Raw genomic sequence first — 144,179 nt, 5'->3', positions numbered from 1 at the left:
TGGAGAGAGGGTGTAACAAGCTCCTCTCTCTGAACTGTAACCTGCCGCTGGGGATCTGGGCCGACTGCCCAGCATCCCTGTAGGGCCGGTAGAGAGACCTCGATCCCATCTCCACCTGCCATCTGTGGGTCTCTCCAGGACCAGTCTATGAGGTCCCCTACTTCTGCAACTGGTAGTGAAGCAGGGGGTACCTCTGCCGCGTTTTCCCAGCTATAGGCTAGCAGGTCTGGGTCTGCCACCCAGTTTTCCCGGTCTGCGTCCCTGCTCTGCGGCTGGCAGGAATTTAATAATTCTACATAGTCCATCTCCAGCTCTCGTTCCATGGCAGCGAAACGGCGGAGGTCTTCTCCCAGTCCAATAGATCTCGGGCCCTGTATCCTCTCACCTCGGTAATGAAAGCCCAGTACCGTGACTCTGCTGGACTGCCGAAGTCGACATCCTCCACTAAGGCTTTCCACAACAGGCCAGGGCTTGTGTAGTTCTCCCCCTCTGGCTGGATGCCCTCTGCCCTCCACGTCTCTGGCTGGATGGTGCACCACCACAGTGCCCGGTATGAGGCGTCCAGGCTCAGTTCCCTTTCCACAAGGTACTCAAGTTGTCTTACCCGCTGCCCTCCGGGTTGGTCTCCCAGAAGCGGCATCCGCCAGGCCATTTGTTCCTCCAACTGGTATGCGACACCAGGAAGGCGCTGCTGCCGTTGGTACTGGACTTCCTCCAGGGCATCGTACCATAATTCTTTCCGGGCATTATCTCTCCATTCTAATTCACTCTCTTCCTCAGGTGTGTGTGTTGCCCAGGGGTCTACGAACCCCATTTTCCCAAATCTTTATGTAAACAGGGACGCTGTATGAACACTAGCGTCGCCCTTACTTTGTAAATCCCAACGAACTGTGTCTCCGAGCTGCTTTACCTCGCACTAGGACGCCATCCCACCGCTTGCCACCAATGTAACGGATCGCCTGGCACCCCGACTGAGTACCTCCGTTAATGGATGCTCCTAGTGCTTCCTGAGGACTCCAAGCACTCTGGCAGTCACCACAATCACCGAAATCCGAGAAACCTTTTAATTCTCCCAAGCATATGAATGCTGTAGACCATTGAATAGGAACCATACGAATAGGCTTGTACTCCTAGCAGTCAACTGGAACAGCATGCAATAAATCCTTCCCCCAATAATGAGACGACACTTCACTTTGAGGGTAAAACAGGAACTCTGGACTGGCTCATCCAGCCTGGCTTTTATTTCCAACTCACACATACAGGCCACACCCAGGGGGAGGCATAAAAGAACCAATTACATAGATGTTACCTCCCACACATCCCCTCCCCTTAGTGTGACACATAATCCCATTATGCATACAGTGTAAAATATACTTTAACACAACTTTCATAACTTTAAAACCATACATCACATTCACACAAAATTACATATCCACAATCAATCCATTCAGGGGAACAACATATTAAAAAATGGCATGAATCCGACCAGGGGTTCAAAAGTTACTAAAAGTATCTTTTGTCCCTCCTGGCTAGCAGAAAAACATCCCCACAATGCACCCTGGTTTCCTCCCTTCTGCCCTGGAGTTAATTGGAGAAGTAATCCAATTATCCAGGACTAGAGGCAGACTCCATTAACCACATGGTTGCAAAACGACATAAAACACTTTAAAATACATAAAGTCACATTTACACATAACACACAGACATTTCACATATCCCCAGATAGCTGGGATCTGCGCGCACAAAACTACCGAATAGCGCGCAGATCCTACTCACACAGTTCACTCGCCACGGAGCCGAAGTCTTTAACTACACGAATGGGCTCCATGGCATAACTATCTGGGTTAACACATTCACATAAGGTCTGGTCCATAGTCCAAAGGCAAGAGGCGGGCAAGCAGCCCCCTCCAAGGACACGTGGCGAGTTCGGTTTCGCCACATCTCTCATCTCTCATCTCTCATCTCTCATCAACTCTCATCTCTCATCATCTCTCATCTCTCATCTCTCATCATCTCTCATCTCTCATCTCTCATCTCTCATCATCTCTCATCATCTCTCATCATCTCTCATCATCTCTCATCATCTCTCATCATCTCTCATCATCTCTCATCATCTCTCATCATCTCTCATCATCTCTCCTCTCCTCTCCTCTCCTCTCCTCTCCTATCCTCTCCTCTCCTCTCCTCTCCAACCCACACATCCCCTCCCCTTAGTGTGACACATAATCCCATTATTGTACAGTTTCAAACATAACTTTTACACCATATTCATAACTTCTATAATATTCATCACATTCGCATAAAAAATACATATTCACAATCAATCCATTCAGGGGAATAACAATATATAAAAAAATGGCATGAATCAGACCAGGGGTTCAAAAGTTAGTAAAAGTATCTTTTGTTCCCCCTAGCTGATTGTATTTTAATCTGGCTCAAACAGTAAAAGTAAAACCATCCCCACAATGCATCCTGGCTTCTTCCCTTCTGCCCTTGAGATAATTGGAGAAGGAATCTAATTATCTCCAAAGACAGAGCCAAACTCCATTACCCACATGGCAGACAAAAAGACAGTAAAAGACATAAAATTACATACTGATACATTTAGTACATAAAACACACATTTCTACATATCCCCAGATAGCTTTGATCTGACTGCACATTATTAGATGAATGGCACTCAGATCACACGAATAAGCCTTTCTGCAGGGAAAATAAACAGTTTAACCTGCAGGGCCATAGTCCAAAGGCAAGAGGCGGGCAAGCAGCCCCCTCCAAGGACACGTGGCGAGGTCGGTTTCACCACACTTCTCCCCTTTGCCCCCCAGACTAACAGGGTAGATGAGGGCAATCCATAATACAGGGAGGACAGCCACAATAGGGTTCCGCTACATCTCTCATCTCTCATCTCTCATCATCTCTCATCATCTCTCATCTTCCCTCATCTTCCCTCATCTTCCCTCATCTTCCCTCATCTCCCCTCATCTCCCCTCATCTCCCCTCATCTCCCCTCATCTCCCCTCATCTCCCCTCATCTCCCCTCATCTCCCCTCATCTCCCCTCATCTCCCCTCATCTCCCCTCATCTCCCCTCATCTCCCCTCATCTCTCCTCCTCTCTCCCTTGCGCCGAGAACCACAAGCACCGCACTGGACACCACAACCGCCGTAGCTTAACTGGAGCCTCGCCATCTTCCGTCCTCCAGGAGAGCGTATCAGGAACAAGCTCTTAGAAGATTAAAGCTCAAGGGATTATGCAGAGCATAGCAGTTCCCTCCAATAACGAGACAAGGCTACGTATTGAGGGTCAAGAAGATCTGTTTTACATGGCACCAAAGGGCCTTCTTTTATGCAGGTTTTCCCTATATAGGACCACCCACAGGGTTTTACAGAACAACCAATAACACACACATTACAGAAAACACTCCCAGCAATTATACACAAAATCCTCCCCTCTGCCTGTGATATAATTATGGTACACAATGGGTTAACATAATTATCACAAGCAGGAAAAATACAGTTTTTATACATGTACTATAACTTTAAAAATATACGTCCAATCTTCATAAAAACATATTCAGAATCAGCACACTTTAAACATAAACACTCTCAAAAATCAGACAAATCCATCCAGTAGATAAAGTTAGCTGGGAGTCCTTTATGACCATTTTCCTGCCCAAAACAGTTCCATAGATTTGGGCTGTGCGGTCGGTCTATTTTACACAGAAAAATGACTAAGTCCCATTTGAATGCACGAACGGGGCCGTTCGTGCATTTAGCTTAGTTATAGCAGTGAGTTCAAACTGCCGAACGGGACTTAGTCTCTGCAGCTGAAAACTGAGTGTAGGAGAATGTAAGGGTTAGCGGTGTTCGTTGAAATGTGTAGCCGATTTCAGTTCCATGGATTTGGCTACACATACCGCTGACCTCGTTCGAATGAACAAAGATGGCCACCTCCACATGTTCGTTTGTTGAATGGCGGCCACTTCGACTACTTCGGCACTTCGGCTGCATCCGAAGTGCCAATTTAAAGCTGTAGAACTGCACCAATACAATTTAAAGGGGCAGCAAGAGTCTTTTAAAATCCAATCTGCTAAAATAGTCTTTAACAGACAATATCTTCCAGGGGCCATAGTACATTGCCATAATACAGACTGGGGGCTGTGTGCGGTTACTTACATCTCCTGCCATGTATCAAGCAGGGAGGGGGGACAAAAAAAAAAATTAATAATTGTAGCGGAGTGCAATATTAGAATCCACGATCTCCACTGGTATTACAGGTAAATCCACAGTCAGCGCTGAAAAGTAAGGCAATATCCCAAATCCTCCCAATAACCGGACTAAACACAGTTTGGGAGTCAACTAACTCGCTTTATTCACAGGCTTGTATATTTATACAGTTCCCCATGCAAGGGGTTTCCTGACAGAAGTTTCAGGGGATTTCTCCCATAATGCAGTGTAATTCTCCCAGGGTGCATTGCTACACGAGAGGGATACTCCCACTAAAATGGACGATTAAGTGGATTATCCCCTCGTGTAGCAAAACCGACTGTAACGGACCGTTTCAGCAGACAAGGGGTTAAAATCTGTTTAGGCGATATGCCCCTTTCTGAGAGACAGGAACAGCTACTGCAGAACACCAAACTCCCTAACTGGATACAAAATAGCACTCCAAACTGGAACCTCACGAATAGCTGCTAGCAGACGAACAGGAAAAGCAGACATCAGCTTACACTCCTAGCAATCAATCTCCAACAGCATACAGTGAATCCCCCCAAGAACGAGACAAGGCTCCGTGTTGAGGGTCAAGCAGTGGTCTCAGGTCTGGAACACCCAGCCTGGTTTTTATTACGGTTGTGCACATACAGGACACACCCAGGGGGAGGCATAAAATAACCAATCAAGTAACAGTACAACCCACACATCCCCTCCCCTCAGATAAACAGTTAACATAATTATTACATACAGTAAAAATACAGTTTCCACACATACTCTGTAACTTTAAAACCATACATCACATTCACATAAAAATACATATCCACAATCAATCCATTCAGGGGAACAACAAATTGGCATGAATCAGACCAGGGGTTCAAAAGTTAGTAAAAGTATCTTTTGTTCCCCCTGGCTGGCAGTATTTTAATCTGGCTCAAACAGGAAAAGTAAAACATCCCCACAATGCATCCTGGTTTCCTCCCTTCTGCCCTGGAGATAATTGGAGAAGGAATCCAATTATCTCCCAGGTCAAAGACAAAACTCCATTACACATGTGGGGACCTAAATACAGGATTATGTTTTAAAATATATAAAGTTACTTTTTATACATTAAACACAGACATGTAACATATCCCCAGATAGCTCAGGTCTGCGTGCACATTATTAGGTGAATGGCACGCAGACCACACAAATACAGTTTAATTGCCATGGAGCCAAAGTCTTTCCCATAGTCTTTCATTATATGAATAGGCTCCATGGCATAGCTATCTGGGGATATCACTGCTCACACAGGGCAAGTACCGAATTGCCCCACTGTGTTTAAAGGGCCAGAATGAGTGACATGCACTCTGTTAGCGCCGAATACGTTTTGTAAAAGGGCCCAATCTCCCAGGGCCATAGTCCAAAGGCAGCAGGCGGGCAAGCAGTCCTCTCCAGGCCCAAGTGGCGAAGGGCACTTCGTAACACCGACAATTCACATTAAAATCCATTTTATACGCTCTATACGGTACATTGACATAACCGAACGTTTGGTAGATAGCTGGGGCCTGAGCGCATCTTTTGTGCGACTACCGCTCAGATCCCGGCTGAAATGACCGAACGCCGCAGTAAATACAGTTTACATTGAAGTTCCCCTCAAACTGTCGATTATACTTAGGGGAACGATCCTACCGAACACCGGGCTCCCGAACGGTCTGGAAGTCCAGCGGTGTTCGTGTCGTCGAGTAGCCGTTTTAAGTTCCAGGTGCTCGACGACCAAACACCGCTGAAGAATAGCGAATCCAAGATGGCCGACCGCCGCATGGTCGGTAGTCGAACGACGGCCACCTAGGAGAACTTCTAATTACTGATTGCAACATTGTTGCAATCGGTTAACAAGTGCCACATGCCTCTAAGTGTGTGGTCTATCAGGGGAGCCCGCATTCGTTCCACGAACGGCCTGGATAGCCGCTGTTCGTCGAACAAAGTACTTGCATGCTGGTAGCTTACGGCTGCCAGTATGCGAATTACCATAACCTAGATACACAGTCAAAATACATGTAACACACAGTGCAGCCTACAGACAACCTTTAATACATATATAGTCCAGAAGTGGCTAGGTTTGCCACAATAATAAAAATAAAATAATAATGAAAATAATAATAAAAATAAATAAATAATAATATAACAATAAAAAATTAAAATAATAATAATAAAAAAATATTAAAAATGTCCACCCCCACCAAGGCTCTCATCACACTCTGCATCACACACACACACACACACACACACACACACTGCACTCATACACACACACACTGCACTCATACACACACTGCACTCATACACACACACTGCATTCATACATCTATTTGTGGCGAAACCAACTTCGCCACTGTGAACTGGAGAAGCCTGGTTGCCCGCCTGCTGCCTTTGGTCTATGGACCAGACTTTATGGGAATGTGATACCCCATATAGCTATACCATGGAGCCTATACATATAGTGAAAGACTATGGGAAAGACTTTAGCTCCATGGCAATTGTACTGTGTGAATAGGATCTGCGCGCTATTCGATAGTTTTGTGCGCTCAGATCCCAGCTATCTGGGGATATGTGAAATGTCTGTGTGTTATGGTTAAAAAGTAACTTTCTGTATTTTAAAGTGTTTTATGTCTTCCTGTAACCATGTGGTTAATGGAGTCTGTCTCTGGGCTGGAGATAAATAGATTACTTCTCCAGCACAGAGAAGGCTCTGTAAAAAACAGTCTGAGCTGGAAAGCTAGGGGTTTTAAAAGATACTTTACTAACTTTTGAACCCCTGGTCTGATCCATGCCATTTTTTAATATGTTGTTCCCCTGAATGGATTGATTGTGGATATGTATTTTTATGTGAATGTGATGTATGGTTTTAGAGTTAGGAAAGTTGTGTAAAAGTATATTTTAAACTGTATGCATAATGGGATTATGTGTCACACTAAGGGGAGGGGATGTGTGGGAGGTAACATGTAGCGGAGAGCCGATCTTTCACAGCTATTCTCCACTAGAGATCCCAGTGAGGCTCAGGAACAAGGTGATGATAAATCCACAGGCAAGGTTTCCAGCAGGTAAAATAATACAGCAGTATCCCAATCGCAATCCCAATAACTGGACGACACACAGTTTCAGGAGCAGAACTGACAAGCTTTATTTCACAGTGCCTTATAAAGCCCTCTCCCATGCAAGGGAGGAGGTTCTATCAATCAATACATTGTCCAATCTGTGAACAGTAACCTCCCACACATCTCCTCCCCTCCTCTAGCATCATAATCCCCTTATACTGTACATGAATTCCCACAGTTTCTGGATGTACCCCTAAACATAGGGGTACCCCTTTAAGAATGGTATCCCCTGGTAGCCCTGATCTGGGTGAGCAACATACTCAAAAATCACCCAGATCGGACCAGGGGTTCGGGAGTTATGGCAAGGTGTAGTTTTGACCGACCGCTGGGACAAAGTGTCCGAAAACAGTTCCATGTATTTTGGCCCTGCGGTCGGTCACAAACAGGAGAATACAAACAGGCGAATAATTGATGTTAAGTAGCCTGACGAGGATTCGGATGAATCCCCTAGTTCGTGGGGTTCTTTCTACCGAATGGCGGGCCGTTCGGTAGTTTCCCCACGAAGTATTGGGAGTCTGGAGGTCTCAGCGGTGTTTGCCTAGTCAAGTGTCCGATTTCGGTTCCAGACACTCGACGGCAAAACACCGCTGTTCGGCAGTTTAAGATGGCCGCCGCCACGTGTTCGTGTCCCGAATGGCGGCCACCCAGAGAACAAAGACCACGCTGTACGAATAGGTAATTACCCAACATTGTTGCAAACGGTAATTGAAGGCACACTTTACACAGGGTGGTCTGGTTGTTCGGTAGTTTCATTCCCTTGCTTTATTCGAATGTTTCTACCGAGCAACCAGAGGAATACAGCAGTTCACACACATTAAACTAGCAATATAAACGAATACAATTATTCCCATGCATGTTGTAGGACAGCCCGGTACCAATCCGCTACACTGCTCCCCTTGCCCACAAGCCGGCATACACAGTCTGATCCAACACGGATCGGCTTGGGGATGTCCGGGGGCTCACGGATCATTTCTCTAAGTCAGTTTGTCTTGACCATCCGTCAGCATTTCCATTCTGCTTACCGGGCCGGTACTGGATATTAAAGTCAAAAGGCTGTAGCGCCAAACTCCAGCGCAGCAGCCTGGCGTTGTCCCCAGCCAACCGGTTCAGCCAGACTAACGGGTTGTGATCCGTGAGCAAGGAAAAGGGCTGTCCATACAGATAGGGCTGCAGTTTCTTTAGGGCCCACACCACAGCCAGGCATTCCTTTTAGATGGCGGCGTAGCTTACTACTCGAGGTAACAGTTTGCGACTGATGTAAGCCACTGGATGTTCTCCGCCATCGGCCCCGACTTGACTCAGTACTGCCCCCAATCCAAACATAGAAGCGTCTGTGTGAACAAGAAATCATTTAGTTGGATTGGGAGCTGCCAAGACAGGGGCATTTATCAGTGCATTTTTCAATTGTTGGAATGCCTGCTCACACTCCGGGGTCCAGTTTACTTGGCGGGGAAGGTTCTTACGGGTCAGGTCAGTGAGGGGTTTGGCCAGGGCGCTATAATTGGGAACAAACTTCCTGTAATACCCCGCTGTCCCTAGAAATGCTAAAACCTGGGTCTTAGTCCTAGGGGTGGGCCACTGGGCTACAGCCTCTACTTTGGCGGGTTCGGGTTTCTGTTTGCCGCACCCTACTCTATGCCCCAGGTACTGTACCTCAGCCATTCCGATACTACACATGGCCGGCTTCAGGGTCAAACCTGCTTCCCTTATCCTATCTAGCACAGCTCCTATGTGAGCTAAATGTTCCTGCCACGTATTGCTAAAAATAGCAATATCGTCCAGGTAGGCACAGGTATAGTCCTGAAATCCATCTAGGAGCCGATCCACCATTCTTTGGAAGGTGGCTGGGGCGTTTTTCATCCCAAATGGCATGACCTTAAACTGGTACAAGGCAAATGGGATGACAAAGGCCGACTTCGGGATGGCGTCTGGGGCCAGGGGGATTTGCCAATAACCTTTACACAAGTCAATAGTGGTGAGGTATTGGCCCCTGGCCATTCTGTCCAGTAACTCGTCTATCCGGGGCATCGGATAGGCGTCGGATATGGTCTTCTCGTTCAATCTCCTATAGTCCACGCAGAAGCGGGTCGTGCCGTCTCGCTTTGGTACGAGGACTACAGGAGATGCCCAAGGACTGTCTGAGGGTTCAATCACCCCCAGTTGGAGCATCTCGTCCATCTCCTTACGCATGTTTGCCCGTACCGCTTCTGGGATGCGGTAGGGAGTCTGGCGCAGGGGTAGTTGCCCTGGGGTCTCGACCCGGTGAGTTGCCAGAGGCGTGTATCCAGGTACATTAGAGAAAGTGTCGCGTTTTTCTTCTAATAGTTGCTGTACCTCGATCCGCTCCTGTGGGCTCAGCCGATCTCCCAGCGCAACCTCACCTAAATCCCCAGACAACTGCCCATCCCCCAGTAAATCGGGGAGGGGTAAGCTGTCAAACTCTTCCGTGTTGGGGGCACAGATGGCGGTTACCTCCTCGGTACGCTCTTGGTAGGGCTTCAGCATGTTCACATGGAGCATGCATCGCCCCCCAGTCCCTGTGCAGGGGCCGATAATATAGGTGGTCTCACATCTTTGTTCCACCACCTTATATGGGCCCTGCCAGGCGGCCTGTAACTTATCATGTCGGACAGGTTTTAAAATTAGTACTTTCTGCCCGACCTGAAAGCTACGGTCCCTGGCTCCCCGATCATACCATGTGCGCTGGCGGGTCTGGGCTGCCTGAAGGTTTTCCCTTACCGTCTTGGTCAACGCTTCTAAGCGGTCTCGAAAGGCCAGCACATATGGTATGATGGGGGTGCCATCTGTGCTCCGGTCTCCCTCCCAATGTTCTCTAATAAGATCTAAGGGACCTCGGACCCTCCTCCCGAACAGTAATTCAAACGGGGAGAACCCCGTGGATTCCTGCGGCACCTCCCGGTATGCGAATAGGAGGTGCGGCAGGAATCGTTCCCAGTCCTTGTGGGTCTCTGCGAAGGTTCGGAGCATCTGCTTCAAGGTACCATTGAATCGTTCGCAGAGCCCGTTCGTCTGGGGGTGGTAAGGGGCACTGATAATAGGCTTAATGCCACAGATCCTCTAGAGGTGTTGGGTGAATTCTGCGGTAAATTGGGTGCCCTGATCCGAGATAATCTCCTTGGGTAATCCCATCCGGGAGAATATCCGCATGAGGGCATCCGCGACCGTTTCAGCGTGGATGTTGGTCAGAGCCACTGCCTCTGGATACCTGGTGGCATAATCTACTACCGTTAAAATATACCTTTTCCCTGACGGGCTAGCTTTATTGAGGGGGCCTATCAGATCCACCGCTATTCGGCTAAAAGGTTCCTCAATTATGGGTAAGGGGTGAAGTTTAGCCTTCCTGCGATCTCCCCTTTTTCCCACTCTCTGGCAGGTATCGCAAGTCGTGCAATATCTGCGTACTTCCTGGCTAATCCCTGGCCAGAAGAAACTCTGGGTCAGCCTGTACCTGGTGCGACTAACCGCTAGATGTCCGGATAGCGGAATATCATGCGCTATCCGGAGTAATTCAGCCCGGTACCGCTGCGGTACCACTAATTGTCTCATCACTATCGGGTCTGACCCCGTAATCTGCTTGCTTGTTTCCCTGTACAAAAGTTGTTTATCCCAGATAAATCTCTCTCCCTCCCCCCTGGGGGAGCCCGTGACAACCTTGTCCCTATACACCTGAAGCAACTTCAGCTACAAATTCATTAGGTGGGGCCCAGGGGACACATTCTAGAGGGGGGTAGGGCTGCTTACCTGGATCTCCGGCAGTGTGTTGTGGTCCTGGGTGCGGGCCTGTTGTCGGGCGACTGGGGCTCAAAAGCAGAAGTGAGCCTCCCCAGATCGTTCCCCAATAAAACCTCCGCCGGTAAATGCGGCATCAACCCCACCTCCACGTCCCCTGCCCCCGCTCCCCAATGTAAATGTACCCTTGCTGTAGGTAGCCGGTACACCGCTCCCCCGGCTACCCGGACGGCAACAGTTTTGTTCAGTTTTGCCTGATCTGAAATCAGGTGGCTCTGTACCAAAGTGATGGTGGCTCCCGAATTTCGTAACCCCCGGACTGCTGTACCATTCAGATATACGGTCTGTCGATGATGCTGTAGATTGTCCACATTGGCCTGGACAGGATCCGCCTCGTGCAGTATCTCCCATTGTTCCACAGTGGTAATGGGGACTGCGGAACCATACGGGGTGGCAACTAGGTCCTGGTAGTGGTGGGCTGCGGCTGCCCTGGGTGGGGGTGGGCCTGGACGAATCCAGGTGGAACGGTCCCGCAGCTGTGGGCATTCCCTTTTATAATGTCCCTACTTCTGGCAGTGATGACAGGGGCCAGCGGTGGGTTGTCGGAACCGGGGCTGTGCAGCGGGTGGTGGGGGTGGTGGTAGTGGTCTCGGTGGAGCTGGGGTGTAGGTGGTTCCCCCGAATGTTTTAAAAGTTGCTTTTGGAGTTGCAGGTTTTTGTTGCGTCGGGCATCCAGGTAGTCATCTGCTTTTCTAGCAGCCTCGGTGAGGGAGGTAGGGTTTCTGTCCCTTACCCATTCCTGGACCTCACTGGTTACTCCCTCATAGAACTGCTCCATCAGCAACATCTGTATTACATCCTCCATAGAACGTGCCCCGCTAGCTTGCACCCACCCGAGTGCTGCCCTCTGTAACCGGCATGCCCACTCTGCGTGCGAGTCTTTCTCTACTTTCTTTAAATCCCGGAATCTCCGCCGGTATGCTTCGGGTGTTATAGCATACCTGGCGAGTATAATTTCTTTTACTTTACTGTAATTCCGTATTTCGTCATTAGGTACAGTCCGATATGCTTCTGCTGCCCTCCCGGTTAACCTTCCGGCCAAAATAGGTACCCAGTCCTCTGCGTTAATTTTATGCAGTGCACACAGTCTCTCAAAATCTTGCAGGAAAGCGTCTATATCTTCCTCTGCCTCCACATATGTTTTAAAAGCCTGGTACGGTATTTTTAGGCTTACCTTCCTGTGGTACACTACCTGCAGAGCTTTGTTCTGGAACTGTTGTCGCCTGTGTCCTTATAACAAATTCTTGTACCTCGGTCACCGTCCTGGAAATATTCCCCATATCCCCATAAAGGGATAGCCTGAATTGAACCTGCCTCCGGAATTCCGAGTCTTGTGGTGTTCCTCCCAACTCCCTCTGTGCAGGAACTGAATCGCCCTCCATTCTGTACTCTGCCATGAGTTCTGTAACAAGCACTGCTTTCTTCTTATTGCTGGCTTGTATACCCCTTGCCTCTAGGAGGTCCTTTAGCGTGGAGCGTTTTAGCGCAGAAAAATCAATCTCCATCCGTACTCCATTTACGCTTGTTCCTCTGTGAGTCTGGATCCCAGCGCTGCCAACCAATGTAGCGGAGAGCCGATCTTTCACAGCTATTCTCCACTAGAGATCCCAGTGAGGCTCAGGAACAAGGTGATGATAAATCCACAGGCAAGGTTTCCAGCAGGTAAAATAATACAGCAGTATCCCAATCGCAATCCCAATAACTGGACGACACACAGTTTCAGGAGTAGTACTGACAAGCTTTATTCCACAGTGCCTTATAAAGCCCTCTCCCATGCAAGGGAGGAGGTTCTATCAATCAATACATTGTCCAATCTGTGAACAGTAACCTCCCACACATCTCCTCCCCTCCTCTAGCATCATAATCCCCTTACACTGTACATGAATTCCCACAGTTTCTGGATGTACCCCTAAACATAGGGGTACCCCTTTAAGAATGGTATCCCCTGGTAGCCCTGATCTGGGTGAGCAACATACTCAAAAATCACCCAGATCGGACCAGGGGTTCGGGAGTTATGGCAAGGTGTAGTTTTGACCGACCGCTGGGACAAAGTGTCCGAAAACAGTTCCATGCATTTTGGCCCTGCGGTCGGTCACAAACAGGAGAATACAAACAGGCGAATTGTTGATGTTAAGTAGCCTGACGAGGATTCGGATGAATCCCCTAGTTCGTGGGGTTCTTTCTACCGAATGGCGGGCCGTTCGGTAGTTTCCCCACGAAGTATTGGGAGTCTGGAGGTCTCAGCGGTGTTTGCCTAGTCAAGTGTCCGATTTCGGTTCCAGACACTCAACGGCAAAACACCGCTGTTCGGCAGTTTAAGATGGCCGCCGCCACATGTTCGTGTCCCGAATGGCGGCCACCCAGAGAACAAAGACCACACTGTACGAATAGGTAATTACCCGTTTGCAACATTGTTGCAAACGGTAATTGAAGGCACACTTTACACAGGGTGGTCTGGTTGTTCGGTAGTTTCATTCCCTTGTTTTATTCGAATGTTTCTACCGAACAACCAGAGGAATACAGCAGTTCACACACATTAAACTAGCAATATAAACGAATACAATTATTCCCATGCATGTTGTAGGACAGCCCGGTACCAATCCGCTACATAACATCTATGTCATTGGTTCTTTTATGCCTCCCCCTGGGTGTGGCTTGTATGTGTGAGTTGGAAATAAAAGCCAGGCTGGATGAGCCAGTCCTCAGTTCCTGTTTTACCCTCAAAGCGATGTGTCGTCTCTTTCTTTGGGGGAATTGGATGGTATGCTGACTGCCAGGAGTGTAAGCGGATTATATGCTTTGCTTGTTCAGCTGTTCCAGTGTTCGTGTGGTTCCAGTCGGGAGAGCGGTGTTTGCAGTAGCTGCCTGTGCATCTGGAAAGGGGGATATCGGCTAAACTGGGTTTTATCCTCTTGTAAGTGAAACGGTCCGTTACAATTGGTGGCAAGCGGCGGGATCGTTCCTACAACCAGAGGGACAGCTACAGACAACAGCATTCCTGGATTACAAAGTGAGGGCAACGCCAGTACCCGTACAGCGCCCCTATCTACAAGGAACCAACTGCAGCAGAGCAAGCATGGCACCCAGCTACACTCAAGAGGCGTATGACAGAGAGGTCACCGCGGTGCTGGCTTTATGCGGACCCAACCTCTCAGAGGATATAGTACAGCGTGTGAAGAAAGCAGTGCGAGAGTACTTGCCGTGGGAATCAGAGCAGGCCAGGGGGTTTGCAGTCCTCCCTCCCCAGCGGCAGGCTGAGTTACAGGGGGCAGAGGTAGTTGTTCCTGCCCCCCAGCAGCAAAGTGATATACCAAGAAGGCAGTGTGAAGTGAAGGGAGAGGAGCGCAGCGTCCTCCCTCCCCAGCGGCAGTGTGTACCCCAGGGAGCTGATGGTGTCGTCCATCCTCCCCAGCGGCAGTGTGTGTCCCAGGGAGCAGAAGGTGCAGTCCTTCCTCCCCAGCGGCAGTGTGTACCCCAGGGAGCTGATGGTGTCGTCCATCCTCCCCAGCGGCAGTGTGTAACCCAGGGAGCCGAAGGTGCCGTCCTTCCTCCCCAGCGGCAGTGTGTACCCCAGGAAGCTGATGGTGTCGTCCATCCTCCCCAGCGCCAGTGTGTGTCCCAGGGAGCAGAAGGTATCGTCCTTCCTCCCCAGCGGCAGTGTGTACCCCAGGGAGCTGATGGTGTCGTCCATCCTCCCCAGCGGCAGTGTGTGTCCCAGGGAGCCGAAGGTGCAGTCCTTCCTCCCCAGCGGCAGTGTGTGTCCCAGGGAGCCGAAGGTGCCGTCCTTCCTCCCCAGCGGCAGTGTGTACCCCAGGGAGCTGATGGTGTCGTCCATCCTCCCCAGCGGCAGTGTGTGTCCCAGGGAGCAGAAGGTATCGTCCTTCCTCCCCAGCGGCAGTGTGTACCCCAGGGAGCTGATGGTGTCGTCCATCCTCCCCAGCGGCAGTGTGTGTCCCAGGGAGCAGAAGGTGCAGTCCTTCCTCCCCAGCGGCAGTGTGTACCCCAGGGAGCTGATGGTGTCGTCCATCCTCCCCAGCGGCAATGTGTAACCCAGGGAGCCGAAGGTGCCGTCCTTCCTCCCCAGCGGCAGTGTGTACCCCAGGAAGCTGATGGTGTCGTCCATCCTCCCCAGCGGCAGTGTGTGTCCCAGGGAGCAGAAGGTATCGTCCTTCCTCCCCAGCGGCAGTGTGTACCCCAGGGAGCTGATGGTGTCGTCCATCCTCCCCAGCGGCAGTGTGTGTCCCAGGGAGCCGAAGGTGCAGTCCTTCCTCCCCAGCGGCAGTGTGTGTCCCAGGGAGCCGAAGGTGCCGTCCTTCCTCCCCAGCGGCAGTGTGTACCCCAGGGAGCTGATGGTGTCGTCCATCCTCCCCAGCGGCAGTGTGTGTCCCAGGGAGCCGAAGGGGCAGTCCTTCCTCCCCAGTGGCAGTGTGTAACGCAGGGAGCAGAAGGTGCCGTCCTTCCTCCCCAGCGGCAGTGTGTACCCCAGGGAGCTGATGGTGTCGTCCATCCTCCCCAGCGTCAGTGTGCCCTGCAGGGAGCAGAGACAGTCAGTCTCGCACCCCAGCAGCCGGACAAGAGAATGAAAGGGGAGACAGCTGGTCCCCCTTTCCACCAGCAGAGAGAGTGGCAGGGAGAGGAGCCTGCTAACCCCTCTCCCCAGCAGCAGTTTACCGTCCAGAGAGAGGAGCTTGTTACACCCTCTCTCCAGCGGCAGCCTAACCCACCAAGGGGAGATGTTAAGCCCCACATCCGTGCAGATGGGAACGTAGTCTCTGCACTTACAGCACCAGGGGTAAGGACGGTCGGTCCTGTCCCCCAGCCACAGAGCGATATATCCAAAGGGGAGACAGTCGGTCTCCAGCAACCAGGCTCCCACCAGACTACTCCCGTGGTAGTGCTGGCAACAGGACAGAGTACCGCTGGTCTCTGCCCCCTCAGCAACCCACCAAGGCAGCCTACCAGTCCCCCACACAGCCGTGGTGAGGCACCTGAACCTGGACAAGATTCTCCCTCCCAGGTGTAATAACTGTTTATTGTGGGTGGGCTGCTCTGCTGTTTCTGTTTTGTGGGTGGGTTGCTGGACTAACCAGGGCACTGACCGGCAGGAAGTCAGGTACCCTGTTAGTCTAATTGGTAAAGGGGAGAATTGTGGCGAAACCAACTTCGCCACTGTGAACTGGAGAAGCCTGGTTGCCCGCCTGCTGCCTTTGGACTATGGACCAGACTTTATGGGAATGTGATACCCCAGATAGCTATACCATGGAGCCTATACATATAGTGAAAGACTATAGGAAAGACTTTAGCTCCATGGCAATTGTACTGTGTGAATAGGATCTGCGCGCTATTCGGTAGTTTTGTGCGCTCAGATCCCAGCTATCTGGGGATATGTGAAATGTCTGTGTGTTATGGTTAAAAAGTAACTTTCTGTATTTTAAAGTGTTTTATGTCTTCCTGTAACCATGTGGTTAATGGAGTCTGTCTCTGGGCTGGAGATAATTAGATTACTTCTCCAGCACAGAGAAGGCTCTGTAAAAAACAGTCTGAGCTGGAAAGCTAGGGGTTTTAAAAGATACTTTACTAACTTTTGAACCCCTGGTCTGATCCATGCCATTTTTTTTTTTTTTTATAATTCTTTATTTTTGCAGTGCAGGTAGTAACAGGCAAGTACGTGATGCCACAACAGCATCAACTGACATACAGGGTTAAAACATATTGGTACATAGGTATGGTCAATAAGTACTGTGCACTTTAATTTGTATTTTAAATAACTTGAGAACATGCTGAATAAGCAACTTACTGAACAATAGGGGGTGATTGAAACCTAATATAGCCCACGTTGTGGGGAAGTGAGATAATATTTAACTCAGATTAGTCAATTTTGGAGAGCTTTGTCATCGTGTGTTGTAGCTTACTTTCTGCGTAATGCAGAGTGTGCTTATGGTGTACCTTACGGGGCTTGCCTATGGCGTGATCTAGTCTACAGCGCAGTTAGCGTGCAGGGTTGTGGGCAGAGAATGTATGCCTAGTGATGCGTTCTGAGGGAGGCTGGTTGGTGACATACGAAAAGTGTAAGTGTTATCTTAAAATCATAAAGCAGTATGAGTAGGAAATCATATAAAGTAAACTCAAAACTTACTGCAGGTAGACCAACATAGTTAACAAATATTAAGAGGGAGCACAATCTGTACATTTGTAGAGAACAGGTTAATACAACAGGGAAACAGTCCAAATATCACTAAGTGGCCCTGAAGAAGCAGTGTCCATACTTAAAATAAAACAGTGGTGCTCATGCCAGCGGAGTGGCAGGATTGGTATGTGGCTGTTTCTAGAGTCCTGCTGCTGAAGTTCAAGTGGTAGCGGCTTTGTAGGCGTCCGTCGAGGAGCTTCTCGGTATAAACGGGACCGATCCGGCTGGGTCCCAGACGTGCGTTGCGGACGGCATCCCCGTCCCTCTGCCGGTCAGGGCGTCCTGTGGGAGACCCAAAGTCTCTAGGATGGCTGCTGCCCCTTCGATGTTTTGTACAGGATGAGCTGTGGCGCCTTGGAGGACCGCCAGCGTGCGAGAACCTCTCCATCTGTACGGTATTTTCCGTTTTTCGTAATTGCTGTGTGAAAGGCTGTAGGGACCTGCGCCAAGCCAGGGTGCCCCCTGATAAGTCCCTGAAAAATGTGAGTAGCGATTCTTCAAAGTTGTAAGGGGTCTTTCCTTTTAGGGCTTCCAGGACTGTTAACTTGTCGTGCCCCGATTGAAAGCAGACAATCAGGTCTCGTGGCGCCGTGGCTGGTGCCTTGGTTTGTTTAGGGAGTCTGAACATGTCGACGGGTGTCACCGTTTTGGCCCGTTTAGCGGGTAATATTGCTGTTAACAGCCTCCTTACGAGGTGCGGTAACTCTGCATCAGGGATTCTTTCTGCTACTCCCCGGATCTTGAGGTTTTTGTCTCGCCTGGAATCCTCCAGCGCTGCGAACCGCTGTTCTGTGGCGGCATGCTGCTTGTGAAGCGTGTGTACCTCATTTGTCAATTGGGCGAGTTGTGTCTGCTTTTCAAGAGAGTCCTTTTCCACTGTCCCCATGCGGCCGGTGAGGCTCTGGAGATCTTTGCGGAAGGTCGCCATGTTCGACTGTATGTCTCTCCGCAGGCCCGCCAGTAGCTCCTGCATGTCCGCTTTGGTGACAGGGGCCGAGTCAGGCTGCCGTGCCGCTGGAGTCGGGTTCGTGTTTAGCTCTCGCGGAGTAGGTAGGTGGAGGTCCCCAGGATCAAGGCTTTGGTCGTCCGAGAAGTCCGAGCTCTCCCCCATGTAGGCGGCCATCTTAGGCATGGTGGAGTCGCGTGCCTGCCACCATAAATCTCCGATACTCGCACCCGGTTTCGGCTTGTCCGGTCTCTGCTTTTTGATTTTTCGGCCCATGCCAAGGGGTACTGGTGGGGTCGATTTTGGGGAGTCAGGGTCGATTAATTCGCTTATGTTAGGCCTCTTGCCTCGGAGCACATCAGGCGTGCGACCGTTCCCTTCAGCAGCCAAGCTCCGCCCCCCTATCCATGCCATTTTTAATATGTTGTTCCCCTGAATGGATTGATTGTGGATATGTATTTTTATGTGAATGTGATGTATGGTTTTAGAGTTAGGAAAGTTGTGTAAAAGTATATTTTAAACTGTATGCATAATGGGATTATGTTTCACACTAAGGGGAGGGGATGTGTGGGAGGTAACATCTATGTCATTGGTTCTTTTATGCCTCCCCCTGGGTGTGGCCTGTATGTGTGAGTTGGAAATAAAAGCCAGGCTGGATGAGCCAGTCCTCAGTTCTATTTTTACCCTCAACCTGAGTCCTGTCTCTTATTGGGGGAATCTGCTATAAGGGATTGCTGTGCTAGGCATATTCCCTTGCTATAATCACTGAGCTCTTGTAAGAGCTTGTTCCTGCTTCGTTCTGAAGGGAGATAGCTGCAGCCTGCGGTGCTTATGGTGTCTGGTGGAGTGCTTGGAGTCCTCTGGAAGCGCTAGGAGCATCCATTAACGGAGGTACCCAGTCGGGGTGCCAGGTGATCCGTTACACTATTTATATTCCCAATAGGTAACACAAAAACATTCAAAGTACATTAATTGTTCTATAAATACATCAAAGGTAGAGACATGTTAAAAAATGTATACATATAACGGTACACAATAAGAGCATCATATAAAGGGACATCAAAGTCCATAGAAGAATCTTCCGACACACGAAAGTCATCTTTCACTTGAGTATTCCTTCTTATAAGGATTAACTGAAAAAATGAATGAACAAGAAAGCAATGAAGGCAAATATAAACGTATATGTAGCGGAGATACAATATTCTCCAGGTTATCTCCGCTTATAATCCAAGGGAGACTCAGGAACAAGGCAATGATAAATCCACAGGCAAGGTTTCCAGCAGGTAAAGTAATACAGCAGTATCCCAACAGCAATCCCAATAACTGGATGACACACAGTTTCAGGAGCAGAACTGACAAGCTTTATTTCACAGTGCCTTATAAAGCATGCTCCCATGCAAGGGAGGAGTTTCCAACAATTATTACAGTATCCAATCGGGGATTAGTAACCTCCCACACATCTCCTCCCCTCAACTTACATCATAATCCCCTTATACTGTACCCAAATTCCCCCAGTTCCTGGATGTACCCCTAAACATAGGGATACCCCTTTAAATGGCACATCCCCTGATAGCCCTGATCTGGGTGAGTAACATATCTAAAAATCACCCAGATCGGACCAGGGGTTCGGGAAATTTATGGAGGTAATAAAGAGACCGACCGCGCTGGATGTAACAGCCGAATTGGGTTCCATGCGATGGGGCCCTGCGGTCGGTCACCGTATAAGGGGACACTTTACACGAACCGCTAAAGGTACAGAGATTAGATAGGGTTGACAGGAATCCCCTCGTTCGGTTGTTTCTGTCCACCGAACGAGGGGCCGTTCGGTAGTTTGGAACCGTACGGACCGGGCTGGTGGAGGTCTCAGCAGTGTTCGCCTAGTCGAGTGTCCGATTTGGGTTCCAGACACTCGACGGCAAAACACCGCTGTTCGGGAGTTTGCAAAATGGCCGCCACCATGTGTTTGTTTCCCGAATGGCGGCCACCCGGAGACAAAGGACCTACCGCATAGCTCGTTAATTACCCGCTTGCAACATTGTTGCCACGGGTAATTGAAGGCACACTTCACACAGGGGAGGTCTGGTTGTTCATTAGTTTCATTCTCTTACTTTATTCGAATGATTTTACCGAACAATCAGATGAATACACTTCTTTAAAAACACATAGAAACTGGCAATGTACACGAATACAGTTATTCACATGAAATTTGTAGGACATCCCAGGGTCAAAAATGGTATCCTCTGATAGCCCTGATCTGGGTGAGCAACATACTCAAAAATCACCCAGATCGGACCAGGGGTTCGGGAGTTATGAACAGGTAAAGATTTGACCGACCGCATGGGTAAAGTATCCGAAAACAGTTCCATGCATTTTGGCCCTGCGGTCGGTCACAGACAAGGGAATAAAAACATGTGAATTGCTTGTGTTATGAAGCCTGGGGAGGATTCAAATGAATCCCCCAGTTCGTGGGGTTCTTTCTACCGAACAGCGGGCCGTTCGGTAGTTTCCCAACGAAGTACTGGAAGTCTGGAGGTCTCAATGGTGTTTGCCTAGTCAAGTGTCCGATTTTAGTTCCAGACACTCGACGGCAATCCACCGCTGTTCGGTAGTCTAAGATGGCCGCCGCCACGTGTTCGCTTCCCGAATGGCGGCCACCCAGAGAACAAAGACCACACTGCACGGATGGCTAATTACCCATTTGCAACATTGTTGCAAACGGTAATTGAAGGCACACTTCACACAAGGAGGTCTGGTTGTTCAGTAGTCTCATTCCCTTGCTTTATTCGAATGATTCTACCGAACAACCAGAGGAATACATTTCTTTTACCACACATAGAAACTGGCAATATACGCGAATACAGTCATTCGCATGAATTTTGTAGGACAGCCCAGTGCCATCCGCTACAGTATATATAAAAAATATATAGAAAATAATTATATACATAACAGTATAAAAAGGCGTCAATTACTCTCGACCCCAAAACATGCATAAAAATTACTTCATAAAAAATACTTCATAAAAATTACTTCATAAAAAAGGACTAGAACTTCAGATAAGAGTAGAGGAAAGTACAAAAATTATATATAATCAATCCATAAAAGCCAATATATCCAGATCAGTATTGAGCCCAGAGGGGACAGAAGACTTCATTTTATATATCCACTCTGTCTCCCTCATGGCTAACATTCTTTCTGTATCCCCGCCTCTCCAGTGTGGTACAATTATATCGATCCCAATACAGATAAAATCCTTAACATCGAATTCCCTGCATGCATTACAGTGTTTAGGTACACTATGTTTCATATTCTTATTTTTAATTCCATTAAAATGTTCCAACAATCTTACGTGAAGTTTTCTGATGGTACGTCCTATATATTGGACCCCACACTTACACTGCAACAGATATACCACATTCTTACTCTGACAGTTAATAAAATGTTTAATTTTAAAAATTTCTTTGGTCGCAGTACTAGAAAACTCAGTAGTCTTGTTTTTCTGGAATTTTATAACATGACAGGAGGCTTCGTATTTGCTTAAGTCTCTCTTAACTAGAACTCCACATCAGCACAGAAAAACAACCAATCAGAAAAAGTTAGGTACTATAAAACTCCCCTCCCCATGCATCATTCCCTCTTTCTTTGCTGCTCCGCATCAGTACAGGTCAGAGTACCTCTGCCTCCTGCTTATAGTGGGTGGCTTTGGGTTTTATTATGTTTTCTTTAGGATACATATTTATTTAATTTAGTCATGAGGTTATCATTATATCTATATATTATATATTTTTTGTTTATAGTATTTAGTTATATCTATATTATGTATTTTGTATTTTGTCATAATTATTATTTGATATCATATTATATTGATTGTATATATTGCTTGTATATATTTTATGCTATGTTTTTTAGTTATAGCCTTTTTCCTTTTATATGTTTCTTTGCAGATTATTTATAGTGTCTGTAACGGACCGTTTCAGCATAAAAGGGAATAAAATCCGTTTAGGCGATAATCCCCTTTTTACAGAAAGGCACAGCTACTGCAGAACATCTAAACTCACGAATTGGATATAGGCGAATACATCAAACTTCCGAACTGTATACCAGGGAATAAGATAGCACTCCAAGCTGGAACCTCACGAATAGCTGCTAGCAGACGAACAGGAAAAGCAGACATCAGCTTACACTCCTAGCAATCAATCTCCAGCAGCATACAGTGAATCCCCCCAAGAACGAGACAAGGCTCCGTGTTGAAGGTCAAGCAGTGGTCTGAGGTGCTGGAACACCCAGCCTGGTTTTTATTACAAGTGGACACATACAGGCCACACCCAGGGCGAGGCATAAAATAACCAATAGTATCATGGGTGCAACCCACACATCCCCTCCCCTTAGTGTGACGCATAATCCCATTATACATACAGTTAAAATATACTTTTTACACAACTTTCATAACTCTAAAACCATACATCACATTCACATAAAAATACATATCCACAATCAATCCATTCAGGGGAACAACATATTAAAAAATAGCATGAATCCGACCAGGGGTTCAAAAGTTACTAAAAGTATCTTTTGTCCCTTACTAGCCGCATGGCAAACCAGTTTAGAAAGGTTTTACATAGGCCTCTATCCTGGAGACAAAGAGGAAAGTAATACAATTATCCAGGGCTAGAAGCAGACTCCATTAACCACATGGTTACAGAAAGACATAAAACACTTTAAAATACAGAAAGTTACTTTTTATCCATAACACACAGACATTTCACATATCCCCAGATAGCTGGGATCTGAGCGCACAAAACTACCGAATAGCGCGCAGATCCTATTCACATAGTACAATTGCCATGGAGCTAAAGTCTTTCCCATAGTCTTTCATTATATGAATAGGCTCCATGGTATAGCTATCTGGGGTATCACATTCCCATAAAGTCTGGTCCATAGTCCAAAGGCAGCAGGCGGGCAACCAGGCTCCTTCAATACAATGTGGCGAGATCGGTTTCGTCACATCTCTCCCCCTTTCCAAAAAGACTAACAGGGTACCTGACCTCCTGCCGGTCAGTGCCCTGGTTAGTCCAGCAACCCACCCACAAAGCAGAAAAAACAGTACAGCCCACCCACAAGAAATGGTTACTACACCTGGGTAGAGGAGAAGTTTGTCCATGTCCAGGTGCCTCACCACGGCTGTGTAGGGGACTGGTAGGCTGCCTTGGTGGGTTGCTGAGTGGGCAGAGACCAGCGGTACTCTGTCCTGGTGCCAGCACTACCACCGGAGTAGTCTGGTTGCTGGAGACGGACTGTCTCCCCCTTCGTTGCATAGCTCTGCTGCTGAATGGGGAGACCGGTTGTCTCCCCCTTGGATACACAGTTCTGTCGTGGGGGGTTAGGACCGACCATCCCTACCCCCTGTGTGGTAAGTGCAGAGACCAAGGTCCCATCTGCACCGGTGGGGGGCTTACAGTCTCCCCCTGGTACATTAAACTGCCGCTGGGGAGAGGGGGTAACAAGCTCCTCTCCCGATAGAACACTCTGCCCATTAATGATCCGCCGCTGGGGAGAGGTGGTAATAAGCTCCTCTCCCATGCATACTTCCATCATCTGTGGAGGGAGACCGACTGTCTCTTCTCCCAATACAGTGTCCTGCTGCTGGGGAAAGGAGACTGGGCTCTCTATTCCCTGCTGGACACGCTGCCGCCGGGGAAAGGAGACTGGGCTCTCTATTCCAAAAAAATCACGCTGCTGCTGGGGGGTAGGACCAACTACCTCTGCCCCCTGTAACTCAGCCTGCCGCTGGGGAATGGAGACTGGGCTCCCAATTCCCAATAAATCATGCTGCTGCTGGGGGTTAGGACCAACTACCTCTGCCCCCTGTAACTCCGCCTGCCGCTGGGGAATGGAGACTGGGCTCCCGATTCCCAATAAATCACGCTGCTGCTGGGGGGTAGGACCAACTACCTCTGCCCCCTGTAACTCAGCCTGCCGCTGGGAGGGAGGATGCTGCTCTCCTCTCCCTGCACTTCACACTGCCTTCCCGGCATATCACTCTGCTGCTGGGGGGTAGGACCAACTACCTCTGCCCCCTGTAACTCAGCCTGCCGCTGGGGAATGGAGACTGGGCTCCCAATTCCCTGCAGGACCGGTGGAGAGACCTCGGTCCCATTACTACCGGCCACCTGGGGTTCTTCCCAGTAAATCTCTACAATATCTTCCCAGCGGAAGGGGTCTGGATCTGGGTCTGTCACCTTACTGTCCTGCTGAGCCTTCCCAATGGAGTGGAAGAGATCCTGCTCCAGTTCCCACTCCATGTTTGCAAGGTGAGCCAGGTCTTGCTCTACCTCATGGGGGTCATCCCACTCATGCCTAGCCTCCCTCTCATAGAAAATGTCCTGAAGTCTGGTTTGCGCAGGGCTCCCGAAGCCAGGCTCTGCAAAGGACTCCCATAACAAGCCAGGACCATCAAACTCCTCTCCCTCTGGCTTGTCATGTTCGGCTGTCCAGGGTATATACTGTGCCATATACCACCAGAGTGCCTGGTAGGCATCCTCCAGCCACAGCTCCTGCCATACCCGGTGCTCGAGCTCCTTTACCCATTGTTCCAGAGGCTGCTCTCCCAGGAAGGGCATCCGCAGTGCCAGTCGTGTCTGCCATCGCTGCTCTTCACTGGGGAGACTCTTGCCCCGCTGGTACTGTACGTTATCCAGGGCCTGGTACCAAATGCCTTTTCTTAATGTATCCCGGTCATCTATGTCACCCTCCTCGTACTCCACTGCTGGTTCCATGCTGTTGCTTTTAGGGTTGCTGTACTGGGACATGCGTTGCCCTCAAATTGTAAAAATCCAAAGCAATGGTGTTCTGTAGCTGTCCTTCAGGCTGTAGGAACGATCCCGCCGCTTGCCACCAATTGTAACGGATCGCCTGGCACCCCGACTGGGTACCTCCGTTAAAGGATGCTCCTAGCGTTTCCTGAGGACTCCAAGCACTCTGGCAGACACCACAATCACCGTATCGGAGAAGCATATGAATCCTCTCAAGCCTCTGAATGCTGTAGACAGTTGAATAGGAACCATGCGAATAGGTTTGCACTCCTAGCAGTCAAACTGGAACAGCATGCAATAAATCCTCCCCCAATAATGAGACGACACTTCACTTTGAGGGTTAAACAGGAACTCTGGACTGGCTCATCCAGCCTGGCTTTTATTTCCATCTCACACATACAGGCCACACCCAGGGGGAGGCATAAAATAACCAATCCGAGATATGGTACAACCCACACATCCCCTCCCCTTAGCCTGAGAGATAATCCACTTATTATACAGTTTAAAACATAACATTTACACGATATCTATAACTTCAAAACCATACATCACATTCACATACATATTCAGACTCAGCATACTTTAAACATAAACACTTCCAAAATTCAGGCAAATCCCTCCAGTGGATCAAAAGTTACACAGAAGTCCTTTGATGACCGACCGCAAGCACATTTTCTTGCCCAAAACAGTTCCATAGATTTGGGCTGTGCAGTCGGTCAATTCCTGGCATAAAAATGGCTAAGTCCCATTCGAAGTGTGCCTGTACTGCGACTTTGGTCGAAGTGTCGAAGTGTCGAAGTGGAGTTGATGTTAAGGGTCGGCGGTGTTCGAAGTTAAAATGGCCGCCGCCACGTGGTCCTTTGTCCGATACCGGCTGTGGCGAAACCAACTTCGCCACTGTGAACTGGAGAAGCCTGGTTGCCCGCCTGCTGCCTTTGGACTATGGACCAGACTTTATGGGAATGTGATACCCCAGATAGCTATACCATGGAGCCTATTCATATAATGAAAGACTATGGGAAAGACTTTAGCTCCATGGCAATTATACTGTGTGAATAGGATCTGCGCGCTATTCAGTAGTTTTGTGCGCTCAGATCCCAGCTATCTGGGGATATGTGAAATGTCTGTGTGTTATGTGTAAAAGGTGAATTTATGTATTTTAAAGTGTTTTACTGTCTTTGTATCCCCATGTGCTCAATGGAGTCTGTCTCTGTGCTGGGAGGTAATTGGATTACTTCTCCAGCACAGAGAAGGAAGCTGGAAAGCTAGGGGTTTTAAAAGATACTTTACTAACTTTTGAACCCCTGGTCTGATCCATGCCATTTTTTAATATGTTGTTCCCCTGAATGGATTGATTGTGGATATGTATTTTTATGTGAATGTGATGTATGGTTTTAAAGTTATGAAAGTTGTGTAAAAGTATATTTTAAACTGTATGCATAATGGGATTGATGTAGATTAATTTAGAAATAAACAAATATGTTTAAATGTCTATCTGTTCCTGTCCAAATCTGAGATGATTAAATTGCGTATACGCAGAAGTAAGTTCACACTGACACACGGTTAAAAGTTCAGGTTTAAAGCACTTCGAGAAAATGTAATGGCATCTGGTAAAAAACAGGCTTGCAAGCCCTTATAAGAGCAAAATTACATCATCATTGAATATCAAGATAACAACTAATAAACATCATTAATTGGTCTATGTATTAAGTGGTAAGTTAAATGCCCTCCCATCTGTATTAGTGGCTTAGGGATTTGAGTGGCAAGTGGGGCATCCTCCCATCATGGGATGTCGTAATTTCTGACAAGGATTCAGTCGCCATTGCTCTTTAGAACGAGGCTCTCTCGATGGGAGGGGGAATCTGGCAGCTAGCCATTTTGAGTACTTGGCACCGTTTTGGGTAGTTAGTGATGTCAGACTCGGGGTCAGGTTCAGGGTCTTTTTTATGAAAGAACATTTCATTAGTGCAGCTTTCTCATGGCCTAGCTATAAAATACATTGTTTCATATTACAGGAACTTGGTAATTCCGGAGTTAGTCATGTCCTTCTAGTAAATACATTCTCTATGCAGTATTCTAAATGCTGTTAGGAAATCTGTCATGTAATGAAGTTAAAATGGAGTTAGTACAAAAAAAATTCAATACAGGTTTAATAAAGGTTTTTAATAATTCTACATCAGTCCCCCCCTATGAAATGTTAGATTCTAAAAAAGATAAACTTTATTGGTTAGTTCCAGAAGACATGTTAGCCCAAAGGCCAAAACCCTATGAAGTAACGGTTCTTAAAGTCTTCTTAGTTCTTCAGAGGGACATCATAAAATAGACAAGCTTACATTACCATATGGACCTGTGTTATCTGGAGTATAGGCACAACAAGTCATGGTGACAGGTAGTAATTTACATACACCCCCTTGGCACACCTATGGCATCAATATATATATATATATATATATATATATATATATATATATATATATATATATGTGTCAAACTTCCCTTTAGAGGGGTGCTCTGTGGAGTATTGATCATTATTTAATGTGTAGTTTGCAATATATATGTGTATTATATGGTATGGTGCATATATATATCTAATATGAATGTACATTTAGCTGTATAAAATAGGTGTATGAAATATTGCAGGCCTTTTGCTTAGATTTGAAAAAGTTAACATTTCAATGACATCCCACAAGGTTAACAGCTAAAAGGTTAAAATTAAATTAGAACAAACACATGTGCTGTCAGTCAAATGTATACAAAACTCGTTGTAAGCTAATTACAGGCAAGAGCCTTCTAGAGAATATTCCAAAAACACATGTGCTGTCAGTCAAATGTATACAAAACTCGTTGTAAGCTAATTACAGGCAAGAGCCATTTAGGGAATATCCCAAACTTAGATATGCAATACATTACATCATGTAACAAGTTAGAAAACCTTTTTGGGAAAATCACACAGGTGGGGGCTGCTTTATGGAGGACAAAATGGCTATTTAACTGAAGGAGAAAGGATAGGATGTTGTCATTCAACCATTATTCCATTCTCACTTGCATGCAGAGCATCATACACAAGGACATATGCTGTCACTAATACTTTGGTAAGATTGATTATTTACTGACTATTTTTGCATTCTGTTACATTCATCCAATACACTTTTATCTTATATTTATTTGAGTCATTGTTTCATTTATTACAATATTTTTACAGTGCCTTTTGGGTCTTCAGACACTGAATTATTTTAGTGATAAATCAAATTATCATCTAGAATGGTTAAGGAAAACAGTATTTATAAGTAATTTGGGAACGGAAGGGTCTACTCCGTATACAGCTATAGATTGCATAAAGACACGCTAAGCTTAGAATGACCCGGAGTGACCTTTTGTCGGTAAAGGTCCACATCATACCTGAAGCGAGCCATAACTATCAAAATTGAAGTATCACCGAAACCGACATTCTGGGGGCCTCGTCCTTGGGAGGTTTAGTCGTGTCTTTTGCAGTGGAGCACACGGTGTACTCAGTTGCCGGAGGATTCTCGTTTTGTAAGTATGTCTTTCTTTAAGTTTCCAAATAGGATAGGTAATCTTGAAACTAGTTCAAGTGACCCTATTGATTTAAATATTGAACAGAGATCCGTTGATTCCCCTGTTTTGTTTTCTTTCCCTTCTGTGTTTCAAGAATTTATCAAATGTTGGATAAAAAAATATGGAGGTCCATTTAAGTTGGGCGAAAATATAAGTGATGCACTGTTTCTAGAGGACATTTTTCAAGTATTACCCTCAATCATGCAGCTTAAAGATGACAAAGTAAAAAAGGGTAGAAGTTTGCAAGCTTTACTAGATATGCTATTAATGTCCCTTCAAATGATTGAACAGTTGCAAGTTAGTTTTAATCTGCAAGCTTCTCTTATTAATTCGCTGCATGTACAAATAGAAGATTACCGCACCCAGGCACAAAATGCAGCTCACACTGCTGGATTCTTACAAGATAAAGTTCATAAGTTAGAATCCAAAAATATAATTCTTGATCAAGCTGTAGACACCTTACAATGCCTGCGTACAAAGCACTCTCCTTCTTTAAAACTAGGAGGTAAAGCACGGGGGAGTGCTATATTTAAAAAATCCCCTGTTGCTCATGAAAACAAATGGTATCAGATTGCCACCTTGTCAGTCGATCTTCCTTCTGCTTTAATTAATGAAGACGACAATGCAATATGGATGGAGCATAAAAATGAAAATATTGAGTTTCCTTCACAAATAACTTCTGTCCCCACTGCTCCTCCCACGTATACACATTTGTATCCAGAATTGCCAATTGAACACTCTAAAACTGATCTGAACTGAACAGAGTAATTGTTTTCCTTGCTGCTCTTACTAATGGGGCTACTTCTTCAGAAAAACGTTCTGACATACAAGCTGACCTTAAATTGGATCCAGCAGTGAGGGAGTTAATTTTCACTCTTGTACCAAGTAACATTTCTCATGTTATGACCATCTGTTACGGTGACATGAGGAATGTGGACTTTAATTCATGGCTTGACCGTTTGCAGGTTGAAATGGATAGGTATTTTAAGCCCTCTCCGATTTCTGAAATAACATATCAGGCTCAAAGATCTTGGAGAGATGGACAGCAATTAAATAATGCCTCTAATACTTGGCAGACTGAAGGTCCACAGTACCGTGGACGGGGTGGTTTTAGAGGTAGATTTAATACTACAAGACGTGGCATAGGTAAAGATGGTGAGTGGATTCCCTTGAGGGATATTATTGCCTCTCAGAATGCGTTACAACATTCTGTTGAGTTACTTAGAAAACAAGTAGAGCAAGCTAATTTAACGCCTGTTGCAGCTCTAACACCTTCCCTTCCCCCCCTGTCCTCCTGCTAGGGATGTGTTTTCTCCTCTCCTCTTTGTCTCGACTGGCCTCTGAATCTAGATAAATGGGGACGACCAATGTGTACTATGTTGGTAGATGGGGAGAAAATTAACACTCTAATCGATACAGGGGCAGCTGCTACACTAATATCTGGTACACCTAAAACTGACAAATTTACTACTGCTTGCATTGTGGGGGTTACTGGAATGACAAAAACAGTGTATGTTGAACCTAGGACATTGACGATTGGCTCTAAGACTATACGTTCTGATGTGTTTTTGGAAAAAGATGCGTTATCTCTGTTGGGAGCTCCGGATATTGTAAAGTTTGGGTTTATCATTGATTTAATAAATCACATGCTTTGGAATATTGTGGAGAGTCCTAGCCCTTCTGAGCATACTCTGATCGGGTTAGACTCCAATTTGCCTCCTGTGCATGTTGTCTATCCACATGAGGATGTTGGGGCCGTAAAGGGTATTAAAATCAAACACCCTCCTGCTCCTCCTGTGGATACAGAATCTTGGTGGCATAAATATGCCGATGTATGGGCTAAAGATAGTCTGGATTGTGGTAAATCACAATTAATGGTTTCTTTGGATGGTTCACACCACCCATATGTTAAACAGTATCCAATTCCACGTGAGGCAGAAAAAGATTTAGAGGTTATCATTGACCAATTGCTACAGAGAGGGTTAATTCGACCATGCCAAACTGCAGGATCGAGTCCTGTGTGGCCTATTCGTAAAAAAGACAACACTTGGCGTTTAACCATTGACTACAGACGACTAAATGAGACAGTTTTTAGAACAGCACCTGTTGTGGCCTCTTACCCTGAACTGATTGCTAAATTAACTCCTGAAATGCAGTATTATACCGTGTTAGATCTTGCAAATGGGTTTTATAGTGTACAAGTCACTCCTGAAACTCAGTATCGTACTGCATTTTCTTTTCAGTCTAAACAGTATTGCTGGACAGTTCTTCCTCAAGGTTACTGTGATAGCCCTGCAATTTTTCACAGCATGTTAGCACAAGCTCTAAAGTCTCATAATTTGCATAACAAAGTTGTTCAGTATGTTGATGACTTGTTAATCGCAAATGATTCCCGAGAAAGCAACATTAATCTGTTAAAAAAGGTTTTGGAATGCCTTAAAAAGCATGGCTTGAAACTTAACCCTGACAAGTGTCAGCTGGTCCAACAGAAGGTTAATTACCTTGGATTGGAACTTAGTCCAACAGGCAGAAGTATTCTTGAGGATAGGGTTACACATATTCTCTCCCTACCAAGACCAGTAGATGTGAAATCTTTACAGCAGTTTCTTGGGCTTACCGGATTCTGCAGAGAATTTGTTGCTAATTATGCTTTGCTTGCAGAACAATTATATGACCTACTGAAACAAAACAAATTTGAATGGAATGATTCTCACACACAGACATTTTCGTCTCTCAAATCTGCATTAGCTAGTGAACCCGTTTTGGGCACTCCAGCATCAGACAAACCATTTTATTTATACTCTAGTGTGTCTGATACAACACTTGGTGCAGTAGTGGCCCAATACCATGGTGATATACTAGCCCCTATTGCATACTTGAGTCGCAAAATGACACCACCTGAATTGAAATTTGGTCCTAATTGCCTTAGCTACATACTGGACCATACAAAGACTGAGATATCTTCTCAGCGGTCAGCACATTGTGATTCGTTCACATCATAATCCCCTGCTTTTGCTGAAAAAACATAATTTGGCTTTAAGTGACATTCGGAATGAACGTGTGGTGAGATGGATGACTACGCTGCTCACTGAACACATTACAGTGGAACCGTTAAAGGAACCTTCTGTACATGTGTTGGGTGTTCTTATTCAAGGTCAGGATCATGTATGTCCTATGATTGCTCCTAAAGCACATTCTGTTTTTAAAGAAGGCAGCCCTGCTGATGTGGGAAATAGCCCTGTTTGGTACATTGATGCTAGTTCATCAGTCATCGATGGTAAGCGCATGACAGGTTTTGCAGGTGTACTTCTTGAAGGTAGAATAGTTCTTGATATGTTTCAGTATGCTTGTAAAAGGGCAGGAGCACAGTTTGCTGAATTAGCTACACTACTGACTTTGATCAGAGACAAAATTGGGAAAGGTGGTACACACTTTGTAGTCACTGACTCTATGTATGTTTTCAGAGGAGCTTTGATTCTTTTTACATTTTGGGTCAACAATAAATGGCAGTCCACTGATGGCAGTATAGTACAGCACAAAGGTTTATGGGAACGCATACAGGATTTGTCTAAAGATCATATAGGCTTCATCAAACTCATCAAGGTAAAGGCACATAGATCTAAGGGCCCATTGGCATACGGGAATAGTCTTGCAGATAAATTTGCAAAGGAGGCTGCATGTCTTCCTGATATTCCACTATGGGAAGAGGAAGATGCATTGTATCATACACCACTTGCACCAGTACAGTTGTATGCCCCTGACGATGATAGCACACTGTAACGGATCGCCTGGCACCCCGACTGAGTACCTCCGTTAATGGATGCTCCTAGTGCTTCCTGAGGGCTCCAAGCACTCTGGCAGACACCATAATCACCGAATCCAAGAAACCTTTAAATTCTCCCAAGCGTATGAATGCTGTAGACCATTGAATAGGAACCATACGAATAGGCTTGTACCCCTAGCAGTCAACTGGAACAGCATACAATAAATCCTTCCCCCAATAATGAGACGACACATCACTTTGAGGTTAAAACAGGAACTCTGGACTGGCTCATCCAGCCTGGCTTTTATTTCCAACTCACACCCAGGGGGAGGCATAAAAGAACCAATGACATAGATGTTACCTCCCACACATCCCCTCCCCTTAGTGTGACACATAATCCCATTATGCATACAGTGTAAAATATACTTTTACACAACTTTCATAATTTTAAAACCATACATCACATTCACATAAAAATACATATCCACAATCAATCCATTCAGGGGAACAACATATTAAAAAATGGCATGAATCCAACCAGGGTTTCAAAAGTTACTAAAAGTATCTTTTGTTCCTTTCTGGCTGGCAGAAAAACATCCCCACAATGCACCCTGGTTTCCTCCCTTCTGCCCTGGAGTTAATTGGAGAAGTAATCCAATTACCCAGGACTAAAGGCAGACTCCATTAACCACATGGTTGCAAAACGACATAAAACACTTTAAAATACATAAAGTCACATTTACACATAACACACAGACATTTCACCTATCCCCAGATAGCTGGGATCTGCACGCACAAAACTACCAAATAGCGCGCAGATCCTACTCACACAGTACAATTGCCATGGAGCTAAAGTCTTTCCCATAGTCTTTCATTATATGGATAGGCTCCATGGTATGGCTATCTGGGGTATCACATTCCCATAAAGTCTGGTCCATAGTCCAAAGGCAAGAGGCGGGCAATCAGCCCCCTCCAAGGACACGTGGCGAGGTCGGTTTCGCCACACACACAATGGTCTGTACTTAGAGAACATCAAGAGTACGATTTGGTACTCGCTCCTCTTTTTGATGACCCTGCACCTAAGTTAGGTAAAGAAAAATTTAACATTCTGCATGACATTTTAGTCAAAAACACTGAACATGGTCCTGTCTGGGTTATTCCCTCTCATTTGGTAAAATGTTTGCTAGCATGGGTGCATGGTTCCATTGCAGGGGGACATCCCAAATTACAAGAATGTATGGATAGGATGTCTAAACTGGGATGGTGGCCTACTATGAGAAGAGATATTCAAGATCACATTGACAGATGTATTGTTTGTGCACACCAAGACCCAGCAAGGCAACTAACACGTGGAGCACTAATGCGACATGCTCCTACTGGACCTTGGGACAGACTGCAGGTTGACTATGTAGGTACACTGCCATTGACAGCCCGTAAAAATCGCTACATATTGGTTGTCATTGACTCGTTTAGTCGATGGATTGAAGCTTTTGCTACCCCTAACAAAACAGCTGGCACAACTGCCAAAATCCTAGTGCAAAATGTTTTCTGTCACTTTGGGATTCCAAAACAAATGGATTCAGATAATGGCGGTGAATTTGTCAATACCATCCTGAAAGAGATCACAAGTTGGTTAGATCTCCCTTGGGATTTCCATATTGCTTATCACCCTCAAAGCGGAGGCATGGTTGAAAGAATGAATGGCCAGATAAAAAAGGAACTTAGCAAAATCTGTAATGCCAATGGTAAAAATTGGGATATTTTATTGCCTTTTGTCCTTGCTCGGATGAGATCTAGAGTTAACAGGCATATCCAGATGTCTCCTTATGAAGCACTTTTTGGTCGCAGTATGCCTTCCTGGGAACGCCTTTTGCTTCCTATGGATTTATCTACCTCGGTAGCATTATGCAATGAAGAATGGGCCAAAGAACATTCTCTATGGCTCACCACTGTACAAGGACAGGCTCTGCACACAGATGCGGTGTCCGCCTTAAAAAGTAAAAGTGATTTTGATAAAAAATCTGACCTCACTGAATACCAAGTGGGAGATTCTGTGTGCATGCTTAAACAAGGACAGAAAAACCCTAGGAAATGTCCTAAAGATTGCTGGGAAGGTCCATATCTTATTGTGGACAAAGTGGGACCCTCAGTTTATCTTATTCAAAAACCAGATGGTTTAAATGTCTACAAGCATGCAATGCAGCTTAAATCGTTTAAGGGCTCTTAAAGCCCTGTGTTTGTTATTCTATATTTACTTTGTTTTTCAGAAAGTATACAAAGGGACTGAGACTCTAGAACGGCTGTTCCAGACTCTACTGTTCATTATGAATGATCGGCGCCTTTACATCTAATCTTCATATGGACGAAGAAAAATAAAAACAGTCCTACCGGATGTACAAAACTAGCTTTGGCTAGACTACTTTCTGCACGTGTTGCATGCTTTCCTAGCCTAGTGTGACACTTTTTATGTATTTACTAATAATAAATAGTAACGTTGTGTAATAATCTCCTTATCCACATTTTTTTATGTTACATTTGAAGTTTGGTGTCCGTAACTTACAGTTTGATCATAACTAATTATTTTATTGGTTTTCATAACCTACAAATTAGACTATGGCATCTTGGACATGTTTCTTGATGGGATGCGTTACAGTGATTTGTTTGCTCTATACCTTTACTAACATTTGGCATCCAGATAATCATAATCTGCAGAAGCGTCTTGTCACTTCTTCTGAAGTGCTTGCTCCTTTTAAACCTATATATTTAGTCTCACACCCTACTACCAGCATTGACCTTATCTTTTCCTTATTGTCTAACTTTCAGCGTAATAGTGTTAAATCTAACCGTCCCATATATCATATTTCTCATAGTTCTGCATCCCCACAATTTGTTGCACTTTTTATTGCAAGTGTTCCAAAATTTGACTATGCTCAGCTATGGTTTATTAATAAAACCCATCTTCTGATTCCAGAATATGGTGCACTTCCGCATCTTGATAAAAATATTTGTTTGATATGCAGTATTGATTTGCAATCTACTATGTAGCGGAGAGCTGATATCCCACAGCTATTCTCCACTGACGATCCCAGGAAGGCTCAGGAACAAGGCAATAGTAGATCCATAGGCAGAGTTTCCAGCAGGCAAAGTAACACAGCGATATCCCCACAGCAATCCCATTAACTGGACGACACACAGTTTCAGGAACAGAACTCCTGGCTGGTACATCCAGCCTGCCTTTTATTACAACTGTACACAGACAAGCCACACCCAGGGGGAGGCATAAAACAACCAATGGTATCTTGGGTACAACCCACACATCCCCTCCCCTTAGTGTGACACATAATCCCATTATTGTACAGTTTCAAACATAACTTTTACACCATATTCATAACTTCTATAATATTCATCACATTCGCATAAAAATACATATTCACAATCAATCCATTCAGGGGAATAACATATAAAAAAAATGGCATGAATCAGACCAGGGGTTCAAAAGTTAGTAAAAGTATCTTTTGTTCCCCCTGGCTGATTGTATTTTAATCTGGCTCAAACAGTAAAAGTAAAACCATCCCCACAATGCATCCTGGCTTCCTCCCTTCTGCCCTGGAGATAATTGGAGAAGGAATCTAATTATCTCCAAAGACAGAGCCAAACTCCATTACCCACATGGCAGACAAAAAGACAGTAAAAGACATAAAATTACATACTGATACATTTAGTACATAAAACACCAATTTCTACATATCCCCAGATAGCTTTGATCTGACTGCACATTATTAGATGAATGGCACTCAGATCACACGAATAAGCCTTTCTGCAGGGAAAATAAACAGTTTAACCTGCAGGGCCATAGTCCAAAGGCAAGAGGCGGGCAAGCAGCCCCCTCCAAGGACACGTGGCGAGGTCGGTTTCGCCACACTTCTCCCCTTTGCCCCCAGACTAACAGGGTAGATGAGGGCAATCCATAATACAGGGAGGACAGCCACAATAGGGTTCCGCTACACTGCTCCCCCTTGCCCACAAGCCGGCACAAGCCGATCCAACACGGATCGGCTTGGGGATGTCCGGGGCTCACGGATCATTTTTCTAGGTCAGTTTGTCTGGACAACCCGTCAGCATTTCCATTCTGCTTACCCGGTCGGTACTGGATATTAAAGTCAAAGGGCTGCAGCGCCAAACTCCAGCGCAGCAGCCTGGCATTGTCCCCAGCCACCCGGTTCAGCCATACTAACGGGTTGTGATCCGTGAGCAAGGAAAAGGGCTGTCCGTACAGATAGGGCTGCAGTTTCTTTAGGGCCCACACCACAGCCAGGCATTCTTTTTCGATGGTGGCGTAGCTTACTTCTCTAGGTAACAGCTTACGACTGATGTAAGCCACGGGATGTTCTCCGCCATCGGCCCCGACTTGGCTCAGTACTGCTCCCAATCCAAACATAGAAGCGTCTGTGTGAACAAGAAATTGTTTAGTTGGATTGGGAGCTGCCAAGACAGGGGCATTTATCAGTGCATTTTTCAGTTGTTGGAATGCCTGCTCACACTCCGGGGTCCAGTTTACTTGGCGGGGAAGGTTCTTACGGGTCAGGTCTGTGAGGGGTTTGGCCAGGGCGCTATAATTGGGGACAAACTTCCTGTAATACCCCGCGGTCCCTAGAAATGCTAACACCTGGGTCTTAGTCCTAGGGGTGGGCCACTGAGCTACGGCCTCTACTTTGGCAGGTTCGGGCTTCTGTTTACCGCACCCTACTCTATGTCCCAGGTACTGCACCTCAGCCATTCCGATACTACACTTAGCCGGCTTCAGGGTCAAACCAGCTTCCCTTATCCTGTCTAGTACAGCTCCTATATGAGCCAAGTGTTCTTGCCACGTATTGCTAAAGATAGCAATATCGTCCAGGTAGGCACAGGTATAGTCCTGGAATCCATCCAGAAGTCGATCTACCATCCTCTGGAAGGTAGCTGGGGCGTTTTTCATCCCAAATGGCATGACCTTAAACTGATACAAGCCAAATGGGGTGACAAAGGCCGACTTCGGGATGGCGTCTGGGGCCAGGGGGATTTGCCAATATCCTTTACACAAGTCAATAGTGGTGAGGTATTGGCCCCTGGCCATTCTGTCTAGTAACTCGTCTATCCGGGGCATCGGATAGGCGTCTGACACGGTTTTCTCATTTAATCTCCTATAGTCCACGCAGAAGCGAGTCGTACCGTCTCGCTTCGGCACGAGGACTACCGGAGAGGCCCATGGGCTATCTGAGGGCTCTATCACCCCCAGTTGGAGCATCTCATCGATCTCCTTGCACATGTTTTCTCTCACCGCTTCTGGGATGCGGTAGGGGGTCTGGCGCATGGGTAGTTGCCCTGGGGTCTCGACCCGGTGAGTTGCCAGAGGAGTGTACCCAGGTACATTAGAGAAAGTTTCTTGCTTCTCTCGCAACAGCTGCTGTACCTCGATACGCTCCTGTGGACTCAGCCGGTCTCCCAGTACAACTTCTCCTAAATCTCCAGACAGCTTCCCATCTTCCAGCAGATCTGGAAGGGGAAGGCTGTCACACTCGTCGGAGGTGGGTGCACAAATCGCTGTCACCTCCTCTGAACGTTCCCGGTAGGGCTTTAGCATGTTCACATGGAGCATGCGTCGCCCTCCAGTTCCTGTGCAGGGGCCAATTATGTAAGTGGTGTCACATCTCTGTTCCACGACTCTATAAGGGCCTTGCCATGCGGCCTGCAGCTTATCATGTCGGACAGGTTTTAAAATTAAAACTTTCTGTCCCACCTGGAAGCTACGGTCCCTGGCGCCCCGATCATACCATGTACGCTGACGCGTCTGGGCCGCCTGGAGGTTCTCTCCTACTGTCTTAGTTAGGGCCTCCAGTCGGTCCCGAAGTGCCAACACATAGGGTATGATGGGGGTACCGTCTGCACTCCGGTCTCCCTCCCAATGTTCTCGGATGAGATCTAGGGGTCCTCTTACCCTCCTCCCAAATAATAACTCAAATGGGGAAAATCCAGTTGATTCCTGAGGCACTTCCCTGTAAGCAAAGAGGAGGTGCGGCAGGAATCGCTCCCAGTCCTTATGGGTCTCAGCAAAGGTTCGGAGCATTTGCTTTAAGGTGCCATTGAACCTTTCACAGAGCCCGTTGGTCTGGGGGTGGTATGGGGCACTAATAATGGACTTAACATTGCACAGCCTCCAGAGTTGTTGGGTGATCTCGGCAGTAAACTGAGTATCCTGATCCGAGATGATCTCCCTAGGTAACCCTACCCGGGAGAAGATCTGCATCAGGGCCTCGGCCACTGTCTCAGCGTGGATATTTGTCAGGGCCACTGCCTCGGGGTATCGGGTAGCGTAGTCTACCACCGTGAGGATGTACCTCTTGCCGGAAGGGCTAGGTTTCTGGAGGGGGCCTATGATATCCACCGCTATTCGGTGGAAGGGTTCCTCAATTATCGGTAGCGGATGCAGTTTTGCTTTCCGCCGGTCTCCCCTCTTCCCCACCCTCTGGCACGTGTCACAGGTATTACAATACTTCTGTACTTCCTGGCTAACTCCCGGCCAAAAGAAATTTTGCGTCAGTCGGTATCTGGTCCGACTAACCCCTAAATGCCCGGATAGCGGAATGTCGTGTGCTATCCGCAGCAATTCGGCTCGGTACCTCTGTGGTACCACTAATTGCCTTAACACAATCGGGTCTGACCCCTCTACTTTCTTGTCGGACTCCCGGTATAACAGCTGTCCCTCCCATACAAATCTTTCCCCCTCTGCCCCAGGGTGATCAGAGGTGACTTTATCTCTATATACTTGAAAGGTAGGGTCAGTTATCACCTCTGCTGCAAATTCGTTAGGGGGGAACCAGGGGACACAGTCACAGTCCTCCGGCAGTGTGTTGTAGTCCTGGGTGCGGGCCTGTTGTCGGGTGACCACTGGGTGTGCTTCCTCAGTGATGGTGGGTTGTGGCTCAAAAGCAGATGAGAGCTTTCCCAAATCATTTCCCAGTACCACTTCTGCGGGTAACTGGGGTATCAACCCCACCTCCACCCTCCCTGCCCCCGCTCCCCAATGCAAATGGACGTTGGCAGTGTCCAGCCGGTAGACGGCTCCCCCAGCAACTCTGACGGCTATAGTCCGGTTAGTCTTGGCCTTGTCAGCGACCAAGTGGCTTTTGACCAGGGTTATAATGGCACCAGAGTCTCGGAGCCCCTGTACTGCTTTTCCCTCCAGGTATACCGTCTGTCTGTGGTGCTGGCGGTTATCGGCATGGGCTTGTAGTGGGTTAGCTTCGTGTAGTACCTCCCACTGTTCTATGGTGGTGACAGGAACCGCGGAGCCATAAGCAACTGGTGGCTCCTCCTGGTAGTGATGGGAAGTGGCTCGCGGGGGTGGTGGGGGCCCTGGTCGGATCCATGAGGATCGGTCTCGGAGTTGTGGGCACTCTCTTTTGTAATGCCCCCACTTCTGGCAGTGATGACAGGGCCCAGAGCTAGGTTGGCGGAAACGTGGTTGCACAGCCGGTGGTGGTGGTGGTAGCTGTCGGGGTGGTACAGGGGGGTAGTTTGTTCCCCCAAAGGTTTTCATTGTGACTTTTGGGGCTACCGGTTTCTGTGACCTGCGTGCATCTAGGTACTCATCCGCCTTCCTAGCCGCCTCTGTGAGGGATACAGGGTTGCGGTCTCTTACCCACTCCTGTACATCCGTTGTTACCCCATCATAGAATTGTTCCATGAGCAACATTTGTATCACATCTTCCATGGATCGAGCCTTGCTGGCTTGCACCCAGCCAAGGGCCGCCCGCTGCAACCTACAAGCCCACTCGGCATGTGAGTCTTTATCTGCCTTTTTCAACTCTCGAAACCGCCTTCGGTATGCCTCTGGTGTTATGGCATACCGGGCCAATATAATCTCTTTTACTTGGCTGTAGTTCCGGATCTCCTCATCTGGTACAGTTCTATAAGCTTCTGCTGCCCTCCCAGACAACCGCCCAGCCAAAATAGGTACCCAATCCTCAGTATTGATTTTATGCAAGGCACACAGTCTTTCAAAATCTTGGAGGAAAGCATCTATGTCTTCCTCCGCCTCCACATAGTTTTTAAACGCTTGGTAAGGAATTTTTATCTTACCCTCTGTATTGTTGGTATTTGCTGTGTCCCGTACTGTGGATGGTTGTGGCCTTTGGCGCCACATAAATTCTTGCACCCTCTCTGCAACATGAGAAGTGACATTTGTTGATTTTGACACACTTTTGACTCTAAAGAAAAAAATGACTTGTTAAATAAAAAGATACCAGCAAGTAGGTGTTTGATGGCCATAATAATGCCTGACCACCTGCCATCGATGGAAAGCCGAGGACCCCAAAAGGAGACCTCGTGAAGCTGAAGAGATCCAAATGCCAAGCTTCCTCAGGATTATTTGCCCATCCTGAGTTTGTGGTGATATTAATATTGACTAAATGATCCGAGTCCACCTACGCTGATGTAGCGTGGGACAGGTTTAATACTACACCCTAACCAAGGTTATTATGTCAATACACATAATACATGACAAGGTACTCTTGACACACCACATTCATGCTTCAGAACATAAAAAGGAGCACCCCTCTAAAGGGAAAGTTTGATATATATATATATATATATTGATGCCATAGGTGTGCCAAGGGGGGTACCAGATGATTTTGCAGTAAAGGGAAAGTTTGAGTCCATTTTCTCAACCGTCACTGCTAATAATAATAATAATATTTTGATTTGCATTTATTATATCTATTGCAACCAACAACGTTTACCTGTCGCCATGACTTGTTGTGCCTATATTCCAGATAACACAGGTCCATATGGTAATGTAAGCTTGTCTATTTATGATGTCCCTCTGAAGAACTAAGAAGACTTTAAGAACCGTTACTTCATAGGGTTTTGTGCCTTTGGGCTAACCTGTCTTCTGAAACTAACTAATAAAGTTTATCTCTTAGAATATTAACATTTCATAGGGGGGACTGATGTAGAATTATTAAAAATCTTTATTGTACTTGTATTGAATTATTGTACTAACTCCATTTTAACCTTATATTGTGACAATCCTCCATTTTGTCCTCCAAACCTGACTTCTTCAAATCCTCCATTTTGTCCTCATGACTTAACTTGTTCATTTTAAAACTACCTTACGTGACTGAATTTCCCAACCCAATTAGTATAGTAGACAAAGACTGTATTTCCTGCAAAGACACAGGAGTTGCTGACTACTCCCTAAACTTGTAAGATAGTATAGTTTGAAGGCCACGAGAACACAGTAGTAATGAAATGTTCTATTCATAAGAGACCTTGCACCTGGACATGAGGCCTGATATCACTGACTGTGTAAAATGACGCTCAAGCCCCCCTTTCCACCGAGTAAACCTCATGCTGGGAAAGATGGCGCCTGAGCCTTCTGTCCACACCCTTGTCCAGAACAATACCACCTCCCGGTGGGAGGACACCTAGCTGGTCACTCAAACCCCTGAGCCAATTAATAATATTGGTGGGTGGACACGAAGTTAGTCACATAATGTTTAATCCAATTAATGATGTTTATTTGTTATTATCTGATATTCAATGATGATGTCATTTTGCTTTTAAAAAGATCTGCACAACTGTTTTCCAACCAGATGGTATTAAATTTTCTGAAGTGCTTTTAACCTGAACTCTATGTGTCAGTGTGAGCTTACTTCTGCGTATACGCAATTTAATCATCTCAGATTTGGACAGGAACAGATAGACATTTAAACATATTTGTTTATTTCTAAATTAATCTACATCAGTTTTAGTCTCAGCCTCGAAGGCGGTAGGGGTATCCCAGGGTAATGGGTCGGGGAAGGTAGGTACAGTCGGGATCGGTCTTACCTGAGTCTCCCGCACCGGTGAAGCCTCTCGAGCCCGTCCTGCCTGGGACCGGGTGGTAACCGGATATGCCTCTGAGTTATAGGAGGGGGCAAATGCCGAAGTCATAGGGCCCAGGTCGTTGCCCAGTAAGACCTCAGCAGGTAAACTGTCCATGATCCCCACCCTCACAAGTCCTTTTCCCGCACCCCAATCAAGATGTACTTTTGCTGTGGGTAATTTGTATATGTCCCCTCCAGCCACTCGGACCGCCACCGTGTCTGTGGAGCGTTTATGTGGTGGTACGAGCTTCCCCTGGACTAGGGTGATGGTGGCCCCGGTGTCTCTCAATCCTTGTGCCGGGCGGCCTTCCAACAGTACCTCCTGTCGATGGTGCTGTCGGTTGTCGGTTGCGGCATACACAGGGTTAGCTTCATGTAATGGTCCCAGATACTCTTCCATAGTATTTGCTTGGTCTACACAAAAAGCACGGGCGGGGCGGTTGTTACCCGGGAGGTTGTTGTTTAGGGGGCAGTTGGAAATGAAGTGCCCCGGCTGCTTGCATTTGTGGCAAGTGGGGCGGGTACGCTCTTGGGGGTACTGGCTGGGTGGCCCGGCATATCGAGTAGGTCCGGCCGGCACTGGGGTACGAAACTCGGGTCGGGGGTTCGGTCTAGGGTTTTCTCGGAGTTCGGGCCGGGTGGCTATTCGAGAGTGGGAGTATTCATGAACTTGAGCGTCCCGATGTTCGTCAGCTAGTCGGGCTGCCGCATTGAGATCGCTCGGACGCCGATCCTTTACCCACTCTCTGTCCTTTGGTGCCAACCCGTCATAAAAATGTTCTAATAAAAACAGTTCCAACACTTCGGCTGCGGTAACGGCACGGCACCCATTCATCCAGTGGGTAGCCGCCCTCCGCATGCGGTGAGCCCATTCAGCATGGGTGTCATTTACTTTCTTACTGGTGTTGCGGAATTGTCTGCGATAAGTGTCGGGGGTTACGGCATATCTCTTAAGTAGGGTGTCTTTTACCGTCTGATATTGTTCCGCTTCCTCGGGGCTGAGAGTCCGAAAAGCCTCCATAGCTCGACCCGCCAGTTTCCCGGCTAGTATCTTTGGCCAAGCTGTTGTGGGGATTTGGTGCAGTGCACATTGCCGTTCAAAATCGGCCAAGAACTCGTCAATCCCCATTTCACTCTCCACAAACGGCTTAAATGCTGCAAAAGGAATCTTTGGGATTTCCGTTGTCTCCGGGGGGGTTCGGTCGGCGAGTTTCATTTTGTGTTCGTGGGCTCTGGCCTTTTCGACATCTGCCTCGGCCTCGGCCATTAATTGCCGTATGAGTTCCAGGGAGGGGCTTCTAAAGTTTAGACCGACCGCACGGACTTTTCAGCCGAAAATAGTTCCATACGTTTAGGCCTTGCGGTCGGTCTTCGTTCGGACGGTAAAAACCCCACAACCCTTTGTCTTCCGTAGTCCTTCCTGGGGTCGCTGTAATCCCCAGGTGCAGGGCCAGTGCTTTACTGAACAGTGAATAGTTCGGTACGTCCAACACTGAGTTCTGTGATCCTGGAGGTCTCAGCGGTGTTCGCCTGTGTGGGTCTCCGTTTTTGGTTCCAGATGATTCTGGGCGACCACCGCTGATTGTAGGTAAGATGGCCGCGACCACGTGCAAAAGTCCCGAAATGGCGGCCACCTCTAGGCGTACATAGCGGGTTCGGGCTGGACCATACGAGGACTGTAAATCCGTCAGAACAGTGTCCAAAGTACCAAAAGTATGTGACAGAATAAATCTTTTATAACAGGGGACAACAGTAATGTAACAAATAGGCTCCATGGTATGGCTATCTGGGGTATCACATTCCCATAAAGTCTGGTCCATAGTCCAAAGGCAAGAGGCGGGCAATCAGCCCCCTCCAAGGACACGTGGCGAGGTCGGTTTCGCCACACGCACCAAGCTCAAATTACTGTCACACATAAACAAGAGATTCTTAAACAGGTCTCTGCTGCTGTTAAACAAGATGGTCAGACCTCATGCTGGGAATCTGTTTTGGGATACAGTAATACTGCTACACATTTTTTTAATATAATGTTGCATCCAGTTGTAGTTATTTCTCTCTTACAACTGATTTTATTTTTATTCATCTGTATCAGTGGTTGCTATTTCAAACGTTTACATCGTAATCTGTGTAAAAAGGTGGCTGTGCTGGAGGACTTAGAGTCTAAGCATAAACGTCTTCTCCCATTATATACACTAAATGGTTATTCTGTATCTTTAGATCCCTCTCAGCTTCCCACTCCTCATTAATTTTGGATTGTATTCTGTGTCCATGTTCTTACATTATTTTTGTTTTCTTTTAGATCTCCATTTTGCTTTTCTTCTATGTCATGACTGGTTCCTTACTTTTATTTTTAAACAGCACTTGGGCGTTTCTGTCTCTTTATTTTAAATACTAAGTGGTACATTCTGATGACATTCTGATGACAGGTTTACCAGCTACTCTATTATCAGTAACTTTCTCTGTCAACGTACATCCAGCTGCTTTTATTACACTTATTTGTGAAGAATTCCTATTCCTATTCCTATTTCTAAGAAGAGTTCCTACTGACTGCTATACTGTCTATGGGTACGATCGGTACTAGGATCTGACAAAGATTTCCTAAACTTTGCATATACCTAAGGAGTTGATGAGCTATCATGGTTATCCTACTTCTCAAACTTCTGTTTGGTTGCTGTGAATGTCTATTGTTGCTATTTTATGGTGAATCTCATGCTGCAAATTTCGATTTCATTCTGCGGCCTGGACTCTAATTCTGAACTCTCCATGAACTATATTTCTTGCTATGTCGCTGATATTCCTTCTATTGGACTTCCAGATTTGATACTGGTATTTGACTTCTTCAATCAAATCTCTAAAGAACTTTAATGTAGCTGTAACACAGTTTACTACGTCACTCTGTGTTATATTTCTTATTCCTGTGTTTCTGCTGGTACCACTTGTATGCAATTTATTTTTCTCTTTCTCTCTTTCTCTTCTCTTTGGCACAAGTGTTGTTTTGTTTTCCTTTTTCACAGTTTTTCTCATGTTTTTTCTTTTTGGTTTTGTCATAGAAGAAAAACAAGTGGGGGAGTGTGGAGTATTGATCATTATTTAATGTGTAATTTGCAATATATATGTGTATTATATGGTATGGTGCATATATATATCTAATATGAATGTACATCTAGGCCTTTTGCTTAGATTTGAAAAAGTTAACATTTCAATGACATCCCACAAGGTTAACAGCTAAAAGGTTAAAATTAAATTAGAACAAACACATGTGCTGTCAGTCAAATGTATACAAAACTCGTTGTAAGCTAATTACAGGCAAGAGCCTTCTAGAGAATATTCCAAAAACACATGTGCTGTCAGTCAAATGTATACAAAACTCGTTGTAAGCTAATTACAGGCAAGAGCCATTTAGGGAATATCCCAAACTTAGATATGCAATACATTACATCATGTAACAAGTTAGAAAACCTTTTTGGGAAAATCACACAGGTGGGGGCTGCTTTATGGAGGACAAAATGGCTATTTAACTGAAGGAGAAAGGATAGGATGTTGTCATTCAACCATTATTCCATTCTCACTTGCACGCAGAGCATCATACACAAGGACATATGCTGTCACTAATACTTTGGTAAGATTGATTATTTACTGACTATTTTTGCATTCTGTTACATTCATCCAATACACTTTTATCTTATATTTATTTGAGTCATTGTTTCATTTATTACAATATTTTTACAGTGCCTTTTGGGTCTTCAGACACTGAATTATTTTAGTGATAAATCAAATTATCATCTAGAATGGTTAAGGAAAACAGTATTTATAAGTAATTTGGGAACGGAAGGGTCTACTCCGTATACAGCTATAGATTGCATAAAGACACGCTAAGCTTAGAATGACCCAGAGTGACCTTTTGTCGGTAAAGGTCCACATCATACCTGAAGCGAGCCATAACTATCAAAATTGAATTATCACCGAAACCGACATGCTCCTCTTTGTGTTCTGAAGCATGAATGTGGTGTGTCAAGAGTACCTTGTCATGTATTATGTGTATGGACATAATAACCTTGGCTAGGGCACATTTGCTTATTCATCATAGTATTAAACCTGTCCCACGCTACATCAGTGTAGGTGGACTCGGATCATTTAGTCAATATTAATATCACCACAAACTCAGGATGGGCAAATAATCCTGAGGAAGCTTGGCGTTTGGATCTCTTTAGCTTCACGAGGTCTCCTTTTGGGGTCCTCGGCTTTCCATCGATGGCAGGTGGTCAGGCATTATTATGGCCATCAACCACCTACTTGTTGATATCTTTTTGTCTTCTAACAAGTAATTTTTCCTTTAGAGTCAAAGGTTTGTCAAAATCAACAAATGTTACTTCCCATGTTGCAGAGAGAGTCTTGAATCTGGAACAGTGAATCCACTGTGCAGAGTGATCTCTGCAACTTTCACAATGCACTATTGGGTATATGGTCTTGGTTGTCACATTGATGACCGGCTAGGCTTCTGGCCATCCTGACAAAATGTCTATTATAACTAGTGCATATTTGACCCGGCAGCTCTTTGGCACCTGGATATAGTCACTTGGATTCTTGAAAGGGATAGTGAGAGTTAGCTAGGTGCTTAGGATTCTCCTCCTCTTCTGCCTGAGCTGTCCTTGGCACAAATGACACAGGATCGGCAGTAACTGATGATTAGAGGAGTAATTCTAGGCGCTTCAGAGTATTTAGGGATCAAGGAGTTCATGAGGGTCTTGGATAGGTATAAAAAAATCCATGGGCCCACTGTCCAGTACATGTTTTTTGGGTAAACAGAACTTGAGAGTGTTGGAGTACAGCCCGTCTTCAAGGGTTGCCCCTTTCTGTTTTTCCAGCTTTGTATTTCTTCAGGGTCAGCAGCTGCTTGTCATTCTTTCAGAAGCTTGAGATCTGTGGATAGGATCTACATGGTGAGTATAGAAGTTTCTTCAGCGGACACCCTTCTGTCCACTTCCCTTGGTGCACTTGTGGCTTGGTTGGCAGCTTAGTCAGCTGAGTGGTGCTTCTTATCTTCCAGATTGATCCAAAATCATGTGCCGCACCCAGGGCATATCTTGAGTCAGTGTAGGTATTGGCATGTCTTCCTTCAGGCATTTTGTATGCCACTGAGAAGGCTATCAATTCAGCGTCTTGAGCAGATGTGGGTGAGGAAAGTGCCTTGTTGAGAGGTGTCTTGTTTCTTCTTACATCTGTTCAAAGCAACCATGAGGAGCAGTAGAAGAGGTTTCCTCACCTATTTCTGTGTGAGATTGGGGGTATTTGTCTTTCTATTTACAGTTATCTTGCTGACCCCCCTCTGTACAGAGCTGATATTGATCTTTAGTGTTTCATGTTTTTGTTCTAATGAGTCAGGTTCCTTTCATGAGATTTTTGGGGACTTAGTGAAGAAAATATGAGGGACAGCCACCTCCCAGTGATGATACAGGTGTCTTACTTCCATGGGAATCTGGGTCAGGACCGCACTATTTCCTTGAGAGTGCCCAAAACAGGTCTTTCATGATGAAGTGCACCTCCACCAGTCTGAATAATTTTTCGTTAGTGTGGTATTCCCCCCTGGGAAGTGGCGGAAGAGTGGCCAGATCAACTTTTCTTCAAAATATAATGTTGTCAGGTAGAGGCAGAGTTGTCTATGGGCGGAGAAAATTGGTAAGGAATAAGAAGGGAGGAAGCATATAAAGGATATAGATATGGTGGTGGGGAGATGGAGGAATGAGTAGTGGATAGAGCGAGAGGGGAAGAAGGTGGAGTAGGAAGGACAGGGGAAGTAGGAACAGGAGAAGGTGGAGTAGGAGGAGGAGAAGGTGGAGTAGAGGGAGGAGTAGGAGGAGGGGAAGAGGACAAGGTGGAGTAGAGAGAGGAGTAGGAGGAGGAGGGAGGAGTAGAAGGAGGAGAAGGTGGAGTAGGAGGAGGAGTAGGAGGAGTAGAGGGAGGAGGAGTAGAAGGAGAAGGTGGAGTAGAGGGAGGAGTAGAAAGAGGAGGGAGGAGTAAGAGCAGGAGGAAGGAGTAGGAGGAGGAGAAGGTGGAGTAGAGGGAGGAGTAGGAGGAGAAAGTGGAGTAGAGGGAGGAGTAGAAGGAGAAGGTGGGTAGAGGGAGGAGTAGAAAGAGGAGGGAGGAGTAAGAGCAGGAGGAAGGAGTAGGAGGAGGAGAAGGTGGAGTAGAGGGAGGAGTAGGAGGAGGAGTAGAGGAGAAGTAGGAGGAGAGAGGAGAAGGTGGAGTAGAGGGAGGAGTAGGAGGAGAAAGTGGAGTAGAGGGAGGAGTAGAAAGAGGAGGGAGGAGTAAGAGCAGGAAGAAGGAGTAGGAGGAGGAGAAGGTGGAGTAGAGGGAGGAGTAGGAGGAGAAAGTGGAGTAGAGGGAGGAGTAGAAAGAGGAGGGAGGAGTAAGACCAGGAAGAAGGAGTAGGAGGAGGAGAAGGTGGAGTAGAGGGAGGAGTAGGAGGAGAAAGTGGAGTAGAGGGGACTGTAGATGAAGGGGAGGGATCGGTGGAAGGAGTAAGCGGGGGTGGGCAGGTAAGGGAGCAGACAGGTGATGTAGCAGTGGAGGATACATCAGAAATCAAGACTAGGTAGAAATTAGGAGGCAGGTAGGATTCTCTTCCGCTATGGAGGCTGCAAATAGCCCATGTACAATAACTATTAACTGGCCCTATGCTTTCCCTAGAGAAAAATAATAAAAGGCTAACATGCTCATCTTGTCTGCACAGGCCTCGAACGCTTCACTCCGTGGGTGCCCCGCAGTGGCTAACCCACTACATCTCCCACACCAGACTTGTGCCCGTGGAGACAGACGCTATCCCTGACTCTCGTTCTTTATTTTATTTATTTATATCTAACATCTCAAAATGTAATTCTTACTTATATCACAAATATACATTATCACAATTTTATGTCTCGCAAATGGGATAAAACTTATTCTACTCTTCACTGACAATGTATTTTTTTTTTTTTTTAAACATACAAAATAGACAAATAACATTGTCTTCTGTGAAATAAATGAAAAAGATAATGGAGATTTTGTTAAGCTTATAAATAGCTATACATTAATTCACCTTTCTTGTTTTCCAGTTTCTGGCTGTTAATGACAATGTACAATGCAATAGAGCAGCAGGAAATGCTAGCAGAGTGCTTGGTTGCATAGGGAGAGACTTATTAGCAGTAGAAAGAGGGAAATGCTCATGCCATTGTACAGAACACTGGTGAGACCTCACTTAGAGTACTGTATACAGTACTGGAGACCATATCTTCAGAAGGATATGGATACCTTAGAGAGAGTTCAAAGAAGGGCTACTAAACTGGTTCATGGATTGTAGGATAAAATTTACCAGGAAAGGTTAAAGGATCTTAACAGGTATAGCTTGGTGGAAAGACGAGACAGGGGAAATATGATAAAAGCATTTTAAATACATAAAGGGAAACAACACAGTAAAAGTGGAGACTATATTTAAAAGAAGGAAAACTACCACAACAAGAGGACATAGTCTTAAATTAGAGGAACAAAGGTTTAAAAATAATATCAGGAAGTATTACTTTACTGAGAGGGTAGTGGATGCATGGAATAGCCTTCCAACTGGAGTGGTAGAGGTTAACACAGTAAAAGTGTTTAAGCATGCGTGGGATAGGCATAAGGCCAAGCACTTGCTGCTAGTAACAGATCTAGAATCAATATACTATAATGCCCAAAGTCTCAACTTCTATGCATATGCAATAATAAAATATCTGGGCTTACAACTAAAAAAATTATGTTAGTCAGTCTTTAATCTTGGAGGCAATCATTATCCAATAAAGACAGATTGGAGCACACTCCCCCCTTATCCATTTGTTAATAGTTATGCTTATAACATTTTGAGACCAATCCTTAATTGTATCACCATTTGTTCAAGAAATCTTTGTTTATTAGAAATTTCTTTTAGTAAATATTCTTTAAGATAACCCTTCTTCCAGCATGTTATCAATTTTTGTACACAAAGTTAAAACACATTTGTTACTTACACGTGAATCGATATATATATATATATATATATATATATATATATATTCTATCTACATATTAACCATCACTTGTCACAGACACCTTTCCGATATAGGGAAACTAATAGCAGGATTATTATAGTAATTGTAACTTTCTTGTTCATAATTTGTGGGAATTTAAGGAAAACAGCATGTCTTAAGACAGGATGAGCATGATAGGAGTCAGCCATGGCCAGAAGTGACACGATATATGGGCAGTAGCCAGGACTGACTTAAGGACAACCTTCTTTTGTTCTAGGGGCCATTTTCTTTTAGGGCGTTTCACCTTTACACTAAGTTATAGCCTAATAAAACAAATCAGAGAAGCAACATTCTGTTCAGCAAAATGAAATACCAAACTATGGACAGACTTGATGGATTAAATAAGACAAATTCCATTGCTAACACTGAAGAGACAAAAAAAAAAAAACTGAATCGCAAGAATGCCACCCCCCTCACTCCCCCCCCCCTTCGCGTCTCACAGAAGACAAGGAGGGAGAGGCGAGGGAAGTGGGAGAGAGGAACAAGAGAGAGAGACTGTAAGCATGAATCTCTTTAACCATGTCAATGCTGGAAGGACAGTAACAAAACAGAAGGATAGATACATTACAATTATTGCAAAAGCAAAGAGACACAACAACACAACATTTAGTAATACTCTCAGTGAAACTGGGCTTTTACCATCTAATGGCTAACACAAAATACAAAAACCCCACAGCATTTAAGATTGGGGACCAGGGATGGTGACCGTCATTACTGACGGGATGATGGGAGTGGTCACCTCCTGGACGCCATGACAGGGCTCTGGCTGGGAGAGCTTCCCAGTAACACAATTATTATGATATACATACATTCTTAACCCTTTGTGATCTAGTTCTTCCTCAACCCAACCTTCCTGCTGAATAGCTCTTGCTACTCTGTACCAGTAAAGCATTATCTGTAAGCTTGCTTTCTTCTCTGTCAGTAATCTACGCCAGCTCTCTGGCTGTAATCTACCACATGAAGGTACAGCAATCCTACACACCTTAGCAATCTCTTCACCCTCTCTATCTTCAACTAGATCACACGCTAGCCAGCCCTTATTGGGCTTTTCTAATCCCTGTCCCATTCCCCCTATAAAAGGCGTCCCAGATATAGAGGAAAGAAGGTTTTAAACAGAGTGTCTACAATGCTGGACTGCCACTTGAGAGGGTGGGTCCCCCCAAGTGCGTCTTCCCAAAACGTAGACTAGTCACTAATTCCGTCTACCCGAGGTAGTCACGGATTGGAGCGAGGTGAGAAGTGTATGACCAATCACTTCTCTCACAAGAGAAATAGGAGTGTAAAGTGTAAATAACACAGGAAGTAGAGTGAAAAGTAAAAGTAAATGTAACGGATCACCTGGCACCCCGACTTGGTACCTCCGTTAATGGATGCTCCTAGTGCTTCCTGAGGACTCCAAGCACTCTGGCAGACACCACAATCACCGAATCCGAGAAACCTTTTAAATTCTCCCAAGCATATGAATGCTGTAGACCATTGAATAGGAACCATACGAATAGGCTTGTACTCCTAGCAGTCAACTGGAACAGCATGCAATAAATCCTTCCCCCAATAATGAGACGACACATCACTTTGAGGGTAAAACAGGAACTCTGGACTGGCTCATCCAGCCTGGCTTTTATTACAATAATACACATACAGTCCACACCCAGGGGGAGGCATAAAATAACCAATCACATACATGGTTCAGCCCACACATCCCCTCCCCTCAGATAACATTAAACCCAATTATCCGGTACACTTTTCCAGCCAAGTTCTGGATGTACCCCAAAAACAGGGGGTACACCTTTAAATCCAGCATCGCTGGATAGCCCTTATTCAGAGGGACAACATATTCAAAATTCAAGTCATTCGGATGAACGGTTCGTGAGATATGGGGTTCCAAAGATTTGACCGACCGCATGGGTAAAGTATCCGAAAACAGTTCCATGCATTTTGGCCCTGCGGTCGGTCACAAACAAGGGAATGAAAACAGGCGAATTGCCTGTGTTATAGAGCCTGGAGAGGGTTTGAATGAATTCCCTTGTTTGTGGGGTTCTTTCTACCGAACGGCGGGTCATTCGGTAGTTTCTATACGAATTTCTGGAAGTATGGAGGTCTCAGCGGTGTTTGCCTAGTCAAGTGTCCGATTTTAGTTCCAGACACTCGACGGCAAAACACCGCTGTTCGGTAGTTTAAGATGGCCGCCGCCACGTGTTTGTTTCCCGAATGGCGGCCACCCAGAGGACAAAGAATACATTACACTGATTGCCAATTACCCGTTTGCAACATTGTTGCAAACTGTAATTGGAGGCACACTTATTCCTGGGTGGTCTGGTTGTTCGGTAGTTTCACTCAATATAATGAATGGAGTGATTCTACCGAACAATCAGATGAATGCTGCATACATATCCCAGGTTAAACTTAACACACAAATACACATATAATATTACAGGCAGTACACTAGAATATGTAGCACAGTCTTAAAGGGACAGTAGTCCCAAAAGTCCCAATATGTCCATAGATGCTGTTAAAAGGGCCAGTAGCAGCAATATACAGTACAATATGCCCCAAATAACCCAGGGGCCATAGTCAGTAGGTAGGAGGCTAGCAAACAGGCTTCTCCAGGGCCCAGTGGCGAGGTTGGTTTCGCCACATTTCTCCCCTTTTCCAAACATACTAACAGGGTACCTGACCTCTTGCCGGTCAGTGCCCTTGTTAGTCCAGCAGCCCACCCACAAAACAGAAACAGCAGTACAGTCCACCCACAATGAATGGTTACTACACCTGAGTAATGGAAAAACTTGTCCAGGTCCAGGTGCCTCACCCCGGCTGTGTGGGGGACTGGTAGGCTGTTTTGGTGGGTTGCTGAGTGGGCAGAGACCAGCGGTACTCTGCCCTGGTGCCAGCACTACTACAGGAGTAGTCTGGTTGGAGCCTGGTTGCTGGAGACCGACTGTCTCCCCTTTAGCTGCGCAGCTCTGCTGCTGGAGACCGACTGTCTCCCCTTGAGTTACACCGCTCTGCTGCTGGAGACCGACTGTCTCCCCTTGAGTTACACAGCTCTGCTGCTGGAGACCGACTGTCTCCCCTTTAGTTACACAGCTCTGCTGCTGGAGACCGACTGTCTCCCCTTTAGTTACACAGCTCTGCTGCTGGAGACAGACTGTCTCCCCTTTGGCTAAACAGCCCTGTTGTGGGGGGGCAGGACCGACCGTCCCTACCCCCTGTGCTGGAAGTGCAGAGACCACGGTCCCATCTGCACAGGTGTGGGGCTTACAGTCTCCCCCTGGTACATTAAGCTGCCGCTGGGGAGAGGTGGTAACCAGCTCCTCTCCCATTAGAACACTCTGCCCATTGATGATCCACCGCTGGGGTGAGGTGGTAACAATCTCCTCTCCCATTAGAACACTCTGCCCATTGATGATCTGCCGCTGGGGAGAGGAGGTAACAATCTCCTCTCCCATGCCTACTTTCAGTCTTTGTGGAGGGAGACCGACTGTCTCTCCTCCCAATTCAGTGTCCTGCTGCTGGGGAATAGAGACTGGGCTCTCTATTCCCAAAAAATCACTCTGCTGCTGGGGGGTAGGACCAACTACCTCTGCCCCCTGTAACTCAGCCTGCCGCTGGGGAATGGAGACTGGGCTCCCAATTCCCTGCAATTCACACTGCCGCTGGGGAATGGAGACTGGGCTCCCAATTCCCAACAAATCCCACTGCCGCTGGGGAGGGAGGACGGCCCCTTCAGCTCCCTGTAACGTGGGCGCAGAGACCACGGTCCCATCTGCGCTGGTGTGGGGCTTACTGTCTCCCCTTGGTGCGCTAAGCTGCCGCTGGGGAGAGGGGGTAACAAACTCCTCTCCCTTACACACTTTCAGCAGCTGGGGAGCAGGGCTGACCCTCTGTACTCCCTGTAGGCAGGGCGCAGAGACCACGGTCCCATCTGCGCTGGTGAGGGGTTTACTGTCTCCCCTTGGTGGGTTAGGTTGTCGGTGGGGAGAGGGGGTAACAAACTCCTCTCCCTTACACACCTTCAGCCGCTGGGGAGAGGGGATAACAGGTTCCTCTCCCTGAACCGTAGACTGCCGCTGGGGAGGAAGGACGACCCCTTCAGCTCTCTTTTTGTCTAAATCTGCTAGGCGCTGCAGGAAATCTGCCGTTGATTCCCTTATGAACTGCACAATTTTCTCAGAGGGTTTGGGTCCAAAGAAAGCCAGCCGTATGGCAATCTCTCTGTCCAACCGCTCCTGAGTGTAGCCAGGCGCCATGCTTGCTCTGCTGCAGTTGCTTCTTTTGTGGATAGGGGCGCTGTACGGGTACTAGCGTTGTCCTCCCTTTGTAATCCAAACGACCTGTGTCTCCGAGCTGCTTTACCTCACACTAGGACGCCATCCCACCGCTTGCCACCAATGTAACTGATCAACTGGCACCCCGACTTGGTACCTCCGTTAATGGATGCTCCTAGTGCTTCCTGAGGACTCCAAGCACTCTGGCAGACACCACAATCACCGAATCCGAGAAACCTTTTAAATTCTCCCAAGCATATGAATGCTGTAGACCATTGAATAGGAACCATACGAATAGGCTTGTACTCCTAGCAGTCAACTGGAACAGCATGCAATAAATCCTTCCCCCAATAATGAGACGACACATCACTTTGAGGGTAAAACAGGAACTCTGGACTGGCTCATCCAGCCTGGCTTTTATTACAATAATACACATACAGTCCACACCCAGGGGGAGGCATAAAATAACCAATCACATACATGGTTCAGCCCACACATCCCCTCCCCTCAGATAACATTAAACCCAATTATCCGGTACACTTTTCCAGCCAAGTTCTGGATGTACCCCAAAAACAGGGGGTACACCTTTAAATCCAGCATCGCTGGATAGCCCTTATTCAGAGGGACAACATATTCAAAATTCAAGTCATTCGGATGAAGGGTTCGTGAGATATGGGGTTCCAAAGATTTGACCGACCGCATGGGTAAAGTATCCGAAAACAGTTCCATGCATTTTGGCCCTGCGGTCGGTCACAAACAAGGGAATGAAAACAGGCGAATTGCCTGTGTTATAGAGCCTGGAGAGGGTTTGAATGAATTCCCTTGTTTGTGGGGTTCTTTCTACCGAACGGCGGGTCATTCGGTAGTTTCTATACGAATTTCTGGAAGTATGGAGGTCTCAGCGGTGTTTGCCTAGTCAAGTGTCCGATTTTAGTTCCAGACACTCGACGGCAAAACACCGCTGTTCGGTAGTTTAAGATGGCCGCCGCCACGTGTTTGTTTCCCGAATGGCGGCCACCCAGAGGACAAAGAATACATTACACTGATTGCCAATTACCCGTTTGCAACATTGTTGCAAACTGTAATTGGAGGCACACTTATTCCTGGGTGGTCTGGTTGTTCGGTAGTTTCACTCAATATAATGAATGGAGTGATTCTACCGAACAATCAGATGAATGCTGCATACATATCCCAGGTTAAACTTAACACACAAATACACATATAATATTACAGGCAGTACACTAGAATATGTAGCACAGTCTTAAAGGGACAGTAGTCCCAAAAGTCCCAATATGTCCATAGATGCTGTTAAAAGGGCCAGTAGCAGCAATATACAGTACAATATGCCCCAAATAACCCAGGGGCCATAGTCAGTAGGTAGGAGGCTAGCAAACAGGCTTCTCCAGGGCCCAGTGGCGAGGTTGGTTTCGCCACAGTAAAGTGAAAGTAGAGACAGACACAGGAGTTTGAATGACTCCCAATTTTATAGCATGACAGGAGGCTTCATATTTGCTTAAGTCTCTCTTTACTAGAACTCCACAGCAGCACATTAACAGAGAGATAAACACCAAAGACAAAAACATAAGGTATCTATATAAGGCTCCTCCTAAGCCACCATTTCCTCTTTCTTTGCTGCTCTGCATCAGTACAGGTCAGAGTACCACTGCCTCCTGCTTCTAGTGGGTGGCTTTGGGATTTAGTGTGATTTATTTATGATTGTTATGAACTATGCTTGGTTTTGAGATTTATGTGCCTTTCTGGCTCTTTTATTTTCTTTGGGGAATGTTTCCTTTACAATACTGATAGTTTTTTTCATGTGTTTATTTATACAGATTACTGATAGTTTGCCATGTGTTTATTTATACAGATTACTGGTAGTTTGCCATGTGCTTATTTATACAGATTACTGGTAGTTTGCCATGTGCTTATTTATACAGATTACTGATAGTTTGCCATGTGTTTATTTATACAGATTACTGATAGATTACCATGTGTTTATTTATACAGATTACTGGTAGTTTATCATGTGTTTATTTCTTTGTGCCTGTTTTCTCCTTGGGAGTTTTGTTTTACCCTGTTGGCTTTATTGTTTGTTCTGTTTCCTCTGGCTTATTGGCTGTGGTGGTCGCCGAGAAGCGGTCTTCCGACCGCTCCCCGTGCCGACCGCCTGGACCGCGGAGAAAGACTCCTGCGGTCCCTCGTGTGTTGCCTTTGATTCCCGCCCACCGGCTTCGTCCGCCGAGCGGGAATCCCCGTTTTGTTCTTTACCCTGCCCGAGTCCCCACTCACTCGCTAACACTTGTCAGAGTGGGGACGGAGCAGGGATCTACTCATTTGCCGCGGGAGCCTCCGCTCCCGGTCACCGTCCCCGCGACCGCGTGGTCGGGCAGCGGGTGCGCGGCTCTCCACTGTGTTTCCCCATCTCCTGGGCGGTTTGGGGGTGCGTATTTTTTGGTGACAGCTTTCTTTTCTGTCCATGTGAGGCAGCTCTGTGAGCCCTTGCATCATAAATTATGCCCCATATATGAGGGTCGCAGATTCAATCCCCCTCACCTCTCCAAGTAACTAAGAATAGACTTTCGTTTTCGATTCTTTGCATGTGTGCTTGCCCTGCATGTTTTTCTATGGACATGGTTTTACGGTTTACTGGTTTTCCTGACTTCCACATGGCACTGCGTGCCTCCTGCAGGTGTCCCTGCCTGGTTTCCTTACCCACTTATTGAACTAGGACTGCTCTAATTAAGCCTCAGTTGCCTGATGGAGGTAGCACTGGCGTCCAAAGCCAGGGATTGTGGGTTCAGGCCCCATCTGGGTGGTTGAGCATGGCACTCGTATTTTGTGGCCTAATGGATTAGGCACAACCATATAAAAACTAAAGTGTTTCGCTATCTTGAAGAACCTTGCCTATAAGGACCCAGCTTCGTCTCTACCCTGCACCCTAATAGTCAAGATTCTACTACATGTCTAAAAGGATCTAGGTTTCCGCCTGCATTATACCTCTGGGTCGGTACCGCCCGTACCCTTATACTGGCCTGCCTTGTCTGTGCCTTTATAATTGACCTGCTTTGTCTGTGCCCCTTGATTGGCCTGCTTTGTCTGTGCCCCATGATTGGCCTGCTTTGTCTGTGCCATACTATGCATGCTATTGGACTGGTGGCTCCATACCCTGGATAACGGTTTGTTGAGCCTGCATGCATTATTACTTGCCTCTGCCAACACTAGGGGTGCTGCCCCTTTTGCCTGCTAATGATACCTGTTTTCTAGCTTCGTAGGTATCAAGTATCATAGACTCAGACTTTATGGACGCCTCTGCACAGGAGCAGAATTTGCAGGCTTTACTTAATGCGGCTGTGACCGCATCTGTTGAAATAGCCCTGGCTAGGGCCCTCCCTCAACCACATACGGACAGGGGTGTGTGTGGAACCCCTCAGTTGGCAGAAGACTCGGATGAGTCAGACTCTCAGGTGCGAGAGCAGGCAAGTGCGCGAACGCGCTATTGAAAGGGTGAAGACCCTGAACCACGCTCCCGGACGGGCAAGACTCCGGCGAAGTGACGTGGTTTGAGGTTGATAACCTCACCGGCCAGGCGCCACCGCCTATCGGGCGCTGGGGAGGAGGCCTCCTTACCCCCCCACCTTGGCCGCGCTGGATGTGTGGTGGGCAGACCAGCCTCCCTCAGATGGAGAAGATGTTTGGGTTCAGGACCTTGGCGAGGGTCCCGGTGGACGCTGGGAAGAGGAAGACGCGCCACCGACTAGGGCCCCCACGACAATGTTGGGGGACGATACCCTTTTGGGCACTACTGGAGAGCCTCAATCTATCCGATGCCCCAGGTCCTCGGACTAGTCACTGCCCGACCACTTGGCACAATTTGTGCGCTACTGGGTCCGTAGCCCCCCTGGAAGTGAGGCCTGCAAGAAGCTGCGGGTGCAATGCCCCAGACCGGTACTGCCGGACAGGGTGGCGGTTACCCTGGATGTTGGCCCTAACAGACGAGGCCTTCACAGAAGGTAGGGCTCTGGACCCAGCCACCATGAGGGACTGGGCACTTCGTTCCATTTGCCTGCTGGGCAATGCCACTGTGGCCCTTTGCACGGAACCCAGGAAGACGGCACTCTTCCATATGGACAACAAGCTGTCGGATTTGGGAGCCGAAGATGTGGGTCCCCTGGCTAAAGGTCTGCTGTTCAGGGAGCCTTTCGTTGAGGAACTGCAGAAACAGGTTATTCTGTTTACCTCCCGGGATAAAGCGAAGTCTTCGATCGGGAAGGTCTTCCGCCCACGGTTACCTTCAGGCGTATGGGTCCTTGGGACAGTGCGGAGTTATGTCACAGACTTCCACTCTTCCCCTACACAGGTTGGATGCCCGAGCATCCCCGTCATCACAAGAGGCCAATAGCCCTTGTTGGAGGTGGAAGTTCGAGCTCCGTACCAATTCCCATGCCTCCCCTTCGGCCTCAGCTCGGCCCCTTGGTGCTTCACCAAGCTCCTGAAACCGGTGGTCACCCAATTCAGAGCAGAGGCCGTACGCTGCATCGTCTATCTGGACGACTTGCTTATCTTTGCGAGGACCCCGCCGGGCTCAGATTTCGGACGCGCTCTGCGTTTTCCTCGTTGGAATGCCTGGGGTTCGTGGTCATTCTGAAGAAATCTGCCTTGGAGCCTGCGCAGACGGTGGAATTCTTGGGTTTCGTAGTCGTTGCGCAAGACGGCATTCTCCGCCTGCCTGTGGCGAAGATAACGGCCATTCGGAAGGAGATCAGACGTGTTTTCGACAAGACCGAACTCCCCTCCGGAGGTTGGCTCGCGTGGTGGGTCTCCTCTTGGCCTCGATACAGGCGTTCTACCCGGGCCCACTACATTACAGGGCCATGCAGCGGGTGAAGGCGCACTCTCTACGCAAGAGACCCTCTTAGGACCAGATCTCCCTGGCCTCGGACGTGCAGGCCGGATTGAGCTGGTGCCTCCTGCATATATCCGCCTGGAACAGCAAGGCGATATTCGGGATGACCCTGGATCTCGTGTAGGAATCAGATGCGAGTCTTTGGGACTGGGGTGCCTCGTGCACGACGAGGTCCACGGTGGGCCCGTGGTCGGACAATAGATCGGAATCCTGCATCAATTGCCTGGGGTTGATTGCAGGTTCGTTGGCAATTCGGAGCCTGGCGAAGCATCTGTCGGACTGATGCGTGCTCCTTCGGATGGACAATGGTTCGGCGGTGCAATACATCAACCACTCGGTTTCGAGCACTAGAGGAGGTGTTATCTCCCAACATGGAGCTCCTGGTGTCGGTGGTGCTTGGAACGGGATACCGATCCCTTTACAGGTCCTGTATCTAGCGTGCTGAATTTCTTGTCTCATCTCTTTGACCTGGATGAGACAAGAAATTCAGCACGCTAGATTTTGTCATATCGCTCGGTTATCGTGGTTAGATCAGCTATCTCGACGGCACATGTCCCGCTTCGGGTTTTTCCCCATCGGCCAGGATCCGCTAGTCTGCAGGCTCCTGCGTGGAATGAGACTGGTGCTCCCTCCGGCGCCCAAGTATTCTTCCCTCTGGGACGTGCGTTTGGTTTTGGCGTTCTTTCGGAATTGGCCTGATAACCAGGACCTTTCTCTTCGCCAGCTTTCAGCAAAATTTGCCCTCTTGTTGTGTCTGGTCTCGTTCAGACGTGTTTCGGATGTCCGGGCCTTCGATGTCGGCGCTTTCTCATTTTTCTCCAGAGGGGGTCTCCGTCAAGGTGCTTAGACGTACCAAGTCGGAATCGACGGTTGTATCATGCCCTTACTTCTAGGACTCGCCTAAGCTTCGTGTAGCGAAGGCACTGGCGCGATGGATGCGACCTTTTGGCTCTGGCGGGCGTGGATGCGACCTTCGGAGCGCTTTTGGTTAGGGGCGCCGCAGCTTCCGGAGCTTTTTTGGCGAGCGCTTCCCTTCAGGACATTCTGCGTTCGGCGGACGGGAAAGTTTTTTCGCCTATTTTACTTTAGACCGTCGGAACATGCTTCTTTTGCTTTGCTGTCGGAGCGTTAAAACAGCAAATATGAAGCCTCCTGTCATGCTATAAAATTGTAGATTATACTAGCTTTAGTGTAACTATAATCTTAATTTTATTAATGACAGGAGGCGAATATTTCCCACCCAATTTGATTTCTTCCCCCCCTTGTTTTGGATGGATTGCATTGATTGTATTTTGTTGATTTGTCTGATTATCTGGGCTAGGTTGGTTAGTCTGGGGTGATGTTGTGGGAAGTGCATGTTATACTGTATTGACGGTCATTAGTATGGATTTCGTGTCTTTATTCTATCAGTACTGGATCGTGGGATTTATGTTTTATCAGTACATTTCGTTCACTAATCAGTGTTTTCGATTCTGTTTATTTCGTTTCAGTTTAATGGTTCGACTTCAGTTCATAGGATCGGCCGTTTGGCGGGATAAAGATCAAGTTCATCCATTATCCAAAGTTTTTCCAGATGACATTCATCGTTATGTTGTGAATTTTTCTTTATTTAGTTATTGTCATTGTTGTGTACGTTACGTTGTCGCAGCGTGAAAGAGGAAATGGTGGCTTAGGAGGAGCCTTATATAGATACCTTATGTTTTTGTCTTTGGTGTTTATCTCTCTGTTAATGTGCTGCTGTGGAGTTCTAGTAAAGAGAGACTTAAGCAAATATTCGCCTCCTGTCATTAATAAAATTAAGATTATAGTTACGCTAAAGCTAGTATAATCTACAATTAAAACAACAACTCAATTGAAATACAGTGCATGCATCACAGTTCAAATAAATTTAACAGTAATCCCTTTCCTTTACTCATGTGACCAAAGTCACCTCCCTCAACCTCGTAGTGTCCCCGCTCGGAGAATGACTTCCTCAAGTCTCACTACCAGCGGCCACAGGAAACAGCAACCATCTCCGACCCGAATCCTGTATAGCCTCCCTTGTTACAGCAGTCCACTAAGTGTGGCCACCACTATCCTCACCCTCGTAGCGCCCCTACAGACCCACCCGTAAGTCTCACTACCACGTGGTGCTGGAGACAGCAATGCCTGCTTGAATCCACCCACCACAAATAAAATTGGAATTCCACCAGCCTCAGCGCTCGAAGCTGGAGGGTACCACCTCTCTGCAAGCAGAGTTATGTGCACAATGAGGCTTGCTAGGCTATCAAAGTGACACCATGGGGAATCCCCAGGAAGCAATGAGTCTACACCCCTCCACAGATTCCCCCAACCTCTTTTTCCTTACTGCTGCAGCTACCCAGCACCTAAAAGAGGTAAACAGGCAAAGAAGACCCCCAGGAAAACTTCCACAGGTCCACCCCCCTTTTTCCCTACAGCCACAGCCATGTGGCTCCTAAAAGGAGTAAACAGGAAACAGAGGACCCCCAGACAAACACCCACAGGTCCAACCCCCTTTATCCCAAAAGGGGTAAACAGACAAACAGAGGACCCCCAGGCAAACTACCACAGGTCCACCCCCCCCCCTTTTTCCCAAAAGGGGTACACAGATAAACACTCTACCCGGGCACTTAAGCTAAAGACAGACCAATACAAACACACCCAGGCAACAGATAGACTAAATGCAGGTAAACAGGTGGGTAACAACAAGACACCGGGCAAGATATTACCTGTCTTTGATGTCCTCCCGGTAGCAGTCACAGACACTTGGACGGGTCAATCAAAGGGGCTGGAACATACCGGCTAGGCTCTGCAGTAGTCTCTACCGTGTATTCAGAGGTGATCAATCTCCGTTCCTTCCCCCCGGATTCCTCCATCCAACAGCGTCTTCCTTAGGACGGCTTACCGGCCAGAGGCCATAGACCGGTGCCCCACGTTCTGGGCGCCAAATTGATGTAGATTAATTTAGAAATAAACAAATATGTTTAAATGTCTATCTGTTCCTGTCCAAATCTGAGATGATTAAATTGCGTATACGCAGAAGTAAGTTCACACTGACACACGGAGTTCAGGTTAAAAGCACTTCGAGAAAATGTAATGGCATCTGGTAAAAAACAGGCTTACAAGCCCTTATAAGAGCAAAATTACATCATCATTGAATATCAAGATAACAACTAATAAACATCATTAATTGGTCTATGTATTAAGTGGTAAGTTAAATGCCCTCCCATTTGTATTAGTAATTGGCTTAGGGATTTGAGTGGCTAGTGGGGCATCCTCCCATCATGGGATGTCGTAATTTCTGACAAGGATTCAGTCGCCATTGCTCTTTAGCACGAGGCTCTCTCGATGGGAGGGGGAATCTGGCAGCTAGCCATTTTGAGTACTTGGCACCGTTTTGGGTAGTTAGTGATGTCAGACTCGGGGTCAGGTTCAGGGTCTTTTTTATGAAAGAACATTTCATTAGTGCAGCTTTCTCATGGCCTAGCTATAAAATACATTGTTTCATATTACAGGAACTTGGTAATTCCGGAGTTAGTCATGTCCTTCTAGAAAATACATTCTCTATGCAGTATTCTAAATGCTGTTAGGAAATCTGTCATGTAATGAAGTTAAAATTGAGTTAGTACAAAAAAAATGCAATACAGGTTTAATAAAGGTTTTTAATAATTCTACATCAGTATTATGTGTCACACTAAGGGGAGGGGATGTGTGGGATGTAACATCTATGTCATTGGTTCTTTTATGCCTCCCCCTGGGTGTGGCCTGTATGTGTGAGTTGGAAATAAAAGCCAGGCTGGATGAGCCAGTCCTGAGTTCCTGTTTAACCCTCAAAATGAAGTGTCGTCTCGTTCTTGGGGGGAATTGGATTGTAAGCTGACTGCCAGGAATGTAAGCGGATTGTATGCTTTTCTTGTTCAGCTGTTCCAGTTCGGAGTGTTATCTTGTATCCAGTTCGGGAGTTTGGTGTTCTGCAGTAGCTGTGCCTGTCTCTCAAAAAGGGGATTATCGCCTAACCTGGGTTTTATCCTCTTGTAAGCGAAACGGTCCGTTACACCGGCCACTTCGACGACTTCGACAACTTTGTTAACTTCGACAGCTTCTACAGCTTCGACCGCTTCGACAGCTTCGACAGCTTCGACTGTGTCCGAAGTGCCATATACAAATGTACCAATCTGTCCCCAAAGTATTTAAAGGGCTACGGACAGTATTATACAATCCACATGCCCAAAAGTAGTTCTTAAAGGGTCAGTACATTATGGTAGCAGTCCATAAGCCCCAATTCAGTCCCTTAAAGGGCAATATCTCCCAGGGACCATAATCACTGGGCAGGAGGCTAGCAACCAGGCTTCTCCAGTTCTCAGTGGCGAGGTTGGTTCCGCCACAGTGTTTATTTATTGATTTTGCTTCGGGATTTCTACCCTTTTTTACTCGTTTCCCCTGTGTCTTTGGGGATGTTTTTCCTGGAGATGTGGTGTTTTTTTGGGGGGGTCCCACTTCGGTTTGCTTACCCCCCTCCCCCCATCCTCTCCCTGGTGCCATTTTTTTAGTTCCCTTCCCCCCCTCTGGGGCTGCGGGCGCTCTGCTCGGGATGTCAGGAGACTAGCCGCTTGGCTGCCTCCTCTGACTCCCCGAACTCTGGTGTGAGCCAGCCGGCGCCCGGGGTTTTCTCGCGGTCAGACGACCGGGTCTGCTCACACATGTGGCCGCCTTGCCGCGGCCGGGTTTCTTTCAGCCACGTGGATCTGACCGGCTAGAGAAGGGGCGCCTGCTCGCGGCCCCTCCTCCTTCCACAGTCGGATCTCGGCGTTTGCTGCCCTGCTGGGATCCCCCGGCGGATCTCAGCAGGTCTACCGGTTTTCTACAACATGATTATAGTTTTACATACAGTATATATCTCACAGCTGGCTGTGAGCTTTATGGTTTTTTATATCAGATTTCTTTTCATGTCAGGCTTATGTGTTCTATGACAGTTATTTATTTAGTTTGCTATGTGTTTTACTGTGTGTGTGTATATCACTGTTTTTCTGTCATTGTATGTCACTGTTTTCTTTCAGTGTTTGTCACTGTTTTCTGTCAGTATATGTCACTGTTTACGGTCAGTGTAGGTCACTGTTTACTGTCAGTGTATGTCACTGCTTACTGTCAGTGTATGTCACTGTTTACTGTCAGTGTATGTCACTGTTTACTGTCAGTGTATGTCACTGTTTACGGTCAGTGTATGTCACTGTTTGCTGAGAGTGTACGTCACGGTTTGCTGACAGTGTACGTCGCAGTTTGCAGACAGTGTACGTCGCAGTTTGCAGACAGCGTACGTCGCAGTTTGCTGACAGTGTACGGCGCGGTTTGCTGACAGTGTACGTCGCAGTTTGCTGACGGTGTGTATCACAGATTTCTGCGTGTTTTACTGTCGGTGTATATTGCAGATTGCAGTGTGTCTTACTGACAGTGCATGTCACAGTTTACTGTGAGTTTTGCTGATAGTGTATATCGTGGGATACTGTGAGTTTTACTGACAGCGTATATCACAGATCGCTGTGAGTTTGGCTGACTGTCTATATCTCAGGATACTGTGAGTTTTTTGCTGACAGTGTCTATCACGGATTTCTGTGAGTTACAGGTATTAGGATCTAGGATTCATGTGCTTCATAGTATATATTTTTTCGGGTCCAGCCATGGGGTCTCAGAGGAGATTACTATGGTGAGAATTCACTGTCCATGGCATAGATATAAGGTTACCAGACCTGGATCTGGCTCAAACTGGTATGGGACGACCAGTCTGCACTGATACTTTACAATATTTTCAGAGATGAGGATGGTATCTATATTAATGATTGAAACATCAAACAGATCTGTGTGAGCATGTGCATACCACTTCACAGTAAGGAGCGTATCGCTCAATGCATCTTACTTTCATAGACATGGTAATCACTGACACAACTTCCGCTTATACCCAATGCGGCTGGGATACCGCTATTTGCCTGCTGGGCATTTAGTGACTGCCCGGCCTGGTTCAAGTTATTCACACGGCATTACGCTGTTTAAAAGGGTTGATGTCTGAGCGCCCTATGTCAGAGTGCTCTGAAGATCTGCACATTTTTTTGGGGGGGGAACTCTACCCAAGTTCAGAGGTCCCCATTACTCATTCAAGGCCCATGGTAAAGCGCTGCGGAATTGGAAGGCGCTATATAAATAACATATAATCATATGATATCATATACAACCCAGGATCGGCCTGCTATGTCTGTGCCCCATTGATTGGCCTGCTATGTCTGTGCCCCATTGATTGGCCTGCTATGTCTGTGCCCCATTGATTGGCCTGCTATGTCTGTGCCCCATTGATTGGCCTGCTATGTCTGTGCCCATAAGAACGGCCTGCTATGTCTGTGCCCATGAGAACGGCCTGCTATGTCTGTGCCCATATGAACGGCCTGCTATGTCTGTGCCCATATGAACGGCCTGCTATGTCTGTGCCCATAAGATCGGCCTGCTATGTCTGTGCCCATAAGATCGGCCTGCTATGTCTGTGCCCATAGGAACGGCCTGCTATGTCTGTGCCCATAGGAACGGCCTGCTATGTCTGTGCCCATAGGAACGGCCTGCTATGTCTGTGCCCATAAGAACGGCCTGCTATGTCTGTGCCCATAAGAACGACCTGCTATGTCTCTGCCTACTTGAATGGCCTGCTCTGTCTGTGCCTATTTGCTTGGCTAACCATTCTGTGTCCATTCGTTTGGTCTGCCTGGCCTGTGCCCTACTGACGGGCCTGCACTATTGGTACTGAACCCCTTTTGGCCGCGGGCCTGGGGGAATATCACTGAGGATAACCCAGTGCCCACCAGTGACATGGAGATAGGCAGGTGCCCAGACAAACACCATTGCCAGAGTGTCCAGGAGGACACCAGTATACGACCAACATGGTGGAAAGGGTGAAGGCCCTAAACCTCTTGCCCGAAGGACAAAGTTTTCTTATGAAGACCTGGACACATCCACGGTTTATTCCAAACCGGCGACGGCACATCCCCAAGGAGAACTTCGCACAGGCAAGGACCGGTACTCAGACACCTACAGGAGGAAGCGGTGTTTCTTCCTTGTCTTTACTAGCTACTCCGTATCTGCCTCCCGGAATCCTTATAGGTGTCTGTGTTTTTTTCCCGCGTTTGGTTAGCTCCTGGCCCTGTCCAGCGGGGCTTGCTTTTATTACCTTCCGGTCTGCTATTTGCCTTCTATCTGAGATAGAATTGGTGTATTTACGTTTTTTTGTTGCCTTTTTGTTCTTTCATGAATTCCTTTCCCTTTTCGCTCGGGTCGTCGAGAGGCCTGACTTGACCTCCTCCGACCTCCCGGGCACTCGGGGATTGCGGAGAACGTCTCCAGCTTTCCTCAGACTACCAACGGTCTTCCTGGACCCCGCGCGCACGCACGGGATCCGGATAGTCGGTTGATAGTTTTTCCATCGTTGTTTCCGAAGATTGCCCTCAGCCTTATGCTGACATTTATAAGAGGTGTGCCCTGTAGTTTGGTCGCCCTGAGTCGCTAGGGACTCTAGTTTGCATCACAGGAGGGTGCGGCCCTCCATCACCTCGATCCGAGTATGTTTATTTTCAGGGACAGAGGACGAACCCTCTTAGATACAGAACCGGATACTGTTTGTTATTAGAGGGCGCAGCCCCTCCCTCGACCTCAACCAGATACTGGGCTGGATACAGAGGACAGGTTTGGAGGACACATTCTCATTTCTGAATGGAAATCTGCGTTCCTGTTTGCATTTTCCATTCCTTTGAAGATTTCTGGGATTCCCTATTCCCAGAATAGTCAACCACCGTTCCTCCACACAAGTTCAGTTAGGAACCCTGAATGGATTTCTTGTGGAGCCTTTTCTCTACTGCGTCCGAGGATTACACAGTCCATTTGGAATATTGGAATCACTTAGAATACGGCTGGTTTGGCCACACTCTTGCCTGCATTATGAATTTATGCTCGGATGAGACTTCTCACCGGGTAGGACAGGAAAGAACGAAAGATCCTCCTCGGTTTCTATTGCGATTTTGGTGGTGGACTTAGGCGCATTCCTTGAGATTGGAGATCTACCTGCAAGGCCACATCGCCGAATGACCCTGGCACGAGCGGAGGAGCCGCCTTACGGATCATGAGTTGAGACATGGTGGCAGTTTCTTCTTGCGACCCTAAGTCCGAAATTGACCTTCGATATTGTGACAGACCCCTTTTGGAGTGACAGATACCATCTCGGAGAATTGCCGTTGTATTTGGATTATTGTGGATTTCGGGTACTTGTGGATCCGTACGGTACACGCCGCCACGTGGAAAGAACAATGGGTCGCGGCCATTTTGACCGCATGAACTAATGACCGAACACTCACGAACTTTCCACACGACGAATTTCAACCTTACCGGTAACGTACGCCCATACTGGTCGACAGATCCAAAGTACCGAAATAGAGACACCGGATCCAAGAGAGAGTTTTTGTTTATGTTATATGGTTCCTGAGTAAATGGTGCAAACGTGTATCTAGCGAACGGCCCAACCGATCTAGGGGATTTTCACGTATATTGTTCCCTTAGATCTCCGTTCCCTAATACACGTAGCACATTGCATTTTCGTTATATATTGTGTGTGTTATTAAACCTGTAATATTTGTGAAATATTCTGCTCGGTACAGTGGGAGTGACTCCCACTGTAAATGTATTATCTCCTCCGGATACGGGGAGGAGTTGTTGTACGGCATAAAAGCCCGAGTTGCAGAATAAACATTATTCCTACTTTGACCCTCAACACAGAGTCTCGTCTCGTGCTTGGAGGGGATGGCTATTACTTGGAGTCGTAATTATGGGGAACCTGTTATGCTTTAGCTGACTTCGTGCTTGGGGGAAAGGACACCTTCTCAGCGGCGTAAACCCCTACTACACCGGGGTGCCGCTACAATTGGTGGCAGCGGTGGGATCGTTCTTTCACCCCAGAAGGACAGCTACCGAGAGCAATCAGGATGGAGGCCTACTACGGAAGGTTGAAACGATCTACCCTAAAAGACTTGTTGGAGAGCCGTGGTCGTTCGGCTAGCAACAAAAAGAAAAGAGACATTTTGGCAGAATTGGTCGCATTGGACTTAGCTGAACAGAATGGCGAACTGGGTGTCGAACCAAACCCAGAACCGGAGATCGCATTGGTCCGAACCCCGGAAGACGAACGATTCGACCACGAGGTGAGGGTAAGGCTGGCTCACTACGGACCAAACCCCTCACCTAGGATCGTGACTCAAGTAATTGCGGCGGTCGATGCCAACCGGCGCCAGACTTCAACCAGCGCCAGTCCAATTGCTGGGACTTTTCAAACCCCTGAGGAAAAGAGGAAAGTACACTTTGCCGCTTTTAAAAATTTCGTAGAAACAGAGGGGGAGATTGACCAATACTTAGCGGATTTTGAGCGTCAATGTGCCTTACATAAAGTACCCTCCGAGGAGTGGGTTAAAATTTTGTCTGGCAAATTATCCGGACGAGCCAGTGATGCTTTCCGGGCGATCCCGGACCATGAGGTGGGAAATTATCGATTGGTCAAGGAAGCTCTATTGTCCCGATATGCGGTAACCCCCGAAGCATATCGGAGACGCTTCCGGGAATCCCGAAAGCAAACCGGTGACTCCTACACTGAATGGGCCTGCCGACTACAACGCACGGCTGGCCACTGGATGGATGGGTGCCAAGCTACCACCGCGGAGGAGGTATTACAATTGTTTTTGTTGGAGCATTTTTTTGAAAAGGTGGACAAGGAGCTCAGAGAGTGGATTCGGGATAGGCGACCACTTACCCTACCCGAAGCCGCCCGGCTGGCCGACGAGTATGCAGACGCCCGCAAACCCGACCCCTCGGTCCAAAAGGCAGCTCCCCGAGTAGAAAGCCGCCCAGTCGGCCCTACTCCAACCACCCCCGCTAATCAACCTAGCTACAACACTCCCTCCCGCTTCGCCCAGTCCAGTGTCCCGGACCGCCGGCGGTGCCATAGGTGCCAACAGGTGGGCCACCTGAGAGACAAATGCCCACTAGATCCAGCTCGACAAGCTTCTTGGAGGAAGCCCGCTGAAGGGAACACCCGGCCCTTTACCTCAGGGGCCCATTGCATTGAAGCCCAGCCCCTGGGGGAAGAGCAATGGGAAATTTTGCACGAGGCCAACCCCCTATATGCGGCTGCCGTAGACAACCGTCAACATCACCGACAAACAGTCCGAGTCAATGGACAAGTTGTCAGTGGATTACGAGACACTGGGGCCACCCTAACATTGATCCAACACGACCTGGTCCCAGAAAAAGAACATACTGGCCAAACGGTGGCCGTTAGAGTGGCCGGGGGTGCGGTGCATCGTCTCCCCACGGCCCGAGTGCATTTGGACTGGGGGGTGGGAGCTGGCCAAGTGAATGTGGGCCTGATGAAAGGGCTACCAGCGGAAGTACTCTTGGGAAATGATTTAGCCCCGCTGTTGTCCGCTTTTGCCCCTCAAGGCCCTGCTGGAGCCTGCCCTGTCACCACCCGGGCTCAGGCTCGTGCTATTGGAATCGGCCCGCCGGCCGCGGAGACCCAGGTAAGATCTAACCCTCCGACTGTGACCTTAGGACAGACCCCCTTAGACTGGGATACCCCTGAGACTTTTGGGAGGGAGACGCGGGAAGACGTCACTCTACGAAAGTATAGGGATAAGGCAGATAAAGGGGAACCGGGGACAGATGGGGAAAGCTACGAGTGGGTGGGGGATAGACTGTATAGGATCCCCCAGGAGCCCGCAACAGGTAAAAACCCTGTCCCGCAGAAGCAACTAGTGCTACCGAAAAAATACCGACAAGAGATCATGAGGATCGCTCACGATATACCCTTAGCTGGCCATTTAGGAGTACGTCGCACGGGCCATAGGATTACCCAGAATTTCTTCTGGCCAGGGTTTAACCGGGACGTGCGACAATACTGCAGAACCTGTGACAATTGCCAACGGGTGGGTAAGAGGGGAGATCGCCCAAAGGCTAAATTAATGTCGATGCCGATCATTGGGGAACCTTTCTATAGGGTCGCCGTCGACATTGTAGGCCCCCTAGCGCGACCTAGCCCATCCGGTAAGAAGTACATTCTTACTGTGGTGGACTATGGGACCCGGTACCCCGAGGCAGTACCCCTGCCAAATATTGAAGCTGAGACGGTAGCCGATGCATTGGTTAAGATATTCACTCGGGTGGGGTTCCCTAAAGAAATCCTATCCGACCAGGGAACCCAGTTCACTGCCTTACTCACACAGCAGTTATGGAAAGTGTGCCACATTAAACCCCTGCTCAGTTCCCCGTACCACCCCCAAACTAACGGTCTCTGTGAGCGCTTTAATGGGACTCTCAAACAAATGTTGAGGACCTTTACGGACGGTTGCAGAGACTGGGAGAGATTCTTACCCCACCTGTTATTTGCGTATAGGGAGGTCCCCCAAGAATCTACGGGTTTTTCTCCCTTTGAGTTATTGTATGGGAGGAGGGTGCGAGGACCCCTCGATCTCATTCGGGACCACTGGGAAGGGGAAACCGAACAGGCAGGGACGCCTATTGTGCCATATGTCCTGGAACTACGGGACCGCATGGAGCAACTCTCCCTATTGGTAAGGGAGAATCTCCAGGCGGCCCAGGGGCGACAGAAACGATGGTACGATAGGGGTACCCGGCAACGACTATTCCACATAGGGCAGAAGGTATTGGTGCTAAAACCGGTGAAGGACAACAAACTGCAAGCTGCGTGGCAGGGTCCTTACAAGGTTCTAGCCCAACTCTGTGATACCACCTACCTTATTTCCAGCTGTGCAGATGAAAGGATCCAACGATCCTTTCATGTGAACATGTTGAAGGAATACCAAGAACGACAGGAAGATATTAACGCTGGTTGTGCCCCAGCTACGGATGACCCCGAAAATTTACCCCTACCTGACCTGCTAGAAAGGGAGACTCACCCCGACCCAGTTAGCCTAGTGAAGCTGGGAGAGCGACTGAACCCTACTGAGCTAGAGCAAGCTAGACAGCTCCTATGGGAAAAACAGAGTACCTTCTCCCAGGAGCCAGGATACACCACCCTGGCCATGCACAAAGTAGAAACCCCAGGGCAGGCCCCCCCTCCGACAACCCCCTTACCATATTCCGGAAGCCGTCCGGGACGGGATGCTAAAGGAAATACGGGAAATGACCCAGCTGGGGGTCATTGAGCCATCAGACAGTCCCTGGGCCTCTCCCGTAGTCCTAGTCCCCAAGAAAGATGGAACCACTCAGTTCTGCGTCGACTACAGACGACTGAACGAAAAGACTACCACTGACGCTTACCCCATGCCCCGGGTAGACGAATTATTAGATCGCATAGCCAGGGGTAACTATCTCTCTACCATAGACCTCTGCAAGGGTTATTGGCAGATTCCCCTGGCCGAGGATGCCGTCCCCAAGTCGGCATTTGTCACCCCGTTTGGCTTATACCAATTTAAGGTCATGCCATTCGGGATGAAAAATGCCCCGGCTACGTTCCAGCGAATGGTGGATCGGCTCCTCGATGGATTCCAGGAGTTTGCGTGTGCATACCTGGATGACATTGCGATCTACAGTGAGTCTTGGGAAGAACATTTAGTCCACGTAGGAGTAGTACTAGATAAGATTCGGGCCGCGGGCCTGACACTAAAACCCGAGAAGTGCCATTTAGGAATGGCCGAGGTCCAATACCTGGGTCACCGAGTAGGGTGTGGAAACCAGAGGCCGGAGCCTGCCAAGGTTGAAGCAGTAGCGAACTGGCCCACACCTAATACCAAGACCCAAGTATTGGCCTTCTTAGGGACCGCCGGGTATTATAGGCGCTTTGTCCCTGATTATAGTACGGTAGCCAAGCCCTTGACTGACTTGACCAAGAAGAATTTACCTAGATAGGTCCTGTGGTCTCCCGCTTGCGAAGCCGCATTCCAATCCCTCAAACATGCTCTTGTTAATGCTCCTGTCTTGGCTGCCCCAGTACCTAACAAACGTTTCCTTGTACATACAGACGCTTCCATGTATGGACTGGGGGCTGTGCTGAGCCAAATCGGGGAAGATGGAAAAGAGCATCCGGTCGCATACCTCAGCCGAAAGTTGTTACCGAGGGAAGTGAGTTATGCGGCCGTAGAGAAAGAGTGCCTGGCCCTGGTATGGGCATTGAAAAAACTAACTCCTTATCTGTATGGACAAGAATTTTCCTTGGTAACCGACCACAACCCATTGGTATGGCTTAACCGGGTCGCAGGAGACAATGGCCGATTGCTAAGATGGAGCTTGGCCCTGCAAACGTACATTTTCACCATCAGCTATCGACCCGGTAAGCTAAATGGCAACGCCGATGGGCTGTCTCGACAACTTGACAATTCTCCGGATAAGTGAATTCCGGTCATCCCTAAGTTAATCCGAAAGGATCAAGCCAGGTCTGCCGGAGTGTACCACTAGGAGGGAGCCGTGTGACAGACCCCTTTTGGAGTGACAGATACCATCTCGGAGAATTGCCGTTGTATTTGGATTATTGTGGATTTCGGGTACTTGTGGATCCGTACGGTACACGCCGCCACGTGGAAAGAACAATGGGTCGCGGCCATTTTGACCGCATGAACTAATGACCGAACACTCACGAACTTTCCACACGACGAATTTCAACCTTACCGGTAACGTACGCCCATACTGGTCGACAGATCCAAAGTACCGAAATAGAGACACCGGATCCAAGAGAGAGTTTTTGTTTATGTTATATGGTTCCTGAGTAAATGGTGCAAACGTGTATCTAGCGAACGGCCCAACCGATATTTCACGTATATTGTTCCCTTAGATCTCCGTTCCCTAATACACGTAGCACATTGCATTTTCGTTATATATTGTGTGTGTTATTAAACCTGTAATATTTGTGAAATATTCTGCTCGGTACAGTGGGAGTGACTCCCACTGTAAATGTATTATCTCCTCCGGATACGGGGAGGAGTTGTTGTACGGCATAAAAGCCCGAGTTGCAGAATAAACATTATTCCTACTTTGACCCTCAACACAGAGTCTCGTCTCGTGCTTGGAGGGGATGGCTATTACTTGGAGTCGTAATTATGGGGAACCTGTTATGCTTTAGCTGACTTCGTGCTTGGGGGAAAGGACACCTTCTCAGCGGCGTAAACCCCTACTACACCGGGGTGCCGCTACAGATATTATACAACTACAGGGATAGGGCTGATAGGTCAGTTTGCCAGCTCGTGGACCGACTACTAGGAAACCGGTCGCAACACCACGTACAATGGATCTATCAATGGATGGTGTTTTTTTCCGTATTTGAGATGCTTCGTTGGCTGGCATCTTCTTTGATCCGTTTGTCATTTATCGTACTTGGATGTCCAATTAGGATTACTCTATTTCCTGGAATAGGTACCAGCGACACAAACAGCGTTGGATTGGTGAACTGAGCGTTGAACCAGCAAATACGAAGCCTCCTGTCATGTTATAAAATTGTAGATTATGCTAGCTTTAGTGTACCTATAATCTTAATTTTATTAATGACAGGAGGCGAGTATTTCCCACCCTTTCTTATCCCTCCCTTGTTTAATGTTATAGTTTAGATTATCAGGTACGTATGCAACTGTTTGTTGTCTCTGCTATCTGTCGCTTGTTTCTTATGTCTGTTTTCATAGTAGGGTTGGGATATCTACATATTAAGGTTAATTTTGGTTGCTACATTGGGTACATGCATGTTTATTCAGAGTACATTTCATTGGCTAATCAACCTGTTCGATTCTGTTTTTTTCTCGTTTCAGTTTACAGTCCATCAACGTTATCTGGTTTGACAGCTCTTCTCGGAAGGTGGACATCGTTGTATCTAAGACTTTGTTTCTTCCCCATGATGTTTTCTGCCTTTTATTCTGTTTTGTCGCAGCTTGAAAGAGGAAATGATGCATGGGGAGGGGAGTTTCATAGTACCTAACTTTTTTCTGATTGGTGGTTTTTCTGTGCTGCTGTGGAGTTCTAGTAAAGAGAGACTTAAGCAAATACTCGCCTCCTGTCATTAATAAAATTAAGATTATAGGTACACTAAAGCTAGCATAATCTACAATTTACATGTACTGCACCTTCCACACTTAAAAAAACCTTTTGGTTTTTCTGATAAAAAGTTAACTTTCTCAATTATGGTTTCATTTTTGGGTAAAACACTAGGGGCTAAGATGTTCCTTAGGTTATTAGGTCTTTTGTATATTACCTTAGGATTTCGAGGTAAAATCTTTCCTAAATACTTGTCTTGCAACAGGATAGGCCAATTCTTTTTAATCGATTTCTGTATTAAATCGGCCTTATTATTAAACTTTGTCAAAAAGGCAAATTCCGAACACTTCCTTACATTTTCCTTATTTCTCTTGCTTTCTACCAGAAGGTCCATCCTTTGGGTATAAGATAGAAGCTCTCTAGGATAGTTTCTGTCTAAAAATGTCTTATTTAAAATTTGAACCTGTTCCTTAAAATCTTTCTTCTCTGTGCAATTTCCAAAAACCCTCATATGTTGTCTTTTAGAGAATATTAGTTAGCCACTTCCGATGATGGCAGCTTGAAAATTCAATAAATTAATTCCCATCAGTTGGTTTAAAAAAAGTTTTACTTTGAATTTTTCCTTCTCTTAAAAACAATGTTAAGTCTAATAAGTTTATACTTGTATCATCGATCTCTTCTGTAAATCTAAGACCATACACATTGAGATAAATATAAGCTAAAAATTCAACTAAAAGACTCCTACTCCCCTTCCAGATAAACAGAACATCATCTATATACCTCCTCCACTGCACCAGGTTCGCACCAAATGGGTTATTATGCCAAATATTATTCACTTCCCAATCTGCCACAAAAATATTGGCATAGCTTGGTGCGAACCTGGTGCCCATCGCTATCCCACATGTCTGGAGGTAATAAACCCCCTCGAACCAAAAATAATTGTGGAACAGGATGAATCTGATGAGGTCTAAGATAAAGCTTGCTTGTTCCAAATTCATCTCAGGTTCACTACTTAACAAATTTTTCACAGCTTCAATGCCTTTCTCATGGTCAATTACAGTATATAAAGATGTCACATCTACTGTCACCAAGAGATACTCCTCTTGTCAATCTAAACTTTCAAATTCTGGGGTACACACTGCCGCTGGGGAGGAAGGACGACACCTTCAGCTCCCTGTAACACACACTGCAGCTGGGGAGGACGGACGACACTTTCAGCTCCCTGGGGTTCACACTGCCGCTGGGGGGAAAGGACGACACCTTCGGTTCCCTGGGGTACAGACTGCCACTGGGGAGGAAGGACGACACCTTCAGCTCCCTGTAACACACACTGCTGCTGGGGAGGAAGGACGACACCTTCAGCTCCCTGGGGTTCACACTGCCGCTGGGGAGGAAGGACGGCACCTTCTGCTCCCTGGGGTACACACTGCCGCTGGGGAGGAAGGACGACACCTTCAGCTCCCTGGGGTTCACACTGCTGCTGGGGGTGGAAGGACGACACCGTCGGCCCCCTGGGGTACACACTGCCACTGGGGAGGAAGGACGGCACCTTCTGCTCCCTGGGGTACACACTGCAGCTGGGGAGGAAGGACAAAACCTTCAGCTCCCTATAACACACACTGTCGCTGGGGAGGAAGGATGACACCTTCAGCTCCCTGGGGTTCACACTGCCGCTGGGGGGAAGGACGACACCTTTGGCCCCCTGGGGTACACACTGTCGCTGGGGAGGAAGGATGACACCCTCAGCTCCCTGGGGTTCACACTGCCGCTGAGGGAAAAGGACGACACCTTCTGCTCCCTGGGGTACACACTGCCGCTGGGGAGGAAGGACGACACCTTCAGCTCCCTGGGACACACACTGCAGCTGGGGAGGACAGACGACACCTTCAGCTCCCTGGGGTTCACACTGCCGCTGGGGGGAAAGGACAACATCTTCGGCCCCCTGGGGTACACACTGCCGCTGGGGAGGAAGGACAACACCTTCAGCTCCCTGTAACACACACTGCCGCTGGGGAGGAAGGACGGCACCTTCTGCTCCCTGGGGTACACACTGCCGCTGGGGAGGAAGGACGACACCTTCAGCTCCCTGGGGTACACACCGCCGCTGGGGAGGAAGGATGACACCTTCAGCTCCCTGGGGTACACACTGCCGCTGGGGAGGAAGGATGGCACCTTCTGCTCCCTGGGACACACACTGCCGCTGGGGAGGAAGGACAACACCTTCAGCTCCCTGGGGTACACACTGCCGCTGGGGAGGAAGGACGACACCTTCGGCTCCCTGGGGTACACACTGCCGCTGGGGAGGAAGGACTACACCTTCTCCCTGGGACACACACTGCTGCTGGGGAGGAAGGACGGCACCTTTAGCTCCCTGGAGTACACACTGCCGCTGGGGAGGAAGGACAACACCTTCAGCTCCCTGGGATACACTCGGCCGCTGGGGAGGAAGGACGGCACCTTCAGCTCCCTGGGATACACACTGCTGCTGGGGAGGAAGGACGGCACCTTCAGCTCCCTGGGACACACACGGCCGCTGGGGCAGAAGGCCGGCAACTCCGGCTCTCCGGAACGCACTCTGCAGCTGGGGAGGGCGGACGATACCCCTGGCTCGGTCTGCCATGAACTGCAGGTATTCCGCTGCCAACTTTCTCATGAACTGTACGTATTTCTCCTCTGGGTGGGGTCCAAAGTAAGCCAGCCGCATGGCAACCTCTCTGTCAAACTCCTCCTGAGTGCAGTCAGATGCCATGCTTGCTCTGCCGACGTTGGTTCCTTTGTAGATAGGGGCACTGTACGGGTACTGGCGTTGCCCTCACTTTGTAATCCAAGGAATGGTGTTGCCCTGTAGCTGTCCTTCTGGGCTGTGGAAATGATCCCGCCGCTTGCCACCAATTGTAACGGACCGTTTTGCTCACAAGGGGATAAGACCCGTTAAGGCGATAATCCCCTTTCCAGATAAACCAGCAGCTACTGCAATCACCAATCTCCCGAACTGCAAACCGCACATATTCACCAACTCCCGAACAAGAGACACACGAACCCTGGAAGCAGCCGAACAGGAAAAGCAATACGAACAGCTTACACTCCTGGCAATCGGCATACAGTCAAATTTCCCTCAAGAATGAGACAACACTTCACTTTGAGGGTTAAGCAGGAATTCTGCTGTAATGGACACACACTGGCTTTTATGCAAGTCCACATGCAAGGGGACATCCCACAGGGTGGGGCACAGTACAACCAATCATTTACATGAGAACCGTAAAACACACCCAGCACAAACAGACACTCCCTCCCCTCTGGCCTGGAGATAATTGGGAAGGAATCCAATTATCTCCAAGGACAGAGGCAAACTCCATTACACACATGGCAGACAAAGGACAATAAAAGACATAAAAATACATACTAGTACATTTAGTACATAAAACATAATACATTCCACATATCCCCAGATAGCTTAGATCTGAGCACACATTATTACCGAATGGTGCTCAGATCACATACATCCAGTTCAATCGCCATGGAGCCAAAGTCTTTCATACAGTCTTTCAGTATACGGCTGGGCTCCATGGCATAGCTATCTGGGGTAGCATGGCTTTAACAGTCCGCAGAAAGGCACAAATAAACCTTTCTGCAGGTAAAATAAAAGTTTAAAATGCAGGACCATAGTCTAAAGGGAGCAGGCGAGCAACCAGGCCTCTCCAGTGGACAGTGGCGAGGTTGGTTCCGCCACACCATCCACACTTAAATCCCCCTGCATTACAGTTCCCTCAGTCGGTACTTGGTTTCTACCAAATGGGGCTTTGTTAGGTCCCTCCGTTCGGTAGTTACAGAGCTCTGGAGGTCTCAGCGATGTTCGGTTGTTTGAGTGTCCGATTTGAGTTCCAGACACTCGACGACCAAACACCGCTGAGATTTTGATGCGTAAGATGGCCGCCGCACGTGTTTCGTATTCCGAACAGCTGCCACCCAGGCATCAGCAATTAAGATTCAAGTTGCGGTTTCTGTGAGAAGTGTGAACGCCTAACGATGCGCACACTTCTCACTGGGGTGGTCTAATGGTTCGGTAGTTTCATTCTCATGGAACTACCTGTGACGAGACCAATCTTGCCACATTGCATTGGAGGAGCCTGGTTGCCCGCCTGCTGCCTTTGGACTATGGCCCTGGGAGATTGGGCCCTTTTAAAAAATGTATTCGGCCCTAACAGAGTGCATGTCAATCATTCTGGCCCTTTAAACACAGTGGGGCCATTCGGTACTTGCCCTGTGTGAGCGGTGATACCCCCAGATAGCTATGCCATGGAGCCTATTCATATAATGAAAGACTATGGGAAAGACTTTAGCTCCATGGCAATTGAACTGTGTGAATAGGTGTAATGGTATTTATTAATTAATGACTTTTTGTCATAAAAAATAATAATGAGTTTAATGCTTTAGACGCACCACTAGATGTCAGTAAAGCATAATGAGCTTAATGCTTTAGAGGCACCACTAGGGGTCAGTGTGCTAACTCATGTGCTTCTGGAAGTGACATCACAGGCCAGCCTACTTACTGGATAAAACCAAATAGTAGGAGGAACTCTTTCTCTTTTCCTTTGCTTGCATTGATTGAACATGTAGCTGACTGTATAGCTCCAGCCAAACAGGCTGGAGCCGTGTAAGTAATGATATAGTTTTGTATTGTGTAATTATTGTGGTAAATTGACATTCTGCTAGCATTTGTTTAACTGTTATTATAATTATATTAAATATACATTTAATACTACAATGTTTTGTGTATTTCCTATTATATATTCGACCATAATACTGAACTCTAAAAATATTAATGTTGTTATTTGTTGCTTAATTATTATATATATATATATATATATATATATTCATTATTAAATTAATATTCATATTTAAGTCACGACTTTAACACTTGGCGACGAAGATGGGATTATGCTGGAATATTAGGGAAAATACAAAAGTTATGCATTTTGTTTAATACATAGAGTCAATTGTCTGTCTGTATAGAAGTGAATAAATTGATGATCTGGTTTTAATGGAATGAATACAGATAGCAAATAGGGATTAGATATTTGTTTTTAATGTATCTATTGCTGTAGAACATAGTGATGAATTATTGTGTTGCTTGTTACCAATCTTTGGTCATTTTTATATAGAAAAAAAATAATTTACTTTTTGTCTGACCATGTGGATTTTAATCCACCATTGACCACATGGTGTGAATGAGTTGAGGCCTAGTTTCATTGTTTGCTACCATTTGCATAGGAAAAGACTTTTCACTAAACTAGTTCACCAGGTTTTATTGCTAAATTGTGTACTAATTTACATTTGTTTGGCATTCATGGATTTGTCTAGTTGAAAAGAGATTTGGACAAAATGTATTAAATTTAGTAGTTAAGAAAAAGATACGTTTAGTAAAGCAGATTCAGTGAATAATAGATTTATGTGTGCGTATACACAGAATATTAGTATAAATATATATATGATTTTGACTCATGAAGGAGAGACCCCGTTTTATTTTTTAACAGCTGTGTGACCATGCTTTTCAGCTACAGCTGGGGAAGAATTTGTCCTTGTTGGGGGTGGGTAGTCTTGCCTGTATGAGAAAAAATAAACTGCATTGTTTTGTAAATGTAATTGCCTAAACTAATCAATTTGTGGAGTGTTTTTCAGCTTTATTATCCAGGACTAAGGAATTACTGGACATATGATGTAATTTCAGGAACTGGTAACAAATGAACTGAAAAAATGGTCAAATAATTCCTTTGTCCTATTTAGTCTGAATATTTTAACAAGTTAGCATTTTTAACAAAGTAAGTGCATGGGCTCAGATTAAGATTTATATTATTTTAGAAGCCATCTATAACTGATTTTAATATTTCCATGCTTTGAATTAGGGTGTATCTGCCTAACGGGTGAACCTCCATAACGTGGGCTGTGATTTTAGTTACAGTAGCGGGTGGGGAACCTGAGCTAGGGGGTATTTAAACGTGTCCGGATAAGGGGGAGCATACCCAATAGTTGTTGTGCAGTTCTATCCGGTATTATTATATTATTTGAAACCCTGTATTACTTATAAGTAGCGTTTTGTAACTTATTTGTAATTGTTTATATATATTGCTCTGGGAAAGTGATAGGCTAAATCTTTGAGAGACCAGGAAATATATTTAAAAAAGGGCGTATTACACTAGTGGTAGGGCGGCCTATCATGACCATAGAGACCCTTGGTGACTAGTTTTTGTTGTATATTGCCCTGGGAAGGGGATACGCTATTTAATAGAAATTCCTGAGAGACCAGGAAATATACAATAAGTGATACGTGAGTATACTGGTTAAATTGCAGACATATTGGCCCAGAACCTTTAATCGAGCCGGAAAAGAGGCTGCTGTATGTTTGCTCCTCTATAATTTTGCGGGGGCGGTCACCCCCATGCGGAAAGCCACTGCCATCACAGGATGGTTAGTTGTGCAGGCCCTTAGCCGCGAGGTGCAAGCATGTCCGTGGAAAGGCTAGAAATTAATAGGGAGTCACTCATAGCTATCAGAAGTGTTGAACTTTGAGACATATTGACCTATATCCTTTCAGAGGCGGAAGAGGTGTTGTGGTTCACTCCTCTATAATTTAACCAAAGGGTGGAGAGTTATTAAACATGTTTAGGTTGGCTAGAAATGTGTTTCCTGAATTGCAGAGAAGATGCAGAAAGCAGCTATTAGCTTATTGTTTTTTAAGAGCCTTGTAAAAAAAATTAAGAAAGTAATCTTGTTGAAAAAATTGTTTATAAAATTAGAAGCTGAAGGAATGTGTTTACATGTCTGTGTGTATATATATATATATATATATATATATATATATATATATATATATTTGCAGTATACGCTATAAGTGACTAGGAAAGTAAGTGACTAGGAAAGTAATCCTGATCTGTTTTCTAACTTTTTCAGATGTAGCAGAAACCAGAGGTGGACATTGGAACACAGATAGAATATCAGATGGAGACCAGTGTTTAAATGTTGACCTTTGATGAGCTATTGAATGTTTTATTTTATTGTCTATTTAACATGTCTATGCTATGCTTTTGTGCATACTATTCTCTTATTTCTAGTGATTGTATTGCACTTGAAAACTTTATGTATTACTCATAAGTCCATTTGAAATTCTGTATTGCTTAAAAGTAGCATTTTGTGTCAGTTTTATATTACCCTGGGAAGGGGATTAGCTATTGTATATCCCTGAGAGACCAGGAAATATAAAATAAGTAATACGTGGGTTTATTGTGTATCTGCCTAGCGGGTGAACTGCCATAACGTGGGCTGTAAACTTAGTTACAGTAGCGGGTGGGGAACTTAGGCTAGGGGGTACTGAGCATATCTGCCTAGCGGGTGAACTGCCATAACGTGGGCTGTAAACTTAGTTACAGTAGCGGGTGGGGAACTTAGGCTAGGGGGTACTGAGCATATCTGCCTAGCGGGTGAACTGCCATAACGTGGGCTGTAAACTTAGTTACAGTAGCGGGTGGGGAACTTAAACTAGGGGGTACTGAGCATATCTGCCTAGCGGGTGAACTGCCATAACGTGGGCTGTAAACTTAGTTACAGTAGCGGGTGGGGAATTTAGGCTAGGGGGTACTGAGTATTGGACTTTTAGTGACTAGGAAATACATATATTGATTGTTGTATGTATGTATGTATGTATGCTTGCCTGGGAAAGGGGGTATTGACCCATAGGGACCAGGGGGTATTTGTGTAAACCGAACTGGGGTGGGAGGTCTCTAACCCCATTGTCCAGTAGGTGCTTGATTTGTGTCTGTTTAAAGTGCATGAGTGGTTGCAGTTAACAAAAAACGGAAGAGTGATAAGAGGGATAAGAGAAAGTAGGCATTTTGGGTTATCTATACATGTTTAAATAGAAGGGTGGTAAATAGGAATGTAATTGTTTTGGTTAATGTTTAGATTAAATTGGTTAAATACAGCAGTAATAACGAGTGTTTAGATTAAATTGGTAAATGCAGCAGTAATAACAAGTGTTTGGGTTAAATTGGTAGATACAGCAGTGATATTGTGTTTATCTCTGAATCAGGAGTGTGCTGGATGTGAAGAGAGGTGTGTAGGTATTTATCCAAACGCCATAGGGAAAAATATGGTTAAGACACCACAATCAAATGGTACTTGTGATGATTGGCACAGTTATTTGCCATTTATGTTTGTGTTCGTCATTGCCTGTGTTTTCATTCAAGAACTTTCAAGCAAGGATATTTTAAGAAGAAGCACTGGACACTATGCTCAACTGTTGCTGTAAGGAGAAAAAATATTGCAGCTAAGAGTGGTGAGAGTCGGAACAAAATGCATCAGGAGCAGGAAACTGTTACGTCAAGGTGGTTAATGGTATAAAGAAAGAAAAAACTAAACAATGTGACCACAAACACACAAAAGTCCTTGATCACATGAACTGTTATGAGAAGAAATACTGAAGCTGCGAGTGATGGGAGTAGGTAAAATAATACAGCCAGAGCAGGATACTGTGACAATTGACCACAAACACACAGAAGTCCCTGCACACATGAACTATAAATACAAAAATCCTAAGTCCTTGTTTGCTCAAATTATTTCATTCATCCCTGTCTCCATGCGTATGTTCTATGAGACTGTCGAAGAATAGAGTATCCAGTTTCCAGGACTAATGTTTGTGAAAATTCCAGGCACACAGACCAGCCAGAGGCTACAGAAATCGAGTCGGTCTGTGCCATGATTCATAGGTGTTATGAGTTTGTGGTGTCTAATACTATATTAAGCTCCAAAACACATCCTCACATGAACACAATATCATTGGTTAATCTAATAAAACATGGTTTGAGTTGTCTATTATTACAAGGGTGGGTATTTGCCCATTTAAAGCCAAGGTTTCCCAACTGCTAATGCATGTGTTCAGTGGTTATTTTAAGGGTGCTTAATTAAAAAAAAAAAAAAAATATTTGAATAAGCAATAAAGTGTCATAACTTTACGGGTAAATGGGTATCATTCTTCAAAAGGTGGGTTTTGTTGTAGGGCAGGTACTGTTAAAATAGGGTAGATTCAAGATGTACGGGTTTATAATGTTTGTTTTATGACATAAGTCAAAGGGTGGTTTGTAATGGTATTTATTAATTAATGACTTTTTGTCATAAAAAAGCATAATGAGTTTAATGCTTTAGACGCACCACTAGATGTCAGTAAAGCATAATGAGCTTAATGCTTTAGAGGCACCACTAGGGGTCAGTGTGCTAACTCATGTGCTTCTGGAAGTGACATCACAGGCCAGCCTACTTACTGGATAAAACCAAATAGTAGGAGGAACTCTTTCTCTTTTCCTTTGCTTGCATTGATTGAACATGTAGCTGACCGTATAGCTCCAGCCAAACAGGCTGGAGCCGTGTAAGTAATGATGTAGTTTTGTATTGTGTAATTATTGTGGTAAATTGACATTCTGCTAGCATTTGTTTAACTGTTATTATAATTATATTAAATATACATTTAATACTACAATGTTTTGTGTATTTCCTATTATATATTCGACCATAATACTGAACTCTAAAAATATTAATGTTGTTATTTGTTGCTTAATTATTATATATATATATATTCATTATTAAATTAATATTCATATTTAAGTCACGACTTTAACAATAGGATCTGAGCGCTATTTGGTAGTTTTGTGCGTTCAGATCCCAGCTATCTGGGGATATGTGAAATGTCTGTGTGTTATGTGTAAAAGGGGACTTTATGTATTTTAAAGTGTTTTGTGTCTTTTTGCAACCATGTGCTCAATGGAGTCTGCCTCTAGCCCTGGATAATTGGATTACTTTCTGTGAAGAAAAAGGGACTCTAACCACCGACCTTTTCTTCTGGTTTCTTGTATTTTATTGCATTTTTCCTGCCTATAGTGGATTAATAGTTCGGCAGTTTGCCCCTACCGAACCCCGACCTCCCTCCTGGCTCAATATGAACAAAAGCACCGTCCGTCCAATGTTCCCTGGGTGGCCGCCGTCCATATAGCCGAACTCCACGTGGAAAAGAAAACGGCGGCCATCTTGTTCGCACGAGGCGAGTCAGCGGAACTTAGTCGTCGAGTGTCTGGAACTAAAATCGGACACTCGACCGCACGAAGGGCCGCTGAAAACTACCGAACGCCCGCTTTCCCTATTTACCGAACAGCCAGAAGAGCGGCATTCGGTAGTTATGTTCGTACAGACCAGGGGAACAATCGCTACTATGAGCCAGGAGGGTATATTTGGTATTTTGACCGTTTTCCGTCTTTTTCCCAATCAACCGACCGCACGCGCTGAATTCGTGGAACTATTTTGGGCAGGAGCCTCGTGTGTGGTCGGTAACACAAGACTTCCACACTTTTTAAGAACCCCTGAACCGATCTGGGTGAAATTTAGACATGTTCACCTCCCAGATCGGGGCTATCAGGGGATATGTATTTTGTGGGGGTACCTTGTGGGGAAAGGGGTGTTCCAACGTTTGGGGAAAATGTGTGCCCTTTGCCTGGAGATAATTGATTTACCCCTTAACTTATCTCAATATCTCCCGGGCAGAGGGAGGGCGTGTATTAAGAAAATATTGTACAGTGATTGGTGAAATGTTTGTTTGTTTTGGGAGGTCCTCTTGCATGAGGATCCCCCATAAAATCCAGCCTGTTTCAATAAAGCTTCAGTTCTGTTACACCCTTCATGAAGTCTTGGCTCATGTTTGGGGAAGGAATATTCTATCTACTGGGAAAGATTGTCTGGGAAGCTGTATTCATCTCTACCCTCTGCTGCAGCTATAATCACTAATACTCAGCAGCTGGGATCGGAACCGGAGACCGCAGTACCATCACCCCTGCAGGTCTTAACAACTGGTGGCAAGCGACGGGATTGAATGGAACGCAGAGAGACAACTGGTGAATGGCCCAGCAGTACGAGAAACTAAAAAGGACTACGCTAAAAGATCTACTGGAAGCACGAGGGCAGGTGGAAAGCAACAAAAAGAAAGCCACATTCATAGCAGAACTGATGGAGGGCGACCAATCCAGCAGCATGACGAATGTCAGCCGGGAGGAAGCGGAATTCCAACAAAAGGTTATGTGGAGGCTAAACTTATATGGGCCGAATGCCCCACCTGAGGCGATAACACAAATTCTGGCACAGGTGAACGCAGAACGCAGTGTCCTACAGGCAAGCTTGAACCAAGCCGACAACGCGTCCCTAACAGGATCTATAAATGGAGGGCAGCGGAGAAAAATTAACTATGCTGCTTTTAAAAGCTTTGCGGATAGAGAGATGGACATTGACGCACATTTACAGGATTTTGAACGTCAATGCGCTTTGGAGGGTCTGGACTCGGAGCAGTGGGCAGCAATCTTAAGCAGCAAGCTCACAGGCCGAGCGACCGAGGCCTACAGAGCGGTTCCTGATACAGCCATACATGACTATGCCAAGGTAAAGGAAATTCTGCTGGCCAGGTATGCCGTGACCCCAGAGACTTACAGAAAGAAATTTCGGGCATTACAAAAAGGGGGCCGAGACTCCTACACAGAATAGGCTTTTAGGCTGTATAGGGCAGCCCAAAATTGGATACAAGGCTGCCTGGCCACCACACTGGAAGAGGTACTACAACTCTTTTTACTTGAACATTTTTTTGAGCATACCCCGGCAGACACCAGGGATTGGGTCAGAGACAGAAAACCGGCTACCATCGAAGCCGCAGCCAAACTGGCCGATGAGCATCACGAGGGCCGGAAAGGGGAAGCCAGTGGGAATCGACCACTGGTAAGGTCCAGTGCTCCACCACCAGGACCTGTGACCAACCCCAGGCCATCCACGGCGCCCCCCACAACCCAGCCTGGTCTGGCCCGGAGACCCCCACTGGTATGTCACCAGTGCAATCAGCCAGGGCACTACAAAATCCATTGCCCTCAGCGGAGCAGAACCAGCTGGGAGCGGCCCCCACAAACCCCGAGGGCCGCCGCTCACCACTATCAGCATACCCCTGTGGAAGAGCCTACCCCAGACGCAGAACAGTGGGCCGTGCTCCACGAGGTAGACCTGGCCCAAGCCGAAGTCGACAACCGGTTTCACCACAGACAGTTGGTCACCATAGACGGTAAAGAAGCAGAGGCGCTACGAGACACGGGCGCTACCCTTACGCTAGTACAACCCCACACCATAGCTGCCAAGGCCCGCACCCACAGGACTGTAGCAGTACGAGTGGCCGTGGGTGCCATCCACAAGATACCCACCGCCCGGGTACAGTTAAATTGGGGCAATGGCGCTAAGCCAATGGAAGTGGGCATTATGGCTGGACTACCGGCGGAAGTTTTGTTGGGGAATGATTTGGGGTGTCTGACTTCACAGCTGGTGCAATCCGAACCTGCTGGAGCCTGCGCAGTGACTACCAGGGCGCAAGCCCGCCGAGCTGGACCGACACACTCCGAGGAACCACAGGTAGGAACTGAAAACCCCGTAGCCACCCCTAACCCTAACCCCTTCTGGGGCACCCCCCAAGACTTTGGCCAAAACCAGCAAACAGACCCCACCTTAGCCGGTTACCGGAAGGCAGTAGGGACCCCCAGGGAAGGTAATACTCATGAGGAATTCCAATGGGATAAGGGGTTGCTGTACAGGGTCACAGGGGGAGTGGGGAGGGGGGCAGCGCAAGTTATAAAGAGGCAGCTGGTAGTACCCCGGAAATACAGGGCAGAACTCCTAAGGCTCAGCCATGATATCCCGCTAGCCGGACATCTGGGTATCAAGAAAACCAAGGACCGCCTTGTGGCGGAACCTACCTCGCCACTGGGCATTGGAGGGGCCTGGCTGCCTGCCTCTTACCTGCTGACTATGGCCCCTGGAAAATTGGTACAGTTAAAGATTTATATTTGGGCATATTGTACTGTATATTGCTGCTACTGGCCCTTTTAACAGCATCTATGGACACATTGGGACTTTTGGGACTACTGTCCCTTTAAGACTGTGAAGCATGTTCTAGTGTGCTGCCTGTAATATTGTATATGTATTCATGTGTTAAGTTTAACCTGGGTGATATGTATGCAGCATTCACCTGATTGTTCGGTAGAATCACTCCATTCATTATATTGAGTGAAACTACCGAACAACCAGACCACCCAGGAATAAGTGTGCCTCCAATTACAGTTTGCAACAATGTTGCAAACGGGTAATTGGCAATCAGTGTAATGTATTCTTTGTCCTCTGGGTGGCCGCCATTCGGGAAACAAACACGTGGCGGCGGCCATCTTAAACTACCGAACAGCGGTGTTTTGCCGTTGAGTGTCTGGAACTAAAATCGGACACTTGACTAGGCAAACACCGCTGAGACCTCCATACTTCCAGGAATTCGTATAGAAACTACCGAATGACCCGCCGTTCGGTAGAAAGAACCCCACAAACAAGGGAATTCATTCAAACCCTCTCCAGGCTCTATAACACAGGCAATTCATCTGTTTTCATTCCCTTGTTTGTGACCGACCGCAGGGCCAAAATGCATGGAACTGTTTTCGGATACTTTACCCATGCGGTCGGTCAAATCTTTGGAAACCCATATCTGCCGAACTGTTCATCCGAATGACTTGAATTTTGGATATGTTCCCCCCCTGAATAAGGGCTATCCAGCGATGCTGGATTTAAAGGTGTACCCCCTGTTTTTGGGGTACATCCAGGAATTGGGGAAAAGTGTGTACTGTATAATTGGGTTAAGTGTTAATCTAAGGGGAGGAAATGTGTGGGAGGTACATCCATGTGATTGGTCAATATCATCCTCCCCCTGGGAGTGTCCTGTATGTACCTGTTTGTGAATAAAAGCCAGGCTGGATGAGCCAGTCCAGAGTTCCTGTTTTAACCTCAAAGTGATGTGTCGTCTCATTATTGGGGGAAGGATTTATTGTATGCTGTTCCAGTTGACTGCTAGGAGTACAAGCCTATTCGTATGGTTCCTATTCAATGGTCTACAGCATTCATACGCTTGGGAGAATTTAAAGGTTTCTCGGATTCGGTGATTATGGTGTCTGCCAGAGTGCTTGGAGTCCTCAGGAAGCACTAGGAGCATCCATTAACGGAGGTACCAAGTCGGGGTGCCAGGTGATCCGTTACACGCCTAACCCAGACGTTCTTATGGCCAGGGATATCCAAAGATTTGCAGTCCTACTGTAGGACATGTGACACCTGTCAAAGGATAGGGAAAAGGGGGGACCACCCCAGGGCCAAGTTACGATCCCTACCTATAATAGAAGAGCCATTTTACAGGGTGGCAGTGGATCTGGTAGGGCCTCTCAGCAAACCCAGCTCCTCCGGGAAGCGCTACATCCTCACGGTGGTGGACTATGCCACTAGATACCCTGAGGCGGTGGCGCTCTCCAACATTGAGGCGGAGACGGTCGCAGAGGCCCTAGTTAAGATCTTTTCCCAAGTAGGGTTCCCCCGGGAAATCCTTTCCGACCAAGGGACCCAATTCACGGCGACTGTAACTCAACAGTTGTGGCAGAGCTGCGGGGTCAAGCCATTATTTAGCTCCCCCTACCACCCCCAGACCAACGGGCTCTGTGAACGGTTTAACGGCACGCTTAAACAAATGCTCACAGCGTTTACAGAGTCCTACGGTCAATGGGAGAAGTTTTTACCTCACCTCCTGTTTGCCTACCGGGAAGTGCCACTGGGTTCTCCCCCTTCGAACTCCTATACGGGAGAAAAGTCCGGGTACCCCTGGACCTCATACGAGAGCACTGGGAGTGCAACACAGGAGAAGAGGGAGTCCCAGTTCTGCCATACGTGCTGGAATTTCGGGACCGCCTGCAAGCCCTAACCGAGTCCGTCCGGGAGAACTTGCAGGCGGCCCAGAAGCGCCAGAAACAATGGTATGACCAAGGGGCAAGAGATAGGAACCTGGAAGTAGGACAAAAAGTACTAGCCCTCCGACCTTCCAAAAAAGACAAGCTCCAGGCAGCATGGCAGGGGCTATTCAAAATAGTAGAAAAGATTAGCGACACCACTTATATCGTGGCCAAATGTTCAGATGAAAGGATACGACGAGCCTTTCATGTGAACATGTTGAAGCCCTATCACGAGCGCTCTGAAGATGTGGCTTCCATATGCGCCCCATCCACGGATGATAGTGAGGGACTCCCCTTACCGGACCTCCTAGCCGCTAAACCCGGGACCGTTGAACAGGTCGGGTTAGGAGAAAAGCTAGACCCCCCCAGCAGACCGACGCTAAGCAACTGCTGCAGGAATACGGTGGGCTATTCTCCTCTCTACCCGGGTACACCTCCGCCGCAGTGCACCGGGTAGAGACCCAGGGGGAGACCCCCTTGAGGCAGCAACCATATCGTATACCGGCAGCAGTACGCACGAGCATGTGGAAGGAACTCCAAGAAATGTTAGAGTTAGGGGTTATTGACGGCACGACTCGCTTCTGTATTGACTACCGGAAACTGAACGGCAGGACAATCACCGATGTCTACCCTATGCCACGGATCGACGAATTGCTCGATCGCATGGCCAGCGGGCACTTCCTGACTGTAACGGACCGTTTCACTTCCAAGAGGATAAAACCCAGTTTAGGCGATAATCCCCTTTTCTCAGAAAGGCACAGCTACTGCAGAACATCAGAACTCACGAACTGGATCCACACGAACACTGGAACAGCTGAACAAGAAAAGCAGACATCGGCTTACACTCTTGGCAGTCAGCATACAATCCCATTCCCCCAAAGACCGAGACGACACATCGCTTTGAGGGTTAAGCAAGAACTCTAGACTGGGACACCCAGTCTGGCTTTTATTTCCAACTCACACATACAGGCCACACCCAGGGGGAGGCATAAAATAACCAATGACATAGATGTTACCTCCCACACATCCCCTCCCCTTAGTGTGACACATAATCCCATTATGCATACAGTTTAAAATATACTTTTACACAACTTCCATAACTTTAAAAACATACATCACATTCACATAAAAATACATATCCACAATCAATCCATTCAGGGGAACAACATATTAAAAAATGGCATGAATCCGACCAGGGGTTTAAAAGTTACTAAAAGTATCTTTTGGGCCTGGGCTTGCAGCATGGCACAATCTGGCTCAAACAGAAGTAAAACATCCCCCACAATGCATCCCGGCTTCCTCCCTTCTGCCCTGGAGATAATTGGAGAAGTAATTCAATTATCTAGGACTAGAGTCAGACTCCATTAACCACATGGTTGCAAAAAGACAGTAAAAGACATAAAATTACCTACTGATACATTTAACACATAAAACACACATTTCTACATATCCCCAGTTTAACTGAACACATAAATACCTACATAATATTTAAGACAGTATTACTGTGATATGTTACAAAGTCTTAAAGGGACATTAGTCCCAAAAGTCCCAATATGTCCATCGCTGATTTTAAAGGGCCAGTAGCAGCAATATAAATTATTACATGCCCAAATATAGTTTCTAAAGTGCAACACGTCCAGGGGCCATAGTCAGCGGGCAGGAGGCCAGCAGCCAGGCCTCTCCAGTTCACAGTGGCGAAGCTGGTTTCGCCACATTTCTCCCCTTTGCCAATTAGACTAACAGGGTACCTGACTTTCTGCCGGTCAGTGCCCTGGTTAGTCCAGCAACCCACCCACAAAACAGAAATAACAGAGCAGCCCACCCACACTAACCGGTTACTACATCTGGGTGAGGAAGGATTTTGTCCAAGTTCTGGTGTTTCACCCCTGCTGGGTGGGAGACGGGTAGGCTGCCTTGGTGGGTTGCTGAGGGGGCAGAGACCAGCGGTACTCTGTCTTGTTGCCAGCACTACCACGGGAGTAGTCTGGTGGGCGTCTGGTTGCTGGAGACTGGCTGTCTCCCCTTTAGGTGCACAGCTCGACTGCTGGAGGGGGAGACCGACTGTCTCCCCTTTGGATCCATCACACTGAGGCTGGGGAACAGGACCGACCGTCCCTATCCCTTGTGCTGTAAGTGCAGAGACTACGGTCCCATCTGTACAGTTGTGGGGCTTAACATCTCCCCTTGGTGGGTTAGGTTGCCGTGGGAGAGAGGGTGTAACAAGTTCCTCTCTCTGGATGGCAAACTGCCGCTGGGGAGAAAGGATGGCACCTTCTGCTCCCTGGGGTACACACTGCCGCTGGGGAGGAAGGATTGCACCTTCTGCTCCCTGAGACACCCCCTGCCGCTGGGGAGGGAGGACACGGCTCTCCTCTCCCTTTACTTCACACTGCCTTCCTGGCACATCACTTTGCTGCTGGGGGGCAGGAACAACAACCTCTGCCCCCTGTAACTCAGCCTGCCGCTGGGGAGGAAGGACGACACCTTCATCTCCCTGGGGTGTACGCTGCCACTGGGGAGGAAGGACGACACCTTCATCTCCCTGGGGTACACACTGCCGCTGGGGAGGGAGGACGCTGCTCTCCTCTCCCTTCACTTCACACTGCCCTCCCGGCACATCACTTTGCTGCTGGGGGGCAGGAACAACAACCTCTGCCCCCTGTAACTCAGCCTGCCGCTGGGGAGGAAGGACGACACCTTCATCTCCCTGGGGTGTACGCTGCCACTGGGGAGGAAGGACGACACCTTCATCTCCCTGGGGTACACACTGCCGCTGGGGAGGGAGGACGCTGCTCTCCTCTCCCTTCACTTCACACTGCCCTCCCGGTACATCCCTTTGCTGCTGGGGGGCAGGAACAACAACCTCTGCCCCCTGTAACTCAGCCTGCCGCTGGGGAGGAAGGACGACACCTTCATCTCCCTGGGGTTGCTCACAGGACCAGTCTAGGAACTCTGCTACCTCGGGTACTGCTGGTTGCTGTTGGGCGGGAGGACCGGTTGTCTCTTCCCAGGCCTCATTGATGAGTCGCAGGTAATCCCCCTCCAGGTTCCATTCCTGGGTGACCAAATATCGTAGGTCTGCCTCGAGGTCCACAGCGCCAAAGAGACCCAGCATGTTCTCCCGGATGCCGTACAGGTCCCAAAAACGATAGTCGGCATCTTCCCCAAAGTCCTCGTCACCACTATTATCCCAAAATAGACCGGGGCCAGTGTATTCTCCGCCTTCTGGGAACTCATACTCTGCCATCCTGGGGACACACTGAGCCGCGTACCACTGTAGCGCCTGGTATGCGTCGTCGAGTACCAGTTCTGCGTATACTAGAATCTCGAGTCTAGTCACCCACTTTTCTGTGGTCTGTTTTCTCAGGAGGGGCATCCGCTCTGCCATTCTAGCCAGAATTCGCTGCCTTCTGCTGCGGCGCTGATCCCCTCGTGAATACTGTACTTCCTCTAGGGCTTCGTCCCACAATTCGGCTCTGGCAGTCTCTCTGTACATCAACATGTCCTCTTCTGACATTGCTCTAGACCTCCGGAGTACGGAACCGTACAATCTATCCTGCAACTTCTCCTCCATTTTCTGAGTTCCTTTGTAGATAGGGTCGCTGTACGGATACTAGCGTTGCCCTCAATTTGTAATCCAGAAATGGTGTTGTCTGTAGCTGTCCCTCTGGTTGTAGGAACGATCCCGCCGCTTGCCACCAATTGTAACGGACCGTTTCACTTCCAAGAGGATAAAACCCAGTTTAGGCGATAATCCCCTTTTCTCAGAAAGGCACAGCTACTGCAGAACATCAGAACTCACGAACTGGATCCACACGAACACTGGAACAGCTGAACAAGAAAAGCAGACATCGGCTTACACTCTTGGCAGTCAGCATACAATCCCATTCCCCCAAAGACCGAGACGACACATCGCTTTGAGGGTTAAGCAAGAACTCTAGACTGGGACACCCAGTCTGGCTTTTATTTCCAACTCACACATACAGGCCACACCCAGGGGGAGGCATAAAATAACCAATGACATAGATGTTACCTCCCACACATCCCCTCCCCTTAGTGTGACACATAATCCCATTATGCATACAGTTTAAAATATACTTTTACATAACTTCCATAACTTTAAAAACATACATCACATTCACATAAAAATACATATCCACAATCAATCCATTCAGGGGAACAACATATTAAAAAATGGCATGAATCCGACCAGGGGTTTAAAAGTTACTAAAAGTATCTTTTGGGCCTGGGCTTGCAGCATGGCACAATCTGGCTCAAACAGAAGTAAAACATCCCCCACAATGCATCCCGGCTTCCTCCCTTCTGCCCTGGAGATAATTGGAGAAGTAATTCAATTATCTAGGACTAGAGTCAGACTCCATTAACCACATGGTTGCAAAAAGACAGTAAAAGACATAAAATTACCTACTGATACATTTAACACATAAAACACACATTTCTACATATCCCCAGTTTAACTGAACACATAAATACCTACATAATATTTAAGACAGTATTACTGTGATATGTTACAAAGTCTTAAAGGGACATTAGTCCCAAAAGTCCCAATATGTCCATCGCTGATTTTAAAGGGCCAGTAGCAGCAATATAAATTATTACATGCCCAAATATAGTTTCTAAAGTGCAACACGTCCAGGGGCCATAGTCAGCGGGCAGGAGGCCAGCAGCCAGGCCTCTCCAGTTCACAGTGGCGAAGCTGGTTTCGCCACACTGACTACCCTAGACCTATGTAAAGGCTATTGGCAAATTCCGCTAGAACCAGCCGCCATCCCTAAGTCGGCATTCGTCACCCCATTCGGGCTATACCAATTTAGGGTTATGCCGTTTGGGATGAAGAATGCCCCGGCTACCTTTCAAAGGATGGCGGACCGACTTCTGGAAGGAATGCAGGACTTCGCATGTGTCTACTTGGATGACATCGCCATCTACAGTGGCACATGGGAAGCCCATCTGGGGCACTTGGCCTTGGTATTTAACAAGTTACAGGAAGCCGGCCTTACCCTGAAACCCGAGAAATGCCATGTGGGCATGGCAGAAGTCCAGTATTTAGGGCATCGAGTAGGGTCTGGCAAGCAGCGCCCTGAGCCCGCCAAAATAGAGGCCATAGCGAACTGGCCCCAGCCCCGCACTAAAACCCAGGTATTAGCCTTACTAGGCACAGCAGGGTACTACCGCAAGTTCGTCCCCGAGTATAGCACCCTAGCCAAGCCCCTCACCGACCTAACTAAAAAAGCCCTACCCAAGCAGGTATCGTGGTCCCCGGAGTGTGCAGCAGCGTTCCAAAGCCTTAAGGCAGCTCTAAGCAAAGCTCCAGTATTGGAGGCCCCAGACCCTAATAAGACATTTCTCGTTCACACAGATGCCTCTATGTTTGGGCTGGGAGCCGTGCTGAGCCAAGTGGGGGAAGATGGCATGGAGCACCCGGTGGCATACCTCAGTCGGAAGTTACTACCTCGGGAGGTCAGCTATGCCACCGTGGAAAAGGAATGTTTGGCGCTAGTATGGGCATTGAAGAAGCTCCAACCGTACTTATATGGCCGTGCTTTTACTTTACTTACTGACCACAACCCCCTCATTTGGCTCAACCGAGTATCTGGAGATAATACCCGGCTGCTCCGCTGGAGTTTAGCGTTGCAGCCCTACAATTTTACACTCCAATACCGGCCGGGCAAACAGAACGGCAATGCTGATGGGCTTTCCCGTCAGACAGACTTGGACACTTAGTGTTACCACCCGGACATCCCCGAGCCAACCCGGCAGGGTCTAGGCGGGTATGCCGACCCATGGAACTAAGGGGGAGTAATGTGAAGAAAAAGGGACTAACCGACCTTTTCTTCTGGTTTCTTGTATTTTATTGAATTTTTCCTGCCTATAGTGGATTAATAGTTCGGCAGTTTGCCCCTACCGAACCCCGACCTCCCTCCTGGCTCAATATGAACAAAAGCACCGTCCGTCCAATGTTCCCTGGGTGGCCGCCGTCCGTATAGCCGAACTCCACGTGGAAAAGAAAACGGCGGCCATCTTGTTCACACGAGGCGAGTCAGCGGAACTTAGTCGTCGAGTGTCTGGAACTAAAATCGGACACTCGACCGCACGAAGGACCGCTAAAAACTACCGAACGCCCGCTTTCCCTATTTACCGAACAGCCAGAAGAGAGGCATTCGGTAGTTATGTTCGTACAGACCAGGGGAACAATCGCTACTATGAGCCAGGAGGGTATATTTGGTATTTTGACTGTTTTCCGTCTTTTTCCCAATCGACCGACCGCACACGCTGAATTTGTGGAACTATTTTGGGCAGGAGCCTCGTGTGTGGTCGGTAACACAAGACTTCCACACTTTTTAAGAACCCCTGAAACGATCTGGGTGAAATTTGGACATGTTCACCTCCCAGATCGGGGCTATCAGGGGATATGTATTTTGTGGGGGTACCTTGTGGGGAAAGGGGTGTTCCAACGTTTGGGGAAAATGTGTGCCCTTTGCCTGGAGATAATTGATTTACCCCTTAACTTATCTCAATATCTCCCGGGCAGAGGGAGGGCGTGTATTAAAAAAATATTGTACAGTGATTGGTGAAATGTTTGTTTGTTTTGGGAGGTCCTCTTGCATGAGGATCCCCCATAAAATCCAGCCTGTTTCAATAAAGCTTCAGTTCTGTTACACCCTTCATGAAGTCTTGGCTCATGTTTGGGGAAGGAATATTCTATCTACTGGGAAAGATTGTCTGGGAAGCTGTATTTATCTCTACCCTCTGCTGCAGCTATAATCACTAATACTCAGCAGCTGGGATCGGAACCGGAGACCGCAGTACCATCACCCCTGCAGGTATTAACACTTTCCCCTTTGTCTCCAGGATAGAGGCCTCTGTGTAACGGAGCTCCGTGTACTCCGACCGAGTACCCTCCGTTGATGGATGCTCCTAGCGCTCTCAGAGGACTCCAAGCACTGCAGACGACACCACAACCACCGCAGGCTCCACAACCGCCGTAGCTTAACTGGAGCCGCGCCGTCTTCCTTCCACCCTGGATCGGCTTCTGTCCTCCAGGACCGTGTGGGGAAGATCTCTCCTCCTGGAGAGCGTATCCGGAACAAGCTCTTAAAAGAGCTAAGTGATTAAGAGCTCAGGGGAATATGCAGAGCATAGCAATCCCCAGTGCGATATAGCAGTTCCCTCCAATAACGAGACAAGGCTACGTATTGAGGGTCAGAAGAGGTCTGAGGACTGGAACACCCAGCCTGCTTTTTATTAGGATAAGGTACACACAGGACACTCCCAGGGGGAGGATGAAATTAACCAATAACAGCATAGTACAGCCCACACATTCCCTCCCCTCAGATAAACAGTTAAACCAATTATTACATACAATAAAAATACAGTTTTTACACACACACTGTAACTTTAAAACCATACATTCAATTTCAATAAAAGTTGCATATTCAGAATCAGCATACATCAAACATAAACACTTCCAAAAATCAGCCAAATCCCTCCAGTGGATCAAAAGTTAGCTGGAAGTCCTTTATGACCGACCGCAAGCACAATTTCCTGCCCAAAACAGTTCCATAGATTTGGGCTGTGCGGTCGGTCAATTTCATGCGGAAAAACGACTAAGTCCCATTTCGAACGGGACTTCGTCTCTGGAGCTGCAAGTTCCGTATGGGAGAAGGTAAGGGTCAGCGGTGTTCGGCAAAATGTGTAGCCGATTTCAGTTCCACAGAATCTTTAGCATACACCGCTGACCGCATTCGAGGAAACCAAGATGGCCGCCGCCACGTGCAATTGACCTGCAGTAACCTCACAGCCTGGGAGGTAAATTGCCTGCACACTTTAACTTCTGGGTGGTCCGCCTGTGTGGTACTTGGTTCAGTAAGCCCTATTTACTGAACCAAGTGGGAGAGAGCCAGGGGCAAGTTATTTTACCGGTCTGGGGACATAGTCTTAAAGGGGTATTGTTCAGCAAAGTCACAATATGTCCCCAGACGGTTCTTAAAGGGCCATACACACCCAATAAATGTTGATAGCGATTTGTAACAGAGGGATTACCCTCTGGACCTGAGAGGGAACTTAATTATCTTCCAGACACAGCAATGCCGGGGCTGGCTTATGTTTTGGATAACTTTGAATGGAGACCCCCTGTGGGGGTCTGTGCATAAAAGCTGTGTGTTCCAAATAAAGATTGTCAGAGTTTGTACCTCCAGAACTGTGTGTTTTCTGGTTACTGAAGGGAAGGAAGATTTAACCCCTGTGCCTGCTGTTCCAGCTTGCAGGGGATTCAACGGGGAAAGTCCTTGTAAGGAATAGAGCTCCCAGGACTGAGTGCCGTCCAGCTCTGGGAGCGCATAGAGCTAAGTCCCCTAACCATGCAAGAGTTCCTGATTGGCTGAAGGAAGGGAACTAGCGGAGATAACTGGTCTGGTTATCTGGGGATACGCTACAATCACTATCACCATCACTGCCACCATCACCGTCATCACTGCTACCTTCATCATCACCGTCACTGTCACCGTCATCACCATCACTGCTTCTATCACCATCATCACCATCACCATCACTGCTACACACTGACTCTCACACTGAGGCTCTCACAGTGACGCTCTCACACTGAGGCTCTCACACTGAGGCTCTCACACTGACTCTCACACTGAGGCTCTCACACTGAGGCTCTCACACTGAGGCTCTCACACTGAGGCTCTCACAGTGACGCTCTCACAGTGACGCTCTCACAGTGACGCTCTCACACTGACTCTCACACGAAAAGTAAAATCTGTGAATTTTTTAAATAGACAGAAAGAGAAGGTTTTAATAGTTTTCCAAACTGCTGTCAGGAAACTCTGTGCAGCCACAAGTTCTGCTTTTACAAGAACCAGCTTGGATGAAAGAGGAAGTATTATTTTAAGAGCTGAGGTCAGTACGTTAGTCCAGCTACAATGCTAAGAGTTTATACAGCAGAAACCATTTACAAGACGCCCAGAGACGGCTATCGAGTCCAACCCAAACCTCTGCAGGGGGAGAGTGACTACATGCAGTACATGCCGAGCAGCGTGGGTAGGGGTATTACTTACATGCAGTACATGCTAAGCGGGGGGGGGGGGATGATTATAATCATGCAGTATATGCCAAGCAGGGGGGAGGGTGTGATGGACCGCCTGGCACCCCAACTGGGTGCCTCTGCCAATCACTGCTCCCTAGTACCTCCGAGTACTTCCAAGCACTACACCAGACACTAACAGCACTGCAGTCCCCACTTCCAGCGTTACAGCAAAGCCGGGGTCTCGCCGTCCTCCACCCACCAAGACCAGGATCCAGCTGCCGGTGGGCAGACCTCTCCTACTCCAGACAGTGTAGCAGACTGCTCTTACAAGAGCAAGTGATTATAACCCAGAGGAGTATAGTGATAATATCAATCCCCAGAGCAGATACAGCTGTTTCTCCACACGAGATGAGACTCTATGTTGAGGGTAGGCAGGAACTCGTTTATTAGTAGCCACAACTGGCCTTTCATGCAAGTCCCTATGCACGATTACATTGGCTCTCAGGTCCAGGACACTCCTATACAAAATACAGCCTGGAGGTAAAGTGGCAACCACGTATTGGAAAAAGACTGCTACCAATGGCCTGTTGAACTGGACTAGCTACCATCCTCAACCATTAAAAGCGGGTATACCTATTGGGCAATACCTAAGGCTGAGGTGGAATTGTTCCACCATTGAGGATTCTAAAACCAAGGCCTGGGAACTTCGGAGAGCCTTCAACCCCTAAAGGACACATGACATGTGTGACATGTCATGACTCCCTTTTATTCCTGAAGTTTGGTCCTTAAGGGGTTAAAGAGAAGGGCTACCCGAATAGGGTTCTAAGAAAAGCCTACTTCAGAGCAATCCTTTTAGATAGAGATTCAGTACTCACTGACGGTAACCAACAAACATTGAACTCTAATTTGATCCGTTGCATAGCCACTTACGATGCAGGGTGGACATGTATGATGGGTACTGTAGCGGAAGGGGCTTCACCCCAGTACCTTCCTTTTGCTGAGGGCTGTCCACCCACCCTTTTGTTACTGTATTTCAATTACCTTCTGTTAAAAACCCGTTACAGACAAGCATTATGTTGTTCCTTTATTATAATATTGCTTCGGTACTTGAATCCTGTACCCAACTCATGAACGGATTACTTACACCGATTCGTTAAATTAATAACGGACCACCCGGTCCCTGGCGTGTGCCGCCACTTAACCCCGGTCACTTTTCAACCAACCGAACGACCGACCACCCTGCGAGGGGAATGTGGTACCACTTGATCGCCCAGAGAGTTGCGGTCTGCGGTTAATTGCAGGTTAATTGCTGGCCTCCGGGCATTCTCGTTCATGCCTTATCTCCCGATAGTCTAACTACTGAAAGGGTCATGAACGGGGATCACCTACAGCCTGGCGTGTGGCCTCAATTAGAATGTTGAGCGTTGTGGTTAACCGCAGGTTAAGTACCCCCTTCACGGCAGTCTACGTTCGTCTCCCGAACAGCTGAAACATCCAGCCAGAGAGCGGGTATTCGTGCACAACTCTGGCCGTTACTCGTTCCACGAGTTTGATGCCGAGGTCCCGCTGCCTATTGACTCACACAAAAACATGGCCACCATCTCAAGCTCGGGACCAAATATGGTTCGTGGGTTTGAGGCGCTCTTCAGTGAACTATTGCACCTGGACCTGGGCTACAGAAGGAATGGTGGAAGTCCCGAATTATAGCTGAAACTGTTGAAGTTATATATTTTTAACCTGTTTTGTATGTGTAATAAAAACGTGGTATTTTGGGCGCTTGGAGATAATTGTATTGTCATAGCCGTTGGATTCATTATCTCCAAGCTGGGCGGTAACAAATTCAAACAATGCATTTTATTCTGATTGGTTAATCCCTTGTAATATTCCTGTATCCCATCAGGTCCAGAGGGGGCTGTTCCTGGACCTGAGATTTTGTATAAATATCGATTCCTGTGTGCCATTAAAGCCAGTTCTTGTTTGACCTTCAAATCGCAGCCTTGACTCGTTTTGTGGGGAAAAGAGTATCCTAGCTGTACAATAGCTAGTGGAATTGTTCTACATTTACAGGATTCTTTTGGACGTCCAGCTGAAGCGGCTTCTTCCCTCTCTCCAAACTGGGATCCAGATCATCCAAGCGGTCCAGCTTCCAGCTAGCCTGGGGGTAACCGTAACACCTTCCCTGTTAGTTACTTGGGGAAAACAAGTGACAATGTAATATTGACTCTCGTTCATCTGGTTGTTCGGTAAGAATCCCGTTTCAACTATTTTACACCATATTGTGTGACAAACAAACTAACTACCGAACAACCAGGCCAACCAGGAGAGGAGCGTGGCATTAATTGACCTCCCTAACTTGTTTCACACTATTCTAATTGCCAACCGCACTAACTAACTGGGTGGCCCTGGGTGGCCGGTAAAACTAAGATATCCATAAAACTTTTGAACCCCTGAACTGATCTGGGTATTTTTCAGTATGTTGCTCCCCCAGATCGGGGCTATCAGGGGATGTTGGAATTATGAATATAGGATATGTTTTGGGGGGATTTCCAGAAAAGTATAAAAAATTAGATTTTCTGTTTGGAGATAATTGAGTTGATATAGTAATTAACTCAATTATCTCCTGAGCAGAGGGAAGGGATAGTGTGTAATGTATGGGAGTGTCTTATGACCTGACTCTGTGTTTATTGGTTGCTGTATATGTTTATCGGTGCCACACAAGGTCCACTTGGGTGGTAACTGTGGCGAAACCGACCTCGCCACGTGTCCTTGGAGGGGGCTGATTGCCCGCCTCTTGCCTTTGGACTATGGACCAGACTTTATGGGAATGTGATACCCCAGATAGCCATACCATGGAGCCTACTCATATAATGAAAGACTATGGGAAAGACTTTAGCTCCATGGCAATTGTACTGTGTGAGTAGGATCTGCGCGCTATTCGGTAGTTTTGTGCGTGCAGATCCCAGCTATCTGGGGATAGGTGAAATGTCTGTGTGTTATGTGTAAATGTGACTTTATGTATTTTAAAGTGTTTTATGTCATTTTGCAACCATGTGGTTAATGGAGTCTGCCTTTAGTCCTGGGTAATTGGATTACTTCTCCAATTAACTCCAGGGCAGAAGGGAGGAAACCAGGGTGCATTGTGGGGATGTTTTTCTGCCAGCCAGAAAGGAACAAAATATACTTTTAGTAACTTTTGAACCCCTGGTCGGATTCATGCCATTTTTTAATATGTTGTTCCCCTGAATGGATTGATTGTGGATATGTATTTTTATGTGAATTTGATGTATGGTTTTAAAGTTATGAAAGTTGTGTAAAAGTATATTTTACACTGTATGCATAATGGGATTATGTGTCACACTAAGGGGAGGGGATGTGTGGGAGGTAACATCTATGTCATTGGTTCTTTTATGCCTCCCCCTGGGTGTGGCCTGTATGTGTGAGTTGGAAATAAAAGCCAGGCTGGATGAGCCAGTCCAGAGTTCCTGTTTTACCCTCAAAGTGAAGTGTCGTCTCATTATTGGGGGAAGGATTGATTGCATGCTGTTCCAGTTGACTGCTAGGAGTACAAGCCTATTCGTATGGTTCCTATTCAATGGTCTACAGCATTCATATGCTTGGGAGAATTTAAAAGGTTTCTCGGATTCGGTGATTGTGGTGTCTGCCAGAGTGCTTGGAGTCCTCAGGAAGCACTAGGAGCATCCATTAACGGAGGTACCAAGTCGGGGTGCCAGGCGATCCGTTACATTGGTGGCAGCGGTGGGATGGCGTCCTAGTGCGAGGTAAAGCAGCTCGGAGACACAGTACGTTTGGATTTACAAATTGAGGGCGACGCTAGTGTGCCTACAGCGTCCCTGTCTACACAAAGATTTGGGAAAATGGGGTTCGTAGACCCCTGGGCAACACACACACCTGAGGAAGAGAGTGAATTAGAATGGAGAGATAATGCCCGGAAAGAATTATGGTACGATGCCCTGGAGGAAGTCCAGTATCAACGGCAGCAGCGCCTTCCTGGTGTCGCATACCAGTTGGAGGAACAAATGGCCTGGCGGATGCCGCTTCTGGGAGACCAACCTGGAGGGCAGCGGGTAAGACAACTCGAGTACCTCGTGGAAAGGGAACTGAGCCTGGACGCCTCATACCGGGCACTGTGGTGGTGCACTGTCCAGCCAGAGACGTGGAGGGCAGAGGGCATCCAGCCAGAGGGGGAGAACTACACGAGCCCTGGCCTGTTGTGGAAAGCCTTAGTGGAGGATGTCGACTTTGGCAGTCCAGCAGAGTCACGGTACTGGGCTATCTTTCATTACCGAGGTGAGATGATACAGGGCCCGAGATCTATTGGACTGGGAGAAGACCTCCGCCGTTTCGCTGCCATGGAACGAGAGCTGGAGATGGACTATGTAGAACTATTAAATTCCTGCCAGCCGCAGAGCAGGGACGCAGACCGGGAAAACTGGGTGGCAGACCCAGACCTGCTAGCCTATAGCTGGGAAAACGCGGCAGAGGTACCCCCTGCTTCACTACCAGTTGCAGAAGTAGGGGACCTCATAGACTGGTCCTGGAGAGACCCACAGATGGCAGGTGGAGATGGGATTGAGGTCTCTCTACCGGCCCTACAGGGATGCTGGGCAGTCGGCCCAGATCCCCAGCGGCAGGTTACAGTTCAGAGAGAGGAGCTTGTTACACCCTCTCTCCAGCGGCAGCCTAACCCACCAAGGGGAGACCGTAAGCCCCACACCAGCGCAGATGGGACCGTGGTCTCTGCGCCCAAGTTACAGGGAGCTGAAGGAGCCGTCCTCCCTCCCCAGCGGCAGTGTGATTTGTTGGGAATTGGGAGCCCGGTCTCCATTCCCCAGCGGCAGAGTATCCAGCAGGGAATAGAGAGCCCAGCCCCCTCTCCCCCACAGCAGGACTCTGTGCTGGGAGGAGAGACAGTCGGTCTCCCTCCGCAGAGACGGGAAGTATGCATGGGAGAGGAGATTGTTACCACCTCTCCCCAGCAGCGGATCATTAATGTACAGGGAATAGAGAGCCCAGTCTCCATTCCCCAGCGGCAGAGTGTTCTAATGGGAGAGGAGCTGGTTACCACCTCCCCCCAGCGGCAGCTTAATGTACCAGGGGGAGACTGTAAGCCCCACACCTGTGCAGATGGGACCGTGGTCTCTGCACTTCCAGCACAGGGGGTAGGGACGGTCGGTCCTGCCCCCCCACAACAGGGCTGTTTAGCCAAAGGGGAGACAGTCTGTCTCCAGCAGCAGAGCTGTGTAACTAAAGGGGAGACAGTCGGTCTCCAGCAGCAGAGTTGTGTAACTCAAGGGGAGACAGTCAGTCTCCAGCAGCAGAGCGGTGTAACTCAAGGGGAGACAGTCGGTCTCCAGCAACCAGGCTCCAACCAGACTACTCCCGTGGTAGTGCTGGCAACAGGACAGAGTACCGCTGGTCTCTGCCCCCTCAGCAACCTACCAAGGCAGCCTACCAGTCCCCCACACAGCCGTGGTGAGGCACCTGAACCTGGACAAGATTCTCCCTCACCCAGGTGTAGTAACTGTTTATTGTGGGTGGGCTGCTCTGCTGTTTCTGTCTTGTGGGTGGGCTGCTGGACTAACAAGGGCACTGACCGGCAGGAGGTCAAGTACCCTGTTAGTCTGGGGGGTAAAGGGGAGAAGTGTGGCGAAACCGACCTCGCCACGTGTCCTTGGAGGGGGCTGATTGCCCGCCTCTTGCCTTTGGACTATGGACCAGACTTTATGGGAATGTGATACCCCAGATAGCCATACCATGGAGCCTATTCATATAATGAAAGACTATGGGAAAGACTTTAGCTCCATGGCAATTGTACTGTGTGAGTAGGATCTGCGCGCTATTCGGTAGTTTTGTGCGTGCAGATCCCAGCTATCTGGGGATAGGTGAAATGTCTGTGTGTTATGTGTAAATGTGACTTTATGTATTTTAAAGTGTTTTATGTCATTTTGCAACCATGTGGTTAATGGAGTCTGCCTTTAGTCCTGGGTAATTGGATTACTTCTCCAATTAACTCCAGGGCAGAAGGGAGGAAACCAGGGTGCATTGTGGGGATGTTTTTCTGCCAGCCAGAAAGGAACAAAAGATACTTTTAGTAACTTTTGAACCCCTGGTCGGATTCATGCCATTTTTTAATATGTTTGTGACGAAGTGCCCTTCGCCACTTTGTCCTGGAGAGGCCTGCTTGCCTGCCTCCTCCCCTGCGACTATGGTCCTGGACTATATTGCACTGTAAACCCTGTATTCAGGCATATGGACTTGTATTAGACTGTCTTTTTCCCTTTATCTATGCTGTAGGTTTGGACTGCTAATATAACCTAACAGCCAGGGGATTTAGGCGAATATATTGCATGAGAATACCATTACTGGAGAATACAGCCGTTCGTATGGTTTCATGCGAATTCTTTGTGCTCTGAATAGGTGGCCGCCATTTCGGGACTTTTCCACGTGTTCGCGGCCATCTTGCGTGCGAACAGCGGTGTTTGCCTGTGAACGCATGGAACTGAAATCGGAAGCACAAACAGGCGAATACCGCTAAGACCTCCAGACATCCAGAATTACGCACGGAAACTACCGAACGACCGGCCGTTCGGTAGTTATACTTAACTTAGTATGGGGATTCTAGCGACCACAAAGATGCGAATGGATGGCAAGAATTTCGTCTATTTTACCGTGCGAACGGAGACCGACCGCAAGGCCAAAACTCATGGAACTATTTTCGGCTAGTTGGTCTGTGCGGTCGGTCAAAACTTTGGAGCTCTGTATCTCCCGAACCATCCATCCGAATGGGCTGATTTTTGGACAGACTGTTCCCCTGAACAAGGGCTATTTGGGGATACCAGATTTAAAGCTGTACCCCCTGTTTTTGGGGTACATCCAGAACTTGGGTAAAATAATGTATGTTTTAATTGGGTTATGTGTTTATCTGAGGGGAGGAGACGTGGGGGTGTTACCATGCATGTGATTGGTCAATTTCATCCTCCCCCTGGGAGTGTCCTGTATGTACCTGATCCTAATAAAAAGCAGGCTGGGTGTTCCAGTCCTCAGACCTCTTCTGACCCTCAATACGTAGCCGTGTCTCGTTATTGGAGGGAACTGCTATATCACACTGGGGATTGCTATGCTCTGCATATTCCCCTGAGCTATTAATCACTTAGCTCTTTTAAGAGCTTGTTCCAGATACGCTCTCCAGGAGGAGAGATCTTCCCCACACGTTCCTGAATGCTGAAGGTTCATTCCAGGGTGGACGGAAGACGGCGCGGCTCCAGTTAAGCTACGGCGGTTGTGGAGCCTGCGGTGGTTGTGGTGTCGTCTGCAGTGCTTGGAGTCCTCTGAGAGCGCTAGGAGCATCCATCAACGGAGGGTACTCGGTCGGGGTACACGGAGCTCCGTTACAGTGGTGGCAGCGGTGGGATGGCGTCCTAGTGCGAGGAGAAGCAGCTCAGAGACACTGGTAACGTTTGGAGTTACAATTGAGGGCAACGCTAGCCAGTGCGCAGCGTCCCTATCTGCGGCAGCATGGAGCAGGCATGGATAGAGCCCTGCGAAGAGCACCTCAAAATGATACGTTGCTACGAGGGTGACGATTACATTGAGGAGGTAAAGAGGCGGTTGGTCTGCTATGGCCCAGACCTTCCAAACGAGGTGGTCTCCAAAGTAATGCGCCAGTTGAGTGCTGAGAACCGTGCGGCAATGGCATTTGAGCGACAACTGTGGGCGTTGAGGGTATGGACCCCCAGGCTCCGGCAGTATAAACCCCCGGGAGCTGATGGTGCCGTCCATCCCCCCCAGCGGCAGTGTGTACCCCAGGGGGCCGAAGGTGCCGTCCTTCCCCCCCAGCAGCAGTGTGTCCTACAGAGAGCGGAGACAGTTGGTCCCTCTCTACAGCAACAGGACAATGGTAAGGGAGTGGAGACAGGCGGTCTCCCTCTCCAGCGGCAGTGTATACCCCAGGGGGCAGAAGGTGCCGTCCTTCCCCCCCAGCAGCAGTGTGTCCTACAGAGAGCAGAGACAGTTGGTCCCTCTCTACAGCAACAGGACAATGGTAAGGGAGTGGAGACAGGCAGTCTCCCTCTCCAGCGGCAGTGTGTACCCCAGGGGGCCGAAGGTGCCGACCTTCCCCCCCAGCAGCAGTGTGTCCTACAGAGAGCAGAGACAGTTGGTCCCTCCCTACAGCAACAGGACAATGTTACGGGAGTGGAGACAGGCGGTCTCCCTCTCCAGCGGCAGCCTGTGTTTCCGGGAAAGGAGCACAGCACCCCCTCTCCCCAGCGGCAGCTTACCCTAACAAGGGGAGACACCACTCCCCCAGACGGCGCAGATGGGACCGTGGTCTCTGTGCCTGACCTACAGGGATGCTGGACAGCCTTTCCAGATCCCCAACTACCCTCACCGGGACACCCAGAGGAGGGGGTAAGTACAAATTCCCCTCCCCAGGTAACTCCTAGCGTGGCACCAGAGTTAACAGAGGCAATGTTAACCCCTACTGACGTCCATGTTCCCTTGGCTACTGAGCCGGACTATGTCCCAAGCATCCCAGCAGACGAGCTGGCAGCTGGGCAGAGGGCAGTCGGCCTCTGCCCTACCTTTATCCCTGGTCCAGAGCCGGATGTCCTGCAGGCTACCCCAGCAGAAGAGCTGGCAGCTGGGCAGAGTGCAGTCGGCCTCTGCCCTGCCTTTTTCCCTGGTCCAGAGCCTGATGTCCTGCAGGCTACCCCAGCAGAAGAGCTGGCAGCTGGGCAGAGTGCAGTCGGCCACTGCCCTACCTTTGTCCCTGGTCCAGAGCCTGATGTCCTGCAGGCTACCCCAGCAGAAGAGCTGGCAGCTGGGCAGAGTGCAGTCGGCCTCTGCCCTACCTTTTTCCCTGGTCCAGAGCCTGATGTCCTGCAGGCTACCCCAGCAGAAGAGCTGGCATCTGGGCAGAGTGCAGTTGGCCTCTGCCCTTCAAGTACCCTCGGCATGTGGCCTCATTACCACAGGCAAATACCCAGGTGCAGTGACTGTGTGTTGTGGGTGGGCTGTTCCTGTACTTTGATGTTGTGGGGGGGCCACTCGGACATCTGTTTATTGTGGGTTGGTGGATCGACTAACGGAGGCACTGACCGACAGAAGGTCAGGTGCCTGGTTAGTCTTCCCCCCAAAGGGGAGATGTGTGACGAAGTGCCCTTCGCCACTTTGTCCTGGAGAGGCCTGCTTGCCTGCCTCCTCCCCTGCGACTATGGTCCTGGACTATATTGCACTGTAAACCCTGTATTCAGGCATATGGACTTGTATTAGACTGTCTTTTTCCCTTTATCTATGCTGTAGGTTTGGACTGCTAATATAACCTAACAGCCAGGGGATTTAGGCGAATATATTGCATGAGAATACCATTACTGGAGAATACAGCCGTTCGTATGGTTTCATGCGAATTCTTTGTGCTCTGAATAGGTGGCCGCCATTTCGGGACTTTTCCACGTGTTCGCGGCCATCTTGCGTGCGAACAGCGGTGTTTGCCTGTGAACGCATGGAACTGAAATCGGAAGCACAAACAGGCGAATACCGCTAAGACCTCCAGACATCCAGAATTACGCACGGAAACTACCGAACGACCGGCCGTTCGGTAGTTATACTTAACTTAGTATGGGGATTCTAGCGACCACAAAGATGCGAATGGATGGCAAGAATTTCGTCTATTTTACCGTGCGAACGGAGACCGACCGCAAGGCCAAAACTCATGGAACTATTTTCGGCTAGTTGGTCTGTGCGGTCGGTCAAAACTTTGGAGCTCTGTATCTCCCGAACCATCCATCCGAATGGGCTGATTTTTGGACAGACTGTTCCCCTGAACAAGGGCTATTTGGGGATACCAGATTTAAAGCTGTACCCCCTGTTTTTGGGGTACATCCAGAACTTGGGTAAAATAATGTATGTTTTAATTGGGTTATGTGTTTATCTGAGGGGAGGAGACGTGGGGGTGTTACCATGCATGTGATTGGTCAATTTCATCCTCCCCCTGGGAGTGTCCTGTATGTACCTGATCCTAATAAAAAGCAGGCTGGGTGTTCCAGTCCTCAGACCTCTTCTGACCCTCAATACGTAGCCGTGTCTCGTTATTGGAGGGAACTGCTATATCACACTGGGGATTGCTATGCTCTGCATATTCCCCTGAGCTCTTAATCACTTAGCTCTTTTAAGAGCTTGTTCCAGATACGCTCTCCAGGAGGAGAGATCTTCCCCACACGTTCCTGAATGCTGAAGGTTCATTCCAGGGTGGACGGAAGACGGCGCGGCTCCAGTTAAGCTACGGCGGTTGTGGAGCCTGCGGTGGTTGTGGTGTCGTCTGCGTGCTTGGAGTCCTCTGAGAGCGCTAGGAGCATCCATCAACGGAGGGTACTCGGTCGGGGTACACGGAGCTCCGTTACAATGTTGTTCCCCTGAATGGATTGATTGTGGATATGTATTTTTATGTGAATTTGATGTATGGTTTTAAAGTTATGAAAGTTGTGTAAAAGTATATTTTACACTGTATGCATAATGGGATTATGTGTCACACTAAGGGGAGGGGATGTGTGGGAGGTAACATCTATGTCATTGGTTCTTTTATGCCTCCCCCTGGGTGTGGCCTGTATGTGTGAGTTGGAAATAAAAGCCAGGCTGGATGAGCCAGTCCAGAGTTCCTGTTTTACCCTCAAAGTGAAGTGTCGTCTCATTATTGGGGGAAGGATTGATTGCATGCTGTTCCAGTTGACTGCTAGGAGTACAAGCCTATTCGTATGGTTCCTATTCAATGGTCTACAGCATTCATATGCTTGGGAGAATTTAAAAGGTTTCTCGGATTCGGTGATTGTGGTGACCGCCAGAGTGCTTGGAGTCCTCAGGAAGCACTAGGAGCATCCATTAACGGAGGTACCAAGTCGGGGTGCCAGGCGATCCGTTACAGTAACCTTTGGGGCAAAACCTGCATAAAAGGCCAGTCTGGCCATTAAAGGATGAGTTCTGCTCCTAATACTGAGTGTCGTCCAGTTATTGGGAAGGGTGATGGGATATTCGTGTGTCATCTTGTACTTATGCCTGCTGTCTTGAATTTTCTTGTTTGTTCCTGAGTAGCTGTTGGAGTAACCAGCAGAGAAGAAGCCCTGCTACCGCTACTCTAAGCTACAGGTACCTTTAGATGTTATTGGCCGATCTTAATGTCAGACCCACATATAAAACAAGTAATCACTCCATTCCCCTCTGTGACTGCACATAGAGGCAGGAATTTGAGAGATACTTTAGTACAAAGCCACCTTGCCCCACTGAGGAAATCTTCTAAGCAGTATTTACCTGAGGGCACATATAAATGCGGACACTGCAGCGCATGTATGCATTTGGCTAAAAACTCTAAACAGTTTACTGACAGCAATGGAGAAGAAACGTTTCCAATTCGTTCCTTCTTTAACCCCTTAAGGACCAAACTTCTGGAATAAAAGGGAATCATGACATGTCACACATGTCATGTGTCCTTAAGGGGTTAAAGGGACTCTCCAGGGAGGCAATTTTACTTACCTGGTTCCAGCGCCGGGAGCCTCGTGAAGCCGCGCCCCCTATTTCATCAAAATGACGAAATAGGCGGGCGCGAGCAGGGAGCAATCAGACGCTTCCATTTGGAAGCGTCATTGCTCTCTTTTGCGCATGTGCCCTCCGAAGTCCTGAGCGCACTACCGCGAATGCGCGCGGTGTGCGCGGCCGCGAGCTGAGCTGACTGACAGCTCAGCTCGCGGTCTTTGCCCGCCCCCCTCCTCTGCTGACAGGCTGGAGAGAGAAGGCGCGCACACAGTGCCTTCTCTCTCCTGCACACGTCAGACGTATTTTAATACGTCTGACGTGTACAGGGCCTTTTTAGGGCCCTGCATGATAGGATGTCCCTCTGGTGGCCCATGGAGGTATTCCTATCAATCAATGTAAACACTGTATTTTCTCTGAATATACAGTGTTTACATTAGATTGCCTGCAGGGAGCTATAGATAATACCTGAACAACTACATTAAAGGACCACTCTAGTGCCAGGAAAGCATACTCGTTTTCCTGGCACTAGAGTGCCCTGAGGGTGCCCCCACCCTCAGGGACCCCCTCCCGCCCGGCTCTGGAAAGGGGAAAGGGGTTAAATCTTACCTTTTTCCAGCGCTGGGTGGAGAGATCTCCTCCTGCTCTCCTCCTCTTCTCCTCCCCGTCGGCTGAATGCGCACGCGCGGCAAGAGCTGCGCGCGCATTCAGCCGGTCACATAGGAAAGCATTCATAATGCTTTCCTATGGGCGCTGGCGTGCTCTCACTGTGAAAATCACAGTGAGAAGCACGCAAGCGCCTCTAGCGGCTGTCAGTGAGACAGCCACTAGAGGACATAGGGGGAAGGCTTAACCCATTCATAAACATAGCAGTTTCTCTGAAACTGCTATGTTTATGAAAAAATGGGTTAACCCTAGAAGGACCTGGCACCCAGACCACCTCATTAAGCTGAAGTGGTCTGGGTGCCTAGAGTGGTCCTTTAAGCTGTAGTTGTTCAGGTGACTATAGTGTCCCTTTAACTGCCGGACGGAGGGAGTGATATATCTACTCACCTGTCCCTGTGGAATAAAATATGTTGGGAAAACTTTTAACCTGTTCAAATTCAGGATTAGGGAGCATGTTAATTGTGTAAGAAGACCCCTGGAGACTCACGCCATCTAAAGATTTACCATTAAAACTCCTCGAATAAAGTAAGATTTATATTCCACAAACACAATGCAAAGGCGATTGGGATCGAAGGCTGAGACAGCGGGAATCCTTCCGGATTTATGAGGGATTCTCTTCCTCTGTTTTTATAGCTTTCTCCTATTATCACTCCTTTCTAAGATAGTGAAATTGTAAATAGTTGTATATGAATTGTTATTATCTGCTGGCGGCTTCCAACCTGATATATGTCTGAGTACCTCTCTTCTGTTGATTGATTTTATCATATCAGCGACATTGTAAATCCAGAACAGTAATAAGTCTGGGCAGCGAACTAGTGCAAAACGTTTTCATTTATCTTATACATCTGACGGCTCACCCCAAACTATTCACCACTCCTCAAACTCTCTTGGAGACATTGTGGACATATGAAACGCTACTCAATATAGTGCAATTCCTAATAATTGTCCTTTAGGTCATGGTAGCAATGAGTGAACGCAGAGCTTTATGAAATTGTGCCACTTCTGTAAAAATGTGGTATACGCTGTATGATAGGAACTTTCTAAAGCATTCCAGATTCAGGACCTGTGATTGAGACCTCGTAAGTCCTCTGAAACGCCTACACATCTCACAGAACGGAGGCAGAATTTGGCTGTTTTTGGAGTCTGATATTTGTCTGTAGATTGATGTCACTGTTGAATCAACACCAGTAACACTCTAAACCCAGAATAATAATAGGTCTGGGCAGCGGACCACCCCAGATCCTGTTATTTATTATCTAATTGTTCACCGTTTACTACCATATAATCATCTCTGTGGACATCAAGGATGTATAAAACACTATTTAATATAGTATACCTCCTAATAATTGTCCCTTGGTTTTCCAGAGGCGCTGTGTGTACACAGTGATTAATATAAAATTATAATGTGCTATCAAATAATGTTTTACACAATGTATGATAATATCTCTTTAAGAGATGCACTAGTCCTCTCAGTAATGTCCATACATTACAATTTGTTTCTATTTAGAGAACTCTACAGGTATTGGGGAGGAGTACTGACTGCTCGACACACGCACGGTGACTCTCGTGTGGATGTGTGGCTAACTTGTGGGCATGTGACAACCCGGCAGAAAATCAGATTAACCTAACTGGGGAGATAGGTGAATATAGTCACACATCCCGTTAGGTATTATCTGGCGTTTGACTCCGCATCTGCCCCACATGGGCAACACCCAATAGAAATAGGAGGGAGGAATGTTGCACAGTCTTTGATCCATACACAATGAATTAGGTACCGCCCCTCAGTAGGCTAAGCCCAATGAGGATTAAGGAGGGTGTATACTGTACATCATACACCCTGAGCATTTTACTTTGATTAATAGCTCATTGCGAATACATATAAATGGATAGCCTGGCCAGCTCATAGACATTTCTCCTGACGACGGTGTGCTGACACGCCGAAACGCGCGACGAGCTATTTTTTTTTTTACTTACTACACTCGGTAGCACTAATATGCACTAGCTTAGTTAAATTTTATTCATTTTCTTTTAGTTAAGGAAGGGAGAGTGGTTCAGGTAGGCATTAGTGGCTAGTCCACGATGCCGAGGTGATATAGAGACAGACCTTATCTGAGTTTCTCGTTTGGGGTTTGGCTCCTTCATCTTCACCCCAGTGTCCTTTACCTCTGGATATACCTGACCTCTGTATACTGGCTGGGACAGTGCTCAGTTTAGGCTCAGACCTTCTTAATAGCTTTGTTCATTTTAGCTAACCCAGCAGTATCCCTATAGATTATGTATATGTGTATTTGTGTATATATACATATATTACATATACTTTTCTGTCTCTCCCTTTCCTTTCTTACAACTCCCGTTTCCCCTTAGGACTATTAAAGGTAGGGCTTCCCTTCTCTATATTTTGCTTTACTCTTCCAATTAGGACTTATAGTCCACCCTTATTTGTTATATTGTATTTTGTGGGTTATTCCCCAACTTCTAGGAGAGTAACAGTGGGCACTTTTTTGGAACTAATCCACTAGCCCCCAGTACCATTGGGAATCTGGATCAGCTCCTATCCATGTTATATTAGTTAGGTCACTATAGTGAATATATATTGAATATAGTGAATATAATATATACAGTGTTAATCACTCACCCTTTATGAGCAGGTAGACGGATTTCAGGAGAATGTTATCCATCATCAGACACGTGTAATTACCGGCACACGGATTCTCTAAATCAGTCAGCTCCAAGGCGTTCTGTGATGAGTTAACGCAGTCATCGGACGGAGTCAGCCATTTAACATTCTGTGTATGTGGGTCACAACGCAGTGTGTAGGGATCATTTTCCTCGACAACTACATCTAATAAACAATATCGATTAAATTCACATTAACATATAGTATTCACAAACAAAGATGGGGAAAGTAATATGTGCGGACGGGATCTGTGATCTGTGCGGATGGGATCCGTGATCTGTGCGGATGGGATCCGTGATCTGTGCGGATGGGATCCGTGATCTGTGCGTATGGGATCCGTGATCTGTGCGGATGGGATTCGTGATCTGTGCGTATGGGATCCGTGATCTGTGCGGATGGGATACGTGATCTGTGCGGATGGGATACGTGATCTGTGCGGATGGGATACGTGATCTGTGCGGATGGGATACGTGATCTGTGCGGATGGGATACGTGATCTGTACGGATGGGATACGTGATCTGTGTGGATGGGATACGTGATCTGTGCGGATGAGATACGTGATCTGTGCGGATGGGTTACGTGATCTGTGCGGATGAGATACGTGATCTGTGCGGATGGGATACGTGATCTGTACGGATGGGATACGTGATCTGTGCGGACGGGATACCTGATCTGTGTGGATGGGATACCTGATCTGTGCGGATGGGATACGTGATCTGTGCGGATGGGATATGTGATCTGTGCGGATGGGATACGTGATCTGTGCGGATGGGATACGTGATCTGTGCGGATGGGTTCTGTGATCTGTGCAGACAGGATCCGTGATCTGTGCGGATGGGATCTGTGATCTGTGCAGACAGGATCCGTGATCTGTGCGGATGGGATACGTGATCTGTGCGGATGGGATACGTGATCTGTGCGGATGGGATACGTGATCTATGCGGATGGGATACGTGATCTGTGCGGATGGGATACGTGATCTGTGCAGACAGGATCCGTGATATGTGCGGATGGGATACGTGATCTGTGTGGATGGGATACGTGATCTGTGTGGATGGGATACGTGATCTGTACGGATGGGATACGTGATCTGTACGGATGGGATACGTGATCTGTGCGGATGGGATACGTGATCTGTACGGATGGGATACGTGATCTGTACGGATGGGATACGTGATCTGTGCGGATGGGATACGTGATCTGTGCGGATGGGATACGTGATCTGTACGGATGGGATACGTGATCTATGCGGATGGGATACGTGATCTGTGCGGATGGGATACGTGATCTGTGCGGACGGGATACGTGATCTGTGCGGACGGGATACGTGATCTGTGCGGATGGGATACGTGATCTGTGCGGATGGGATACGTGATCTGTGCGGATGGGATACGTGATCTGTGCGGATGGGATACGTGATCTGTGCGGATGGGATACGTGATCTGTGCGGATGGGATACGTGATCTGTGCGGATGGGATACGTGATCTGTGCGGATGGGATACGTGATCTGTGCGGATGGGATACGTGATCTGTGCGGATGGGATACGTGATCTGTGCGGATGGGATACGTGATCTGTGCGGATGGGATACGTGATCTGTGCGGATGGGATACGTGATCTGTGCGGATGGGATACGTGATCTGTGCGGATGGGATACGTGATCTGTGCGGATGGGATCCGTGATCTGTGCAGACAGGATCCGTGATCTGTGCGGATGGGATACGTGATCTGTGCAGATGGGATACGTGATCTGTGCGGATGGGTTCTGTGATCTGTGCGGACGGGATACGTGATCTGTGCGGACTGGATCTGTGATCTGTGCGGATGGGTTCTGTGATCTGTGCAGACGGGATCTGTGCAGACAGGATCCATGATCTGTACGGATGGGATACGTGATCTGTGCGGATGGGATACGTGATCTGTGCGGATGGGATACGTGATCTGTGCGGATGGGATACGTGATCTGTGCAGATGGGATACGTGATCTGTGCGGATGGGATACGTGATCTGTGCAGACAGGATCCGTGATCTGTGCGGATGGGATACGTGATCTGTGCGGACGGGATACGTGATCTGTGCGGACTGGATCTGTGATCTGTGCGGACGGGATCTGTGATCTGTGTGGATGGGATACGTGATCTGTACGGATGGGATACGTGATCTGTGCGGATGGGATACGTGATCTGTGCGGATGGGATACGTGATCTGTGCGGATGAGATACGTGATCTGTGCGGATGAGATACGTGATCTGTGCGGATGAGATACGTGATCTGTGCGGATGAGATACGTGATCTGTGCGGATGAGATACGTGATCTGTGCGGATGGGATACGTGATCTGTGCGGATGGGATACGTGATCTGTGCGGATGAGATACATGATCTGTGCGGATGAGATGCGTGATCTGTGCGGATCGGATACGTGATTTGTGCGGATGGGATACGTGATCTGTGCGGATGGGATACGTGATCTGTGCGGATGAGATACGTGATCTGTGCGGCTGGGATACGTGATCTGTGTGGATGGGATACGTGATCTGTGCGGATGGGATACGTGATCTGTGCGGATGGGATACGTGATCTGTGTGGATGAGATACGTGATCTGTGCGGATGGGATACGTGATCTGTGCGGCTGGGATACGTGATCTGTGTGGATGGGATACGTGATCTGTGCGGATGGGATACGTGATCTGTGCGGATGGGATACGTGATCTGTGCGGATGAGATACGTGATCTGTGCGGCTGGGATACGTGATCTGTGTGGATGGGATACGTGATCTGTGCGGATGGGATACGTGATCTGTGCGGATGGGATACGTGATCTGTGTGGATGAGATACGTGATCTGTGCGGATGAGATACGTGATCTGTGCGGCTGGGATACGTGATCTGTGTGGATGGGATACGTGATCTGTGCGGATGGGATACGTGATCTGTGCGGATGGGATACGTGATCTGTGCGGATGGGATACGTGATCTGTGCGGATGAGATACGTGATCTGTGCGGATGGGATACGTGATCTGTGCGGATGAGATACGTGATCTGTGCGGCTGGGATACGTGATCTGTGCGGATGGGATACGTGATCTGTGCGGATGGGATACGTGATCTGTGCGGATGGGATGCGTGATCTGTGCGGATGGGATACGTGATCTGTGCGGATGGGATATGTGATTTGTGTGGATTGGAAATTAAATGTGGTATTACTCAGCATAGGGCAAGAGGGGAGAGCCACTGAATGTTTTCCACATTTTATTTGTGTATTATTAAATACTTCCATGGGAGATGGGACAGAGGTAAGCTAAGACCAATGTCCAGATGTCCCAACTTACAGGGAATGTAGCACTGACAATGGCTCATGCCCCTACTCACCGTAAATGATTGCCCCACCAGTGGGTATGTTGTTTTGGAGAAGTTGAATGGAGGACAGGCCAAGGGTTATGGTAATGCCATAAAAAAATGTGTTTAACTTAATTGTCAGGAGACATGTATTGTTAGCTTGTAGAGGGTAAATGCAGGCAGTACTATAAGGTCAACAGACAGACGAACAGATAACCAGACAGACGTTTGCTGTATTTATGGACTCACAGTTCTTTGGCCATGACACAGGGACCGTATGGAGAAAAGACCATTCCTCTTGTATCAGCAGCAAGAAAAAAGCCTGCAGCATAAAGGAATTCATCTAGAACAAAGGGGAATTCAATTAAAACTCAAACGTATTCCTCTTGTAGTCAATGCATATTTTAGTAGCCAAAAGTGCTAACTAACCAGCTTAATAGCCACCCAAGACCTAAACGGTTAACTCACCAAACCAACAACCTCCTAAGACCTAGTGTGTTAATTAACCAACTTGGGTGACAACCACCCAAGACCTAAACTAATAATTACTCAACTCACCCCCCATCTAAAATGTAAACAACTAACTAACCAACCTAATAACCTTCTACAACATAAACTGATAATTAACCATAACCAATAACCATGTACAACATAAGTCCCGAACAGCCAGTGGTGTTCAGCGCCCAAACTATGGAACTGGAAATGGACACTTATTTGCACGAACACCGCTGAGCCGTCAGCCTCCTTGCTTCTGCATTCGGTCATTTAACCGGATGCCTGTTCATTCGGTAGTTTAAACCGTATGAACAGCATTACCCCAGATAGCCATGCCATGGAGCCTATTCGTGTAACGAAAGACTATGGGAAAGACTTTGGCTCCATGGCGATTGAAATGTATGTATGTGATCTGAGCGCCATTCGGTAATAATGTGCGCTCAGATCTAAGCTATCTGGGGATAGGTAGAATGTATATGTTTTGTGATTCAGTTGTAACTTTATAAATTTTTATGTCTTTTACTGCCATGTGGTTAATGTTTTGCCTCTGTCCTGGGAGATAATTGGATTACTTCCTAATTGTCTCCAGGACAGAGGGGAGGAAGCCAGGATGCATTGTGGGGATGTTTTACCTCTGTGTGTCTGTCATTGGTTCATGTCTGTCCTTTGTCACAGTCTTCCATCTGGTCCCCTAGGGGAGTGTCCACCAGGTGGGAGACCTGCATAAATACAGGGGCAGGTAGCCCTCAATAAACCAGACCACTGCTTGACCCTCAACACGGAGCTTTGTCTCGTTCTTGGGGGGATTTACTGTATGCTGATAGAGACTGATGGCCAGGAGTGTAAGCCGCTTGGATGCTTTTCCTGTTCATCTGCTAGCAGCTATTCGTGAGGTTCCAGTTTGGGAGTTTGGAGTGCTATTTTGTATGCAGTTCGGGAGTTTGGAGCATTCCCTTGTATCCAGTTCGGGAGTTTGGTGTTCTGCAGTAGCCGTGCCTGTATCTCTGGAAGGGGAAGATCTTCTAAACGGCGGTTTTAACCCTTTTATGCCCGGGGTGCCGTTACACCTGGTAACCATCCAAGATCTATAATTCTATTCAACACATCCCCCATCTAAAACTTATAGTACTAACTAGCCAACTCAATTACCACCTAAAGCCTAAACTATTGGCTAACTAATCCCCAATGACTCCTCTTTAAAAAATATATACTGTTTAGCAACTAACTTACCACCCATTTAAAACTAATAAAATAAATAAAAAATAAAAAAGATTGGATGAATTAAAAGGGTGCAAACATAAGCCGATCAGTGTACTGTAAACTATATACATAACCTAGATCTTATATTTCCTACAATGCCAGACTTGAGTTGGAGGTGCCAGTTGGAGATAGGGATGGATTACTTTATATGGTCAGTTGTCTGGCTCTCTGGACATACTGAAAACTTGTTATTTGTAAGATACCTCATCCCAAACTTTCATTTTATCCCCAAAACCCCAAAAAAACAACCATATTTACATGCATTGGAATTTCACTTATTAAACACAGCAAAGGACGTAATACCTAAATATGGTAGACAGACAAATACTCCTTCTGTTTCAGAATGGATCTCCAAAGTAGAGCACATAGGGGCCATTCTATAAAGACCCGATACGCGGTCGTGGGGCTCGTTGATCGTGTTGATAACCTAGTTACGCTCACTACTCTGACATTTTGTAGAACTATTGCTTTTAACTCAGTACAGTTCTTCCTCAGAGATGTGCGTTATATTCTCTTCCACAGAGATGTGGGTTACATTCTCTTCCTCGGGGATGTAGGTTATATTCTCTTCCTCGGGGATGTGGGTTATATTCTCTTCCTTGGGCATGTGGGTTATATTCTCTTCCTCGGGGATGTAGGTTATATTCTCTTCCTCGGGGATGTAGGTTATATTCGCTTCCTCGGGGATGTGGGTTATATTCTCTTCCTCGGGCATGTGGGTTATATTCTCTTCCTCGGGGATGTAGGTTATATTCTTTTCTCATGGGATGTGGGCTCTATTCTCCTTCTCAGGGATGTGGGCTAAATTCTCCTCCTCGGGGATGAGGGTTATATTCTCCTCCTTGGAGATGTGGTCTATGTTCTCGTCCTTGGAGATATGGTCTGTGACGACCAATCTCGCCACATTGCATTGGAGGAGCCTGGTTGCCCGCCTGCTGCCTTTGGATTATGGACCGGCAGTTAAAGGGTTAATTTTACTGTACAGAAAGGTTTATTCCCTCCTTTTTGCACAGCCGTTCGGTAGATTCTATCTACCGAACAAACAGCCTTTTTTCAGCCTCCCCAGAGCCGTGGGAAGCCGGCCGGGACCGTTAATTGGCCACCCAGAAGCTGGCGTGTGCCTCCTGAAGCCGCAGTTAACCGCAGCTTAATTGATTGTTACTGGGTGGTCGCGGTTACACTTAGCCGCCACACGATGGTGGTGTTCTGGAGCTCCCCGGGCAGCCAGCGCTTTTCTGCCGGGCTTTCATTCACTAAAAGCTAACACTGTGTCAGCCAAGTACCGCTGACCTACCAACCTACGGGTTTTTTAGCTCCGTTCATGAACCGAACGGCGGAGCATTCGAGACTTTGAATTTATATCCCAATCTATGTGGAAGTACCCAGATAGCCTGCCATGGAGCCTGTCCGTGGAATTAAAGACTTTGGCTCCATGGCGATTAAACTGTATTCGTGTGGTCTGAGTGCCATTCACCTAATAATGTGCACTCAGACCTGAGCTATCTGGGGATATGTTAAATACCTGTGTGTTATATGTAACATTTTACTTTATGTATTTTAAAGTGTTTGCTGTTTTTGTGTCCCCACGTGTGTAATGGAGTTTTGCCTTTGTCCTGGGAGATAATTGAATTACTTCTCAATTATCTCCAGGGCAGAGGGGAGGAAGCCAGGATGCATTGTGGGGATGTTTTACTGCTGTATGTCTGTAATTGGTACTTGTCTGTCTGTTGTTACAGTCTTCCATCTGGTCCCTTAGAGGAGTGTCCACCAGGTGGGAGACCTGCATAAATACAGGGGCAGGTAGCCCTCAATAAACAGACCACTGCTTGACCCTCAACACGGAGCCTTGTCTCGTTCTTGGGGGGATTCACTGTATGCTGATAGAGACTGATTGCCAGGAGTGTAAGCCGCTTGGGAGCTTTTCCTGTTTGTCTGGTAGCAGCTATTCGTGAGGTTCCTGTTCAGGAGTTTGGAGTGCTACCTTATTCCCTTGTATGCAGTTCGGGAGTTTGGTGCATTCACTTATATCCAATTCGTGAGTTTTGGTGATTCTACCATAGCTGTGCCTGTCTGTGAAAAGGGGATTATCGCCTAAACGGATTTTAACCCCTTGTCTGCTGAAACGGTCCGTTACATGGTCTATGTTCTATAACTTGGAGATATGGTCTATGTTTTCCTCCTTGGAGTTATGGTCTATGTTCTCCTCTTTGGGGATGTGGGTTATATTCTCCTTCTTGGAGATGTGGTCTATATTCTCCTCCTCGAGGTTGAAGGTTGTATTTTCTGTGACGGTAGTCACCATCACTGGGAGCAGAAGCACGCTTTACAAAGGTTCCTAAACTGCTCTAATGTCTAAGTCACTGGTTCCCATTATAAGTGCAGGGTGTTTATTGTTAATTGTTTTGTGTGCCCTCCTGTCCTGCTGAGGCTTGTTACCAACTACCGTATATACTCGAGTATAAGCCGAGTTTTTCAGCCCATTTTTTGGGCTGAAAAACCCCAACTCGGCTTATACTCGAGTCAGAGTCTGTATTATGGCAATTTGCATTGCCATAATACAGACTGGGGGGAGAGGGGGGCTGGCAGAGCTGTACTTACCTTTCCTGCAGCTCCTGTCAGCTCTCTCCTCCTCCGCGCCGTCCGTTCAGCACCTCGGTCAGCTCCCAGTGTAAATCTCGCGAGAGCCGCGGCTCTCGCGAGACTTACACTGGGAGCTGACAGAGGGAGCTGCACAGACCGCGCGGAGGAGGAGAGAGCTGACAGGAGCTGCAGGAAAGGTAAGTACAGCTCTGCCAGCCCCCCTCTCCCCCCACTGAACTACCAATGCTGGACCACCAGGGAAGGAGAGCCCCCCTCCCTGCCATATATCAAGCAGGGAGGGGGGACGAAAAAAAAAATAATAAAATAAGAAATAAAATAATAAAAAAAAATTAATAATAAAAAAAGGGGTATAAGGACCACTATGGGAGGGGGGGGGGTATAAGGACCACTATGGGAGGGAGGGGGTGGGTTAAGGACCACTATGGGAGGGAGGGGGGTATAAGGACCGCTATGGGAGGGAGGGGGGGTATAAGGACCACTATGGGAGGGAAGGGGGGGGGGTAAGGACCACTATGGGAGGGGGTGGGATAAGGACCACTATGGGAGGGAGGGGGGGTATAAGGACCATTATGGGAGGGAGGGGGGGTATATGGACCACTATGGGAGGGATGGGGGGGGATAAGGAACACTATGGGAGGGAGAAGGGGGATAAGGACCACTATGAGAGGTAGGGGGTGGGATAAGGACCACTATGGGAGGGGAGGGGGAAGTAAGGACCACTAGGGGAGGGGAGGGTAAGGACCACTAGGGGAGGGGTGAGTCAGGACCACTGGGGGGGGAGTGAAGGAACACGGGGGTGGGGAGGTAAGGACCACTGAGGGAGGAGGAGGGGAAGTCAGGACATATGGGGGGGGAGGGGGCGGCAAAAAATGTTTTGCCTACGGCGGCAAATATCCTTGCACCGGCCCTGCACACACTGCATTCACACACTGCATTCATGCACACACACTCTGCATTCATGCACACACACACACTGCATTCATGCACACACACACTGCACTCATACACACACGCTGCACTCATACACACACACATACGCACACACTGCATTCATTATACACACACTGTAAATAAATATTCAATTAATATATTTTTTTTAGGATCTAATTTTATTTAGAAATTTACCAGTAGCTGCTGCATTTCCCACCCTAGTCTTATACTCGAGTCAATAAGTTTTCCCAGTTTTTTGGGATAAAATTAGGGGCCTCGGCTTATATTCGGGTCGGCTTATACTCGAGTATATACGGTAAGTGGATTTGGCTATGGAGCCTGTATAGAGCCCTCTGTTGGTAGCAACAAAAATCCTGACATGACAAAACTCATGACAACACTCAGACACCCCCGCCCCACCTTTTAAATACACATATACACTCACTGACAGACACATATACACTCAGTGTCAGACACATACACTAGCTAACAGACATACACACCCACTTACAGACATACACCCTCACTAACAAACACATACAGTCACTAGTAGACACACACATTCACTAACAGACACACACACACACTAACATACACACACACTCACTAACAGACACACACACTCACTAACAGACACACTCACTCACTGACAGACACACTCACTCACTGACAGACACACACACTCACTAACAGACACACACACTCACTGACAGACACACACACTCACTAACAGACACACACACATATTAACACACTCACATTTTTTTTTTAATTCAATCCCCCCAGCCTCCCTACCTTTGGGAATGCTGGGGTGGATTAATACTTTCCCTCGGGTCCAGTGGGGCTGCAGAGCTGCTGGGCGGGCGGGTGGATGGCCAGTCACTGCAGTCAGCGAGGGAGCACTAATCCTCCTGTTCAGCTCCCTCGTGCATCGCATAGTGATGCCGGAGCCAGAATGACGTCATATTCCGGCTCCGGCATCACTGCGGTGCCCGCGAGGGAGCTGAACAGGTGGATTAGTGCTCCCTCGCAGCCCAACCGGAAAGCTCCGCCGCTGCCAGCCTGGGGGGCCCTGATGTGGCCACCCGGCCAGCTCCTGGACCCCCAAGGACAAGAGACTGGCAGGGCATTTGCCAGGGCGATTGGGGAGCAGCTTTTTTGGCCACCCCCCAGAAAGTGCCGCCCAAGGCAAATGCGTTGTTTGCCTCGGGGTAAATATTCCCCTGCATATAAGGCCATTTGTGGCTGCCAATAAATTAGTTCCTGCCTACCCTCAACATAGAGTCTCATCTCATGGGGGGAACAGCTGTATCTGCTCTGGGGATTGCTATATCACTATACTCCCCTGGGCTATAATCACTAGCTCTTGTAAGAGCTACACTGCTACACCTGCTCTTCTCACTGGGAGCTGGATCCAGGAGTTTGGTCCAGGGTGAGAAGGGACGGCAAGACCCCAGCCAAGCCCGGCGGTCCATCACAAGTTCTAACTAACAAGCCCACATTATTTTCTTACTAACACTGAATACTTACCAGGCCCAAACCACTTCTAACTAACTAGCAAGATTTTCACACCTGCACCAACATAACAACCAACAATTTCATTTCCAACTGACAAACACTGAGCTAAATTCTCAACTGCTGCTAGATGACATCTCTATGTGAGATCTATGAAAAGCTGTTCCCAATATGGATACAAATGTGTTGTAATTGTGTTGTAGTGGAGTGCCTATCCTGGCACTATAAAGGTATATCAGAGTTGGTATAGCCTGGCAGGGCTGCCATCAGGGGGTGACAACCATGATTTTTGTTTTCACGTGGAACAGTACTGCAATCACAGGGTACAACCTCTTCACTGTTCACACATAGACACACAATGCACCTATCACACACACAGAAACACAATCCATCACTTACGCACACTGCAACACACAGTGCATCATATACATGCACACAGACACAGAGAAACACTCAATGCACTCTGTCCAAACACACACACAAATACATCCTGCTTGCCTTACACACACAGAAACACAATGCATCCCCTACACAAACCTCAATAGGAATTCCTATACACTACATTCCATAAACACACACACACACACACACACACATAATATCCTCAGTCTACAATAACACACAACACGTTCCCTGCACACATACACTCCACTGCCTGTGAGTGGACTCATGGGCGGGCCTTGTGGGCAGACATTGGGGTGGGCCCAAGCCTTGAAGCTGTGTAAGGAGCCTCAACATTTCTGATGAAAGCCCTGTAACCTGGCACAGCATGGAATAGCAGAGCGGATATACCTGGCACAGGGTGAAATAGCAGAGCCGGTATAACCTGTCACAGCATGAAAAAGCAGAGTTGGTATAGCCTGGCACATGGTGGAATAGCAGAGTTGGTATAGCCTGGCACAGCGTGGAATAGCAGGGTTGGTATAGCCTGGCAAAGCATAGAATAGCAGAGGGGATATATCCTGGCACAGTGTGGAATAGCAGGGTTGGTATAGCCTGGCACATGGTGGAATAGCAGAGCGGGTATAGCCTGGCACATGGTGGAATAGCAGAGTTGGTATAGCCTGGCACATGGTGGAATAGCAGAGTTGGTATAGCCTGGCACATGGTGGAATAGCAGAGCGGATATAGCCTGGCACATGGTGGAATAGCAGAGCGGATATTGTGATGTAATTCCAGTAAAATACAAGTTTAGCAGGCTAAGATTGCCACAAGGCATATGTATGTATATGTGTTTGTAGTATCAGTTAGTTAATTACACGTAGCTAAGATACTGTTATCACTGTACTGACCAGGTGCAGGAATGTAAGAACTGGAATTACGCGTCCCTCTCCTTTGTATCAGATGAGCCACGTGGTTAGACCGGATGGATGAGTTTAGACTCTATTTATTAAATAGGTTAAGGGTATGTGTGGGTGTAGTTAATTGTGGGAGGAGCTACAGTGCTATATAAGGAATGTACTCTATGTATTCAGTACTCAGACTTTGCTGTATTTTGGTGACGCTAGTCCCTCTGAGTCCCGATCGGTGATCCAATAAAGAATCTCTTCCTTCCTGAAGAAACCTGTGTCCATCTCTCTGTGCTTGGCTTCCGTCAGTTTCTCCGGTATCATTTGGTGCATTGGCCGGGAAGCTCATCGTTCAACGGTAGCTGAGAGGCAGAGGCGTGAGACGGTCTATCTTTGCCCACGTTCTCTACGGCTGCACCCCTGAACTTCTGCGTGGACCTCCCTTCGTCTCGGCGCCACTGGTCTGTTGTCCAGGAGATCATCGGCCTCTACGTGAGAAGTGCTGGGGTGTCCCCGTCGATGAGTGTGAACTCAGGTTCAGGAACGAGGAGGTAAGATAACTGCTGTTTTAGACGGCAGGACCCACTAGGGGTATACCGATTGTGCGGTAGGCCCAAAGGGGTTTTGAATCTGTGTATCTGCCCCCTCTGTCGGAGGGAAGGAGCGAAGGCGCACCGCTCGATCGAACGCTCTTTAGTCAGACCGTTTGATTTGGTTAGTCAGGCGGGGTCCTGGTGTAAGATAGCCCTAGCCGGACACCGGTGTCTTGTCTAGACTAGCGTTCTAGGGTGTATATTACGTTCGCTAGGTCGGAGGGACCGGGAGACTAAGCGGCGCCTGTGTAAATTCGGTTCGCTAGTTCTCATCCTATCTGGGCTAAGTGGGAAGGCGTGTAAATTTGGAACCCACTAGACTTTTGATAGTACGACTAAGAGGCGCCTGTGTAAATTCGGATCTCTAGCTCGTTGTATAGTGCGACTAAGAGGCGCCTGTGTAAATTCGGATCTCTAGCTCGCTATGTATATGTGGTGATTGGGCAGTGTGGCTAACCAAAACGGGTGTATATAGTTTTAGGTAGTCCATTCAAGGTACTGGCCAATAGTTTAGTTGGGAATTGTAAATGTGTTAACGATTGTTTTAGTAAAGTGTATATCTTGTTAGATAGCGCGAGCTCAGCCGTCTAGCGAGAGTGTTAATAGTGTGTTGCTGTATTATAGTGCACGGTACCATAACCCTGTATATTTACTGACATTATATAATAAGTACTAATCATTGTCGTCCATTGCATGTTTAACACCATAACCACTAATAATTGTATTGTGACCTTAACTTGTGCTTTGACCTATGCTAACCGTACTGTAACCGCTATTTGTAAAAGACGATGTTACTGGGGTGTGTTATAGACGGGTAATTCGTATATAGAGAATTATAGCGTGGGTGACTGTATAGTTACGCCAAAGGGCATAATATTGATTATATAGTGACTGGTGTAACAGCTGTGTGTGTACGGGAATTCCCTGAGTGGTTATTGTTATTGTGTACGTTTCACTTGGTAACCGTACCACGTGGTGCTGTTGCCAGAGGAAACGGGTGTGACTGTTGAATAGTACGCGTGTATAGTATTCGTTGTCGACGACGTTCCATTGTTAAGTATGGGTGCGTCGCAGTCAACGATTCCGGATCCCTTAGGATGTATGGTTAAGAATTTTAAAAAGGGATTCAAAGTTTGTGATTTTGGGGTAAAGATGTCTCCTGTACGTTTGGTCACTTTGTGTACTAGGGAGTGGCCTACTTTGGTTGCGGCATGGCCGCCACGTGGCAGTTTGGATCCAACTCTGGTACAGCGCTTACACGTGGCTGTATCAGGTAGGCCTGAACTTTACGGCCAGTTTCCTTATATTGACTGTTGGAGACAGGCCGTAAATGACTCGCCAAAATGGCTCCAGACATGCCACGAGGAGCAGTGTCGCCTCATGGTAGCTAGGACTTGCTCGTCCACTAGGACTGGTGTTAGGCCCATTTTGGACACGCCCCCTGAGTCCGAGATCCCTTTGCCGCCCCCTTACTTTCCGTTAAGAAGAAGTGACGCAAACGCAGGAAGTCCTGCACCCCTCCCCTCATTACCCTCATCCACTTCCGCTTCCTCCTCCAGTACAGGATCCACCCCCCCTCGTACTAAATCTCCCCTTCCGGAACCAGATAGACCAACCTCCATTAAAAATGAATATCCTGATTTGGCGCCACTTCAGACTTCCGGTCAAGCTTCATCTAGCTCGGCCCGAAGTGTTCTATTCACTACCTTTTCCCAAAACCAACCTCCCACATCCCCATACCCTATCTCTCCCCGACCGGAACCCATGACTGACGCTTCCCTACGTAGCCCCATCCAAACCTGACAGTTGACTGGTGCCCAACAATTAAAGCACTATCAGATGCCTCTTCGCTTAAATCCCGGGTCAGCTTATATCGATGCCGCAGGTCAAATGGCACACGCTGACCCTGTCTTCGTATATGTCCCTTTCACCACTACCGACCTTTTAAACTGGAAGACCCATAATTCCTCGTATACTGAGAAACCACAAGCCATGACTGATCTGTTCACCTCAATAGTACAGACGCATAATCCGACATGGGCTGATTGCCAGCAGTTACTAATGACTTTATTTAACAATGAGGAAAGGACAAGAATAAATCAAGCAGCCATTAAAGCATTAGAAGATAGAGCCCGTGCTTTGAACCAAGCTAATCCAGCAGCATGGGCCGCAACACATTATCCCAACACTGATCCCGATTGGAACGTAAATGGTGCTGATATGGTTCAACTCAGAGCCTATAGAGACGCTATAATTGCTGGCATGAAAGCCGGAGGAAAGAAAGCCATTAACATGTCGAAGACAGTTGAGGTGATCCAGAAAAGCGATGAAGCGCCCAGTGTCTTTTATGACCGATTATTGGAGGCATACCGCTTGTATACCCCCTTTAATCCGGAAGACGCAGACAATTCCCGAATGGTGAACTCCGCCTTTGTCAGCCAAGCTTACGGAGATATTAAGCGCAAGCTACAAAAGTTAGAAGGGTTTGCAGGTATGTCCATCACCCAACTAATGGAGGTAGCTAATAAGGTGTATATGAATAGGGAAACAGAAAGCAAGAAAGAGGAGGAGCGCAAGATGCGTAAAAAGGCTGATATGCTAGCGGTAGCGATCGCAGGCGTAGATAAACGGGGCCCAGATAGAGGCAATAATAGATGGAGTAGGGAGCCTTTGAGTAGGGATCAATGCGCGTATTGCAAGGAAGAAGGGCATTGGAGGAACGAATGTCCGCAAAGAGAGCAGTACGAGAGAGACCAACCCAGGGCAGGCTACGGAAACTTTAGAGGTAGAGCGAGAGGTAGAGGAGGCCCCGGAGGGAGTAATGGTTATAGAGGGAGTAATGGGAACAGAGGAAGTGTTAGGGAAGACAGGTATATTCCAGCAGCGCAAAGGTCCCGCGATAGAGAAGGTAGGGACTTTGTAGGATTGGCTGACACTGTCATGGAGGACTATTGATACCGACCGGGCTCCATCCCCCTTGGTCGAGCGGAGCCTATGGTCGATGTATCAATAGGGGGGAAAAGGAGTGCGTTCATGATCGACACTGGTGCTGAACATTCAGTGGTGACTAATCTAGTTGCTCCTCCATCTGGAAGGACTATTACTGTGATAGGAGCAACTGGAAGAAGTGCTGAAAAACCGGTTCTTAAAAGTCGACTCTGTACATTGGGAGGCCACGTAGTAAAACACCAATTCCTTTATATGAATGTCCAGTTCAATTGCTGGGACGTGATATGCTATCCAAATTACAAGCGCAGATTACGTTCCTACCAGATGGAACAACATCTTTAAAGTTTAATGGACCTTCAGGTATTATGACTTTATCCGTACCAAAGGAAGAAGAGTGGCGACTTTATACAGTGTTGACTAGCCAAAACCCTAGGAGTGATGAGACATTGTTTAACATACCAGGAGTTTGGGCAGAGAACAACCCACCAGGACTGGCCCGCAATATTCCACCAATAAAAATTGAACTGAAACATGGGGTTTATCCAGTGAGCCTAAGACAATATCACATTCCGCAGAAGGCTAAGAAGAACATCCAATCCTATCTGGATAAGTTCATACGGTATGGTATCCTAAAATTCTGTACTTCCCCCTGGAACACCCCATTGCTGCCTGTTCAAAAGCCCGGCACAGATGAGTATCGACCTGTGCAGGACTTAAGAGCAGTCAATGATGCGGTTGTTAGCATACATTCAGTTGTACCCAATCCATATAACCTGCTTGCTTTAATTCCGGGCGGGGCTACTTACTTCACAGTCTTAGATCTCAAAGATGCCTTCTTTTGCCTCCGAATTGCCGCAGAAAGTCAATGTATTTTCGCTTTCCAGTGGGAGAACGCTGTAACGGGCTCAAAACGCCAAATGACTTGGACAAGACTGCCCCAAGGGTTTAAAAATTCACCTACCCTATTTGGTTCAGCTCTAAGTCAAGATCTACTGGATTTCGAGTCTATCCCAGGAGAATGTGTATTGTTACAATATGTAGATGACTTGTTGATAGCAGCAGTTACAAAAGAAAAATGTCAGCAAGCAACGCACGATCTACTACATATTCTCTGGAAGGCAGGATACAAGGTGTCCAGGAAGAAGGCTCAGTTGTGTTTGCCAACTGTCAAGTATCTGGGATTCCATATCTCTGAAGGTCAAAGGATTATGGGGCCAGAGAGAAAAGAAGCTGTCTGCCAAATACCAATACCCAAGAATAGAAGACAAGTGCGAGAATTCTTGGGGGCAGCAGGCTTCTGTAGGATATGGATTCCCAGCTATGCGATACTAGCAAAACCTCTGTACGCAGCTATCAAAGGTACAGAGCACGACCCCTTCTTATGGACCCAAGAACAGCAAACGGCATTTGAAGATGTGAAGAAGGCTTTGATGAGTGCCCCAGCATTAGGTCTACCTGATCACACACGACCATTCTACTTATATGTACACGAGCAAAGAAGAATGGCTGTGGGAGTATTGACACAGTACTTGGGATCATGGCAAAGACCTGTTGCCTACATGTCTAAGCAACTGGATGCAGTGGCCAGCGGACTTCCACCTTGTCTAAGAGCCGTAGCTGCAGCCGCCCTGCTAGTAGCTGAAGCCGATAAACTCACTCTGGGTCAAGAACTTTATGTACGAGTCCCACATGCAGTACAGACGTTGTTGGATTACAAAGGAAATCATTGGTTTAGTAACAGCCGTATGACCAAGTATCAAGCAATGTTGTGTGAAAACCCAAGAGTGCATTTAGAGACTGTAAACACCTTAAATCCAGCTACCCTTTTGCCGCAACCTACTGAAAGTCAACATGATTGTTTGGAAGTAATGGATGAAGTATTTTCAAGTAGACCAGATCTTCGTGATTTTCCCATCCAGAACCCCGATGTTCAATATTACACCGACGGCAGTAGTTATGTGAAAGAAGGGATCCGCTATGCAGGATATGCAGTGACAACAATAGACAAGGTGATAGAAGCTCGGCCACTGGCGAAAGGAACATCAGCACAAAAGGCAGAATTAATAGCACTAACACGAGCGTTACAATTGGCTGAAGGTTTAAGAGTAAATATCTATACGGACTCTAAGTATGCGTTTTTAACCACTCATGCCCACGGAGCTTTGTATAAAGAAAGAGGACTACTGAATTCAGAAGGCAAAGAAATCAAGTACGCAGCTGAAATCCTACAACTATTGGAAGCAGTGTGGGAGCCGAAAGAAGTCGGTATCATACATTGTCGAGCGCATCTGAGAGGAGATGGTGATGTAACCAAGGGAAATCGGATGGCAGATAGTGCAGCTAAGCGTGCTGCTGAATCAGGAAGACAGGAGTATGTGGGGCATATAGCTGCTCTTATACCAACTCCACTGTCCCAATGGACTCCAGTTTATACAGCTCAAGAAGAGGAGTGGTTAAAGACTGAACCGGGAAAGTATTTGGAGAACAAGTGGTATCAGCTAGAAGATGGAAGAATAGTCATACCAGCATCACTAGCGGTAGAAATTGTCCAAAATTATCACAACGGGACACATTCTGGGAGAGACAGTACTGAAGAATCTCTCAGGAAACATTTCTACATACCAAGATTGTCCAACTTGACTCAGGCCATTGTACGCAGATGTGTAACGTGTGCTAAGAATAATGCAAGACAAGGACCAGTAAAGCCACCAGGAGTCCAGTTTATGGGGGGACTCCCCATGTCCGATCTACAAATAGACTTTACAGTGATGCCTAAATCGGGTGGACATCGTTACCTGCTGGTAATTGTGTGCACCTATTCAGGCTGGGTAGAAGCATGTCCTACTCGTACAGAGAAAGCAGGAGAAGTTGTGAGATTCCTGCTACGAGAAATAATACCCCGATATGGACTACCCTGTTCTATAGGATCGGACAATGGTCCAGCTTTTGTTCATCAGTGCCTACAACAACTGACTCATATGCTTGGTATAAAGTGGAGGCTTCATACTGCATATAGACCCCAGAGTTCTGGTAAGGTAGAGAGAATGAATAGAACTATAAAGAACCAGTTGGCTAAAATGTGTCAGGAAACCCAACTTAAGTGGAACGTTCTCTTACCCATAGCTTTATTGCGAATCCGCAGTACCCCTACCAGAAGGATGGGCCTCTCTCCTTTTGAAATCATGTATGGGCGACCACCTCCCGTACTTGGTAACTTAAGGGGGGACTTGAGTCAGTTGGGAGAAGGAATTACCCGGCAGCAGGTTGTAGAGTTGGGTAAGACTATGGAGGAGGTACAGAAATGGGTACAAGATAGATTACCTGTGAATATTTATCCCCCTGTTCATAGTTATCATCCAGGAGACCAAGTGTGGATTAAAGAGTGGAATAATGTACCGTTAGGGCCCAAGTGGAGAGGTCCTTATGTTGTTCTTTTGTCTACCCCTACAGCGATAAAAGTAGCCGAAGTAACTCCGTGGATACATCACTCCAGGGTTAAACCAGCAGCAGTCGATTCTTGGCAAATTACAGCAGATCCAGAGAATCCCTGCAAGATCCGGTTGAAACGCACTACTCAGTCGGAGTAACGAGGAATTATTGTGGATTACAAATTTTATTGTTACAGGTGTGAGTGAGAAGGCCATAATAAAGCCTGTCCGCTTACCAACACATAGTGTATAAGCCAGGAAAGTCTCGAAGGGACACCTGTGAAAACGAGCAGAACTCCATTCCCTGCAGCCCTCACATCCTGGAAGCTGAGGTTCCATCGCACGGACGAAGACTGAGGATGACGGCGAAAGATGTGCTTTTGATTGTGTTTATTTATATGTGTTTTTATATTCAGGAAGGTAGAGGTACCGACACTCCTAGCTGTGAGGTATGCATTAAGACTACGAGAACAGGTAACCATATTTCCCAAACCCTATTTTGGCATTCACAATACGAATGTAAAGGAGAGGTATCAAGATGTAGATACCTAAATATAGACTATAGTGTGTGCCATTTAGGAGTAGGAGAACCTAAGTGCTTCAGTCCAGAGTATCAACCTCGTACAATTTGGTTGACTCTCAGGAATGGAGATCCTCAGGGGACCCTAATTAATAAGACGGTGTTAGAATCCGTACATTCTTCGGGTGTTCTGCTATTTGATGCATGTAAGGCGATATCAAGTGGTAGAAAACCGTGGAATGTATGTGGGGATCTTAGATGGGAGAGGACGTATGGGTCTAATGATAAATATATTTGTCCCAGTAGTAAAAATAAATATGTGAGTCCTAGATGCCCAAATAAAGACTATAACTTTTGTCCATATTGGTCTTGTGTGGGGTGGGCGACTTGGGGACAGACAGTAGATAAAGACATGATAGTGACTAAGTTGCCGACTAGCCCTTATTGTAAGTCTATGGAATGCAACCCAGTCCATATACTTATTAATAACCCCGACAAGTTCCTAGATAAGTATGGAAATTTATTTGGGTTTCAGATATACGGGACGGGTTTAGATCCTGGGACATTATTGTTTATAGGAATAGAGACTGATACGGTATCCTCCCAGACTCATCAAGTATACCATTCCTTTTATGAAGAGATGAGTATAGATAATAAGATCCCCCATAACGCTAAAAACCTGTTCATTGACCTAGCTGAAAGTATTGCCGGTAGTCTTAATGTTACCAACTGCTATGTGTGTGGAGGTACTAACATGGGAGACCAATGGCCTTGGGAAGCAAAGGAGGTAATGTCCGGTTCTGAGGCAGTTGACCAACTAATATCTACACAAGCCGATTATCATTTGAGTGTTAGAGGTAAATCTGAGTGGAGATTAAAGACCTCCATCATAGGTTATGTTTGCATAGCAAGGAAAGGAATAATGTATAATACTTCTGTAGGAGAATTAACTTGTCTAGGGCAAAAAGCTTATGATGATGATACAAAGAATACAACTTGGTGGTCGGCTTCAAATGTCTCAGAACCATCTAACCCGTTTGCTAGATATGCCAATTTAAAGGATGTGTGGTTTGATTTATCCATCACATCTACCTGGAGAGCCCCAGCAAATTTGTACTGGATCTGTGGTAAGAAAGCCTATTCGGAGTTGCCACAGGACTGGGAAGGGGCATGTGTGTTGGGTATGCTCAAACCATCCTTCTTCTTGTTACCGATTGAAACAGGTGAGACTTTAGGTGTTAAAGTGTATGATGTGAATCATAGGAAGAAAAGGGGACCCTTAGAGATAGGCACCTGGGAAGATAATGAATGGCCTCCCCAGCGTATCATAGATTATTATGGGCCAGCCACGTGGGCTGAGGATGGTACCTTTGGTTATAGAACCCCTATTTATATGCTCAACCGTATTATAAGATTACAGGCGGTGGTTGAGATTATCACAAATGAGACATCACAAGCGCTCAATCTTCTAGCGAAGCATAATACCAGGATGAGGACAGCAGTGTACCAAAATAGATTAGCCTTGGATTACCTTTTGGCAGTAGAGGGAGGTGTATGTGGGAAGTTTAACCTGAGCAATTGCTGTCTTCAAATAGATGACGAAGGGCAAGCAATAGCTGAGCTTACTAGCCATATGGTTAAACTAGTGCATGTGCCTACTCAGGTATGGAAAGGGTACAATCCAAGTAGTTGGTTTGGTAGCTGGTATGAGTGGTTTGGAGGGCTTAAGGCAGTGGTAGGTGGAGTCCTACTGATTTTACTGTTGTGTCTACTCCTACCGTGTCTTATACCCTTAGTAGTTAGGTCTGTGCAAAGCCTGATAGGAAGTATAGCAGAGAGGAAGGCTGCTGCACAGATAATGGCGATATATAAGTATAAGGCTCTAGATCAGGGAGAACCAATGCAAGAAGATGAATGTTGAAGATTCACATCATAAGATAAGTCTGGTCTGGTTCATGGTAACCTGAGGTATATGCAAACCAAGGTTAAGTGATGCCTCAAGTAATTGTGAAATATCAGAGGCATCAAAGGGGGGAATGTGATGTAATTCCAGTAAATTCCCCTGGGCTATAATCACTAGCTCTTGTAAGAGCTACACTGCTACACCTGCTCTTCTCACTGGGAGCTGGATCCAGGAGTTTGGTCCAGGGTGAGAAGGGACGGCAAGACCCCAGCCAAGCCCGGCGGTCCATCACAAGTTCTAACTAACAAGCCCACATTATTTTCTTACTAACACTGAATACTTACCAGGCCCAAACCACTTCTAACTAACTAGCAAGATTTTCACACCTGCACCAACATAACAACCAACAATTTCATTTCCAACTGACAAACACTGAGCTAAATTCTCAACTGCTGCTAGATGACATCTCTATGTGAGATCTATGAAAAGCTGTTCCCAATATGGATACAAATGTGTTGTAATTGTGTTGTAGTGGAGTGCCTATCCTGGCACTATAAAGGTATATCAGAGTTGGTATAGCCTGGCAGGGCTGCCATCAGGGGGTGACAACCATGATTTTTGTTTTCACGTGGAACAGTACTGCAATCACAGGGTACAACCTCTTCACTGTTCACACATAGACACACAATGCACCTATCACACACACAGAAACACAATCCATCACTTACGCACACTGCAACACACAGTGCATCATATACATGCACACAGACACAGAGAAACACTCAATGCACTCTGTCCAAACACACACACAAATACATCCTGCTTGCCTTACACACACAGAAACACAATGCATCCCCTACACAAACCTCAATAGGAATTCCTATACACTACATTCCATAAACACACACACACACACACACACACATAATATCCTCAGTCTACAATAACACACAACACGTTCCCTGCACACATACACTCCACTGCCTGTGAGTGGACTCATGGGCGGGCCTTGTGGGCAGACATTGGGGTGGGCCCAAGCCTTGAAGCTGTGTAAGGAGCCTCAACATTTCTGATGAAAGCCCTGTAACCTGGCACAGCATGGAATAGCAGAGCGGATATACCTGGCACAGGGTGAAATAGCAGAGCCGGTATAACCTGTCACAGCATGAAAAAGCAGAGTTGGTATAGCCTGGCACATGGTGGAATAGCAGAGTTGGTATAGCCTGGCACAGCGTGGAATAGCAGGGTTGGTATAGCCTGGCAAAGCATAGAATAGCAGAGGGGATATATCCTGGCACAGTGTGGAATAGCAGGGTTGGTATAGCCTGGCACATGGTGGAATAGCAGAGCGGGTATAGCCTGGCACATGGTGGAATAGCAGAGTTGGTATAGCCTGGCACATGGTGGAATAGCAGAGTTGGTATAGCCTGGCACATGGTGGAATAGCAGAGCGGATATAGCCTGGCACATGGTGGAATAGCAGAGCGGATATTGTGATGTAATTCCAGTAAAATACAAGTTTAGCAGGCTAAGATTGCCACAAGGCATATGTATGTATATGTGTTTGTAGTATCAGTTAGTTAATTACACGTAGCTAAGATACTGTTATCACTGTACTGACCAGGTGCAGGAATGTAAGAACTGGAATTACGCGTCCCTCTCCTTTGTATCAGATGAGCCACGTGGTTAGACCGGATGGATGAGTTTAGACTCTATTTATTAAATAGGTTAAGGGTATGTGTGGGTGTAGTTAATTGTGGGAGGAGCTACAGTGCTATATAAGGAATGTACTCTATGTATTCAGTACTCAGACTTTGCTGTATTTTGGTGACGCTAGTCCCTCTGAGTCCCGATCGGTGATCCAATAAAGAATCTCTTCCTTCCTGAAGAAACCTGTGTCCATCTCTCTGTGCTTGGCTTCCGTCAGTTTCTCCGGTATCAATATAGCCTGGCACATGGTGGAATAGCAGAGCGGGTATAGCCTGGCACATGGTGGAATAGCAGAGCGGATATAGCCTGGCACATGGTGGAATAGCAGAGCAGATATAGCCTGGCACATGGTGGAATAGCAGAGCGGGTATAGCCTGGCACATGGTGGAATAGCAGAGCGGATTTAGCCTGGCACATGGTGGAATAGCAGAGCGGATATAGCCTGGCACATGGTGGAATAGCAGAGCGGATATAGCCTGGCACATGGTGGAATAGCAGAGCGGGTATAGCCTGGCACATGGTGGAATAGCAGAGCGGATATAGCCTGGCACATGGTGGAATAGCAGAGCAGATATAGCCTAGCACATGGTGGAATAACAGGGTTGGTATAGCCTGGCACATGGTTGAATAGCAGAGCGGGTATAGCCTGGCACATGGTGGAATAACAGGGTTGGTATAGCCTGGCACATGGTTGAATAGCAGAGCGGGTATAGCCTGGCATGTAACGGATCGACTGGCACCCCCACTGGGTACCTCCGTTAATGGATGCTCCTAGCGTTTCCTGAGGACTCTAAGCACTCTGGCAGACACCACAACCACCGAATCAGAGAAGCGTATAAATCCTCTCAAGCATGTGAATGCTGTAGAAAGTTGAATAGGAAACCATACAAATAGGTTTACACTCCTAGCAGTCAAACTGGAACAGCATACAATAAATCCTCTCCCAAGAATGAGACGCCACTTCACTTTGAGGGTTAAGCAGGAACTGAAGTGCTGGCACTCCCAGCCTGGTTTTTATTGCATTTGTTACAAATACAGGTCCGCCCACAGGGAGGTATAAAACAACCACTCACACATCAGTTACATCCCACATATTCCCTCCCCTTATCCTGAGAGGAAACTCAATGACACATACAGTTAAAACATACTTTCTACCCAACTTTCATAACTCTAAAACCATACATCACATTCACATAAAAATACATATCCACAATCAATCCATTCAGGGGAACAACATATTAAAAAATGGCACGAATCAGACCAGGGGTTCAAAAGTTACTAAAGTATCTTTTAAAACCCCTGCCAGCATGGCTTTCCGGCTCAGACCGGTTTTACAGAGCCCTCTCTTCTGGAGACAATGGAGAAGTAATCCAATTACCTCCCAGGACAGAGACAGACTCCATGGAGCACATGGGGACACAAAAACAGTAAAACACTTTAAAATACATAAAGTCACCTTTTACACATAACACACAGACATTTCACATATCCCCAGATAGCTGGGATCTGAGCGCACAAAACTACCGAATAGCGCGCAGATCCTATTCACACAGTTGAATTGCCATGGAGCCGAAGTCTTTAACTACACAAATGGGCTCAATGGCATAGCTATCTGGGTTAACACATTCACATAAAGTCGGGTCCATAGTCCAAAGGCAAGAGGCTGGCAAGCAGCCCCCTCCAAGGACACGTGGCGAGGTCGGTTTCGCCACATGGCAAATCATAGAATAGCAGAGCAGATATAGCCTGGCACATGGTGGAATACCAGGGTTGGTATAGCCTGGCACAGTGTGGAATAGCAAAGCAGGGATTGCCTTCCACAGCATAAAATAGCAGAGCGAGTATAGCCTGGCACATGGTGGAATAACAGGGTTGATATAGCCTGGCACAGCGCGGTGTAGCAGAGTGGATATATCCTGACACAGCGTGATGTAGCAGTGTGGGTATATCCTGGCACAGTGTGATGTAGCAGTGTGGGTATATCCTGGCACAGTGCGGTGTAGCAGTGTGGGTATATCCTGGCACATTGCGGTGTAGCAGTGTGGGTATATCCTGACACAGCGTGATGTAGCAGTGTGGGTATATCCTGGCACAGCGTGATGTAGCAGTGTGGGTATATCCTGACACAGCGTGATGTAGCAGTGTGGGTATATCCTGGCACAGCGTGATGTAGCAGTGTGGGTATATCCTGGCAGAGTGCGGTGTAGCAGTGTGGGTATATCCTGGCACAGCGTGATGTAGCAGTGTGGATATATCCTGGCACAGCGTGATGAAGCAGTGTGGGTATACCTGGCACAGCGTGATGTAGCAGTGTGGGTATATCCTGGCACAGTGTGATGTAGCAGTGTGGGTATATCCTGGCACAGCGTGATGTAGCAGTGTGGGTATATCCTGGCACAGTGCGGTGTAGCAGTGTGGGTATATCCTGGCAGAGTGCGGTGTAGCAGTGTGGGTATATCCTGGCACAGCGTGATGTAGCAGTGTGGATATATCCTGGCACAGCGTGATGTAGCAGTGTGGGTATACCTGGCACAGCGTGATGTAGCAGTGTGGGTATATCCTGGCACAGCGTGATGTAGCAGTGTGGGTATATCCTGGCACAGCGTGATGTAGCAGTGTGGGTATACCTGGCATAGCGTGATGTAGCAGTGTGGGTATACCTGGCACAGTGCGGTGTAACAGAGTGGATATACCTGGCACAGGATCAGTAGCATCGAGCTCCTTACCTTTCTGTGTTCTGTGCAATGTGAAATGTCTGAAGTGAGTTCCTTTATTTATGGTGGCCCCAGGGCCATTGGGTGGGATTGTCCCTTGCTGGGACTGAGGAAACTGACATATAAACTGGACAGAGAGATGATTAATAGATACGGGGGGACTTCAAATGAAATGTTTCACAATCTTACTCCTCATCACTTCTGTTTTAGGATTTCCCCTTTATTAATGACAAAGACTGTTATACAGAGAGCAAACAGTATCCTTATATTATATTATTATTATTATTATTATTATTATATTATTTATACAGAGAGCGCGGAGTGAGGGTGTTTAATACAGGGTACATACAGTATCCTTATACAGAGAGCAGGGAGTGAGGGTGTTTAATACAGGGTACATACAGTATCCTTATACAGAGAGCACGGAGTACGGGTGTTTAATACAGGGTACATACAGTATCCTTATACAGAGAGCATGGAGTGAGGGTGTTTAATACAGGGTACATACAGTTTCATTATACAGAGAGCGCGGAGTGAGGGTGTTTAATACAGGGTACATACAGTATCCTTATACAGAGAGCAGGGAGTGAGGGTGTTTAATACAGGGTACATACAGTATCCTTATACAGAGAGCAGGGAGTGAGGGTGTTTAATACAGGGTACATACAGTATCCTTATACAGAGAGCGCGGAGTGGGGGTGTTTAATACAGGGTACATACAGTATCCTTATACAGAGAGCGCGGAGTGAGGGTGTTTAATACAGGGTACATACAGTATCCTTATACAGAGAGCATGGAGTGAGGGTGTTTAATACAGGGTACATACAGTATCCTTATACAGAGAGCAGGGAGTGAGGGTGTTTAATACAGGGCACATACAGTATCCTTATACAGAGAGCGCGGAGTGAGGGTGTTTAATACAGGGTACATACAGTATCCTTATACAGAGAGCGCGGAGTGAGGGTGTTTAATACAGGGTACATACAGTATCCTTATACAGAGAGCAGGGAGTGAGGGTGTTTAATACAGGGTACATACAGTATCCTTATACAGAGAGCACGGAGTACGGGTGTTTAATACAGGGTACATACAGTATCCTTATACAGAGAGCGCGGAGTGAGGGTGTTTCATACAGGGTACATACAGTATCCTTATACAGAGAGCAGGGAGTGAGGGTGTTTAATACAGGGTACATACAGTATCCTTATACAGAGAGCAGGGAGTGAGGGTGTTTAATACAGGGTACATACAGTATCCTTATACAGAGAGCAGGGAGTGAGGGTGTTTAATACAGGGTACATACAGTATCCTTATACAGAGAGCGCGGAGTGAGGGTGTTTAATACAGGGTACATACAGTATCCTTATACAGAGAGCGCGGAGTGAGGGTGTTTAATACAGGGTACATACAGTATCCTTATACAGAGAGCAGGGAGTGAGGGTGTTTAATACAGGGTACATACAGTATCCTTATACAGAGAGCGCGGAGTGAGGGTGTTTAATACAGGGTACATACAGTATCCTTATACAGAGAGCGCGGAGTGAGGGTGTTTAATACAGGGTACATACAGTATCCTTATACAGAGAGCATGGAGTGAGGGTGTTTAATACAGGGTACATACAGTATCCTTATACAGAGAGCAGGGAGTGAGGGTGTTTAATACAGGGTACATACAGTATCCTTATACAGAGAGCGCGGAGTGAGGGTGTTTAATACAGGGTACATACAGTATCCTTATACAGAGAGCGCGGAGTGAGGGTGTTTAATACAGGGTACATACAGTATCCTTATACAGAGAGCAGGGAGTGAGGGTGTTTAATACAGGGTACATACAGTATCCTTATACAGAGAGCAGGGAGTGAGGGTGTTTAATACAGGGTACATACAGTATCCTTATACAGAGAGCGCGGAGTGAGGGTGTTTAATACAGGGTACATACATTATCCTTATACAGAGAGCAGGGAGTGAGGGTGTTTAATACAGGGTACATACAGTATCCTTATACAGAGAGCAGGGAGTGAGGGTGTTTAATACAGGGTACATACAGTATCCTTATACAGAGAGCGCGGAGTGAGGGTGTTTAATACAGGGTACATACATTATCCTTATACAGAGAGCATGGAGTGAGGGTGTTTAATACAGGGTACATACAGTATCCTTATACAGAGAGCGTGGAGTGAGGGTGTTTAATACAGGGTACATACAGTATCCTTATACAGAGAGCGTGGAGTGAGGGTGTTTAATGCAGGGTACATACAGTATCCTTATACAGAGAGCGCGGAGTGAGGGTGTTTAATACAGGGTACATACAGTATCCTTATACAGAGAGCAGGGAGTGAGGGTGTTTAATACAGGGTACATACAGTATCCTTATACAGAGAGCGCGGAGTGAGGTTGTTTAATACAGGGTACATACAGTATCCTTATACAGAGCGCGGCGTGAGGGTGTTTAATACATGGTACATACAGTATCCTTATACAGAGAGCGTGGAGTGAGTGTGTTTAATACAGGGTACATACAGTATCCTTATACAGAGAGCGCGGAGTGAGGGTGTTTAATACAGGGTACATACAGTATCCTTATACAGAGAGCAGGGAGTGAGGGTGTTTAATACAGGGTACATACAGTATCCTTATACAGAGAGCACGGAGTACGGGTGTTTAATACAGGGTACATACAGTATCCTTATACAGAGAGCGCGGAGTGAGGGTGTTTAATACAGGGTACATATGTAACGGATCGCCTGGCACCCCGACTTGGTACCTCCGTTAATGGATGCTCCTAGCGCTTCCTGAGGACTCCAAGCACTCTGGCAGACACCACAATCACCGAATCCGAGAAACCTTTAAATTCTCCCAAGCGTATGACTGCTGTAGACCATTGAATAGGAACCATACGAATAGGCTTGTACTCCTAGCAGTCAACTGGAACAGCATACATTAAATCCTTCCCCCAATAATGAGACGACACATCACTTTGAGGGTAAAACAGGAACTCTGGACTGGCTCATCCAGCCTGGCTTTTATTTCCAACTCACACATACAGGCCACACCCAGGGGGAGGCATAAAAGAACCAATGACATAGATTTTACCTCCCACACATCCACTCCCCTTAGTGTGACACATAATCCCATTATGCATACAGTGTAAAATATACTTTTACACAACTTTCATAACTTTAAAACCATACATCACATTCACATAAAAATACATATCCACAATCAATCCATTCAGGGGAACAACATATTAAAAATTGGCATGAATCCGACCAGGGGTTTAAAAGTTACTAAAAGTATCTTTTGTTCCTTTCTGGCTGGCAGAAAAACATCCCCACAATGCACCCTGGTTTCCTCCCTTCGGCCCTGGACTTAATTGGAGAAGTAATCCAATTACCCAGGACTAAAGGCAGACTCCATTAACCACATGGTTGCAAAACAACATAAAACACTTTAAAATACATAAAGTCACATTTACACATAACACACAGACATTTCACCTATCCCCAGATAGCTGGGATCTGCACGCACAAAACTACCGAATAGCGCGCAGATCCTACTCACACAGTACAATTGCCATGGAGCTAAAGTCTTTCCCATAGTCTTTCATTATATGAATAGGCTCCATGGTATGGCTATCTGGGGTATCACATTCCCATAAAGTCTGGTCCATAGTCCAAAGGCAAGAGGCGGGCAATCAGCCCCCTCCAAGGACACGTGGCGAGGTCGGTTTCGCCACAACATACAGTATCCTTATACAGAGAGCAGGGAGTGAGGGTGTTTAATACAGGGTACATACAGTATCCTTATACAGAGAGCAGGGAGTGAGGGTGTTTAATACAGGGTACATACAGTATCCTTATACAGAGAGCAGGGAGTGAGGGTGTTTAATACAGGGTACATACAGTATCCTTATACAGAGAGCGCGGAGTGAGGGTGTTTAATACAGGGTACATACAGTATCCTTATACAGAGAGCGCGGAGTGAGGGTGTTTAATACAGGGTACATACAGTATCCTTATACAGAGAGCATGGAGTGAGGGTGTTTAATACAGGGTACATACAGTATCCTTATACAGAGAGCAGGGAGTGAGGGTGTTTAATACAGGGTACATACAGTATCCTTATACAGAGAGCGCGGAGTGAGGGTGTTTAATACAGGGTACATACATTATCCTTATACAGAGAGCGCGGAGTGAGGGTGTTTAATACAGGGTACATACATTATCCTTATACAGAGAGCATGGAGTGAGGGTGTTTAATACAGGGTACATACAGTATCCTTATACAGAGAGCGTGGAGTGAGGGTGTTTAATACAGGGTACATACAGTATCCTTATACAGAGAGCGTGGAGTGAGGGTGTTTAATGCAGGGTACATACAGTATCCTTATACAGAGAGCGCGGAGTGAGGGTGTTTAATACAGGGTACATACAGTATCCTTATACAGAGAGCAGGGAGTGAGGGTGTTTAATACAGGGTACATACAGTATCCTTATACAGAGAGCGTGGAGTGAGTGTGTTTAATACAGGGTACATACAGTATCCTTATACAGAGAGCGCGGAGTGAGGGTGTTTAATACAGGGTACATACAGTATCCTTATACAGAGAGCACGGAGTACGGGTGTTTAATACAGGGTACATACAGTATCCTTATACAGAGAGCGCGGAGTGAGGGTGTTTAATACAGGGTACATACAGTATCCTTATACAGAGAGCAGGGAGTGAGGGTGTTTAATACAGGGTACATACAGTATCCTTATACAGAGAGCGCGGAGTGAGGGTGTTTAATACAGGGTACATACAGTATCCTTATACAGAGAGCATGGAGTGAGGGTGTTTAATACAGGGTACATACAGTATCCTTATACAGAGAGCAGGGAGTGAGGGTGTTTAATACAGGGTACATACAGTATCCTTATACAGAGAGCACGGAGTACGGGTGTTTAATACAGGGTACATACAGTATCCTTATACAGAGAGCAGGGAGTGAGGGTGTTTAATACAGGGTACATACATTATCCTTATACAGAGAGCATGGAGTGAGGGTGTTTAATACAGGGTACATACAGTATCCTTATACAGAGAGCGCGGAGTGAGGGTGTTTAATACAGGGTACATACAGTATCCTTATACAGAGAGCGCGGAGTGAGGGTGTTTAATACAGGGTACATACAGTATCCTTATACAGAGAGCATGGAGTGAGGGTGTTTAATACAGGGTACATACAGTATCCTTATACAGAGAGCAGGGAGTGAGGGTGTTTAATACAGGGTACATACAGTATCCTTATACAGAGAGCACGGAGTACGGGTGTTTAATACAGGGTACATACAGTATCCTTATACAGAGAGCGCGGAGTGAGGGTGTTTAATACAGGGTACATACAGTATCCTTATACAGAGAGCAGGGAGTGAGGGTGTTTAATACAGGGTACATACAGTATCCTTATACAGAGAGCAGGGAGTGAGGGTGTTTAATACAGGGTACATACAGTAT

The sequence above is a fragment of the Pelobates fuscus genome, chromosome 12 (assembly GCF_036172605.1).
Source record: "Pelobates fuscus isolate aPelFus1 chromosome 12, aPelFus1.pri, whole genome shotgun sequence".
NCBI lineage: Eukaryota > Metazoa > Chordata > Amphibia > Anura > Pelobatidae > Pelobates > Pelobates fuscus.
Note: the sequence above shows the minus strand (reverse complement) of the source record.